The sequence below is a fragment of the Coenobita brevimanus genome, chromosome 15 (assembly GCF_032717465.1).
Source record: "Coenobita brevimanus isolate Jiangsu-jjx chromosome 15, ASM3271746v2, whole genome shotgun sequence".
NCBI classification, from domain to species: Eukaryota; Metazoa; Arthropoda; class Malacostraca; order Decapoda; family Coenobitidae; genus Coenobita; species Coenobita brevimanus.
The window spans coordinates 12,860,064-13,004,242 of record NC_136968.1 but is presented as its reverse complement, the minus strand read 5'-3'; the positions used below and the strand labels follow the sequence as shown (position 1 = coordinate 13,004,242).

The 144,179-nt window shown below is 42.7% G+C and overlaps 1 protein-coding gene across 1 annotated transcript; it reads right to left on the bottom strand.

Moving 5' to 3' along the window:
- Window positions 1–36,735: 36,735 nt before the first annotated feature.
- On the bottom strand, window positions 36,736–110,657 carry LOC145390672 (trypsin II-P29-like). The gene is made up of 6 exons (XM_080265464.1): window positions 110,591–110,657; window positions 58,412–58,601; window positions 50,835–50,946; window positions 46,159–46,309; window positions 42,011–42,147; window positions 36,736–36,906 (listed from the first exon to the last, which is right to left on the bottom strand). The coding sequence occupies exons 1-6, from the start codon at window positions 110,655–110,657 to the stop codon at window positions 36,736–36,738; spliced, it is 828 nt and encodes a 275-aa protein (XP_080121590.1).
- Between the last annotated feature and the right edge of the window lie 33,522 nt (window positions 110,658–144,179).

Here is a 144,179-nt window from a genome sequence, read left to right as displayed (position 1 = left end):
ACTAACGTCTTTTGTTCCTTTGATTTCTTCTTATCGTAGTGACAGGAAAATAAGAGTAAAAGTAGATGATGTATATTCGAATTTCCACTCAATTAACGCCGGCGTGCCGCAGGGATCAGTTCTGGTGCCAACCCTATTTCTGGTTCATATTAATGATCTATTATCTGTCACTCACAATCCCGTTCACTCATATGCAGATGACTCAACACTACATAGTTCATTCACACTCAGACATCCATTTACAAAGTCTAATATCTCTGCCTCTCAACTCAGTACAGCCATCTCCATAAATCAAGATCTAGCTACAATCAGTGAATGGGGACAAAACAACCTTGTCTCTTTTAATGCTAGTAAAACTAAATATATACAGTTTACTAATAGACAGATATTGCCAGATTCGTACATTACCTTCAGTGCTACTAATATTCCCATCTCCAAAAGTATTGAAATTCTTGGTGTCTCACTTAACAGTGCCCTCAGCTGGACCTCTCATGTCAGATCACTTGCTAAAACCGCCTCAAAGAAACTTGGATTATTGTACAGAGTCCGTAACTTCTTCACCGATGAGCAGTTAGCTATAATTCATAAGAGTCATGTGCGCTCTCAGCTTGAATATTGCTCACCCTTGTGGAATGGTTGTGGAGAGGTTGCATTAAGACAACTAGACAAAATTCAGAATAAAGCTGTTAGAATCATTAACAACCCTGCCATTACATATAAACTACCTCCCCTGCAAGGAAGAAGGAATGTTGCCTCCCTTGCATTATTTTACAGATATTTTTTTGGCAAATGCTCAGACGAAGTTGCGTCCATGGTGCCACCTCTCCATGCCTTCCCTCGTGCTACACGGGCATCTGGTAGCGCTCATGACTGGAATGTCACTCAACCATATTGCAGAACTTCTGCCTATCAGAATTCTTTCATTCCCCGAACTGCATCTCTCTGGAACTCGCTTCCCCAGAGTTGTTTTCCTCCAAATTTCAACCCACAACTGTTCAAGTCTAACTGTTACAGATATTTTATGAATAGAGGACACCAGTAATCTGGTGAATGGATTATTTTTTTTTCCCCATTTGTTTTTCCTTCCTCCGTTCTGTTATTAAAAAAAAAAAATGATGTGGTTTACTGATTCATTCTTGGTATCTACAGACATTCTGACGAGAATCTGTTACCATCACGATCATGAACATAATTATCATCACCATCATCATCATCATCATCATCATCATCGCCGCCATCATCATCATCACCATTTTTTTCACCGACAGATAGAGGGAGGTATACTAAATGAACCTTATTTTCGTAACCCCTTCAATTCTATGCCACTTTCATTGTTCAGGGAGGTCCATATAAGACACTCTTCTTCCACTCTACTGGGCGATTGCTTGTGTGTTGTGGAGACGGCTTAGTGTTTGCAGTGTCTATCCTGCATCATCTGTTCATTTTCTTCTACCATTGCCACCCTCACGCCCACACCAGCAGACTGAGCCAGCCCCACAACACAAGATACTGCCAGGTGAATGTCTGCAGTAGTGGAGCGCTATTTTCGGACCACCCTTACCGTCCTTTTTTTTTTTTTCCTTTTTTTTTTTTTTGCTATTACCTGTTAATTAATGGTAGAATAAGGTAATACTTCATCCATACATTATTTCCTTGGCATATCTCCATAGCTGGCAACATTTTTTACTAAACAGCTGTAGGTCTGGAGAGAGACACCTTCAAGGGGTGGCACTGCTATGATCAGGCTGGGGAGATGGCCGATTAAATAAACGTTCCTCAATTCCGTTCCGATTCCCCGACAGGAGGATGGTGGACTACAGAAGAGAGGTGTACAGTATTTGCCCGGCAGTCCACTGGGTTCACGTTCAAATGTGCCTGGCGTACCAACTACTACCATACTGCTCTCAGCTTGGTCCAGATTTTCGTTATTTTGCAGCTTATATCACGTAGCTCAGTGGCAGAAAAAGACGAGACTGCGGTTTTACTTTTTTCCATAGCACTTCTTCGTGACTTTCATCATGTTCTGGTGTTAATCTCTCGTTACAACTGAATGTTCAAGATGGAAAGATGGCAATTTTAGGTCAGGTTAGAGTAAGAAGAGTATACCACCACCATCATCACAACCACCACCATCACCACAACTTCCATCACCACCACCATCACCACAACTTCGATCACCACCACCGTCACTACCACCACCATCACCACCACCATCACTACCACCACCATCACCATCACTACCACCACCGTCACCACCACCATCACTACCACCACCGTCACCACCACCATCACTACCACCACCGTCACCACCACCATCACTACCACCACCATCACCATCACTACAACCACCGTCACCACCACCAGTAATTTCCTATAACATAGGCCTACCATAATTCAATATGGCAGGGCTAGTCAACTGGCTCCCCGTGAGCAAATCCGGCCCTTGAGTCGTTTTTGTTTGGGCCTTTGACCGACTCAGAAGAATGAAAATAAACAAACAAGCATAAAGTAGGAAGTGGTGCTTTTTCCTTTTTATTTATGTATTTAGCGGAAAATGTAAGTGAAAGGCAGTAATAATTTCTCGTTTCTTTCTGTGTACAAATGTTTAGATAGATGGAAAAAATACAGGTAAAATAATGTATGGCCCTTTTGTTAATCTGAGTTTCATAATTCGGCTCTGCTGCTAGAGTAGTTGAATAGCCTTGCAGTATGGAGACTGGGGGAGCAGCATTTTCGGTCAGATAAGAGTATATCTACTATGGTGATCGCTAGGCTTCGTGTTCTCGTTGGTTAAGGGAGTTCCTTAGCACCCATTCCTTAGCGATTTATTTTTGGATACGGCTGGATAATATCAATATGTATGCTATTATGTTGAGTGTGGTGGAATTAAAGTGACAAATGACACAGAAGGGAAGAGTAAGGAGTAATAAGTAAAATAAATCTCATGGGAAGGGGTGTTAAGGCGTGATTCCACCGAGGCAGCATTTTGGCAACATGTGGCATGCCACATTGTCGCATAGGCCAAGTGTGTTGCAACCAGTTCAACACAAGGCAACATGTAGCATGCGACTGTGTGGCATGCAACAGGTGGCAACAAGTTGCCCGTAGAACGTGACGCATGCGACAAGATTCAGCCTGTTGCCTAGTGTTGCCGGCCTTCCCACCAGTCGCGGGAAGGATTCCATGTTGAAAGCAACAAGATGAACTGGTCTCAAGAAGAAAACGAAGAATTTATAGAAGAGTATAGAAAACTTGTTGTTCTATGGGATATACGCTTGGAACAATACAATAATAACCAGGCTAAACTAGATGCATTGCGGGGATTAGCCAAGAACACTCTCTCTCTCTCGACTTTTGTCTTGTCGCTTCTCCTCTCTCTTCCCTACTTCTCTTCTCTCCGTTCCAACCCCCCCTCTCCCCCTCTCTCTCTCTCTCTCTCCCCGCCAGGCCTAATACTGTGCCAACACTAGCAAATCTTTCATCTGTTACATTATTCTCTATCCTGTCTCTTGTTAAGCTAAGGTACGGTACATCAGAAAATTTTTGCATTCATGCCTTCTTCCTGACGGCGGGCACCCAGCACTCGTCTTTCTATACATTCAGACCTTTTTATAAGTTATTCGGCAGTGTGTGTGTGTGTGTGTGTGTGTGTGTGTGTGTGTGTGTGTGTGTGTGTGTGTGTGTGTGTGTGTGTGTGTGTTTTACATGGTATCTACTTGCATAATTTTTTGTTAAGCTCTGTCTATCTTCATATCTGGCTGTCTGTCTGTTACATGGTGTTGACAACTGGCTCAGTTTTTGTTGAATCGGTATTTTGTGGTATTCAACATAAACACCGGCACGTAGCATGCTACATGAAACAACATTGTTGACTTGTCGCAGTCAACATGTCTTACGGCTGAATGCCGCATTCAACATACATGTTGAAAGCCAGGCAGGTCGCATGCTACATGTTGCCCGTGTTGCCCCGGTGGAATCGCGCCTTTAGGGAGCTTCATTAACTGACGAGAATAGGGGCCAAGTCTGACCCCTCCAGCTTGAGGTCTTTTTTTTAGGCTGAGTAAAACAGTCACTTGTCAGCCCGAAATTAACACCTGCCTTAGACCACACCTGCGAGAAATTTAACACCAACATTATTGCAGTTTTGGTTACTCTATTTATTTACTTATCATTTATTTATTTATTCATTGCCATCTTTACGCAGTTCCCTTCAGCTTAACACAACCCTCTGATGAAGAAAGTGCTGCAATTAACCCCTCCAGTTTCACCTCATCTTAACAAGTTACCCGTACCAACAAGATGATGTGTGTGTGTGTGTGTGTGTGTGTGTGTGTGTGTGTGTGTGTGTGTGTGTGTGTGTGTGTGACATCATTGTGCTGAAAATATCGAGAAATTCTTTGCGTGTTTCTCTGATTTTAAGTAGTGCCTATATCATCATCATCATCATCATCATCATCATCATCATCATCCGGACCTTCTTTCCCAGCCTAGGGCAAGGTGTGTCCTAGTGCTTATATCCCGCAGAAAATGGCAAAATTGTGAACAAAGTAGTTAACCCTTGACGGCTACCATTTTCAATGAACGATAGATTCCCAGCAAAAGTATGTTACCCCAGAGCCTAGACACTGAAAACTTGGAACACTGCAATAGAAATCCGATAAATTACCTCTTTAATACATTTAGACGATTTAATTCTATTTACGAAGGAGATCTGACTCGTATAAGGTGAATTAATGCCATTTGTGACTCCTGAAAATCGAGATGTCCCCCCATAGCTGGTTGTTACAGGATTGATATATAGAAAACGTAATTCAATTCAAGGGGATACTCCTTGAAATTCTAAAGAAGCGATGAAGGAAAGTAATTAACCCCTCCATTATGAGATGCCATTCCTTTGCTGAATAAGGCTGTGGCAGTAACATGAGTAAAACTAGAAACATCAGAATGATAGAATGGATTTTTTTTTTTTTTAGAACCTCTTTGGTATGAAATCTAAAAAAATATATATATATATAATAATAATGGCTACTGACCCCACGAGTGCCATTAAGGGCCGAACATTTGATATTGCCCCGTGACCTTGACCTTTAACCAATTGCGCTCAAAATCGAATTACTTCATTCTTTCCTGATCCCTAACAATTCCACAGCATTTGTCCACATCGGATCAAACCTGTTAAAGTCCACCTCTCAATGTGATCTCCATCTTTGACCTTTCCGTGTTACCTTGACCTTTGGCTGATTGTAATAGAAATTTAATCCCTTTATCGCTGCCTTTCCCTGAACCCTTCCTCAGAGTTTGGTTTAAATCGGATAAAAACTGATTAAGTTGACCTTCCCACGTGTCCTTGACCTTTGACTTATTGTCCTTATAAATGTAAGTCATGTCCTTGCCTGATCATCCACCCTTATCCACCAAGTTTGGCCTACATCAGATGAATATTGTTTTAGTTATTTTGTCCACACAGAGACACGGATTGAACTTTAATCTGTCCTGTAACATTGACTCTGACTGTTTGTTCTCAAAATTGAAACTTTTCCTTCATCTTACCTTCAGCCCTTCCCAGGCTTGGTCTAAACAGAATGAAACTACTTAAGTTGACCTAAAACTAAACTACTTAAGTTTACCTAAACTAAACTAATTAGGTTGACCTTACGAGGTCAAACTTTGTCCTAGCCTTGCGACCTTGGCCTTTGACCGATTGCTGTTTACTAAAAAAAAAAAAAAAAAAAAAAATCAACTGAGACGACCTTGAATCTTTCCGACAAGTTTGGTTAAAATTGGACGAAAATAAATAAATTTATCATCACAGACAAACAGACTGAAAAGACGTCGAGAAAAACAGTACCCTGTTCTCGCTTCACGAGCGCAGATGTACTACTAATACTGCTATTAATGCAACTATTGTTTCTACTACTACTATATATATATATATATATATATATATATATATATATATATATATATATTAGTGTCCGACTGTGGGCAAAGGCTTCAGGGCCTATTTCCTGGGGGCAGTGGCCTATCCCAAGGCGCAGTAGTCTTCCTATACCTCCACATGTCACCACTTCGGCGCTAACACCCACCGTTCATTTTGAATACATGCTAGGGCTGTCTTATACAGGACTGGTGTACTGGTATTAGCTGGGGTATTTTTATGACATGTCGGCGGGTCTTCTGGTAGATCAGGAAATTCAGATCCTGAAACTGTTCCCTGCCCCAGCGGGGATTCGAACCTGGGTCCATTAGGACTGCAGTCAGCCTCTCTACCGATTCAGCCAAAGGCCTCCCCAAAATAATAATAATAATCACAGCAACAAAGTTCCGCAAACAAGAGAGATTCGTTGTGGCAAGAGGGATGTTGATTAAATGAAGTTGAGATCAGTACACAAAGAAAGGCATTAATGCCCAGAAAAACAAAAAAAGTAAGCTTCCAGAAACAAGCACAAACACATACCATACAAGGAAAAACACATTTATACACACACACACACACACATGTACCCCCTCCATAATATGTCTACCCCCGATGTATATATGTCCCCCCCCCAATGCATACATGCCCCCACTAATCTTGCTAGGTCAGCACCCTTTCCCACGCCTGAAGACGGCGTTATTGCATCAGTTGATATCAGACAGCGGAGAAGGGCAGACTGTTTTACAGTGAGCTTGTAATAAACTCCTTATCTAACTGTTTGTACACGGAGTTTCTATTACCAAAGTATTGCAAGTTACATTTGGTAGCAGCGGTGTTTCGAACCATCAGATTCTGACCGCCTCCTTGGATTTTTAGTGCTACAACAAGATACACGACGTCTCGCATCTGCCAGCCTCGCCCCTCCTCCGTGCCTCTAGTGCTGTAATACCTTGGCTGTGCTTTTCGAGTGTACCATTTTTCTCACCAGTCCTCACCTCTCAACCAACCGCACCCATACGCCTTGTTCCTGACCGCACGTGTCACCGTCGCCGACCTACGCACCTGTTGCACCTGTTCCCAGTACCTGTTCCGGGCTCATCATAGCTCCTGCCCCCACGGTGCCACTTATCACTGTCTGCTCGCTGCCTGCCCACCACCATTCTCTGCATTTGCAACTCACCAGCTCTACACCTGCCTTGCGTCGACATCTGCCCTCCCCACCCACCACCGGCCTCCGCCGTCGCCCGCATCTGGTCTGCATTACGGAGCCTCCTAAGACCGCCACTCCCTGCCGGTGATTCATCACGGCGTCTCTTCTCCTCTCCGCCCAGCTGTCTCTCCACCGCCGCCCCGCCCAGCCCCGCCCCGCCCCACCCCAGCCCAGCTACGCCCAGCCACCCTGCACGTCATACATCTCGACACTCCCGTTTCTACTGTGTAACTATTGTATATCTTTCCTTTCTCTAGAGATTATCCTCGATTTTCTCTACAGATTGGTTATTGTAAATATTCCATCTCATTTCCATTACCCCGTTTTCATCTTCACCTACGTTATTTATACTCCATCTCATCCTTTGCATTTTATTTAAACCATCCATCCCCGCACCTTCATTCATTTTCACACCTACTCGTGTATTCCATCCTCTCATTGTTATTTATACATTTCCGCCTACGTATCCATCTTCATCCTTTCATCTTCCATTGCCGCATTAAATGCCATACTTTCCACGTCAACCGCATCCCACCAGCCCTCTCGACCCGGAAACATCACCTGCTCATACCCCGTCTGCCGACTCTAACACATTCACTCATTTACGAAGTGGCAAAGAGTACCACCGCCCTGTACCTGTGACTCCCGTTTCACTTCCCGCAGAATCATTTACTACCCATCCTACCCTCGTAAATCCAGATACCTCCTCCTCTACTCCTGCCTCTACACTCCCTTCTTCCTCTACTCCTTCCCCTGTCGTTCCCTCTCCTGCCTCCCTTCATATCCCGTCTTGCTCGCCCTTAACCCGCCCCGTCCCGACCACTTTTCGACCACTGGTACCCCCCAATCCCGACCATTTTTCGACCCTTTTTTTTTTTTGCTTAAACTTTCGCTTTTGGTCAGAAACAATGGTCAGTGGCAAAGAAATTGGTCCCCGGGGTCCCTAATTACCTTAACCAGGTATGCCTTGGTCCCACCTGGCCCCGTGTTCTCCCTAGGCGGTCTGAGCCTCTAACGTTTTCTATGATATTATAAGTCTGGGAAACCAATGAAAGTAAGTAGAAATGTATTTATTACAAACATAAAAACATGTGATAAAAGAGTATATTGGATTTTATACAAAAATAGAGCAGAAATAAGCGTTGTACCATCGTGCGAAACGAGCAAAATCGGCCAACTTGGTCACGATGAATCGCTAACATTCTAAAATCATGATACATATATTTTTTTTTACTTACATAATACTTCTACAATAACATTATAAAATTTTACATTTTATTGAACTGTTTTTACGTATTCACAGGCCTTTTGATAACATTTAGCGTAATGTTAGCGCTTATTTACGTAGTGAGTGAACTCGCTGTGACTGTTGTTTCAACTCGTATTGTGTTTTTTCTACTTACATAATACTTTTCTAATATTATTATACACTTTTCGACTTTATAGAACTGTTTTGAGATTATTTCAGGCCTTACGTAAAAATATAGCGTAATATTAGCGCATAATAACACACACGGTGAAGTCGCTATGACAACTATTTCAACTTACAACCTATTTTTGTACTTATATAATAATTCTCCACTAACATTGCACATGTTTACACTTGATATAATTGATATCACATAATTTCAGAACTTACGATGGAACTGAGCGTCATATTTGCGCGTACTTACACAGGGAATGTTATCGCGATATCATTTGTTTCATCTTACACTAGTATTCAACTTATATAATACCTTACTACTAACATTACAACATCTTCCACTGTATATAATTCCTATCACATACTTACTGACCAGAATGTGGGTGTACTCGTGACATCAATTATTACAACTTACACTATTGTTCAACTTATACGTTTTATTCATGCTAACATTACACCCGTTTCCACTTTATTTCCTTGCTATCACATATTTACTGACCAGATTTACACAGTGGGTGTAGTTTTGATAACAATTCTTTCCACTTACACTAATTCTCAACTTATACATTACTTTTCTGAAAAAATAACACCCGTTTCAACTTTATATTTGACTTAGCACCTACTGACTGGCCTTACCATTATTATGAGCGTCATTTCGCCTTCCCACACAGTTTCAGTAGTGTAGGAAATTATGATACTCCTTGAAACAAGGCTGAAGGCACAACGCAACATTGCACTCGACACACTCGTATCTTGTGTCTTTTCTCTGAGTGGATGGTCTGACTGTCGAGTGCCTACATACATGGCAGCGACGCTGGGGTTTACGACGGTTTGGTTCGGAAGGGATTGCGCTGGGATAGTGCCGTCCTGCAAGACGTAGGGGAGTCTGAGCAGCCATGGGGGTGCGGGTGCGGTGTGTGGGTCTCTCCTGGGCATGCTTGGCGATTATTTCACGTGCCAGCTCCCTCACAAACCCCTCAAAGGTCTCGGATACTCCGGTGGTCATTGCGTGCAGGTAGTGGGCGTTCAGGACCGTGATGTCGAGCAAGTGGAAAAAGAGTTTCTTGTACCACTTCATCGTGGTCTTGGCACAGTCAACACTTGAAATCATCGAGTCTGACTGATCAACTTGCCTCATGTTCAGATTATAGGCAAGTACAGACTCTGGTTTCCATACGTTGCGCCTCCTCTCGCTACGGTGATCCACGGAGTCTGTGCGGTGCATCAGGGGGCTGTGAACAGTTGATAGGAGGCAAACTTCCCTGTTGTGGTTCCACAGGGTTGAAGGATGTTATTGGCCTGGAAGAAAACCACCTCGTTCTTGTCAAGTTTCCTCCCTATCTTGACCATATGGCACGGTTTCTCTTGACTGTACCACAGACTCCGGTGTCGTGTTGGTGGAGGAACCTAGCGAGAAGAGGGCTAGTGTACCAGTTGTCCAGGTACAACACATGACCACGATGAAGGTACTCTTCTATCATTGTCTTCACCACGGCCCCAGAGAGTCCTATACTCCGATCTTCTATTATATCTGTCTGTGCGCCCGTGTACAAGACTATGTCTTGCACATAACCAGTCTTACAGTCACACATAACAAAGATCTTGAACCCGAAACGGTGTCTCTTGCTGGGTATGTACTGCCTAAAGGAAATATTGCCTCTCCACAACACAAGACTCTCGTCTATGACGAGGTCTCTGTAGGGATAAAATGAGGAGCGGAACATTTCCCGTAAATGATCAAATACCAGCCTAATTCTCCTCATTTTATCGATGTTATTTGCATTGGCTGGATCTTCTGCATCAAAAAAGTGGAGGCGGCCGAGAATATACTGAAATCGGTTACGACTCATCCCCTTTCCAAAGAAAGGTGTGAGGATGATTGGGTCAGTTGTCCAGTAGGCAGGAATTTGGTTTTTCCTTACCACACCCATCAAGATAACCAGGGCCAAAAATAGGAACATCTCTGAAATAGTCACGGGATAGTCATACTGTTGGGAATGCCTGCTCATGGTTCCCAAACGTTCACTTTCACGGCGCTGTGATTGTGAAAAAATATTAGTTTGTTCAGCTATGCGCCCCACAAACGCCTCACCAAAGAACAAGTTGAAAAAATCCACCCGTGACGAACCTGCATTTACACCTGGAGCCGTGCAACCTGACCGCCACTCCTCAGTGAAAGGGTGAATGATGGGAGTAAAATTACTCCCATCTTCCCAGTTCCACGTGACACCACCGTCTCCAGCCACGTCACCATCGTCCCCTTCATCAGGGTGGGAAGGTGAGGGTGGTGGGGAGGTGAGGGTGGTGGGGGAGGTTGGGGAGGTGGAGAGCAGCGCCTCTCATCACTCGCACTTCTCTTCCCTCTCCCTTTTCCTTTACCCTTTCCCTTCCCTTTCTTTCCTTTCCCCACATCCTGGGGCTGTGGGAAGGAAGTTTGGGAATATTCAGGGACGAAAGAAGTGCTGGGGAGTGACTCAACCTCCTCTCCCCTAGGCCAACGAGCACCACGTGCTCGTGCTGCCTCCCTCACACCACTTGCCCCTTCACCCCGCACTACCCCCACACCACTCTCACTTTCACCCCGCGCTGCCGCCACAACACTTTCCCTTTCTCCCAGCAATCCCACCACACCACTTGCCACTTCCCCAGACAAAGTACTTTCACCATACCTTATGTGTCGTCTCACCCCACCTTCTGATCCTTGTGGTGATATTTTCTCTTTTCCCAACCATGCGGCGATATCATGTCCTAAGCCTCCGTCATCCTCATCATCCTCATCCTCATCCTCATCAGATTCGGGATGGAGAGATAGCTGTGCACGTGGTTGGGGAGCAGGCTGGCCTTCCCTTGCCTTACGGTATGTCACATACCGCGTTTTTCGGGGCGAAGGGACCTCCTCATCACTGCTACTTATTTCTTCCTCTGGCTGGACGTAATCGCGATCCACCACATCATGGTCGAGTGGAGAATCACTGTCTCCAGTGAAGGCTTCCAGGACGGATGCGATTTCCTCATCTGAGAGACCTTTCCGCGCCATGTCTGACCTGGGTCACTGCTAGCAGGTGAGTGACCGAGACAAGGGCGAGCGCGGGTCACACGGGGTCTAGGACGCTGCCCGCCTGGCGGCAGGTAGGGTAGGCTTGGGTACGTGGGCGAAACGAAAATCTCGCGCGAATTTTGAAAATTGTGGAAATTATGAACCTTGCAATTGCAGGACGTTGAAGTACGTCGACGGGATTAGCTGTGACATAACGTGAGGACGTGGAAGTACGTCGACGGGACGCCGTGGGTTAACTGCCCCTACCTTCTCTCTCTCCCACACCTCTCCTGCCGCCACTTCTGCACTTCCAACCATGGCCACCCTCCACAGTCTATCTATCTCGACGATGCCAATCGTCCCAAATTTACCGGCTAGGACCCAACTTGGTCTGTCTCTGATTTCCTCAGAGAAGTCGAAACAGAAATAAACAATAGACAAATTACCAAGGAATTGCTCAAAGTAGCTTACCTCCTCGGTCGCTTGCACCACGGTAAATCAGACATCGGATCCGCGATCCGTGCAGGACATTTCGACAGCATTCGTACCTTTGCTGATTTTCGTACGGAACTCATCAGTCTTTGTTGCCAGCATTCAAATACCGCGTCTCTCATGGGATTCATTAATCTCCTAAACCAACTAGATGAGGACTTGCGCGTCCCAGCGCAATATGCCAAGCTCCGCGAAGCTGTCGCCGCCATGAAAGCAACTAGTAGCGAGATGCTCCAATTACTGGTAGGCACGAAATGGTTAGAAGACAAGAATGGCGTTCCAATGCTTTCACTCACCAACTTTGCTGACTTAATTGGTTACCTCAGATTCCTTCACTGGCTTACTCCTAAACAGCGAGAGCTAGCCTTGGAAATCGGTTTCAGTCCAGGAGATAAAATTATTCAGGTCACTAAAGCCATTCATGAAAGAACAGGTTCGAACTACACGTGTCAGGGCACCACCCAACCCTTGGCCTCCTCAGTCTGTCACACCTCCACTACCCCAGACCAATCTCGCTCCCGTCCCACCACACGCGGCAGACCTGCCACACATCGCTCTCCTACCACAGGTCGTGATCAATCTAGAGCCCGACGGAACAGACAATCTTCGATTCTTTGCTGGTACTGTGGCCATCCTGGACATCGAGCATCCAGTTGCGACTGTACATACAGACGTCCTCACTCCCAAACCAGACAGCGTACGCCTTCCCGCTCACATCATTCACACTGCAAATACCACAAATCAAGCATGACTCACACCACTGAGGACTGTCGTTTCCTCAACCGCTCACAGTCGGGGGAAGCGCCGTGCCCGTATCGAACCAATATCACGTAGAACCAGAAACCCAACTCCCCATCCGCCATGTAGGTCCCATAACATCCTCGGGTTTAGTCATTCTCGGAAGCAGTCATGACATATCAACATCATTCTTCTTGGACACAGGATCTATAGTAAATCTCATCTCCGAAAATTCCTTACAGATTATTCATCGCCATCACAGCCACGTCAGTTTCCTATAGCCACCAGACATTCGCCTATGTGGTGTTAACGGCTCAGAGTTTAAGATTAAGGGAAGAGTCACCCTTGAAATCAAACTCCACAGAGATTTGCCCCCTATCCTCATTGAATTTCGTGTCACTAATGACTTGCAGTATCCCGCAGATGCCCTTATTGGTTTCTCCACCATGGCACAACATTCCATTGCATTATTACCTGCTTGTGGTAGTATAGACATTTCTGGATTCCCGGTTTCCACTATGGAATGTCCCCGTCCTGTTCTTACGATCAAATCAGTCCTTCAGTTACCTCTGTCCCTATCACTATCAAAAAGTCCAACCCAGCCCAAACCACCACTGTCATCATCTGAGAATACAGAGATCATTCCTTTACTGACTGCGAGCAAGGACATAAATTCCTCAGTGTCTCTTGATACATCATCTCAGCCCTCGAACATGGCTCTTACATCCTCTCCCAACAACGCTATCGCTGACTCAGACATGTCTCAGTTACCTACCTCACAAAGTCTGAATGATCTTCTCCAACACGCAGAGACAAAACGTGCAGTAACGAATAGGTGCACAATTTTGTTACCGCATGAGTTCACCAAAGTCTCTGTTTGTGTTGCCGGTGCGAAAGAAGGAGTGGATGTACTAACCCTACCTGAGACGTGTTGTGTGAATGGCTTGACTTATGAGTCAGCGTGGTGTACAGTCTTAGAGGACAGTTTATGCTACCTGTACTTGCTCAATGTCACAAATGCTCCACTAAAACTTAAAAGTGGTGTAAAGATTGGAGACTTCCTAGTATACCCAGTGGCCGTAAAGGTGTGCCAGGATTCCTCAATTCCTTCTATTCAGACTGATGATACGCCAATCGGTGTATGTACTATTAACTCTACGGGATCTGCACCGACGCATTCACCCAATATGCTCTCACATCTCACTTGCACAGATTTCCCAGAAAATACACCTCAACTCCTCGACCTTCTGACCTCGTACAGAAACGTGGTTGCCTTACCCGGTGAACTAATGGGTAGAACAGACCTTGTCAAACATACGATTGAACTACTCCCAGGAACTCAGCCGATTTACATACCAGCGTATCGATTGCCTCACAGCCAGAGAAAGCAAACAGATCAAATGGTACAGAACATGTTAGACCAGGACATTATTGAACCCTCCGTCAGTCCATGGAATAGCCCACTTTTCTTAGTACCAAAGAAGGACGGCAACTTTAGACCAGTAGTCGACTATCGTAAGGTCAATTCTGTCACCGTTCCAGTCCGTTTCCCGTTACCTGTCCTTACTGATTTGCTAGAATCCCTTGGTGAAAATAACATAGTCTTTTCATCTTTAGACCTCCTCAGCGGGTACTGGCAGGTCGAAATGGAAGAGTCCTCTCGCCCAGTTACAGCCTTTAGCACCCCTTCCGGACATTTTCAGTTTAAGAGACTCCCTTTTGGTCTGCGAAATGCTCCCTCCGTGTTCATGCAACTTATCCATTCAGTCTTCAGCGGTATGATGGGACACTCTCTTTTTGCTTACCTAGATGATATCATTGTTGTGAGTAAATCCATCCCTGATTATTTTACCAAACTCCAGCAAGTCTTTGAACGCCTCCAGCTCTCAGGCCTGAAAATCAATCTCAATAAATGTGACTTCCTGCGAAAGAAAATCAAATTCCTAGGCCATGTCGTAGATGCACAAGGCATTCATACTAATGAGGATAAAACTAAGGTGATCATTAACTTCCCAGAACCTACCACTACCGACGCTGTACGAAGTTTCCTGGGCCTCAGTGGCTATTATCGTCGCTTCATCCGGAATTACGCGAAGATCGCCGCTCCTCTGACCCACTTACTCAAGCAGAATGTGCCCTTTGTTTGGACTAACGACCAGTCACAGGCTTTCCAAAAGCTAAAGATAGCTCTTGTAAATGCCCCTGTTCTAGCGTTCCCTGATTATACCACACCCTTCCTTCTCTGCACAGACGCCTCAGGCACTGGACTTGGTGCCGTTTTGATGCAACTCGATGAAGCATCAAGGAAGCACGTAATAGTGTATGCTAGTCGCACCCTTACAACCGCTGAACATAACTACAGTGTCACAGATCTCGAAGCGCTAGCGGTAATCTGGTCCTTGAAACATTTCAGAGATATAGTCTATGGTTATCCAGTGCATATCCAAACAGACCACCTTCCACTATGTGATTTGTTCAAGAATCGCAACCTAACAGGTAGGTTAGCTAGATGGTCTGTCATCATCCAGGACTTTAATCCCACTTTTCAATATGTACCAGGCAAGTTGAATGTAGTCGCAGACGCACTCTCACGTCACGTAGCAGCAGCTATAACATCACTGCAGCCTGAAGTAACTGAAAATACTACACTAACGTCAGAAGTTGTTCGAAACTTTCAATGCCAAGACCCCATGTGGTTCAAAATCATTTATTTCCTAGAATCTGGCGATGCCTCGACCTTACCTACTCTGCCAGTATCACTAGATGAGTTCATGCTAGATGATGATCTCTTGTACAGGAAAACACTGCTAACAGGCAAAGATATGCCCAATCGCGAAGTACGCCAACTTGTTGTCCCCACTGCCCTGATACCAAAGGTTCTTCATATTGTTCATAATACTCCTCAAGCTTTCCATCCAGGTAAAGAACGATGCTTGCGCCAAGCACGTCTCAAATACTATTGGCCAACCATGCGCCGCGATATCAATGCCCACTGTGACTCTTGCCTCTCCTGCCACCGCCACAAAGGATCAACCGGCTTACCAGCACCTCTCTTACAATACCCAATCCCGTCACCACCATGGGAAACTGTCTCAATCGATCTCTTAAAACTACCTCTCACAGCATCTGGCGCTGAGTACTTGTTCGTAGCGGTCGACTACTTCTCCCGCTACTGTGTCCTCGTACGCCTCTCCGACAAGACCGCGAAGAGCGTTGCCCGTGCCTTTGTCGATCACGTAATTTGCCCGTTCAGTACCCCTCATACCATTCTTACTGACAACGGTACAGAGTTCAACAATAGCCTTCTCGATGAGATCTGTCGCCACTTTCATATCAGTAAGTGCAATGTCGTGCCTAACCATCCGGCTTCCAATGGCCTTGTAGAACGCCACAACCGAAAAATCTTAGAGTGCCTCAGACATCTAGGCTCCCATAGTTCGTCCTGGGATGACTGGATTCCCCAAGTGGCATCTTCCATCAATAGCTCCATCAATGCATCCATTGCTGAATCTCCCTTCTTCGTCCTCTTTGGTTTTGACAAGGACCTCCCATACTCTCTCTTATCCTCAAAGCCAGAACCCATCTACAACATGGATGATTATGTTAAACTAAAATTGGCCAACTTCCAGACAATCCACCAGTATGTCCAATCCACCTTGGCTTCCTCTCAGGAGGACATGCTGCAGCGCCAACATAAGTCCGCCTCTCCTATCACTATCAATGTAGGCGATCTTGTCTTTGCCCATTCCCATACGCGTTCCTCTAAGTTGGATGACAAATTTACAGGGCCCCACCGCGTCCTCACTCAACAAGGCAACAAATTTCACCTCCAGGACCTGTCCACTAGGGACACCAGATGGGTCCACGTCGATGACTTAAAGCGAGCACCCCGTGGCCTCGTGTTGGAAGAGTCACTTACACAACCTCCTGCCCCCTCTTCCCATCCCTCAGTCTACCTTGTCTCCACCTATCCCTCAGTCTCCTTCCTCTCCATCTCCACCTGCTCATTCCTCACTCAATCAATATCGGTCCAAACTGCGCTCTGCCCATCAACCTCTTCACGCCCTCCCCCATTAACTTTACCCTGATTTTCTAGGTACGATGTTAGCGATCTTCCTGCTGGCAGTGCTGACCCTCCTGGGGTCTGGGTCAGGTCAGGATGATGGTGGAGTACGTCCCGGGGCCTTGGTCGGCTCAGGAGGCGAGGTCTCCTTGCGCTACGATCTTGCGCCCCTGGCCGACGTATCCATTGCCCTACCTGCCTATGCGCACCTGCTCCACAGAATCAGGATCCATCTCACGGCCCTCATGGGGACACACAACCCGATTGAGTATCTCTCTAACCTTTTCCTCCCACTCTCCTGGCAATTGCAATACGTACGTAACAGATTCACTGAAACCCAACTCACTGACGTCACGTCCACTCTACACCATTTCACCGATATCTTACAACGCCACCTTTCAGATCTCAACGTTATCTCTCAGTTCTTCTACCTCAAACTCAACATGGATAATCTCCAGCTAGCCATTGACTCTCTCTTGTCTCAAGTCTCTACCTTGGTTCGTATCCTGGTCGATGCTATCAATGGACGTGTCACTGCCGACTTAGTACCTGTCTCAGCTCTCCGTTCTGTCCTGCCATGGGCTCACTCCACCTTCGGTCTCTCCCCAGTCCTCCCTTACTCCTCCCTTGAATATTATTATCCTGTTCTTGAAGCCCCTCTTCTCACCACATCCGTCGTCGTCCATATTTCTCTCCGTTCTGCCATAACCTTTAACCTTTTCCACATCATTCCCTTCCCTTTCCACCTCAACAACTTGTTACAGGTATCTGTTCCATCAGAATATTTCCTCCTCTCCCATGCTCATCTTTCCGTTGCTTTCCTTTCTTCCACAGACCTCCAGCAATGTTCCTCCCTTACTCCGACCTCTCGTCTCTGTGCTGCCCACCTTTTCGCTATCTTCCCTAGCAGTGCTACACCCTGTGAGTCTGCTTTAGTTCGCAACCATTCCATCTACTCGGCCTGTTCTTTTGTCCCAGCTCCTGACCTCCCGGTCCACCATGCTCACCTCAACCATGTCCAGTATTTCTTCTTTGCTGTTCCCATCTCTGTCACAATCATGTGTCCTGGTTCTTCCGTTCGCTCCGTCTCCGCTAGTGGTCTCTACAAAGCACCTGACTATTGTACCATCAAATCAGAGTCCGTCATCACTTACGCCACTCGCTATCACCAGGCTGTTCGTAATCACTCCTATGACATCTTTCAACCAATCGACATGCCTTCAACCCTACCTTCTGCCAACATTACCATCACCTCCCCTCACTTGCGCATGCTCACCTTCCTCAATGACAGTGATTTCATTATGGATCAATTTTCTCTGGCCTTCAGCCGTTCATGGGTTCATCCAACAGTTGTGTTTCCCCCTGTGGTTATCGCTTTCATAGGTTTTCTACTCATCATCTGTGCAGTGCATTGTTGTGTCAGAAAAATGGAACGTCGACTCCAGGAAATCAGAGTCGCTACAGGCATAGTACGCCCTACACACGACGTAGACACTCCCCGTACTTAGTGCCCTCACATTCAGTGACTAGCAATGCCATCTGACAATTAACCAAACTGTGAACAGCACTCTGCCTACTAGAAAATGATGGTATTTCTTTCCTGCATTACTGAGTGACAGTGTATCCTACAGAAAATACAAATGAACAAAACAAAAAGAAAGAAAAAAAAAACATGAAGGAAGAACAACAATAGAACTCTCATATCTACTCCTTGTTTATCATGTCTCAAACTATTATTGTGTAATTCCCATTATGTTTATATATACCTTCGACCCTTACTGAATTTGTACCTATTAATCCTTGTATATCTTATATGTATATATCTTTCTAATTCCCTCCCCTCAACATGGCCATGTCTCCCCTACTGCCCCTGTATCATACTTATCCCTTGTACAAACCTCCCGGTCCTGCCTTCCTACTATAATCAAACACCATTTAACTCCCGGTGTCAGGAGACACCATCTCAGCTACCCGGGGGAGTAGTGTACCCCCTCCACAATATGTCTACCCCCGATGTATATATGTCCCCCCCAATGCATACATGCCCCCACTAATCTTGCTAGGTCAGCACCCTTTCCCACGCCTGAAGACGGCGTTATTGCATCAGTTGATATCAGACAGCGGAGAAGGCCAGACTGTTTTACTGTGAGCTTGTAATAAACTCCTTATCTAGCTGTTTGTACACGGAGTTTCTATTACCAGAGTATTGCAAGTTACAAACACACACACACACACACACACACACACACACACACACACACACACAGTAGGGTGGCAAGTGTGTGGTGGATGAACAATGGCGATGTCAGCCGTGATTTAGTGGAAGTTGTTGACATGCAGGTGTTGGCAGAGAGGGAGGTGTGTGTGTGTGTGTGTGTGTGTGTGTGTGTGTGTGTGTGTGTGTGTGTGTGTGTGTGTGCGTGCGTGCGTGCGTGCGTGTGTGTGTGTGTGTGTGTGTGTGTGTGTGTGTGTGTGTGTGTGTGTGTGTGTGTGTGTGTGTGTGTGCGTGCGTGCGTGGGTGCGTGTGTGTGTGTGTGTGTGTGTGTGTGTGTGTGTGTGTGTGTGTGTGTGTGTGTGTGTGTGTGTGTGCGTGTCGGAAAGGCGTGGTTTGGCGCGGCGTGGTGTGGCTTGATGTGGTGTGGTGTGGTGTGGTGTGGTGTGGTGTGATGTGATGTCGTGTGATGTGGTGTGGTGTGGTGAGACATGATGTGTGGTTTCTTGCGCTGTGGCGAGGTGTAGTTTGGTTTGGTATGGTTTGGTGTGACTGCTAAGTAAGTGTACTAGCTTAGTGTGGTGTGTGTTTTTTCTTGTTTGTTTTTGCATGCAAGAGAGAACCCATGGCTGAGATCTTCCTAAGTATAGTCCTTAAGAAAAACAATGAACGAACGAAAGATAAAATCAAGATCCGTTCATTATGAGATGCCGGTAAACATTGCGTATAAAAGACTGGAGGTCATAGGAAGAGGGAAAGGCAAAGTACTACAAAATTAAGCAAAAGTTTTACGGGAAAGAATGGTATTGGATGACGTGATGTGGTGTTTTTTGATAGAGTAGTATGTGTGGGACAGCGCACGTAATGATCAGTTTGGGGACAAAGCTAGAGAGGCGAGACTGAGGTGGTTTGGCCATGTCCGGAGGAGGGATGAGGAGTATGTCGGGAGGAGGATGCTGGAAATGGAGTTACCAGGCAGGAGAAAGAGAGGAAGGTCAAAGAGAAGGTTTATGGATGTAGTGAAGGAGGACATGCGGGTGGTAGGTGTAAGAGAAGAAGATGCAGAAGACAGAGTAAGATGGAGACGGGTGATCCGCTGTGGCGACCCCTAAAGGGAGAGCCGAAACGAGAAGAAGAAGAAGTATGTGTGTGTGTGTGTGTGTGTGTGTGTGTGTGTGTGTGTGTGTGTGTGTGTGTGTGTGTGTGTGTGTGTGTGTGTGTGTGTGTGTGTGTGTGTGTGTGTGTGTGTGTGTGTGTGTGTGTGTGTGTGTGTGTGTGTGTGTGTGTGTGTGTGTGTGTGTGTGTGTGTGTGTGTGTGTGTGTGTGTGTGTGTGTGTGTGTGTGTGTGTGTGTGTGTGTGTGTGTGTGTGTGTGTGTGTGTGTGTGTGTGTGTGTGTGTGTGTGTGTGTGTGTGTGTGTGTGTGTGTGTGTGTGTGTGTGTGTGTGTGTGTGTGTGTGGAGGTGGGTATTAAATGTTGTGGTGTGATTATTGCGATTCGGTGTAGTGTGATACAATGTAGTGTAGTGAGGAGTAGAGTGTTAAGGTTCTATGGGGTGGGGTGGTAGGTAGTGTTGGGTGTTGTGGTGTGGTGTAGAGCAGTGTGATGTACTGTGACAGTGCTCATGGAGTAATGTGGTGTGGTGTGATGTTGGATGGAGTAATGGTGAATGTTAGGTACTGTGGTGTGGTGTGGTGTGACAATGGATATGGTGTAGTGTCGTGTAGTTCAGTATGGTGTAGTGACTATGGTGCAATGTACTGTTGTGTGGTGTACTGTGATTATCTGGTGTTTTAGTATGGTGTAGCTTGGTTTGACAGCGTTGAGTGTAGTAGTGTGGGGGCGATATTGTGGTGTGGTGTGGTGTCGTGTGGTATGCTGTGGTGTGATGTAGTGTGATGTGATATGCTTTGGTATGCAGTGATGTGATGTACGGTGGTGTAGTAAGGTGTGGTTTGATGTGATACGGTGTGGTGTGATGTGCGATGGGGTGTAGTTGGTGTTATATAGGATGCAATGGTTGTCTGTGTTCTGTATGTGGCGATTTTTGTGGTATGGTGTGGTTTAATAGTGTGATATGATGTTAATATATGGTGTAGTATGGCGTGGAGTGGTATTAGGCATTCGGTGTTGTGGTGTGATTTGGTGTGATGTGGACTGTGTTGTGTTGTGGTGTGGAGTGGAGTAGTGTGGTATGGAGTGGTGTGCAGTAGTGTAGTGAGATATGGAATGTGTTTTGTGGTGCAGGGTTGTGTACTGCGGAGTGGTGAGGTGTGGTGTGATATGGTCTGGAGTGGTATGGAAGGCTATGAAGAGATCTGGTGTGGTGTAGAGTGGTGTGGGATGGTGTGCTGTGGTGTGGTATGGTATGGGGTAGTGTGGTATGGACTGATGTGGTGTGGAGTGATGTGGTGTGGTGTGGTGTGGAGTGATGTGGTGTGGTGTGGTGTGGTGTGGTGTGGTGTGGTGTGGAATGGCGTGGTATGGATTGGTGTGGTGTGTCATGGAGTGGTGAGGTATGGTGTGATATGGAGTAGTGTGGTGTGGTATGGTGTGGAGTGATGTGGTGTGGTGTGGAGTGGTATGGTGTAGTATGGGGTGGTGTGGTGTGGCCTGGTGTGGCTTGGTGTGGTGTGGTCCGGTATGTTGGGATATAATATGATATATTGTGGTGCCGTCCAGCAAAGTTGATGCAGAGTTAACAACAGTATTCCGAAATTGCAAGCCTCCGCCAAGGCGGAGTGCGTGGTAGATCTTATGGAGATGTTATCTTGTAATTTTTGTGCAAGCACTGTAGGCATTATTTATCGAGTTAGAAGAAAAAAATGTTGATATTGCCACTATCTCGCAATGGTAGAGAATCCTTTAAAAATAATCCTGGATCCGGATGCTGATCCGGATCACCACCAAAATCTAAAGGATAGTTCCTTGTGCCATTCCCTACCCCTCCAAAAATTTTCAGCAAAATCCGTTCATAACTTTTTGAGTAATCCTGCTAACAGACAAACAGGCAAACAAACCAACGCAGGCAAAAACATATCCTCCTTGACGGAGGTAATTAAAAAAATTCAAGTGAAGTTACTACAGCAACATCCATTAAGAACTACAGAATCACAGTATTGTAGCTTGAACCACTAACTGTCCAAATCATGGGACTGACATACAAGCTTATATCATCTCTCCTGTAACCGTAATTTGTTTTTGCTCTCCTTACAAAGTAACTCAAAGGATATCCTGAAAATTCTAACAAAAAGATGCAGGAGAATGAAAGAGAAATACATGTTAGAAGTTTACTAGTGGTGTGAACAAATTAACAGCAAGATTTACGTATACTAGTATGCCCGAGTTTCTACACGACCTCTTATATCAGTAGCCTACTCGCTGGAGGGAAGACGATGCCAGGGTGTCACATTAAAGCAAAAACGTGGGGTGGGATTCTCAAAAATATTTACGATAATTTCCTTGCAAGTATGATTTGTTTTTTCCAGGAGGAACTAAGAGAGTGTACAGTCTCCCCATCCCCTCTATTTCTCTTACTCGTAGTAGCAGCAACAACAACAACAACAGTAGAAGTAGTAGTAGAGTAGTGTTGGTGGTAATAATAATAATAATAATAATAATAATAACCTTCATCATCATAATAATAAAAATAACAACAATAATATAAAAAAATAATAATAATGATGATTATAATAATAATAATAATAATAATAATAATAATAATAATAATAATAATAATAATAATATATTTACTTCAGGATAATTACGGTATCGAAGGTTATATCTGCTTTCTGTAGTAGGGACAAGGAAAGGAGAATGCCTTGTCTTCCCGTCTCTAATTCTTCCTCCAAAAACAAAATCAGTTACAACACGGAATGGATCGTACCTTTATTTATTTATTTGTTCATTCTATTTTGGGGAAGCCCACCCCTGTTGTCCATCATTTAGGGTCGAAGATTTGCCAGATCACACGAAAAATAGTAAGAATAGTTAGCAGTGACACTTACTCGTGATACCTGGTGCCACGATTTACTTCAGCCAGTGAGGGAGGTAAACAGTGAGCGGAAATGACAGCTCACGTGTATAACAGAGCAGTGCTTTTTCAGTCTTCAACCCAAAACGAAGGGGCAGGAAAACTGAATGCGTGATTATTTTTAAGTTTAACCCCCTTTCTTTACGAGGACGTCTTTCCAATTCAATGCATGCTACCTCCAGTCGGTTTACATGACCCCTTGAATCCGGAAGACTTTTTTTTTTTTTTTTTTTACTCCACTGCTGCTAACATGGGATTTTATACACCGTTGCCTCGTCCATAAGGGGTTTATTAATCCTACCTCTAACCCCTCCATTTCGAAAAGTCAATCTAAAGGTGAATGGAATTGTCAGGAAATGGCATGATTAAAAATGGAAAAAGTATGCCATAGCTCAGCAGGTTAAATTAGAGTAGATCTTTGAAACTGATGAGGTTGGATCTTAGTCAGCCGCTTTATTACCACAATCGAATATAATCATCGACCAAAATCATCCGGCCACATCTTGAGTAAGAATGACGTCGTCAAAGAGAAGAGGTTAACAATTCCTTGGTCAAAATTGAGGTAGTTCTCATCACAAGCCAAGGATAGGTCCAAAATATTCCAACTTTTTTTTTTTCATACAACTGATACTTTTATTTCGAGCACTGGCCAGTCAAATATATCAGCAGTAATGGATCTGTACAAGGAAATCTTTTTGTTATAAGTTATACTGTATAACTGGAAAAGTATCTGTCAAAAATACCGACTTAAAACATAAACTAGTGTAATATCAAAACATATCTATGCACTGATGCCCGGCTTTACGTAGTCCAGCATCCCTCTTTTCTAAGGTAAAAGTGTCTTGTGCATTTCGTCTTTCATTGCGCAAATCTCTGAATATCCATGAATAATCTCCTTTCATGTGCGGCAAGAAACAATTCATACATTTACACTACATGTATCAAGTAAATGGATATCGTATCGTACAATCAGAAATAATCACTTCTCCACCTCTTGTCCTTCCTTGCAGTCAAAGCCACTAGCCAGTTATGTGTGTCGCCTTGTAGCATTTCTCCCAATACCTCTCTTCCAAATCCAAACTCTTTGGTACTGTTTCAATTCAGCACAGTTGTCGTTCATTGTTTTTTCTTATTTTTTTTCCCCTCCAAGGGGGCCAGAGCCGTGGGGGAGGTGGGGAGGTGCGGGGGGAGGAGGGGGGAGTGATTATTGCTCCCGACTCTACCTATATCACAGTGAGAGGTGAAGAACGTCATTTTATTAACTCCTTTAACGTCATTTTATTAACTCCTTTAATATCATGACGTCTTTTCCACCTCATCCTTGCTGCCTGTAGATGCTTTACAATAAACATTATATTTACGAGAGACGTCTTGTAATGGAGGCGTTAATAAAATATATCTCTAACCCCTCTAGTTCAGAAAGTCTCTTCAAAATTAATGAAATTGCTTGGAACAGTAAGAATTAAATAGAAAAAGACCTTCTCGGACTGAATGCTGATCATTGGTTTCCTCGAACTTGCAAACAAGTTCTGTAGGTGACGCATCATCTTCATCATCATCATCATCATCATCATCATTCCATCGCAGTGCAAAGGCCTCACCCATTTTTTTCCACTTATTTGTCTATTAGCTTGTTCTTTTTAAACCCAGCACATCTCTGAATCTCATCTCGCATTCTCGGCTTCTGTTCGTCTCTTCCTCTCACTCCATCTCTGGTTTACCATTCATCTGTCCTGGTTATCCATTTGCTACCTGTTATACGAAGGACGTGACCTGCCCACATCTATTTACGCTTTTTGACTCTGGTGATTATGTCCTCTGCTTTCGTATGTTCTGTTCTCCAGTAAGATCAGTTTTTATCTCTCCATGTGACCCCTAATAAAATCTTTTCCATTCCTTTCTGAGCACTCCTGAGTTTACGTTCTATGGATTTGGTTAGACCCCACGGTTTCGCTATACATTTTAGAACGGAAAGGACACATTGTTTACATAATCGTCTCTTCTGATATAGCGGCAGTTGTTTATTCTTCATGCAGTTATTAATCACCAAAAGCCCTCCGTCCCATTCCTATCCTTCGCATGATTTCATTGTCATGGACTGGGACTACCTGAGCTACCTATTCTAGACCTATGAATTCCTCAGCACATTCTAGGTGGCACGTTTTACAATTCATGTTTTCTCACTTAAAGAAGGCATCCGAAAACCATATGTTTAAAAGTTTTTTTTTTTCACGGTTTTAATTATTTCAGTTAGATAGCGAGTTTTTTTTTTCTTTTTTGTACTTTCTACTTCAGGCAATTTTTCAGTTTTGGAGAGAGTTTTCCAGTCGGAGTGATATATGGCATCCACGAACGCCCCCACCAATCATATTCTCAGATAAATAAAATAGTTTTGTTGTAGCAAACGTGGACAACACTACGCTGTTGCAACCCTCCATCTGGCGTAGCACATACCCCCCCATCTCCATGCACACCTAACCGAGCGCATAACGGCCTTCACCCCCCCCAACCTTTTCTTTTAAAGGTGGGCGTAAGGCGAACACCTTGAGGACACATAACCCGGGCCCTTCAGATTTCTTGCTCAGGTTGCATTGAAATCTCTGGATTTTTTTTTTACGTTTTTAGTATTTTCAACAAAATAAATAAATAAATAAATAATAATAATAATAAGACAGAGCATTCTACATTTCAAAAGGCACCACTTCACTATAAGACACATATCGATGACTATGTAAAATTTCATGACTCCATAAACGAATAGTTTCTGAGTTCTGTCCCGGCAATGAAATCTCTACACCCGGCCAGCCGCCGTGCTACCCTGCCGCTCGGCTCTACGGTCGGACACCTTTTGATCAAGTGATAACAGCTTTTGACCGAGGATGAGGTGGAGGGATGGAGTTGAGAGGTATATGAGGGAGGGGGGGGTGAGTTGGGGGGAGGGTAGTCGAATGGTGGGTGACAGAGTGACTTGGAGGCGTTTTGTCTGCGGCCACCCTTTGCGGGATTAGGGCGTCGGGCTATAGATAGATAGATAGATAGATAACAGCACCCTCCTCTGACTTTGTCAGGTGGAGGGTAAAAGGCACTGGATCAAAAGTACTCAATAAGCGCAGCATCGCCTCAACCGAAGTATTACCTTGACCAGTGACGTTGATGTCTTTAAAAAAAAAAAAAAAAAAAAAAAATCCTATTACCACACACAAGTAATCTGCCAAGTTTTATTCCAGTCGAATCATGAGTTAAATTTACGCCCTGAACTTTAATCCTTAATCCGTAATCTTGAACTCTGCACCCATTTGTATCCATACCGAGTCACTTCTTTCCAGACCCAGGGCGATTTATTTTGCTGATTACACCTTACTGGTCTCCCCTCTTGTTAAATAAATCCTTCTAATATCATCATACTCTGTCGTAAATAGCGTACAGAATAATATTAACCACCCACATCCAAAAATAAATCACTAAGGAAGAAGTGTTAGGGAGCTTCCTTATCCGACGAGAATACTGGCCCCACACGCAATGCATATCCCAAATTTCATTCAGGTCACATCAACCTTTCATGAAGTATTCTGTTAACAGTCGTATACACATAAATATACAGTCCTATCACAGTAGGGTATGCATTCTGAGTGTCTCATAACAAAAAAGTCACCTTATTGAAGTAATTAAGCACACAAATATTTTAAGGTACCGGGTATTTATTTTAAGGTGCAGCGCAGTTTAAACAGATGGAAAACTGATAAAAGTGTGTGACAAAACAGGAAAATACTTCTTTAATATATAACCAGATGAACTCGATCACAAAAGTGTTATTACCCAGGTGATCGATGGCTTCACACTGAGCGCTGATGCTATTAGTGATGTCTTCAGCTTCACGGATAAGCGGTTGTTGAAGGCCTAAAATCCTGCCATCTAATAAGTCTTCTCTCAGGTTGCAAACTAGCCAGGAGAAAAAGCTGGGTTTTGTCCTGGGTATTCAACAGATCACATTCAAGGTACAGTCGGCTCCACGAGTCGTGATACCCTGCCATCCCTCTCACTTATGTGGCAACGGTGCACTACTCGTGTGGTTAGGTGACAGACCGCAGAGAATTTTCTTATTAAACAGTTCGATACAATAAATCCACAAACTAACATACGGTTGAATGATTCACAGAGGATATAATTGTTCGAGCGAGCAAAGCGAACGAAAACACCAAATTTAGTCACAGTTTGGACCCCCGACATATGTACCCGAGCGAAAGATTTATCGCATCAGCAAGAAATGAGGGCAGGGGTCGGGAAGAAAACTCTGTAGTACAGTAGCGAACTCTTTTTGGATATCTCAGCCAATTTTGAATTTACAAGAAAGATAAACACCAATTTGGAAATCGCATAAAAATCCTCAACTATTGTCGTTTCATAGACAAACCGTAATCCCCAATAGTTTTTCGGTAAATCGAGGAAACGATTTTTTATAAGGCACATTAGCATAATAGCAGGCTGCGCAAGAAGTAACGGTCTAAGGCTGCGCGAGTAGCGCAGCAGTATTTTCCGACGACTGCTGAGAGAGTTGGTTTTAGAAAGTGTAAGGGAATATTTTTGGTGGTAAACGATTTTTTAAATGGCAGAATAGCGTAACAGTCGGCTGCGCAAGAAGTAACGGTCTAAGGTTGTGTTAGTAGCGCAGCAGTATTTTCCGATTTCTGAGAGAGTTGGTTTTAGGATGTGTGAGGGAATATATTTGGTGTAATCTAATAAGTTCTTTTTAGTATTTTCAGGTCAGGAAATCAGCGGAAGATGATGAGCCACATCAGACAATATTCAGCACTGCCTGACTTGCTCGCTCGCTCGCTTGAACACGTTCCACATTTTCAATGTGGACGCTTATTACATGTTATAATATAATATGGAATATCTGAGGGTATGTGGCGTTACTTGCAACATATACTGCCTTTGAAGAAGAAAGTGGTGGCGGGGTGGAAGAGGTTGGATGATGGATGGGGTGAGGTAAGGGAAGGGAGAGAAGGGAGGGGAGGGGGAGGCAGGAGAACGGGAAAGTGAAGCACCAAAATAGCGTGACTGGGAGACGAAGGAAAGAGAGGAAAAAGAATGAAACTATCCAGCCTTTCAGCTGGTGTATTATGGGTAATAATGATATCCCATTTCTCGTCGGTCATTACTCACATGCCTCTGGGGTTGAGTAGGGGTTGATGGGGACATCCAGGTCATAAAATCTCAAGAGGCCTCAGTAGTCATAAACTTCAGGGTGTTAGTGTCCTTGCAGTTCAGAAGTTGTTTTTCCGCTTCATTCTCACTGTGGCCTGATATCTCAGCTTGTAATTAATTTCCACTTTGACGCTGTGTGGAGAACAAAGCCATGAATGGAAAATGTAATAAGATCATTTTGTTTAGAACACAAGACCACCGTTGTAAGAGGGAAGGCAGTTACTGGGAATGGTAGGAGAGGGAAGGGCTGAGAGAGAGGAGGGGTGGGGTTTGGAGACGTTGTGCACCGTTGCCACATGAGCGAGAGCGAGATGACAAGGGTATTATGACTCCTGGAACCGGGTATACAAGCCAAGTGACTGAGAAAAATTCTTACTCTACAACACCTCGCTCCATTACATTCACTATGACAGAATACTAAAACAGCTTTATTATAAGAGCAATCCGAAGACAAGTGTTACATAGCCTATGATTTCATCATCCTTTGTGTAATATATTAACGCACAGTATGCTGCATGTTTGATCATGAGCGTGTTCTGCCTCAGTCCCCCCCTTCTACCGTTATAGTAGAGTAAGTCGTCATCTCCGTTATTCAGAGCGGGATTTTCAGCTTTTTGTCTCCATGGCTTCATTTGCGCGTCCTTCTTACAAGTTGTATCAAGCTCTCCTGGCCCCTATATAATGAGCTCAGTCTCTGCATCATTGCCACTTAGATCTGCTCCTCATTTTGTTCACATCTCTGTCCTCCCCTGTACAGTTATTATTGTTGTGAGTGCTCAAGAAATCTCCAAACATCTAGCAGCTGTGTGTAATTTGAGTATAACTGTTGTTGCATTTTCTCCTTGTACTGTATAGCATAAGGAGTTAATTTGTAGGCCTGGTGAAGTTTTTGTAATTTATGTAAGGGTTCTTTACGTCAGTCATTATTAATATTATTTGGTATCTGTAATAATTTATCTTGCATTAACTGAGCATTGCCTGGTGTATTTTCATTTTATCAGGGCTGACTTAGATAAATTTACTCTTGCTAATTTCGTGTTAATAGAGACTATTGCAGTTAACCATATATTTAACCTGTCTTTTGCCATTACATTATCCTTATGAGTCCTGAATGTTTTGTTGTTAGTTTGAGCATTAAACTTTAACTTGTAATTTTACCTAACTCTTTTGTTTTGAACCTGGAACTTTACGGGACAGTAGTGACTCTTAGTATTCTCACTTAAAGTGTACGTTATCTTTCTCTGTTCCGTAACATAAATTTGACGACCTCATATCAGGATATTCAGGATATTATCATAAGGATATTGCTTGATATTTTGTGACTGTTACTTATTCATGATGTCTACTATTTCTACACTTGATGAAGCCAAAGATTTTTTGTCAAATGTGCAAACAGTGTGTGATGTAGAAAACAGAACAAAGAATGAACTTAAGCTTGTTGCTCAACAATTGGGAATTGCTGTTCGCTCTCATCATTCTAAAGATCAAATTGTTGACATGATTAATGAAAGCTTGTTTAATGTAACTCCTCCAAATGAGCAAACGCAGATTGAAATAGCTAAGTTACAGCTAGCCCTGCAGGAGTCTCGTGCTAAGGAGGCGGAGTCTCGTGCTAAGGAGGCGGAGTCCCGTTCTAAGGAGGCTGAGGCACAAGTTGAAATTGCCAGGATTCAGGCAGACCATGAGTATCGCATGAAACAAGGTGGAACTGGATCATCTAGCTCTGATGATTTTGATGTGGCTAAAAATGTTAAACTTGTCCCTCCTTTTAATGAATCTGATTTAACAAAGTAATTTCAGTTGTTTGAGAGGGTAGCTACAGGTTTTAATTGGCCAAAAAAGTATTGGCCAGTACTCCTTCAAACTGTTCTCACCGGTAAAGCTCAAGTAACTTATGCATCTTTGCCTCAGGATCAATCTGATAATTATGATGTAGTTAAGAGCTTGATTCTTAAGGCCTATGAGCTTGTTCCTGAAGCCTATAGAGTAAAGTTTAGGACAACTTACAAGCAAGATAAGCAATCCCATGTTGAGTATGCAAAAATCAAAGAAGATCTGTTAGAGCAGTGGTTAAATTCTAAGAATGTGGATTCTGATTTTGGTAAATTTAAGCAGATGATTTTGCTGGAGGATTTCAAGAGGTGTGTTAGTAAAGATGTAAGCCTATATCTTGATGAGAGAAGAATAAATAATTTGTCTGATGCTGCAGTTTTAGCTGATGAATATGTTCTCACTCACAAGAGATATTCTAGAGAAAAAGGGATAGCTGAGAGTAAGTACGTTGCCTCTACTCAGAGTACAGGTAACAGGAAAGAGAATAAAGATGATGTTTCTCAGGAAGTAAATACCAGCTTCACCTCTAGATTTCAGAAAAGTAAATGTACTTATTGTAGTAAGCTTGGTCATACTACGGAGAAATGTTTCAGGAGACAGCGTGATGTGAACAAAAAGGAGTCTTTAAATATTCAGTCAATTGGTCTAGTGTCCACTCTTGAGAGTTCCCAGAATTCTTTAACTGAGTTAACTGAACCTGCTTTGAGGGGTAACTTAAATTCTCATGATGGAGCTCCTCTTTTGAGCAGTAACGTGGGTGACACTCTCAAGAGTTCATGTGCTAATTTCCTGTCTGATGGTTTTGTCAGTCCTCTGGACAGTAATGACAGGAAATCAGTTAAAATATATCGTGATACAGGTGCTTGCCAATCCCTTATGCTGACCAGTGTTCTAGGCTCTAATGTTAATTCCTCTGATGAAACTGTAATCTTACAAGGTGTAGGGAATAATTACTTCTCTGTCCCTCTGTGCAGAGTGAATTTAGAGTCTGGTTTTGTTAATGGTTCCGTTATGGTTGGGTTGGTTGAGACACTCCCAATGTCAGGTGTAACTTTCTTACTTGGAAATGATATTGGTGGAAGTCAAGTGTGTCCAGCTCCTCAGTTGTCTAGTGAGCCAGTGGCTGCGTCCCAGGATTGTGATGTCCCTGATGTGTTCCCTGCATGTGCTGTCACTAGGGCTAAGTCTAAAGTTACTGGTGATTTAGAGGATAATGATGATGATGATGTTATCCTAGCTGACACTTTTCTTGCTAATTTGGACCACTCACAAGATGAGGCAGTACCCCGTAGTGTTGATAATTTGTCTCGTCAAGAGTTGGTTGAGTTGCAGGTTGCTGACCCTGAGTTGAAAGGTCTAGCTAACTCTGCTTACAGTGAGGAAGAGTCAGCCGGTGCTTCTACTTGTTATTATGTAAAGTCAGGAGTACTTATGAGGAAGTGGAGACCCCCAACAGCATCAGCCGACTGTGAATGGGAGGTTGTACATCAAGTTGTCATCCCTCGTGTTTGTAGGCAGGATATTATTAGAGTGGCTCATGATTCCAGTTTGGCAGGACACCTTGGAGTGAGGAAGACTGTGGCACGCATTTTGAAACACTTCTACTGGCCAGGTATCTTCAGGGATGTTTCCTGGTATTTTAAGTCTTGCCACACCTGTCAAGTTGTGGGGAAGTGTAATCACATCGAAAAGGTTGCACCTCTAGTTCCCATTCCTCCTTTTGAGGCGCCATTCACCCGTGTGTTGGTGGATATTGTGGGCCCTCTTCCTAAGACTTCTTCAGGATTTTCTTATGTGTTGACCCTGATTGATATGGCTACTCGTTATCCTGAAGCCATTCCACTTAGAAATATCTCAGCAAAGAACGTGGTTAAGGAAATGCTAGGGTTCTTCACAAAGTTTGGTCTGCCCAAGGAGGTACAGTCAGACCGAGGAAGTAATTTCATGTCAAATGTTTTCAAGCAGTCTCTGAAAGAGTTGGGCATCACCCAGATCACGTCTTCAGCTTACCATCCCCAGACCCAAGGAGTGTTGGAGAGATATCATCAAACACTCAAATCGATGCTCAAGAAATACTGTTTGGAACATCAGAAAGACTGGGATAAAGGTCTTCCATTCGTTGTGTTTGCTGCAAGAGAATCTCCAAATGAATCACTGGGCTTCTCATCTTTTGAACTACTGTTTGGCCATGAAGTAAGAGGACCCCTTAAGTTACTCAAGGAATGCTGGCTGTCGGAGGAAGATGACGTCAACCTGCTGGAGTATGTGATGAAGTTCAAAGAACGGCTGTCCACTGCTTTACAGCTGGCGAGAGAGAATTTAGGAGCTGCTCAGGAGAAGATGAAGACTCGGTATGATAAGAAGTCCAGGTTACGCCACTTTCAGCCAGGAGATCAGGTTTTGATTCTGCTACCGGTTCATGGGCAACCTCTTCAAGCCAAGTTTAGTGGTCCTTATTTCGTGGAGAAGAAACTCAGTGATGTCAACTATGTCATCGCCACACCAGATCGTAGAAAGAACAAGCAATTATGTCACATCAACATGCTAAAGTTATATCACAGGCGGGACGAAAATAATCCAGTCTGCACTATAGCTGTTCCACCCGAGTCTGCAAGTGAAGCTCTCCCATGCAGTATGAGCCTGAGTGATAGTTTGGGGAAGAATCCTGATATCATGAATGATCTCCAGACTAAGCCTTCTCATCTACCTCCCAAGGAAAGGCAGGAGTTTTCGGCATTACTGCAGGAGTACCCGCAAGTGTTCCGTGCCACTCCAGGAAGAACCACAGTTTTGATGCATGATGTCGATGTTGGAGACGCAAAGCCAATTAAATTGCCTCCTTACCGTGTGAACCCAGTGAAAGTTCCTCTCATCCAGAAGGAGCTTGGCTACCTGTTGGACCACAAGATGATTGAGCCCTGTCAGAGCGAGTGGAGTTCTCCTGTCACTCTGGTCCCTAAGCCAGGTGGGTCACAGCGGCTTTGCATTGACTACAGACGTGTTAATCAGATAACCAAAACAGACACTTACCCTCTCCCTCGTGTGGAAGATTGCATAGACAAGATTGGAAAGGGTAGGTACATAAGTAAGTTTGATTTGTTAAAGGGATACTGGCAAGTACCTATGACTGAACGTGCTAGGGAGATCTCATGTTTTGTAGCATTAGGAAAGACTTTTGCATGTTCTGTAATGCCATATACAGATTGTTTTAGAGTAATAAGAAATTTCCTTTGTAAATTTCTTTTTTCTTTGTGGGGAGGTGTTACATAGCCTATGATTTCATCATCCTTTGTGTAATATATTAACGCACAGTATGCTGCATGTTTGATCACGAGCGTGTTCTGCCTCAGTCCCCCCCTTCTACCGTTATAGTAGAGTAAGTCGTCATCTCTGTTATTCAGAGCGGGATTTTCAGCTTTTTGTCCCCATGGCTTCATTTGCGCGTCCTTCTTACAAGTTGTATCAAGCTCTCCTGGCCCCTATATAATGAGCTCAGTCTCTGCATCATTGCCACTTAGATCTGCTCCTCATTTTGTTCACATCTCTGTCCTCCCCTGTACAGTTATTATTGTTGTGAGTGCTCAAGAAATCTCCAAACATCTAGCAGCTGTGTGTAATTTGAGTATAACTGTTGTTGCATTTTCTCCTTGTACTGTATAGCATAAGGAGTTAATTTGTAGGCCTGGTGAAGTTTTTGTAATTTATGTAAGGGTTCTTTACGTCAGTCATTATTAATATTATTTGGTATCTGTAATAATTTATCTTGCATTAACTGAGCATTGCCTGGTGTATTTTCATTTTATCAGGGCTGACTTAGATAAATTTACTCTTGCTAATTTCGTGTTAATAGAGACTATTGCAGTTAACCATATATTTAACCTGTCTTTTGCCATTACATTATCCTTATGAGTCCTGAATGTTTTGTTGTTAGTTTGAGCATTAAACTTTAACTTGTAATTTTACCTAACTCTTTTGTTTTGAACCTGGAACTTTACGGGACAGTAGTGATTTTTAGTATTCTCACTTAAAGTGTACATTATCTTTCGCTGTTCCGTAACACAAGGTACAGAAGAAACTAACGAAATTTTATGAGAAGACGTTTATTGGGATACCACTTAACATAAGGCTCTTTAAACACAGTCAAAATGCCAACAAAGAGAAGTGTTAGGTATATAAAGTAATTTCACGAAAGTTATTCAATTCATGACTGAAGGACATTTTCAGAACTCTAGATTGTGATGGCAAGAATATTAACATAACGGTGAACAACGACACTGTTCTTTTTTTACTGAATGAGGGTAAGTGTGGAACACATATGGTTGAGCTAAACAGAATCTGAAAATAGACTGGAAGATGAATACGAAATAAAAGAAAGCCGTGTTGAACATGTGCGTAGCCTTCCAATTAAAAAGTAAATAAATAACTATTTTGTTTTAAAGTATATATACAGGATAGACAACACCAAATCGTAACAACTAAATCATGCAAACAAACAAAAATGGGATAGGGGTTCATGGTAAAAAAAAAAAAGTAACCTCATAAAGAACTGGAATTTGTCTCTATATCAAAAACAGGAGCATCCAATCAGTGTCTTCTCCCCATTCTTCTAATCTGCGGATCAGAAACTTGCGGAAAGTATACTTAGGAGTACTCGGAGAGGACTGGAAATCGTTATGCCAGGTATTACATGTAAATATATAAAATCACATAATAGGAAACAGGCAATACAACAAGCGGTGCCAAGGCACAGTAAACCCTTCCCCGGCAGTCATTTTAGTGCTGACGTATAAACACAACAGGATATCTAGTCAAAGATGTCACATAGCAGATATGGAGTAAATCAGGTGAAAATTGACGATTTTATGCCCATTTGAAATTTTAGGCCCGACCCACCTGACACTGACCCCCCTACCGCTAACTGGGGAGTGACCCCTCCCCTGATGAAGGATTTGAAAAATGCACCTGTAGGTTTTGGTTTCATCTCGATATGACGAATTTGAAAGAAGTTATGGCGAAAAAAACATTTTTTCACATTTTTGGGGGCCTACAGCCTGGGCTTTGGGCCAGTTTGGCCTAAAATTCAATCAGGTGATCAGAAGGTCATAGCCCATCATCCCTGTATTTTTAGTCAAAATCGCACCACTAATTTTCGCTCCCTTCGGGGCGGGGACGGGTAAATATGGGATATAATCAAAGTTAAAGAGCAGAATTGAATGTGGGTAGATTACGTCTTACATGAAAGAGACAGGAGATGGACAACCAGGATGTCACAGTGCACCCAGCTACGGACAGTGACGTAAATGCTGGCACAGAACACAGTGGAGAGATGAAATTTATAGATCTGATCAAACTGGGTGCAGCAAGTGAACTGGCAATAATCCATGTGCAAAAGGACTTTTTTTGGACTCATGGAAATATTGTAGAGATCCTAGACATTTTATACATTTTATTGTTATTGACGAGCCGTATATTTTTTTCCCTTATTATAATAAAAAAAATAATGTTACCCTTTCCTAAATGAACTTGGACATGCTGCACGAATGACACTCCTATTTTGTACTGTAAAGGCAGATGAAAAGATTGTGCTAAGAATGCTGCCCCTCTCGTTTTCATCGTCAGTATGTTTTCCATTGTTTATGAATACTTTATTTAATTACTTTCGTATTACACAATCTCCATCAGGTTTTATCCAACTGAAAAGCTTAATGAAGGCTACCCTTAACCTTCAGTTCGAATAGTCTCTCTTAAGTAGGTAAATAAATATGTAAAAAATAAAAATAGTCTAGATATAGTCATTCCATTATTCCATTTTCCTCATTCTTTTTCTCACTTTAAGATGGGATGAGGAAGAATAAGTAGAAGAAAGAAAAGGAACAGAAAAGAGGGAAGGAAAAAAGGGAAAGAGAAAGTACAAAGTAGGGGAAAATGTCCACTATCTCCAGACCTCGATGTAACCTTAACCTCTTCAGTCCAATTACTTGATTTCTTATTTAATTTTTGCTACCAGACGATTTTATTCAGCTCAGGAGAGACTTTTCCAACTCGAAGGGTAGATATTGCCTTCATCTTCACTATATACAAGAGATCCTTCCTAGTTATATAAAAAAAAAAAAAAAAAAAAAAAAAGCTTGGTGTTGGACAGACTGAAATGAAAAATCTAAACACTGTTATAATGAAAAACAGATCATGAATTTGAGGAGGTTAATAAAATTCTAGATAAAGCAATTAAAAAATAAATGATAAATGACATCCTTGTGTTGAGAGGAGCCACCAGGACTCATTAACCAACGAGTATATTAACTTCTCAAGATTTCTTTTTTTTACTGACGAGGCTAATAAAGCTCTGAATAAAATAGGTAGAGATAAAATACATAAATAAAAGAAAGACGTCCTCGAGTTGAAAGGAGCCACCAGACCTCATGGAAAAGATCTGAATAAAGGAAGTACAATTAACAGAAATAAATAATAAAGTTCTAAGTAAAGCAAGTAAAAATAAATAAATATAAAAAAAACGTCATCGGGTTGAAAGGAGCCATTGGGACTCATCTACCGTACACTTAATTAACTTTCTCAACAGGTGTTCACATCGATGGTGTTCCAAATCCAGTCCAGGTAGGCAGAGACCTTAGTGTAGACCCCGGGGTGTTCAGGGTCGGCGCATCCCACCCCGAAGCTGACGATGCCTATCTGTGCCCATCGACCGTCGCAAAGTTGAGCTACCAAGGGCCCGCCGCTGTCACCCTGTTGGTTGGGTTGAATTGGGTTTAGTTAGAGGTGGCTTGGTTAGGTTTGGTCAAGTTAGGGTAGCTATATATATATATATATATATATATATATATATATATATATATATATATATATATATATATATATATGCAAGAAAGAAGGAACCAAAGGCCAGGAGCCCGCAAACCGTTCCTTCCAAGAAAAAACAAAAACAGTACAAAAGAAAACCAAATTAAAGACTCGATCATTTCGAGATGCCTGGACACACTGTGTTTGAAGACTGGAGATCATTGGAAGTAGGAAATACAGACAGAGGGAGACAGTTCCATAGTTGACCTGTTGCATAAATGAAGGACTGGGAGTAACGGTTAACTCTTGCATTAGAGAGTTGGACATAAAAGGGATGAGAGTTTGTTGCTAGACGGGTGCTACGTACCCGTTGTAATGGTGGAGGGATGCAAACAGAGAGTTCAGAGGAGCAGTGACCATGGAAGTAACAATAGAGAAGATATAAAGATGCAACAGTGCTGCGAAGTGACAGAGATTGAAGGGAGCCAGTAAGAGAAGGAGAGTTGATAAGACGAAAAGCTGATGCAGGATTAAGCTGAGTATTATTAAACATTAATGGGTGCACCTGTGGAAAATTGTGTCGGGTTGATAGGTGTAAAAACTGAGTTTTTGATGCATTAAAAACAACAAGATTATTTTTACCCCAATCAGAGATACGAGCCAAATCAGACATTAGGTGTGCCATAGCCTCATCCCTTGTTTGTTGATGAAACTGCTGAGATGGACGTTGTGGGAACTGAATCGAAAGGTGAAGGGTGGAATTATCATCATATGAATGAACAGGGTTAGATGTACAGCTTAGAAGATCACTGATGAATAAAAGGAAGAGAGTTGGTGACAGGACAGAACCCTGAGGAACACCACTGTTAATAGATCTAGGAGAAGAATGATGGCCGTCTACAACAGCTGCTATAGAACGACCAGAAATGAAGCTAGAGATGAAGGCACAGATTGAAGGATAGAAACCGTAAGAGGGTGGTTTGGAAATTAAAGATTTATGCCAGACTCAATTGAAAACCTTTGAGATGTCAAGTGCAACGGCAAAGCTTTCGCCAAAGTCCCGAAAGGAGGATGACCAGGAGTCTGAAAGTTAGGTGAGAAGATCGCCAGTGGAGCGTCCTTGACGGAACCCATACTGACGATCAGAAAGAAGGCTGTGATAGGAAAGATGCCTTAAAATTATTCTGTTAAGAATTGACTCAAAAACTTTTGAGACATAGGATGTTAAAGCAATTGGACGATAGTTAGAGGGCTGGGAATGGTCACCCTTCTTTGGGACTGGCTGAATGAGAGCAAACTTCCAGCAAGAAGGAAAGGTACAAGTTGAAAGACAAAGGCGAAAGAGGTTACCTAAGCAGGGTGTAAGCACTGAAGCACAGTTCTTGAGGACAACAGGAGGGACTCCATCAGGCCCATGTGTTTTGTTAGTATTGAGGCCAGTGATGGCCCTTTTCTGTCCAGCTCTCTAATGCAAGAGATAACTGTTACTCCCAGTCTTTCATTTATGCAACAGGTCAGCTCTGGAACTGTCTCCCTCTGTCTGTATTTCATGCTGCCTATGATCTCCAGTCTTTCAAACGCAGTGTGTCCAGGCATCTCAAAATGAACGGATCTTGAATTTGGCTCTGTATTGTATTTTGTTTTTCTCTTGGAGGGAACTGTTACTGCGGGCTCATGGCCTTTGGTTCCTTCTTCCTCGCATAAAAAAAAAAAAAATCAGCTGAAGAAATTTTAATGTCAGCCATGAGGAAGTCTGAGGGGGGAAGTGATGGAGTAACAGCACCGGAATCGTCTAAGGTGGAATTGGAGGAGAGAGTCTGAGCGAAGAGATCTGCTTTATCAGTAGAAGAGAGGGCTACAGAGCCATCAGAATAGAAAAGAGGAGGGAAGGATGATGAGGTAAAGTTGTTAGAAGGGTTTTTGGCAAGGTGCCAGAAGGAGCGGGAAGAATTCGAGTTGGAGAGTTGAGAGCATTTTGTACGGATGAAATTATTTTTAGTAGAGCGAAGAACAGCCTTAGCACGATTCCGGGATGAAACATAAACAAGATGTGATTCAGGGATGGGTTGGCTTCGGTACCTTTTGTAGGCCCTCTCCTTGTTGCGGACAGCATTAAAACAAGCGTGATTAAACCAAGGCTTTCTTGCATTTGTCAAAGGATATGAGAGGGGAATGTATGCTTCCACGCCCGAGAGAATAACCTCCGTAATGTGCAAGGCACACTCAGATGGCTCCTGACCATGGAAGCAATCATCATTCCATGGAAAATCAAAGAAGTACTGCCTAAGGGCCTCCCAATCTGCAGCTCCAAAGTGCCACAGACGACGTTTCTTTGGAGGGTCCACAGGCCGTACCGGAGCGATAGGACAGGTTATGGTAATAAGGTTGTGATCGGAGGAGCCCAAAGGAGAGGAAAGATTTACAGTGTAAGCAGAAGGATTCGTTGTAAAGAAGAGGTCAAGTATGTTGGAGCTCTCTCCAAGGCAGTCAGGAATACGAGTAAGGTGCGGTACAAGCTGCTCTAGGTCATTAAGGATAGAAAAGACGTAGGCTTGTTCACCAGGTGGATCAGTGAAAGGATAGGAGAGCCAAAGGTGGTGGGGAACATTGAAATCTCCATGAATGGATATTTCAGAGACAGGAGAAATGGATAGAATGTGTTCCATCGTAGAAGTATGATAGTCGAATAATTTTTCATAGTCAGTAGAATTAGGATATAAGTAAACAGCGCAGATATATTTAGTCAGAGAATGACAAGATAGCCGAAGCCAGAGAGTAGAGAATTCAGAAGAATCAAGTTCAGGAACACGAGAGCAAGATACATCGTTGTGTACATATACATGACAACCACTTTTGGCTTTGAAATGAGTATAGAAAAAGTAGGAGGAAACAGAAAAGGGTATTTGCTGTCAGTTGCCTCAGACAGCTGAGTCTCTGTCAAGAAGAGAAGGTGAGGTTTAGAGGAGGAGAGGTGGTACTCGACAGAGAGAAAGTTAGAGGAGAGACCGCAAATGTTTCAGAAATGAAGAAGAAGTGAGTCAGACAGTGGTTCCAGGCATCTCTCTGAGTCGTCACCGGGAGAGGGGCGGATGGTGGGGGAATATATGGTCCCCCTCCCCCTGGGGACTCCGAGGCATAATGGATTGACGCCATTTTTCTTTTTTAAATTTTGAAAAGGTAGTGTAGTGTGTGCTGTGCATGTAGTTTGGTGTTGACAGTTAGAGAAACTTGTACTGGAGAGCATGCTGGCCTACTCTCTGTGTTACTGAAGCAATGAAAAAGTTCAGCAAAGGGGGATGGTCAGGAACTAGTCCTGAGGGCTGATGAAACGGGAGCTCCAGCTCTCCCTGTCATCAGCTTTCCTATCACCTTGGGGGTACTGCCCTGTTCGACTGGTGCTACAGGCGAGGTCAGGATAGGTGAGGTTAGATGTGATTAGAGTTGATTGTCCGGACATGCTAGATATGGTTAGAGTAGGTCAAGTTAGGTTTTGTTAGGTAGGAGTATATTATGTAGGTGAGGTTAGGTTATGCTGCGTCAGAGTAGGTCAGTTAGGTAAGGTTAAATTAGATCAGGTTTGGTTATGTCAGGTTAGGTCTGACTAGACTAGGTAAGATGAGGTTACAATTACATACTCCTGCTGTCGGTTATACATCCCTGGAAACAATTACAGTACAGTATATACCCCTGCAACCGATTATACATCCTTGCAACCAGATATGCATCCATGCAACAAATTATATACCCTTCATTCAATTATACACCCCTGCAACCAATTATACATCCTTGCAACCAATTACGCACCCCTGCAACCAATTATATACCTTTCTTTCAATTATACACCCCTGCAACCAGTTATACATTATATATACTGAATGGGGTAAAAGTAATCTTGTTCTTAATGCATCAAAAACTCATTTCTTACATCTTCTAACTCGTCAAAATCTTTAGCAGGAGTTTCCTCTAATTTTTGATAATATGCAGCTCAGTCTTTCATCATCTCGGAACATACTCAGGGTTTCATTCTCTCGGGATTTATCTTGGAGAGATCATTTTACCTCTCTTGTAAAATCTGCTTTCAAGAGATTAGGTGTGCTATGTCGATTCCGTGCCTTATTTACCTCTGCACAGTTGTTGACTTTATACACGGGTTTTATTCGCCCCTGTGTGGAGTACAGCTCTCATGTGTGGGGAGGCTTGCCGCATACAGCTCTTCTCAACGAGGTGGAGTCAAAGGCATTACGTCCCATTAACTCTCATCCTCTTACTGGCTCCATTCAACCCTTGTCTCTTCGCCGCACTGTTGCATCTTTATCGGTGGCTACTGTTCCTCTGAATTGCCTGCTTGCATCCCTCCACCACTACTCGGGAGCGTTGCGCCCGTGTAGCAGCAAACTATTATCTCTTTTCTGTCCAAATCTCTAATGGAAGAGTTAGTCCTGAATCCCAGTCCTTCAGCTTTGGAACTGTCTTCCTCTGTCTGTATTTCCTACCGCCTATGATCTCCAGTCTTTCAAACGCAGTATGTCCAGGCACCTCGAAATGAACTGAACTTGAATTTGGCTCTCTGTTATCTTGGTTTTGTTTTTTCCTAGAGGGAACAATCTTGTTGGCTTCTAGCCTTTGGTGCCTTCTTCCTTGCATAAAAACAATTATATACCCCTGCAGTCAATTATACACCCTTGCAAGTAACTACACACTTCGCAAAATATCAGATTTCGTGATTTATAACGTCCGAAAATGGGCATTGAATCTTTAGCCCATTCCCTGAGGCCCATGACAGTCACACTGTTTTCACCTGACAAAGATCCCTTACCCCTTTCAACTCAGGTGATGACCACGTGAAGTCTGATTAAAGGATAGATTTGACCAGCAACCAAGGACGCTCATTCCTACCTCAAAACTATGGCTCACTCCACACAACAAGACACAAAGTAATCAAGTTGCAAGCATGACCCAGTTCCCTCACATGAAATTAAAGTGTCAATAATTCTTCTACGTACCAAACATCTTTACCTGTTAACTCTATTGATCTGCTAATTATGCTTACCTGACAGGCGTCCTTGTGGTGGGTAAGGGTGCAGATGACCTTATCAGTGTCGCTGGGCAGGTCTTCCAGTTTAGAGCATTCCTCGGTTGTGATCACATCCAGGGCCACCTCCTGCAGCACCTGCGGTATTTGGGTGCCTGTGAAAGGAGGAAGATAACTGTAATTGTAACAGTGATGAAACAGGTAATAAGAAGAAGAAGAAGAAGAAGAAGAAGAAAAAGAAGAAGAAGAAGAAGAATGATAATAATCATAATCATCATCATCATCATCATCATCATCATCATCATCATAATAATAATAATAATAATAATAATAATAATAATTATGATAAGAACAACAACAACAACAATAATAATAATAATAATAATAATAATAATAATAATAATAATCTATCTATCTATCTATATACCTAGGCTGCTTCCCCCAAGGAAAGGGAGGCAGCCGAGACAGGACGACACACTCCCCATTTACTCATCCATTCAAACACATTCATTCGCATCTTAGCCCCAAGGGGAGAACGGACAGACCCTCACCGCACCACACCGCACAAGGGTCAACTGCACAATGCAATCAGTGACATCCGCAACAGGGCCCGACAGCAGAGCTGGTTTACCCCTGCCACATCACAACAGACCCATCCCCATACCCGCACCTGACCTGACTAGCTGATCAGACCAAATGCGGGAGAATATCCCCTCAGGGCTGCGTCATCACTTATTCATTCACAATTTCTCTCCATTTATTTCTGTCATGCACAGCCACTCTTCCTTGCTCAACAGACATCCCTCTCGCATCCAGTGCTCTCTTCACACTGTCCATCCATCCTATTCGTGGTCTTCCTCTCAGCCTTACACCTCTCACATCAGATCTAGTTATATTTTTCACCAATCGCTCATTATCCATTCTCTCCATATGCCCAAACCATCGCAACACCCTCTGCTCAACTCTACCAGCCATCTCCCGAACAACTCCAGTTCTCCTTCGCACTTCATCATTTCGCACTCGATCCATATGCGTCACTCCACACATACTCCTCAGACACCTCAACTCCATTACATTCAAACTTTTCCTCTCTGCTATACCCATATTCCATGTTTCAGCCCCATATAACGCAGTCGGTACAACAACACCCTCATACAACCTTCTCTTTACATCCATTCTAAGCGAACGATATCTAAACACTTTTTTCATTCCTCCCAGCACCTTTCCTACTTCATTTATTCTAAACTTCACTTCTGCATCTATTCTTCCATCCACAGCAACATGTGACCCTAGATATTTAAAACACTCTACCTCCACAAGCAACTCGCCATTCAAAGCTATATTCATCCCCTTACCATCTACCAACCTCGTACACTTCATCACTTTTCTCTTATTCTCATTTACTTTCAATTTCCTCCTTTCACACACCCTTCCAAACTCCACTACCAACTGTCTCAATCTCTCCTCTGAATTAGCCACCAGTGAAGTATCATCTGCAAACAGCAGCTGCTTCAGATTCCACTCTCCACCATCAACATTCACCAGACTCAGACCTTCACCTAAAACTCTTGCATTCACCTCCCTTACAACACCATCCATGTAAATATTAAACAACCAAGGCGACATCACACATCCCTGTTGCAGCCCCACTCTCATAGGAAACCAGTCACTCACAGCATTTCCCACTCTTACACACGCTCTACTATTTACATAAAAACTTTTCACCCCTTTTAGTAATCTACCATCAAGTCCATATAATCTTAAAACAGTCCACAAAGCCTCCCTATCAATTCTATCATACGCTTTCTCTAAATCCATGAATGCCCAAAACACATCCTTGCCTTCGCTAAATACTTTTCACACACTTGTCTCACAGCAAACACCTGATCCATGCATCCCCTCCCTCTCCTAAAGCCACACTGCTCTTCACCAATCACTCCCTCTGTACCCTCTCTAACTCTCATAATTAACACTCTGCCATAAACCTTACCTACAACACTGAACAGACTTATACCCCTAAAGCTAGTGCATTCATACTTATTACCCTTGCCTTTATACAACCGGACCACACAAGCACTTGCCCAGTCAATTGGCACCATACCTTTCACAAAGCACACATTCAACAATCTTACTAACCAGTCAACAATGGTCACTCCACCACCTTTCAGGCATTCCACAGCACACCCATCCATACCTGCAGCTTTCCCTGTTTTCATCTCCTTTACTGCCTTCTCCACTTCCTCCTTCGTGATCAAAGAATCATTCAACTCTCCCAACACATTTATTCCTTGCACCCTTCCATCTGCCACAATCTCAGCCACCCTTTCCTCCTCTACATTTAACAATCTTTCAAAATACTCTGCCCATCTCTTCCTTACTGCATCCATCTCAATTAACATCCTTCCATCCTCTGCTTTAACTCGTTCTTCCTTCCCAGACTCTCCCTTTCGCACCCTTTTCACCTCCTTCCAAAACATTTTCTTATTCTGTTGAAAATTCTCTGTAAGCCGCCTACCCCACCTCTCATCTGCTGCCACTTTAGCATCACGCACAGCCCTTCTCGCCCTATTCCTCTTTTCCTTATACCTTTCATATGACATCTCATCCTTCCTCTGCAGCCACACTTCATATGCACGTCTCTTCTCAGCCACAACCATACTTACTTCCTCGCACCACCATTCACTTCCTTTTCTTACACCACCACCCACACGTCTCACACCACACACCTCTTCTGCATGCCCCACCACAGCACTCTTAAACAACTGCCATTCCTCCTCCACACTGCCATTTTCCTGATCTTTAACTGTGTTCCACTCATCTTTCAATTTCTCCTGATACTCTATCTTTTTCTCTCTTTTATCCAACTCACTCACTTTCAAAACCTCCCTGCGACACCAAACCTTCCTAGCTTTCACCCATCTCTTACCTACTCTTAACTTTCCCTCCACCAGGTAGTGGTCAGACATACCTCCACCCTCCCCTCTCAGAACTCTCACATCCAACAATCTTCCTATTACATTCCTAGACACAACCACATAGTCCATCAAAGCTCTGTCAACAACCCTTCCACCCTCCTGTCTCACCCATGTATACTTATAAATATCTTTCTTCTCAAACAGAGTATTTCCAATCACCATCTCTCGCTCAACGCACATCGCTATCATTCGTTCCCCATTTTCATTTCTTCCAGGCACACCATGCATACCAACTACACCTTCAACTGCTACATTTCCCACTCTAGCATTCAGATCTCCCATCATTACCACATTCACATTCGCTCCAAAACTCTGCAGACACTCATCAACATCATTCCAGAAAGACTCCCTCTCTTCTTCATCCCTTTCACTACCAGGCCCATATGCACTCACAAACACCCACAACTCACGTTCAAATTTCGCTTTCACCCACATCAGTCTCGATGACACCTCCTTCCATTCAGTCACACACTGCTGTACTTCCGGACTCACTAACAAGGCCACACCTTCTCTTGCCCTTCCTCTATCAACACCTGACAATCTTCCATTCACACTTCCAAACATAGACTCACCCTTCCCTTTCATCTTCGTTTCACTCAAAGCTAACACATCCAACTTTCTTCTCACAAACATTCTTCCAATCTCCTCCCTTTTAGCCTCAATCGTACTACATCCACGCACATTCATAGACCCAATCTTCAGGGTACGGGGATAACTCCATCCCCCATCCCTTTCTCTGGCCTGTCTCTTTTTAGAAACTAAAAAACAGAGGAGGGAGTCCCTAGTCCCCTCACCCCGCCCCTTTTAGTCGCCTTTTACGACACGCAGGGAATACGGTGGCAGTATTCTTCCTAACACAACCTGGCCGCAGAGTAGTAGTACCACCCCATAGTGCGGCCAGATTGTGTCCCCCCCGCCAATAATAATTAATAATTTGTTTGTGGCCACCCCGTACGGGATTGAGGCGTCTGGCAATAGAATAGAATATAATAATAATAATAATAATAATAATAATAAAAATAAACTAAGTCGACCAAATATTATCCCGACCATTGACCTTTTGACCTTACTGACCTAATCAGTTCATCATCTCTTCATACCGTATCACTGACAAAAGTTTTGTAGAAATCATTCGATGGGTTCAAAAGATATTGCACTGTTGTGGACGGACGCACGGACCCAATCACGCACCCATGTACGCACGGAAGGACAGACCAATCACTTCTTCCAGCATATGTGGGCAGAGGCATGAAAACGCAGAGAACACGGGCCCCGGAATGTCGACGTAAAATGTCGCTTGGTATGCTTCCACCAGGCCTAGCACACGGACTTGCTGTACAACCTCCGTGACAGGGTTCATTGTGGGTTGAAAAGAGACTAAAGATAAACTAAGTCGACCCCATATGACCTTGATCTTTGACTCCTTGACCTTGCTGACCTAATCAGTTCATCATCCCTTCATACTGTAACAATGACAAAAGTTTGGTCGAAATCCGTCAAGGGGTTCAGGAGATATCTCGTCCACAAGGATAAACTAAGTAGACCCCATATGACCTTGACCTTTGACCCCTTGACCAAGCCAACATAATCACTCCATCGTCTCAAAAATTTGGTTGAAATCCGCCAATGGGTTCAAGAGATATCGCTTCCACTATTACTGACGCACGGACCCACGCACGCACCCACGCACACATGGACGGACAGACCAATCACTTAATGCCTCCTCCACCATAGGTGGGGGGAGGCGTGGTAGTAGTAGTGGTAGTAGTAGTACAGGGTGTCCCATAAGTCCGGCATCATAAGGATTAATGCACTTCTTTCCAGATCCATGAATATGGGGTCATTATGAATAGATTCTGTAAAATTTCCTATGATGCTGGACTTGTGGGACACCCTGTAATAATAATAATAATAATAATAATAATAATAATAATAATAATAATAATAATAAGGATGCTCAAATTTATGCCTATCAACTGCATGAATGTCATTAAGGCAGGCAATCAAGTTATTCTAAGTCCCAACCTTCTAGAACAGGAGCCGCAACCGTTGATGTTATAGTTAGGTCCCTGATTTCCACTGTTGGATGAACAAAACATTATAAGCATTGTCATTAAGTCCAAATTCCATATTATGTTCTGCCAAGAGTATGCATATAACATAATTACCCCACAGGAATAATATAATACTGGCGACAAGATATTATCAAAACGCTAATGCTAATGACAAAATAATACAATACGCTCATTGTTTTTACCAACTTTTTTGTCTTTAGTTCCTCTTTACTTTCTTTTTTCTTTGTATTGTCTGAAACATGCAAACAACCTAATCTAAGTATCCTAGCAAACGCAAGCCAGGCACAAAAATAGCTTTTCTACTTTATATCCTAAGCAGAACAATAGCCAAGCCCAATTTAATATTCCTAGTGGCAGGGCGAGGGAGTCAAAGACCTTCTCTCGTATTTTAATCCAGGTAACGCCGACAGGTTTTATTCATATGGCAATGTTATAGAAACCTGAGTGTTATTACCGGTACCGATAGCCCCCTCATGATCGGAATAATTCTAGTATTCTATTCAAGCTAGCGCTAGTAGATTTTATTCAGCAAACAGTGCGTTATAGGAGGGAAGAGATATGTTTAATGACTGGATTCTTCTGTCACTGAAAAGCAGACAGTTTAAAAAAAAAGAAAAAAAAAGACCACCAACACAATGAATTTCAGCTTAAACATGTAGGTTTTGTCATCTCGCCACGATTGGTATTGTATTTGGTATATATTTTGGAACACCGTTTTTCGTTTCCATGTGTGTCAGTTAATAGGGTAATTGTCATGTCTTGTTTCTTGTGTCTTGCTGTAAGAGGCTTTAATTACCTGAATGCGTTCTTTGCCATATGTACTTCCAAGTAAAAAAGAAAGAAAAAACTTCGCCATTAGTCCTCTACTAGTATTATAACATCCTCCCCCTTCTCTTCTGATCGTGCCCTTTCTTTTCACACCCTTCCATTACGTACTTTATATCGCTGTCATGTATAAATTCCAAGTGGCAGCATCCATCTCCACTCTCGCCAAGGAACTGTGACCGAACTTTTGATCAAGACAGTACCTCTTGCATTATTCTGTATCTGTTTCAGTATCGGTCCATGTGAAGTCAACTACAGGCATGATTTTTCTTGGAGAAGAGTCGTGATGAAAAGTTATCCTTCCTCATATCAACTGTCCTATTATAATTCTTGCACGCCTCCTCCGACCTTCAGATTCACTCACGCAGTGTGTACCGTTTCTCCAGTCTACCTACTGTATATCCATTCACTCCATACTCATTCCCACACATTTATTTTCCATAGCATACATTTACTATTAAATTCTGCGCTTCCTCCCTTGAAATTCACTCACATATACCATATTCACCATCGCTTCAAAGTCCTCCAGATTCATTCTCACACACTAATGTGCCATATAACATTCATTATTAATTTTTTTTTACGCTTCATCCCACCTTCAATCTCAATTATTGCGTACCCTTTTCACAACTGTATCTACTTCTATTTGCTCCACAGTCATTTTCACACACTCATTTACCATGTCACACGTTTTATTAAATTCTTCCACGCCTCCTCCTACCTTCAAATACTCTCCGTCTTTCTGCATCGTCTGCTGCATACTCGTTCTCATCAACCCATTTACCAGATCACACTTTTAGCTACTTCTAGTTCTCGTCCCTCCTTCAAATTCACTTATTTACCTTGTACACTCTTCATCACTCTATATATATCCGTTTGTTCCATATTCATGCTCACGTACTCATTTGCCACACCACACTTACTATTAAACTAAACTAAGAGCTCTTCAAAGTCATGCATAAACTCTTTTCGCCACCCTATCTACTTACAGTCTCCTCACACACTTTCTCTGTAGTCAGGCACCTTAATCCCGGACGGGGTGACCACAAACGAATAGCCTACGTATCACCCTGCCCCTCCTCATCAAGCTGGCCTCCCTCCAACTCACACCCCCTACTCACAAACAATACCTCTGCACCCCACACTCTCATAAAAACATGGCCAGACGCCTTAATCTCGGCAGGAATAGACACAGATTACTTGCTTCCATGTCACGCTGTCCTCCGACATAAGGCTCCAGCTCAAACTCCTTTATTCCTAAATCTCTCCACCCCACGCTCGCATAAATCATAGCCATAAACCTTAATCCCGCAAGGGTGGCCACAAACAAATCGCTTCCATGTCAGACTGTTTCCCCTTCATCAAGCCGTCCCTTCTCCAGCTCACACCCTCCTCACTCCCATACCTCTCCATCTACACTCTCATAAAAGTTTCTCTATAGCCTTAATTCCTTTAGGGATGACCACAGACGAATCGCCTGTATTATGTGATCCAACCCTCTCGCCAACCCAAGCACCCCTCACTCCTATATTTCACCATCCCACACTTGCCAGTTTCTCTATAGCAGGACGCGATCACAAAAGAATCGTCTTCGTCACCCTGTCTCATCATACTTACTCTCATATTTCATAGCTCCCCATCCCGTGACGACCGCCTTCCCTCCGTACGGTATGTCCTCTTCTCGGCCAAGGCAAATGGGCTGCAGGTTGTCATTACCGAAGAAAATTAAGTCGTTCACGAGCAGGATGAGGCCGATGTCGTTGCCCTGAGAGGTAGATACACGGGTAGATAGACTGGTAGATGGACTGAGTGATGGGAGTATAGATTGCATGTGAATAGGTAGATAAACACAGGAATAGCTTAAAAGCAATCAGAGAGCGCATACCTCCATCAACGCCAGTATTATTTTTTAATTATAAACCAACCTCTGACCAGCGTCGTTGACAGAGGTAATTAATTTTGCGTTCTTAGGTTGCCCTAGTTACATAATTTCAGAGAAAGGCATACCTCTGTTGACTCCAGTAAAATTTATTATATGCACCTGCATCCGAATCCGGATTCACCTCAAAATTTAATGAAATCTTCCTAGACCCAGTGCCTACCTATTCACCAGATTTCATTGAAATCCGATATAACCTTTTTGAAATATCTTCATCGCAACAGACAGACAGACAGACAACACAGACAAACAAACAGACAAGGGTGACTGCATAATCTCCTCCAACATCGTTGGTGGAGGTAATAACAGAGGTTTGAAAATCATAGAAAGTAATTGATAGGTGAAGATAGATAAAAATTTAGATTATAGGAATGGGCTGCAAGCTGAGTTTGACGGAGGAGGTGAGATTTACCCTGAGATGAATGAGACATATGTCGTCATTATGAGTGATAAATAAATTTTTAGGTAGATGGGTAGACAGACTGACGGATAGATAAATATATTCAAACACACACACACAGACACACACAGACACAGACACACACAGACACAGACACAGACACACACAGACACAGACACACACACACACACACACACACACACACACGCACACGACTGAAAGTTTAAAAAAGTACACTGAGTCGGCTTAGTACACCTAACCTCTGTGAATCTGTAATTGCTAGAGAAATAATATCATCTTGTCAGGATAGATCACAGGATTAAGAGTCACCAAGATAGTGAGAAATGTTTTAGGGCTGAGTTGTGTGTCTGATAGTTCTCCATTTTTGTGTGTTTTTTTCTCCTCTCTTTCTGTATTTTACTCTTCAACGGGAATTAGAGTTTAGATGATGGTGACGATGATGGTGATTGTGATGGTGGCAGCCTAGTTGATTGTCCTCATATTTTTTTATCTTGCTTTTTTGTTTGGAGTTTACTTCGTACCAACTTCTGATTTGGAAATAAGGGCTGAAAGGGCTGTGATGATGATGATGATGATGATGATGATGATGATGATGATGATAACCCACCTTCATCACGTCAACATAGTCCGGGTGTGGGAAATATAGAGCCACGGGTACACTGTGGGCCTGGTCGGTGTAGATAGAGCCAACATACACCTCTATACCATTTGCCATAACTCTGTCGGGGGGAGGGAAGACCGGAAGAAACACTGAATTATTAGTGTTATCACCTTTCTTCTTCTTCTTCTTCTTATTATTATTATTATTATTATTATTACTATTGTCTTTATTATTAGTATTAGTATTAGTGTTAATATTACCACCAGCCCTATCTATCTTCCTGTCTACATCTGTCTACCTCCATGACTACTTTTCTGCCTGCCGACCTACCTACCTATCTACCTACCTTCCTGCCTACTTTTCTGCTTCCTTACCCACTTCCCTATCTACCCACCTGTCTACTTATCTACCACCGTACAGATCTTCATACCTACCTACCTCCCTGCCTGCTTCCCCATGTCTACATACCCACCTTACCTACCTGCCTACCCACTTCCTCGAACCTCGCTACCCACCTCCCTATTCACCCACTTGCCCACCTATCTACCTCCCAGCCGACCTCCTTACCTACCTCTTGGCCTACCTTCCTACCTACTTCCCGACCTACTTTCCTGTCTACCTATCTCTGTCCACCACCATATCTGCCTACCATGCCTATCTACGTACCTCTCCCCTTAACTGCCTACCTACCTACCTACCTACCTACCTGTCTGCCCCCTCGACCTTATGAGTTAGTGACAGGTGCGTATTTACATTTATTTTTTAATTTGTCAGTTTCTAGTGGGTTGAATCAAAACTGTAATAAAGGCATAAACTACTGTATTTTGAACGTCCTTCCCAGTGATGCAATGTTATGCATGTATTCTTGTAAATAAGGAAGTTGGTCATTGTGATCTTGGGGTATCTGTGAGCGTACTTGTGGTAGGACTCCATATTATAATTGCAAATCATAATAGATAGATAGATAAATAGATAGATAGACAGCCCTCTGCGAGCCTGGGAAAAGGAAATGAGGTTTGCAAGTTACATTGAGGAAAGCTGACGACAGCGGCCAGTAAGGAGATGATGCAGTTAGCTGTCAGCAGTAATCTCGTGAACAAAGACCTAGTAACCATACACACACATATACACACATACTCACACACAGGCTCCTTAAACTTTCCATCCACGAGGAACACACGTGACACACCCCTGCTACACCAGAATTTAGGAAAGAGAGCTCAGACGGAGGTTAGCCACAGAACAGGCAAGAGAGAAGGAGACAGGCCTTAGAGGAGACAGGTCACAGTGAGAAGGGCTTGGCAATTTGAGAGAGAGAGAGAGAGACAGAGAGAGAGAGACAGAGATATAGCTAGCGGGACGGAACTCTATACTTACGTTCCGTGTGAGAGACTTGTTAATATTTCCAAGACAAATAAAAATAGTCCCATACTATTCTTTACCTCTCCTGTCACTACATGACAAATGGGAAGCTACTCCAAGATATAAAAACCGCTCGTCCATAAATCTAAAATATATATATAACTCAACCACAAAGGAACCTACACAGTCTTTTATGACACAAAGTCATTTATGACATACTGACCATTCCGACGAGGGCACACTGTCATGTGAATTCATTTGATATCTGAACTGTTAAAAGCGGTCCATAATTGCAGCCGCTAGATAGGACGGACAGACGGATGGACGGACAGACGGATGGACGGACAGACGGACGGGAAACTGTCTTTCCGGTTTTAAGTGGGTCAGTGTCCTCAGACTTCGTTTCGGGAATTATTATTATTATTATTATTATTATTATTATTATTATTATTATTTTATTATTATTATTATTATTATTATTATTATTATTATTATGCAGTGTAGTTGATTTGCCCTTACCTAACGGAAGGGTCCCATCTCACAACTGCAGTACAGTACAAAGTCGTGGTTGTTTTCACCTGACTGAGCTGGACCGCTGCCACAACTTGAATACTGGGCTGTTGTTGAATGAAACTCGACAAGCCGCAGTTTTGAGGTCGGAATGAGTCTCCTTGGTTACTATAATCGGTTTGCTTCCACCTGGCGGAACTTGATCCATTCCGCACCTTGGAGTACTAGTCGTGATTGTATGAAATTCCATGAGCCGTAGTTATGAGGTAGATATGAGTCTCCTTGGTTACTATGATCAGTTTGCTGGCAGACCTGGGCCACTGCTACAGCTTGAATGCTGACTCGTAGCTGCATGAAATTCGGTGAACCTTAGATATGAGTTTCCCACTGTTATGAGTCTCTTTAGTTACTGTTTAAATCAACCCCTCCAATCTGACTACACTTAGTCATCCACGAAGCTGAAGGGGGTTAGAGATCTCGTTCAGGGCAACAGTATTAAAAACCTTTCATTCCCACCTCCCACACACACACACAACAAGGGAAGTACAGTGTGTATTAAGACCGAGAGAGAGAAAATTAGTTTTTCGATATAACAAAACCTTATATTACAACAGTTGGGATGGGAAATCGGAAGAATATCAATAAACACTCTTTGACTCAATATTAAAGGAACCCACTCGCACCTCCATCGACCTAGCTAACACCTTGATTGAAGAAGACGAGAGACCATCCATCCACCCATCCTTCATCCAATCCTACTTTGCCCCATGAGGTACGTAGGAGGCAGGGGCAAGGCAAGTTGGTCCTGACATTTAAGATGAGAGTGACCAGCCTCACTCATCCCTGAGTGGCATTACGTGAGCAATAACCCCAACCATCCCTTGGATATAAACCTTCAGGGGCTCAATCCGATTGGAGTGCTGGAATTATCCAGTAACCCACCAGGTGCCAAAATTTGGTTATATGGTTACCACCCAGAGTTGTAAATGGTTTCCTGGTGTACAGGAAACCATTCTGCTTCTCACTCAGTGTTGAGTCACCCACAGGCAGAAGGAAGAGGAAAGAATGAAAGACAAGAAGACAAAAGAGTGTAAAGTCCCCCTTAGGCAGAAGGACGTTAAAAGAATGAAAGACAAGAAGACAAAAGAGTGTAAAGTCCCCCTTAGGCAGAAGGACGTTAAAAGAATGAAGTAAAGAAAGACAGAAGAGGAAGGAAGGAATGGAGGGAGGAGAGGAAAGGGCAGATACCCGAGAGCACCACTACGTGGAGTGAGTGGATGGTGAGCGCCCCTACCTACCACAACGATAGACTGAGAGGAAAAAAAAAAAAGAAGTTTCATCACTTTGTTACAAAACAAGAGAGTAAGAAAACCGATAACGCTCATATTTGCTGTATGACTTCATATTCTAGAAAGAAAAGGTTTGGCCAGAAGCCTACATAATGAAAGTTGACTGTGACTGGTTGTGAAAAAGAAAGAAAGAAAGAGAAAAGTACAAGAAAGAGACTTTTCTGAACATTTTCAGTGCACTCATTTACACAGAGAGTAGGCCAGCATGCTCTCATAATACCTCTACCTTCAACTGTCTACACCACACTACATGCGCATAATATATCACACCTTCTTTTCACATCTTTAGTAATGGCCGCTGCAATTTTACAATCAAATGAGGTGGTACCTCGGATTGCCACCACCGGCAGGGTAGGGCTGGAGGCACAGGGTCCTCCCGGTCGCTATCAAGCGACTGTGCCGGCAGCGACTGTTGCTATTTCCGATAATGCTCATCGGCGAAGAGGTGACGGTACGGCCTTATTCTTTACCAACATCCGCGGCCTTACCACAAATTTAAACTCAGTTCATTTTTTCCTTCAGTCCATATCCCCTTTGGCCCTTTTCCTCACAGAACCACAAATCTCACCCTCTACCGATATATCTCCATTTTGTTTTCCCGGTTACCATCTCCTTACAAACTTTCGAAACAAGGGCGGCACTTGTTGTTATATCAAATCCCAATATGCAGTTGATACTATTTTAAACTTCACTTCATTCAGTTTTGATTACTCATTATATAAATTAAATTGCCAAAACATTGCCAAATATATCTGTGTAGTTTATCGTTCCCCCAATGCTTCTTCGGAACCCAGTGTATTTGATTCCATATCCACTCAGTTGAGTAACCTTGACCTTGCCCTTGACAATGAAATTACCATTTTGGGTGATTTTAACATACACAATGTTGAATGGTTATTGCATTCTGCCCGGACTGACGACGCTGGTCTAGAGTGCGAGCTGTTTGTGGAATCATTTAATCTCACCCAGTTGGTAAAGCAACCAACCAGAATACCTGATAATCCTGACCATGATGCCCATCTCTTGGATTTATTCTTGACAAATAATCCAGATCAATACAGGATAGAGGTACTGTCACCACTTGGATCCTCTGACCACAATCTCATCAAAGCCTCATTAGTTAACCCTCCTACACCTCCCCATTCCGAACCTGTCAGGGTGACCCGATGGCACTTTGACAGGGCAGACTGGGATGGATTTAGAAATTATCTTGCTGATGTTCCATGGCGGTCTTTCTTCTCTAGTGATCCCAATTCTACCCAGTCCCACATTTGCGACTTAATACTAGCTGGTATGGATTTATTCATACCAAGTCAACAATTCACTAAAAGATCAAACTCTCCAAAATGGTTTGATGGCAATTGTGCCAGAGCAACAGCCCAAAAAGTCATTAGCATATAACTCTTACTTAAAATCAAAAACATCTGAATCACTCTCCCAATTTAAAATTGCTAGAAATCATGGAAAAGCTGTATTAAATCTATCTAAATCAAACTTTCTTCAAAAGCAAGCATCAAAACTACTTAACAACCCTAATGACAATAGAATATTCTGGTCAACTCTTAATTCTTTCAATAATAACTTTAACAAGTCATCTTCCATTCCCCCACTAAAATCTTCAGATGGCAATATTACAAATGACCCACGTGGGAAAGCAGATATCTTTGCTAGTACCTTTGCAAGAAACTCTACCATAGATGATACCAGCCAGAATGTCTCAGTACTGGAACTTGATTCTCCCGAAATTGCCCCACTTAAAATACAGACAAGATTCGTAAAATCCATCCTAGACAATTTACCTACCAACAAAGCTCCAGGCCCAGATGGAATTCCGCCAATTGTTTTGAAAAAGTGTTCCCCTGAACTTGCCTCTGTCCTAGCTAAATTATTCAGACTATGCATACGTACTTCTTTATTCCCAAATTCATGGAAAGAAGCCAATATCCACCCAGTTCCGAAGAAAGGAAGTTCGTCTGACCCCTCCAATTACAGACCAATAGCTGTCACATCTTCTCTTGGTGAGGTATTTGAAACTTTAATTAATAAGCATATTGTTAAACATCTTGAATCCAACAACTTAATTAGTGATAGACAATACGGTTTTCGCCACGAAAGATCCACCATTGACATATTCAATCTCTTAACTCATACGATCCATCAGTCAATTGATCTTTTTGGAGAAACTCATGCAGTAGCTCTTGATATCTCTAAAGCATTCGACAGAGTATGGCACCGTTCCCCGCTGTCCAAACTGCCTTGCTATGGACTAACGTCTTTTGTTCCTTTGATTTCTTCTTATCTTAGTGACAGGAAAATAAGAGTAAAAGTAGATGATGTATATTCAAATTTCCACTCAATTAACGCCGGCGTGCCGCAGGGATCAGTTCTGGCGCCAACCCTATTTCTGGTTCACATTAATGATCTCTTATCTGTCACTCACAATCCCATTCACTCATATGCAGATGACTCAACACTACATAGTTCATTCACACTCAGACATCCAATTACAAAGTCTAATATCTCTACCTCTCAACTCAGTACAGCCATCTCCATTAATCAAGATCTATCTACAATCAGTGAATGGGGACAAAACAACCTTGTCTCTTTTAATGCTAGTAAAACTAAATATATACAGTTTACTAATAGACAGATATTGCCAGATTCGTACATTACCTTCAGTGCTACTAATATTCCCATTTCCAAAAGTATTGAAATTCTTGGTGTCTCACTTAACAGTGCCCTCAGCTGGACCTCTCATGTCAGATCACTTGCTAAAACCGCCTCAAAGAAACTTGGATTATTGTACAGAGTCCGTAACTTCTTCGCCGATGAGCAGTTGGCTATAATTTATAAGAGTCATGTGCGCTCTCAGCTTGAATATTGCTCACCCTTGTGGGATGGTTGTGGAGAGGTTGCATTAAGACAACTAGACAAAATTCAGAATAAAGCTGTTAGAATCATTAACAACCCTGCCATTACATATAAACTACCTCCCCTGCAAGTAAGAAGGAATGTTGCCTCCCTTGCATTATTTTACAGATATTTTTTGGCAAATGCTCAGACGAAGTTGCGTCCATGGTGCCACCTCTCCATGCCTTCCCTCGTGCTACACGGGCATCTGGTAGCGCTCATGACTGGAATGTCACTCAACCATATTGCAGAACTTCTGCCTATCAGAATTCTTTCATTCCCCGAACTGCATCTCTTTGGAACTCGCTTCCCCAGAGTTGTTTTCCTCCAAATTTCAACCTACAACTGTTCAAGTCTAACTGTTACAGATATTTTATGAACAGAGGACACCAGTAATCTGGTGTATGGATTATTTTTTTTTTCTATTTGTTTTTCCTTCCTCCGTTCTGTTATTTAAAAAAAAAAAAAAAAAAAAAAAAAATATGAAATGAGACTTATTACATTCGAGCACACTCATTGAGCACCAGCAGTCAGGCCTCGAACTCAGACAAGATTATTATTTCAAACGTTCTCTCTTCAGTCTGACTTCAGAGCGTGCAGCACCCTGGCCGTGCAAGCGGTGACAAGACTGGTCCACACGATCAGTCAGCACAGGTGGCTCTGAGATATGGTAAAGAGACATTGCTGGAAAATAATCGTATAGACGTGATGAACTGCCGCTGATCGTGTGGAAGGATCTTAAGGCCGAACATTTGATCCTGCCCTGTGTCCTTGACGTCTGACTGATTACTCTCAAAATCAAATCAATTCATCCATAATCCGTCCACCAAGCTGGGTTGAAATTGGACTTTGAACTTTGATCGATATTATAAAGATTTAATCCTCGCTTAAATTTAAACCCTTCCACCTCTTATCCATATCAAATCAGATCTTCTTGAGTTAAAAGAACATCTTTTGTCTTTGTCCAGTAACCTTCACATTCAATTGTTTTCAAAAGCGAGTCACTTCACCCTTTTCGTTTCCCTCACCTCTTCCACCAAGTTTGGTTAACATTGGATCAAAGATGTCTGAGTCCATCATGCTCTTGATCCATAACCTATGACGTTTCTCGGCCAAAAATTAATCACCTAATCATCTGATGGTCCTGAGTCATTATAGCAGATTGGGTGTAATTGCATCCCATAATTTTTCATAATCCTCTTAACAGACAGACAAAAAGACAGACAGACAGAGCCAAACACATAACCTCCTCGCGCAGTAAGTTGCAGCGCGAATCCAGAGTGAGAGAAGAGAGAGAGAGAGAGAGAGAGAGAGAGAGAGAGAGAGAGAGAGAGAGAGAGAGAGAGAGAGAGAGAGAGAGAGAGAGAGAGAATTAAGACAAAAGAATAGACAAACTGGCACACAGAAAGGTCAAAAACAAAAACAAAAACAATAAATCGCCGAGCCACCAACCCCTCATTAACAAGGCAGTGTGCAGCGGTTAGGATCCATCGGCTGTTTATAATACTGCCCCCACACAGCCCAGGTCCTTTGGGGAAGTGGGGGACGATGCCGACTTGGTAAGGGTATTCGAAGGGGGAGGCTGGGTTGCCCTTGACGATGCGTTGGTTTTCTACGTTGATGGGAGCAACGCCGCAAAACTCTGCAAGGAAGGTGGTGGATGTGGTGGTGTTACGAGTAGGAATAGTGGTGGTGGTAGTGGTGGTGATGGTGGGAGTAGTGATAGTACTGTAGTAGTAAGAGGAGGAGGAGGGAGAGATGTAGTATCAATAGTAAGAGGAGGAGGAGGAAGAGGAGAAGTAGTAGTAGTAGTAGTAGTAGCAGTAGTAGTAGTAGTAGTAGTAATGGGAGGAGGAGGAGGAGGAGGAAGAGGAGGAGTTGAGTAGTAGTAGTACTAGTAGTGCTAATAGTAGTAGTAGTAGTTGCAGTAGTAGTTGGAAGAGGAGGAGAAAGTGTAGTAGTAGTAGTAGTAATGAGGGAGAGAGAATGAAAACTTACAAGGATCCATTAACTCTTGCTAAGGGGTATAGAGATAACCTTTAGGGGATCCATCATTTATCCTCGTTTATTCATTCTTTGTAGCAAAAAAAATATCAGTACAGGTATTAGTGCTAGAATTAGTGCTGGGATTAGTGTTAGCATTGGTATTAGTCGTGTTAGTAGAAGTAGTCTTAGTAGTCAAGTAGTCTATCATTTTCAGCTTAAAATATACACAGCTTCATGCATTACCTATTGTTCTTTATGATTCTTTAAAAATCTTTGAAGAAAACATTGGGGAACACTGCATAATATATATAAATTTCTGTCGATATATCATTTGAGGGGCAGGCATATTAATGGATAAAAATCTATTTCGTATACCTGTATATCCAAATAAGAAAAATAATCAGTCGCACACAGACTCAACTACACCATCCCATGCCATACCACACCACACCACACCACACCACACCATACCACACCACACCATACCACACCACATCACCACACCACGCTACACCATTATAAATCAGACACTCACTTCACCATACAACGGACAACGCAACACCACATCACACTACCACCTGTCACACAACACACTCCAGCACATCCTAAAACTACCAAACCACGCCACACTACAGCACCACGCATTACCGCACATTACACTCTACCACCATACACTACCACACACTACACCATAACACATCCTCAAACTACCACACCACACCAAACCACACCACACACAACGCTTCATTACTCGTACAGACACTGACAACACATCACCCCATACCACGCCACACTACCACACACCACACCACGCTACCACACCACACCACAACACATCCCCAGACTACTACACACAACACCAAACACACCCCAACCTCAGACTACCACACCTCACCATACCACAACACATTACACCACACCACACAACACCACACCACACCACACCACAACCACACCACACCACACCACACCACACCAAACCACACCACACTATCAAAACTTACCACAGAGAGGGCGTACAGCAGAGCAGGTCCCCGGGTGAGGTGTGGAGTCTGAGTGGATAGTTAGAATAAGAAAAGATGGTTAGATGATGGATGGTTTTTGAGTCTGGATGGTTAGGATATGGATAACTGGGATATAATGGATGGTTGAATTAGAATACATGGTTAGATTATGGATGGTTTGACTTTGGATGGTTAGAAAGCAGATGGCTGGGATAAAAAGAATGGTTGGAATATAATGAATGATTGTACAGATTCGATGGTTGGTATTGAATGGATGGCTGGGATAGAATGGAAAATTGACACTGCAATGAATGATTAAGGAATGAATGGTTGGGAAGAGATGGCATAAGTGCTAAATGGATGATCAGGGATAGAATGAATGATTATAGAATGGATGGTATCAGATAGAATGGAATATTATAGAATGGATGTTGTGGATAGTATGGATTATTATACAATGGATGGCCGGGGATAGAATACATGATTACAGAATAGATGATTGTGGATAGAACAGATGGCTGAGGATGGTGTTCTGATGATTGACGACTGAATGATATTTAGGAAGAAATCAATGGTTGAACATATCTGGACAGTTCGTAGATTTGACACATTCCTTGGCGAACCTGCAGATAAAAAGAGAATATAAATTAATCACATCCATACCTACTGTGTCGTTTGTTATCTTTATAATGAGTCTGTTTCTGCACAAATCAGGTAGATGTATTCCTGTATTTTAGTTATGAAAATTACGTAAAAATTGAAGCCATATGAACAGTAAACAAGAAAGTGTTCTGAAATACAAAGACGTCATAGTACTGAAAGGGTTAAAACCGAGAAAGTCCTAATTTCCTCCGGTCATTTATGAAACACAGTCTTCGATTTAAAAGAGGTTAGCCTGACTACACGTTAAAGACAGCGTTCATCAGCAAGGTAAGGAATCAAAGAAGCCAAAGACGCTACATTCTCGTCATGAAACCGTATGAGGAAGACTTAAGATTAGCCTGCATACCACATTGTAGTCCAGGGAGGTAGAGATGCCAAACATGATTTACTTTCATCATGAATTTCCTAGACGGCAGTTAGAAAAATGGAAACAATACATCCTTTGTGATCTGTTAGGAGTGCGAATCTGAAGAGCTTCGATTAACTTTTTTTTTTTTTTTTAATAACTTACTTAAACCATGAACTTCTTTTCTATTTTGGCAAGTTTTCCTCGGTTTCATTCAGCTAAACAAGAACTTGATTGTGCTGAAGGAGTTAGAAGCCAATTTTTATTTTTCTTGACCTCGTCGACGTCCATCTAACTTTGTTCTAACTAGATGATTCTGCTCCATTTAGGAAAGACATATCCGGTTGTAGGAATTAACATTTTGGTGCCAAGCTCGTTCGGATAAACTAATGCCATTCACCTCCCTTTTTGTCTTTTTTACTTTTAACTTCTTTACATTTTTAAATATTTTTTCTTCCTAAACAAAAACGTTATATTATTCAGTCTGTGGACATCTTTCGATTTATTTATTTTTGTAGCTGCTAGACGATATTTCTATGCTTAGGAAAGCCCACGTGAAGTGACTAATGAATGCTGTACCCAACCCCGCCAGTTCAGAAAGTACCAATCAAGCTACATGAAGACGTCTTTGGACCGAAGATATTAAATAGATACTTTCATAACGACAGTGTATTTATCAGCCAATAGTCAGAATGCTTATAAGAGGCTTTGAGGTTCTGCACTTTCATGACTACGAAATATATGAGAAAAACTGAAACTAGGCCGAGGCAAAATGGGGAAAGATGTGCATAAATATCCGAAATTCCTTCTTCATTCTGTTTTCGCACCGCCTAAGATTACCATTATTTATTTATTTATTTGTATTTATTATTCTATTTATTTACTTGTGCATTATGTCAAGGTATCTCGAAATGAACAGATTATAAATGCGGGACATTTTTCGGAAGCGACTATTTTCCTTTGGTTCTCTCTTCGTTGCATATAAACAGCAGGAGATAAATTAACCCATAGCATCAAAACGCGCGCGCGCGCACGCACACACACACACACACACACACACACACACACACACACACACACACACACACACACACACACACACACACACACACACACACACACACACACACACACACACACACACACACACACACACACAGGCATGTACTCCGATATATTCCCTATACTGTACAGTATACCCCTTCGCCATCTGTGCCCCATTTGTTTTGTCTTCCTCATTTACAAATCCACGTAGCCTCCCCCCCTCACACACACACATACTCATATCATCTTTTTCTTCCAGTCTTTCACAACCCAGCAACACCACCTCACCACACCTGCCTCCACTACATCACACCCTAGCACCACAACACTTGCCTTCTCCACGACACACCCAAATATCGCCACACACCACACCCAAACATCACCCTCATATCGCATCAAAAAAACACCACATCACCACACCTCATCACCGTCACACATAACCTCTCCAGAGATCCCGGTATTACCACACTTACCTTCCCACACCACACCACACCACCACACATATCTCTCCACGCCACATCACACCACACCATCACTCTTATCTCCCCACATCACATCCAAGCATCCCCTTCACCACAGCACACCACCACACACCCCACCACCACACTTAGTCCACCACACCACACCCCAACACTTACCTTCGATTAATTAACTTACCTGTAGAAGAGCACCTTTGACCAGAAGAGATTTCGAACGAGAGGGATTATATATAGCATTCATTAATCCCTTCATTACGGGGGGACTTTCGTAGTAGTAGTAGTAGTAATACTAGTAGCTGTAGCTCCAGTTTCATATGAATGTGAATCCAATGGACCGTGGGCTGAAGTCCATCTCCTGCAGCCAACCATTCTCCTTTCGGGGGATACTGAGGGAACTGCAGAGCTTTTATATAGCCAGACAGCTCCACCGACCGGTTATATAGGTGCCACCACGTAAAGGCATCCCTCTCTCGCAACAAGGGGCACTTCGAACAGCAATATACAGGGTGATTCACTACACTGAGGATCCAGAATAACAACAACAGCAACAACAAAGACACAAATACCGTCAATGGCAGATTATTTTATTTACCTGAGAGTGAGGCATAGGAGCCCACGGGTGTGAATGCTGTCTCAATTAAACCTCTCGTGGTCGATACAAATCTAGTATTCTGTTCCACCTAACACCAGACTGTCATGCTGCTGAGAGTGGGTCATACAGACTTCAGAGTTAAGGACTATATTGTGTGAAAAAGTGATCGGTATCACACACACACACACACACACACACACACACACACACACACACACAAGAAAGGGAACAACAGAGATAGCAAAATACATGAAAATCCAGACTTTCGGTTGTCATACGAACAAGTAAACAGTTTAGCCACAAAATGCAAACTTTGTAGCCTATCTCATTCCGGGTAACGTCAAACGGTTGTGTTCAGCTGCAAAATACCCACTGCAGAAAAAAAAAAAAACTTCATTCCGGTGACGTCTTCCATTTTATGTCTGCAACTCTAAATGATTTTACTCAACGTATTGCGAATCCTGAGTAGCAAATGGGCTAATGAGGGCCGTCTCTAACCCCCCAGGCTAGAGAAGTTTATGCCGAGGTGCATAAAAGCGCCTTGTAGCGCCAAGAGTTAAGTGGAAAAGACGTCACAGGACTGGAAGGGTTTTAACTCTTCTGATCCGCGTCTTGGCTGAGGGTTCCGTGTGGTGAACTAATTCTACCCCGAACAGACAGCGCCTCGTGCTTAGGAGGGGCGCAGGGATGAGAATGGAGGTTTGGTTCCCAGAAGGGAAAAATGCGACTGCGTCTCTCCACCCTGTTAACAGGGACACCATAGTAGGCGTCACATCACCTGGTTTTCTGGCCATGTGGTTATAGGAGACCACTAGGCTTGTCATGCAGCGTAAAGCCACCTGAAATGGAAAGAATAATGATAAAATGTGGCAGGAAGGATGACAAGAAATACGAAAGGAGGAGGGCAGACACAGAAAAGGAATGATAAAGACGAAGGGCGAAGTAGGCAGCACTACATCAGGTGAGTGGAAGATGGTTCCCACCACCTACCGTCAGCAAGCAAAAAGTGAAAGTGCTAAATGCTCTCTGAATGACTAGAGAAGAATGCAGCAATAAATGAACTCTTTCGCTTTCCATTGACTTATTTTGTTATTCTAAGCACACCATTTTGCTCAGCTGAGGGAAGTTCTTGTTGTTTGGATGCAAAAAAGTAGTAAATCCGAGAAAATGCTGACCACAACACTGATATATGTATTTTTTCTGGTTTTATACTGACTCCTTCAAGACAATTTTGCAGTATTGTGACTAGGATAAATCTCACACTCAGGAAGGTACGACTGATCACCCTGAACCTCTCTGTATGTAACGTCTTAAATCTGACCTGAAAAAGATCCCTAACCCTTTTCAGCACAGTTACTGGCAAAGTGTAGTCACATTGGATTATACTAGTAACCATGGAGAATCATTCCTACCTGATAAGTAAGACTGATGGACGTTCATGAAAACACGACTTAGTATATAAGGCAAGGCTATTCAACTACTCTAGAAGCAGCGCCGAATTATGAAACTCAGATTAACAAAAGGGCCATACATTATTTTACCTGTATTTTTCTCCTCTAGCTAAACAAATATACACAGAAAGAAACGAGAAATTCGTACATTATTTGCAGTTACATTTTCCGCTAAACACATAAATAAAAAGAAAAACACAAAACTCTCTGTTTTATGCTTGTTTATTTGTTTATTGTCATTCTTCTTCGTTGGTCAAAGGGTCAAACAAAAACCACTCAAGGGCCGGATTTGGCCCGCGGGTCGCCAGTTGAGTAGCCCTTATTTACGGTGTGGCAGTGGTCCAGTCCCGTCAGGTGAAAGCAAACTGGCTTCCATTATAGTCTATTTGATTGACCTGTGCATCTGAGATGTATGGGGCAAGAAGGGTGTGTTTGTCTGGCGGCTGCTGATTGGCCACCGATGGTCACTGAGGTACAGGCATTCATGTACTGTAGTGCAACATGCGGACGTAGGTGTACACCGTGAGTGGATATTACAGTGTAACATGCGGACGTAGGTGTACACCGTGGGTGGATGTAGAGCAACATGCGGACATGGGTGTAAGGCATGGTTGGATAATAATTTGCTTCAAACATCACTCGTCGTGTTATAAAACTTTATAATCGTTAAATTTTCTTTGGTAACAGTAAACTTTTAAAGGTAATTTTGACCTCTTCTGCTTCGGAAATTATTCCATATTTAATCTGGCTGCTTGTATTGAAGGCAGTTAAGAAATATAAATATGTATGTGTTAAAATAATAAGAGGTGTAGATTTAAATCATGGGCGGCCAATCAGCAGCCGCGATTCAAACGCGCCCTACTCGCCCCATACATCTCAGCTGCACAGGTCAATCAAACAGGGTATAGTTTGTTATACCCTTTTCACTTTAACTTGGCCCAGATTTTCGTCTTTTTTGCAGCCTATTTCGTGTAGTTCAATGGCAGTATTAGCCAATATTAATGTTCTACCTTCTTTCCATAACACCTCTTCGTGACTAGCATTATATTCTAGTGTTAATCTATTGTTACAACTCAGCATCCAAGGTGGAGAAAGGGCAATCTTAGGCTAAGTTAGTATACAAACAATATGGTATTCGTTTTAGGTAGCAAGAATACACAGGAAAAAAAGTTAAGCATACAAACTACTACACTTAATCTCTCAAGAAACTGCAGAAATAAGCAAAACAGATGGCAAATACACTTACAAGCTTCTCTGACTCGCTCGAAAAATGCGAAAATTACCTATGATGATGAAAACATAGAATTATATAAGTTTTTTCGGCCACGGTGCGAAAATTTAACTATGCAAAGTGTTCCTCTGAGTCACTGGAAATGCATAACATCAAATGGAAGGAAAAAAAAATCACATCTTTGCATCATTCTGTATATGAAGATTCAAGGTATAGAATGACGAATTAAGAAATTTACAGACTCCTTGAGAATTAAATACAACGTTAAATGTGCCAGACTTTCAGAATAAAAAAAAGTAGGAAGAAAGACAAGAGAATGGGAAATGAGAAAGGGAAATAAAAAAGGAAAAGAAAGAAGACAAAAAAATACTACAAAAAACACTTCTTTGTATCACCAGAAAAATACGAAAGTGAGTTACAAAGACGCTGAAATACAGAAGCATAGATCCACCAGCAAACAGAACACTCCATCGCTGAGAGAGAGAGGGGAAAAAAAAGTCATGCGCATTACAAGAAAACAGCAAAATTCAGTTGGAGAGAGAGAGAGAGAGAGAGAGAGAGAGAGAGAGAGAGAGAGAGAGAGATATGCGTAGCCTTGGTTGCACACAGAAATGCAAAGTGAATACGAATAAGCCAATAAAAGGTTGTATTACAGGAAGATATACACAATAAAAAAATAAGTATCGGTGCATATTTGGCCCTAAACAATTTGACGCAACGGACGGACTCTAGAAATGTTTGATGGTTTTTCCCCCTTGTTGTCAGATATGCTTACCTAAGTATGTCATAGATAGGTTTCTATTGACAATTAATGGTTGATATTGTTACTGGATGCAAATTCAGATGATAAGCAATTAATATTCCAAGTACTACACAAGCTATATTGATCATTTCGGATAACACCGTACCCTTCCTGCGCGATACTTTTGTGTATAGGAGACAGGGAATAGTACGAGGTACACCAGGGTGGGTGGCACTTGGTAGGAGAAGTAGAGGAAGGCCAAAAGAGACGTGGGTGAGGACAATGAGACGGGAAGCTGGAGATGAGTGTTGGGGAGATCTTGAGGAGTTAGCACAAGATAGGATGTGGTGGTGTGAGTTCATCGAGGCCCTATGCATCCCCGAGGGTGCCACAGGAAATGATTGATTGATTGATTGTACAGACGACAGCACACAGAACCCCAATTACAACACACACCATAGGCAGACGCACAGAAAAGCTTTATGAATGAAAAATTTATGCGAACACAAGAAAATACAAAACAGAGGGTACATAAAGAGTAGTAGTTGTAGTAGTTGTAGTAGTAGTAGTAGTAGCAGTTGCAGGTCAAGGTTCATCTGAGCTTGAACTCAGTGAACTGCAGACTGAAGTTGCCTATCTCCTGCAGCTCACCATCCTCCTTTCGGGCGATAGCGAGGGAGGTGAGGGAAGTTTGTACTGTTATATTAATGCCACCGGAAGAAGGCGTTAATTTCCTGCACTTTAAATGGAAACAGAGCTACACAGAGGCTAAAGAAGAGGAATTAAGAGCCAGCAAGACATAGAAATAAAGAAGAAATAGAGAAAAGAACCAAAAACCTTTTATAAAAAGCATGTTGCAAAATTATAGAACTGCAAAGCACGTAGAAAAAAAAAAAAAGAGAAAATAAAGCTAGTTATCTAGATATTTTTTTGGCAAATGCTCAGACGAAGTTGCATCCATGGTGCCACCTCTCCATGCCTTCCCTCGTGCTACGCGGGCATCTGGTAGCGCTCATGACTGGAATGTCACTCAACCATATTGCAGAACTTCTGCCTATCAGAATTCTTTCATTCCCCGAACTGCATCTCTCTGGAACTCGCTTCCCCAGAGTTGTTTTCCTCCAAATTTCAACCCACAACTGTTCAAGTCTAACTGTTACAGATATTTTATGAACAGAGGACACTAGTAATCTGGTGTATGGATTATTTTTTTTTACCCATTTGTTTTTCCTTCCTCCGTTCTGTTATTTAAAAAAAAAAAAATTGCTGGTATTTACAGACGTCTGTATAGAGAAATATATAATCGATACGAAGTAGCGCTACATTGAATTATAATACAGGAATATAGAGATGCCAGCCCATAAATAAAAATAGATTCAAAACGGATAGACAGAAAAGCTTGAGAAATGGAAATAGTGTCGGCATGACAGAAAGATACAAGAGATAGGTCTACAGAGCCATACTACAGTGATACATAGCCTCTAGCGCACAGAATTACAAATGAATACAATACATACCTACAGAGAGGCTATAATAGTTGTAGAAGTAGTAGCAGTAGTAGTGCTCGCATCCCCACGCTCATCTGAATGTGTACCCAGTGGACTGCAGGCTGACTTTGCTCTTTTCCTGCAGTCCACCATCCTCCTTTCGGGGGATAATGAGGGATTTGAGGGATGTTTGTATAACCGGGCAGCCCCACCGCCCAGTCAAGTCGGTGTCACCACGTGAAGGCGTCCCTCTCCAGCACCACAGGGGGGCAATAATACAGGGATAGAGAACTGACAGGACTTAGAACACACACAGCATCAGAAAACTTTAATGAACAAAAAAAAAAAAAAAAAAAAAGGAAAAGGAAAAAAAAACATCAAAAGAAAAAAAAAGCATCTCCGTATCACCAAGAAATTACAAAAAGGTTACAAAGAAAAATTGCAGTGAGACAAATAATAGACGCGGCAATACAAAGGCCATCCCAGAACAGCGCTCACTGCATGAATAATGGTGCAGTCATGGATAAACTACATCGTCAGAAATAATACAAAAAATACTTACGGAGTGGGACAGGGGGTGACAGATAATCGTACCATGGAGAAATGCAAAATAGTTGAGGGATAGAGAGCCATACCTCAGACAAATACAAAATACAAGAGATATAAAATGGAGCAATAAAAGAAGATATGATGCAGGTCTACAGAGGCAGTAGCTCACAGAATTAAAAGGAAGAGCAACAGAGGGGCCGAAATACAGGGGTGTGGAGTCGGTAAAACACAGAAAATTAACACTGCTACAGAAGAGAAGCAGAGTGGCTATCATGTAAGGATATACAGCAGGCAATATGTAATAACACAAAATAGACACAACACAGAAGCTACATGGAAACCAAAGTACAGGATTAGTGAGTCGGCAGCACACGGAAATACAAAATAAATACAAAACAGACCCCAAAAGAGGATACATTGTGAAAATTGCAAGCACCAGTAGAAAAAAAACACACGAACACTGTAGACACGATATAAAGTTACCCAGTTGCTATAATGCAGGGCTATGGAGCTACAACAGATATGAATGCATAAATAAACACAGAAAACAGCTAGAGAGTACCTTTAAATTCGGGGACACAGATTCGCAAGTAAATTGAAATACAAAACAGATACACAACAGAGCCAGGGAGAGGTTACAGTACTAGAATATAAACCTGACAGCACATACAACACCAAAAACAAGAAGTGGCTAATGCTCACCACATATATCATACTATGTAGATAGATAGATAGATAGATATAGATATATAGATGGATAGATAGGTATAAATATAGATATAGATATACAGTAGATATATATAAACAGATAGAGATAGATAGATAGATGGCAATAAATATCGATATCAATATCTATACATAGATATAGATATAGATATATAGATAGATAGATATAGTTAGAGAGAGAGAGAGAAAGAGAGAGATATATAGATATAGATAGATAGATAGATAGATTGTGTTAGGAAGAATACTGCCACCGTATTCCCTGCGTGTCGTAAAAGGCGACTAAAAGGGGCGGGGTGAAGGGACTAGGGACCCCCTCCTCTGTTTTTTAGTTCCTAAAAAGAGACAGGCCAGAGAAAGGGATGGGGGATGGAGTTATCCCCGTACCCTGAAGATTGGGTCTATGAATGTGCGTGGATGTAGTACAATTGAGGCTAAAAGGGAGGAGATTGGGAGAATGTTTGTGAGAAGAAAGTTGGATGTGTTAGCTTTGAGTGAAACGAAGATGAAAGGGAAGGGGGAATCTATGTTTGGAAGTGTTAATGGAAGATTGTCAGGTGTTGATAGAGGAAGGGCAAGAGAAGGTGTGGCCTTGTTAGTGAGTCCGGAAGTACAGCAGTGTGTGATTGAATGGAAGGAGGTGTCATCGAGACTGATGTGGGTGAAAGCGAAATTTGAACGTGAGTTGTGGGTGTTTGTGAGTGCATATGGGCCTGGTAGTGAAAGGGATGAACAAGAGAGGGAGTCTTTCTGGAATGATGTTGATGAGTGTCTGCAGAGTTTTGGAGCGAATGTGAATGTGGTAATGATGGGAGATCTGAATGCTAGAGTGGGAAATGTAGCAGTTGAAGGCGTAGTTGGTATGCATGGTGTGCCTGGAAGAAATGAAAATGGGGAACGAATGATAGCGATGTGTGTTGAGCGAGAGATGGTGATTGGGAATACGCTGTTTGAGAAGAAAGATATTTATAAGTATACATGGGTGAGACAGGAGGGTGGAAGGGTTGTTGATAGAGCCTTGATGGACTATGTGGTTGTGTCTAGGAATGTAATAGGAAGATTGTTGGATGTGAGAGTTCTGAGAGGGGAGGGTGGAGGTATGTCTGACCACTACCTGGTGGAGGGAAAGTTAAGAGTAGGTAAGAGATGGGTGAGAGCTAGGAGGGTTAGGTGTGGCAGGGAGGTTTTGAAAGTGAGTGAGTTGGATAAAGGAGAGAAAAAGATAGAGTATCAGGAGAAATTGAAAGATGAGTGGAACGCAGTGAAAGATCGGGAAAATGGCAGTGTGGAGGAGGAATGGCAGTTGTTTAAGAGTGCTGTGGTGGGGCATGCAGAAGAGGTGTGTGGTGTGAGACGTGTGGGTGGTGGTGTAAGAAAAGGAAGTGAATGGTGGTGCGAGGAAGTAAGTATGGCTGTGGCTGAGAAGAGACGGGCATATGAAGTGTGGCTGCAGAGGAAGGATGAGATGTCATATGAAAGGTATAAGGAAAAGAGGAATAGAGCGAGAAGGGCTGTGCGTGATGCTAAAGTGGCAGCAGATGAGAGGTGGGGTAGGCGGCTGACAGAGAATTTTCAACAGAATAAGAAAATGTTTTGGAAGGCGGTGAAAAGGGTGCGAAAGGGAGAGTCTGGGAAGGAAGAACGAGTAAAAGCAGAGGATGGAAGGATGTTAATTGAGATGGATGCAGTAAGGAAGAGATGGGCAGAGTATTTTGAAAGATTGTTAAATGTAGAGGAGGAAAGGGTGGCTGAGATTGTGGCGGATGGAAGGGTGCAAGGAATAAATGGGTTGGGAGAGTTGAATGATTCTTTGATCACGAAGGAAGAAGTGGAGAAGGCAGTAAAGGATATGAAAACAGGGAAAGCTGCAGGTATGGATGGGTGTGCTGTGGAATGCCTGAAGGGTGGTGGAGTGACTATTGTTGAATAGTTAGTAAGATTGTTGAATGTGTGCTTTGAGAAAGGTATGGTGCCAATTGACTGAGCAAGTGCTTGTGTGGTCCCGTTGTATAAAGGCAAGGGTGATAAGTATGAATGTACTAGCTTTAGGGGCATAAGTCTGTTGAGTGTTGTAGGTAAAGTGTATGGTAGAGTGTTAATTATGAGAGTTTGAGAGGGTACAGAGGGAGTGATTAGTGATGAGCAGTGTGGCTTTAGGAGAGGGAGGGGATGCGTTGATCAGGTGTTTGCTGTGAGACAAGTGTGTGAAAAGTATTTAGCGAAAGGCAAGGATGTGTTTTGGGCATTTATGGACTTAGAGAAAGCGTATGATAGAATTGATAGGGAGGCTTTGTGGACTGTTTTAAGATTGTATGGACTTGATGGTAGGTTACTAAAAGGGGTGAAAAGTTTTTATGTAAATAGTAGAGCGTGTGTAAGAGTGGGAAATGCTGTGAGTGATTGGTTTCCCGTGAGAGTGGGGCTGCGACAGGGATGTGTGATGTCGCCTTGGTTGTTTAATATTTACATGGATGGTGTTGTAAGGGAGGTGAATGCAAGAGTTTTAGGTGGTCTGAGTCTGGTAAATGTTGATGGAGGAGAGTGGAATCTGAAGCAGCTGCTGTTTGCAGATGATACTGCACTGGTGACTGATTCAGAGGAGAGATTGAGACAGTTGGTAGAGGAGTTTGGAAGGGTGTGTGAAAGGAGGAAATTGAAAGTAAATGAGAATAAGAGTAAAGTGATGAAGTGTACGAGGTTGATAGATGGTAGGGGGATGAATATAGTTTTGAATGGTGAGTTGCTTGAGGAGGTAGATTGTTTTAAATATCTAGGGTCACATGTTGCTGTGGATGGAAGAATAGATGCAGAAGTGAAGTTTAGAATAAATGAAGTAGGAAAGGTGCTGGGAGGAATGAAAAAAAGTGTTTAAATGTCGTTCGCTTAGAATGGATGTAAAGAGAAGGCTGTATGAGGGTGTTGTGGTACCGACTGCATTATATGGGGCTGAAACATGGAATGTGGGTGTAGCAGAGAGGAAAAGTTTGAATGTAATGGAGATGAGATGTCTGAGGAGTATGTGTGGAGTGACGCGTATGGATCGAGTGCGAAATGATGAAGTGCGAAGGAGAACTGGAGTTGTTCGGGAGATGGCTGGTAGAGCTGAGCAGAGGGTGTTGCAATGGTTTGGGCATATGGAGAGAATGGATAATGAACGATTGGTGAAAAAGATAACTAGATCTGATGTGAGAGGTGTAAGGCTGAGAGGGAGACCACGGATAGGATGGATGGACAGTGTGAAGAGAGCGCTGGATGCGAGAGGGATGTCTGTTGAGCAAGGAAGAGTGGCTGTGCGTGACAGAAATAAATGGAGAGAAATTGTGAATGAATAAGTGATGACGCAGCCCTGAGGGGATATTCTCCCGCATTTGGTCTGATCAGCTAGTCAGGTCAGGTGCGGGTAAGGGGATGGGTCTGTTATGATGTAGCAGGGGTAAACCAGTTCTGCTGTCGGGCCCTGCTGTGGATGTCACTGATTGCATTGCGCAGTTGACCCTTGTGCGGTGTGATGCGGTGAGGATCTGTCCGTTCTTCCCTTTGGGGCTAAGATGCGAATGAATGTGTTTGAATGGATGAGTAAATGGAGAGTGAGTCGTCCTGTCTCGGCTACCTCCCTTTCCTTGGGGGAAGCAGCCTAGGTATATAGATAGATAGATAGAGATAGATAGATAGATAGATAGATAGATACTAAAAAATACCCCAGGTATCTTAATCACTAGCGCGCAATACAGCTACGAAAGGGCAAAATACAAGAAAAAATACAAGATAATAAAGCCAGTACCATAAATAAATACAAAAGAGAGGAACGGTGGGGCTGTGACACAAATATATATGGTCGGCTTCAAACAAGGCACCCTGTAAAGGCACTGGTTGCTCATGAAATATCACAAAAACAGTTTATTGGCAAACATCCCCCCCTCCACAAACAAGCCCTCATGCGAATCACAAGATAAAAAAAAAAAAATGCAGATTGGCTTCGTAATATGCTAATTTTAGGGAAAAAAAAAAACACAAGGAACTACTACGTAAAGTCCTTGAGGTGATACAAGAAAAATACAAGACTTGCTAAATATTCAAAGCATTTACCTAAATCGCTCAAAAAACTACAAAAGAGATACAAAAGGAGGCTCTAAGTAGGTCAAAATACAGAAATATACAGTCTTCAGGACTTAGAACTACCCGTTACAGTATTATAAGCTTATGTAAAGTTACTATACTCTTTTTACCTTAACTTGGCCTAGAGTTTCTCAATTTGCAGCGTATTTCGCGTAGCTCGGTGGCGGAAAAAAAGACAGTGCTACGACTCTAACTAATTTTCATGGCACTTCTTCGTGACTGGCAGCGAATTCTAGTGTTAATCCCGTGTTACATCTCAGCATTCGAGATGGAGAGATGTCAATTTTAGGCCAAATTAGAATAAAAGGAGTATAGGCAATAAAACTCTTACTGGTTAACTGAATACCCTGAAGAGTACAAAATGGAGCTACAAATAAACTACGAAATGACGATATAGAGCCAGCAGCACCGAAAGTACAAAATAAATACAAAATAGACGTGAAAAAGAGAGCATGATAGAGAAACTTTGAGTATCAAACAGAAAAACTGGAGGTACAGGGATACAGAGTCAATAACACACAAGTACAAAATAAATACAAAACAAGGCTACAGACAGGCAGAGATGAAGGGTTATAGAGCCGTTATTACACAAGAATAAAGATTACAAAATAGAGCCGGCGAGAGGCTAAAATGCAGGGATACAGAGCTGGCGATGCACAAAAATATATGATAGTTACAAAAAGAGCTACGTAGAGTCTACAATAATACAGGAACACGGAGACAGCAGCAGAAAGACAGAAATACAAAAAATATATACAAAACAGAGGTGCATAGAGCTTATATAGTACAGTAATAAAGCCGGCTGCAAACAAAAAAAGTAAAACACAAAAAAAGTACTATGTGGAAGTTATAGTACAGGGATATAGAGCAGGTATGACAAGAAAATACTTATAAAGTTACAAAAGAGAGCTCCAGTGAGGCTAAGGAGAGGCTAAAATTCAGGATCACAGAGCTTGCAGTACACAAAATCACCGTTACAGAAACAGAGCTACGTAGAGACTAAAACACATAAATACAGAACCAGTCTGACAGGAAAATATTACAACAGTTACAAAATAGAGCTCCAGAATGACTAAAACATAGAAATGCAGAGCTAGCAGTACACAAAATCACAGTAACAAAAACAGAGCCAGGTCGAGGGTATGACACAGAAATATTGAGCCGGTATGACAAGAAAATATTCAAAGTTACAAAAATAGAGCTACGTAGAGGCAGGAACACAGGAATACAGAGCCAAGAGCACACAGAACACCCCACCACAGCACTCAGTCTAGGTGAACTAAACTGACATGACACCTGACACACCACCACCACCACCACCACCCCCTCCAACACACAACTGAACGGAGACATGTAATCATAGCGGCGCATAAATATACAATGGGAGGGGGGGGGGAGATAGGAAAAGGGGGAGCCTGTGATAGATAAGGGGGGATGAGGAGGGGACAACGCCACATCGCACCTTACAATCGACGAATTCATGGCGTGAAAATCGAAGCATCTGAAACACACACTGGTAGAGATTGGGTTTTCACTGTTTTTCGCCAGTTTTAAATATTCTTCAAACGGGACTCGGAAGATAGCCGTTCCCCAAGCTGTACACCTCACTAAAGTACCAAGCGCCATAGTCTTTCATTATAGCACTCTTGTTCGTTAAAGTTGATTTGGAAATATCATAACACCTCTTTTTAAGCGATTTATTTTGCACATTATTCATCAGCAGGCTCATTTATAGTACTGATAGAAAGTTAGTCGAAATTTAAACAATATAAATAACACACAAGAAAATATTTAGGTATATTCTACAAAATAAATCGCTTAGGAGAAGGTGCGACGAAGCATCATAAGTCAGTTTAATACGAGTCTTAGTGTCATGAGGAATTATACCACATCATACTGTACTGCACTATACTTCACTATACTGTATTGCATCACACCAGGTTTCAATACACCCTATGATGCAGCATATCACACTACACCATACTACGCTACACTATACTCCACCACACCAAGAGTCATATGCTATTATACAAGAGCACACACTACTACACTTCATTACAGTAGGCTACACTACTGTAAATCACACTAGGCTGTACCATAAACCATACATCACACTAGACTGCATCACACCATGTAATGCAGTACAATATCATACTACACCACATTACACTATTCCACGCTACACTGTAATAAACCACGGTATTTCACCACACCATACTTAATAAATTAGTTCTATGCCACAAAGCACTATATTATATTACACTACGATTGAATGGGGCAGAGAGTATGGCATTAATTGGGCGAGGTATACTCAAGAGGACATGGAAAGCTGATAACAGGGAAATCTGGGGTTCCCGTCTCTCCCAGCCTCTCCTTCCCATCCTTTCCGCCTGTCACTCAAGAAACTGCTGACCTTACTATTCCTCCTAATTTCTAAACAAGTCTGGTCGCTAGCGCGCGCACACACACACACACACACACACACACACACACACACACACACACACACACACACAACACTTGGACTCCTGTATTTTTTCCTCCATAAACTCCCGTACACATTCCCTCGCACAAAACAGACAAGAGAAGCACCTATCCAGAAGCGTCTTGGAGGTGTATGGCTGTATGGCTGGAGCAACAGGTAAAGCATGCCAGATCGGTAGGGGGTCACAGGCGAGCGTGATGGTGTGCAGAGGAGGAGGGTTGCATAATAACTCTAGCCGCCTATATCAGGAACACAGAACATGAAATAATTCTGAGCTTTCTCCAAGTGACTCCTCGACCACATGCACTTTATGCTCTGCCTGAATCATGCTAAATCTGGTCTTCATCTTGCCCCACCTCCTCCCCACCCATATGCACGCACGCGCGCACGCATGCACGAATGCACACACGCAGGCACGCACGCACGCAAAAGAAATAATAATAATAATAATAATAATAATAATAATAATAATAATAATAATAGTAATAATAATAATAAAATTACAATTACATTTTTATAATTCATTCCAAGTGCAATGAACTAGTACCTCATATACCTCATCACCTAGGCAAACCTAAGTTAACATGTACAGTACATTTCTTTCTAAGAGGAAGTTTGTTCCCATCCTGAAGAAAAGTGGCCGTTCCCAAACTTCCATCTCTTAGCTGCCTTAACCTCAAACATTTCCAAAGTCTTTCGATTTATCCACTAGAGGAAGATTTTGAAGCATTTTTTTTTCTCACAGTCTTTCTGACTTTGGCATAGTTTCTGTTACGAACTTTCTACTTTCGAGCTTCTCACAATTTTTTTCAGATGCTTGGTAACTTTTTTCGCAACTTTGGTGAAACTTTTGTTATAGCACTTCGACTGAGTCTGGCACAAATCTCCAGTTTTCAAGCTGCTTTCTTATAGCGCATATTCTATGTCATCATCTCTAGTTCCCATTCTGGTCGTACTCTAATTGCTTTTGAAGATGGCCAGTGTTTTTCTCTAAAGCTATCAGTGATGGTGTTCCACAGGGTTCTGTCTTTTTTACCAGCTCTCTCCCTCCTCTTCATTAATAGCCTTTTGAGCAGCACACCAAACCCTATCCACCTGTACGCTGATGACTCCACCCTACACTATGCCACTCGCTTCCTGCAGCATAAATCACTTTAGTTACTTTTAACGACAACGGGATGAAGCCATGACAGAGCTGGTTTCTGACTTGTCTGTTATTTAGTAATACAGCAAAAGAAACGTTATTATGCATAAGCACGTCTTTCATCTAACCCACATGAATATCCCTTAGTTTCCAAGAACACACAACTGAGTCCTTTATCATTTCTCAGTATTGCTGGGTTTCATTTGCCAGGACTCTGTCATGGAAAAATCGGATTCTTTTTCTTGAAAGATCCGTTTCCCAGAAATAGGGTGTGGTGAACTGACTCCGTACTCTCTCTCTTTAACCATATTCAATTGCATACTTCGTACAGGGATCTTACATGTCCCTGTTTGTAGTACAACTCTCAGGCATGGGGAGCTCAAGACACATGGCTCTTCTAAACAAGGTGGCGTGAAAGGCTTTTCAGTTTATCACTTCCCCTCCTCATGCTTGCTCCCCTGATCCTCTCTTCACGGCAATGTTGGCTCCTTCTCTTTCTACTGTAGTTGCTCCAATGATCACTGCTTTACTAACTTGTCTGCTTACATCCCTCCCCCATTACAGCAGGCACGTAGCATCAGCCAAGCACTGCACTCCCACCACTTTTCCGTCCAACTCTCTAAAACAGGTGTTGACTTGTGCTGCTAGTCATTTATGCAGCTGGTCAGTTCTGAAGAACGAACATTCTACATTATTTCAGGTTTCCAGCTGATGGTTCTTTCGTTTATTTATTTTTTATTAGGAACCCACTGCATTATATCACACCACATTACACCACACCACACCACACCACACCACAACACCATGTTTCTCGAGCTGCACTACCACGCTACACAACGTCACACCACGCAACCGCATACAGCACCACACCTGCCAGTCTACGTGTCCCGCCAACACACTCAGTAACATGCATTTATGTTGGTGTTTTAAGAATGATCTAATTTGCAGATCGTTAGCGTCTGTCTGTCTGTCTGTCTGTCTGTCTGTCTCTCTCTCTCTCTCTCTCTCTCTCTCTCTCTCTCTCTCTCTCTCTCCGAATGTGGATTATGTCTCACATCACCAGAATGGTTGGTACATTTTGTTTCATAGCCTGCTTCTTACCTATAGGCATGAACAAAAGTCCGTCATCAATTCTCTATCTACATTGTGTCCCGCCTTCCACATTTCTCATTCCTCCACGTAAGACAAAGAGCATCCTTCCTTCTCATACTCTTTTGTCGTGTGCTTCATATGGCTATGTAAAAACAGCCAGCAGAGAATACCGGAGAACTTTTGCTCTTTACTGTAACTCCCTTTTAATCACGAGAACGTGATAAATCAGCAAGGGCGCTGTTAGCTCTACCCTGCCAGGCTCTTGGTTCTCCCGTACCCCACCAAGTGTGGGGAAATACCCAACAACAACAACAACAACGAGAACGTGGAAGAAGGATTTTTGAAACAGGATTATTTTTGGTGGTTCTTTTAAGGTCTCTTCGTGATGCTGGAGAGGGAAGCCTTCATGTGGTGGCACTACTAGGTGGCTCCGCTGCCTGGTCATATAATTGTTTTTCAATTCCCTCCCTATCACCTAAAAGGCGGATGGTAGACTGCAGGACCAGGGTAACGGCCTGCAGTCTATTGGGTTCAAATTCATATGTTCGTTAGGTTGCAGCTACTATTACCACTGCTCCTCCTCCTCCTACTAGTACAACTACTGCCACTACTAATATTACTACTCCTACTACTACTCCTACAGTTACTACTACTACTCCTATTACTACTCCAGTTACTACTACTATTACCACCACCACTTCTGCTACTACTGCTACTACAACCACTAGACGGTTTTGTTAGGCTGAACAGACCCATGGTAGTCAAGTTAGCCTAATATATCTTTTGGCCTCTCTGGCTGGACTCAGGTAGTTCATTTATGCTAACACCAAACAGTTATGTTTTATCTATATCAATTTATCTATCTATCATCCAATCCAGTTTACTGTCCTATCAGGAGCGTAGAGGCCCGGGGCTAGGCTACTCACTGCTGACTTTTAAGGTGAGGGTGACCAGCCTTATGTGGGCAATAAACCCTAACTACCCTTCAAAGCGTCATAACCCACTAAACCACCAGGAGCCTATTTGGTTACACAGTTATCAGAAAACATTGTAAGTAGTTTCCGAATTACAGGAAACATTCCGTTTGTCACTCAGTGTAGTCACTTGAAGGTTACACTACGTCAGATGAATGGATGGTGGCTGCACCCACCTACCACTGAGAAATATCCCACCAATAACCGTCTGGAGGTCGTCATAATATGAGGGGGGGGGGAAAGTAAAAAGGCAGAAGGGGTTAAGGGGGAATTTCCATCAAGGCTAACGAGTGTCATAAAACACAGTAACAGCAGTAGTAGTAGTAGTAGTAGTAGTAGTTGTAGTAGTAGTAGTGGTATTAGTAGTGGTAGTAGTAGTAGCAGCAGCAGCAGCAGCAGCAGCAGTAGTAGTAGTAGTAGTAGCAATAGCTTAGTAGTAGTAGTAGTAGTTGCAATCCCAAGCTCATCTGAAACATGAACCCGGTGGATTGCAGGCTGAAGTGCCTGTCTCCTGCAGTTCACCACCCTCTTTTCTAGGGAAGGATTTGAGGGACGCTTGTATAACCGGATAACCGGACAGTGAAGCCGTCCAGTTGAATCGGTGCCACCAATTGAAGGAACCCATCTCCAGCACCAAACCTACACTGATGCCATTACATTAGTCCTGAATGATATAATACTAATGTGCTTCTGTTTTTGTCATTACTGAACCACGGTCCTTCTGATCGAGCAGACCCGTCGACCGCAGGTAAGCAGATGCCCCTGCGGGGTTGTGCCATAGCTTCCCTGCGTCTTAGTGTGGCTTGTGCTGTACATTGGTCCGTTATAATAATTATGTGTTGTGTTGTGTGGACCTGTTGTACAAGCTGGGCGCGTGTCATCTGTGATTCCACGCAAACCAAATTTAAGCTGGTAGTTGGGGAGGGCTGGATGATGTCATGCTCTAAACCTAGCTAAATGAACTCGACCATCTCTGTTTAGGGACACCGCCAATGGGTGGATGCCAGGAAGGAGGTTTGTAGCATGGTGATGTGATCGAGGTGCTGTATTGCCCTGCGCGTGAAATGAGAATGTTTTTCTTCAGTGCTAATGTTGGACAATGTCTTTAGATGGGAGACTGTTATTGAGGACTTGATAATGATTGCCTGGTGATTGTTTGGCGTACCTAGGTGTGCTGCGTGCCTATCATGTAATGGCAGGTGTCTTGTGTACTAGCAAGAATTATGTGCCCCTCATATCAAGATAATCTCTTTCAGGGAGGACTTTTGTTTCAGAGTGTAAGCTGTGGGAGTGGTTTTGGTGCAGCCTATGGTGATGCACTGAGTGCTGTTCTGCATGATTTGCCAGGCGTTGTAGTGGATATTAGATAGGACTGGAGCCCATGCCGGGGAGGCACAGGACACCATTGATTTAATGTATTGTTTGTTGAGTAAGGAGAGTGTTTCTTTTTGTCGCCCAAAGTCTGGTCCTGTAGTTGCCGAGAGCATTGAGTCTTGGGGTGCATCCCCTCTTGATATCTTGTACATGGTCCTAAAAGGTGAATCCGGTTTCATATATCGCTCTTAGGATCTAAGAGTGTGTGTGTAACACACGTACATTTAAGTGTGATGTTGGGAGAGTACCTGCGTTAATTTTTGCTGCTGGTAATGAATGTGATGGTGGATTTGGCTGGGGTGATCGTCAACCTGTTGTCCTCGACCCTAGTCTGCAGTGTGTTATTTCCGTTGCAGTGTGTTGTATACAACACTGTGGTGTGTGGTTGTTGTGGTAATGTAATCTCCAAATGAAACAATGATTGTAGGTGGTTGGGTGTGGGAATATCATGCATGTGTGGATTAAATGGTGTGGGTGAGAGAAAAGAGACCTGTAATTCTATTAGAGAAATTTGTATTCATAATGACTTACCCTGGATTGTAACATGTCCTTGTCTGCCGGACAAATAGCTGGAAAGCCAGCGTTTGGCGTTGTTTTCCATGTTTGTGTTATATATCTTAGAGACTGGTTTGCGTCGGGTGACAGTATCGAAGTCTTAGCTAACATTTATTTTGTGAGAAGTGGCCATCTGATGCTTGTTGCGTAAGATTAGTCAGTAAGGTGTCTGTAGAGTGCAGTGCCCTTTTTTGAGAATGAGCACTTATTCTGGATGGTATGCTAGTGTTATAGGTCTGCACGAAGAGAGTGCTCAGCTTTTGTTTAGTTTAAGTATAGAGATGACTCATGTTTCCAAGTACTGGGAATGCTACAATGTGCATATGAGTAGCTGCTGATGTTTATGAGTACCTGGATGCCTTGTGGTCCTAAATGTTTCAGGTGCAGGTTGCTGATGCCATCCGGCCTTGTGCTTGAAGAGCTCTTCTTTTTCTTGATTACGGTACGTGTCTGTTCTGAAGTGATAGAATGGGTTGTTTCACAAAACTCGGTGCGTGTTGGTGCTAAGTGACTTACGTCTGAGCAGTAGTTTACGAGTATGTTTGCTTCTTTGTAGGAAGGAATGTGTAGGTACTAAAGGTGACGGCAACGTGGATCTTGGAAGTGGATGTTTGTGATTTAGTGATACTGTTAACTATTTCGAAGTGCTGAGAGGGGTCTGTGGAGTGACTAAGTGTTGCAAAAGCCTTCCAGTTTTCCATTTTCTCTGTACTTGTTTTGCAGTTGATTTCATTGTTTATTTCTTGGGGCTTTGTGATTGTGTTTAATGTGTGTGTGTGGGGGGGCGGGGGAGTTGAGCTGTGTTTAAGTCTGTCACGTTGTTTTATGAGGGAGGCAATCTCCAATGTAAAGTTTGGGTTGCAATGTCTTCTGTTGTCTCGTGGAATGTGTGGCTAATGTTTGCAGTGAGTATACTATCGTTGGACTTTGACATGTGCTTGTTAATGTTGGTAATGACGTAGTGTTTACTACACCGGCGTGTTGATCTTTTTCTTCACTGAATTTTTTCCAGCCTACTTTCTTTTAGTTTTTGTATGTAAGGCGTGATCGCTCTGGTTTGGACTGTGTTTCTGTACTGATAACGATGGAGGGAGGATCTGTAGCGAGATAGGTTCCGTTCGCCAGGTAGTATCAAGTGCAAATGTTGGCGAACAGAATGTGATATCTGAGGAGGAGGGGGTGCAGTTTGTCTGGTGCGGGATGTGTTGTGACGTGTCATTGTGAATGTACATGTTGCTGAGTTGTAATCAATGTCGAGGCCTCGGCGGTTGCTTTGATTGTGTTCGTACCAGGCAATGTTTTCAGCAGTAAGTTTCCCACCATTGATAGAGTTTTGTGTCCGTGTTAGGGGAAGGAGCTAAGTGTTATATTGTGTTTGTACAGCGTGGGATGTGTCATGGGGAATGTGAATGTTAAAAAAAAAAAAAATAAAAAGTTGATTTCTTGCTTGTGGCCAGATTAGACAAGGAATAACTGTATTTCTAATGTTGTCAGTCTGGAAAAGTGATTGCGTTGTTTGTGCTGTGCTTTTGTAGAGGACTGTTGGGTGAATGTATGTTATAAGGCCTCCTCCATGGCTGTCAGTTCTGTTTGAGCTAATGTGTGAGTAGTGACTGATTTGAGGGGGCCTGTTTTGTGTGTGTGTGTGTGTGTGTGTGTGTGTGTGTGTGTGTGTGTGTTTCAGTTTTGTTTCACGTCGGGGTGCAATGTGTATGATGTGGTCGTGGAGGAATGTTCTGCTTCTGGTGGACTTTCGTGGAGACCATAGACATTTAGCTGTGGTGTGTTTATGTGCCTGAGGCGGTGTGCATCCCGTATATATCTGTATTGCTAGTGTAATGTTGTGCGAGGTGACTGAGCTATGATATCTGTGGTTGTGAGAGTGAGGAAGTTGTTAGGGGGGGTTAGGGGAGTTGTGTTTGGTGTGACAGGAGTGTTTGTGAATGTATTCTAACAGTCACACACCCATATGCTGTGGCGCTGTCTGGCGTTTGTTAGTGTATTGCATATGATATGGATCCATTCTCTGCATGAAGTGCGTTGGAGAGATCTACTGTACCTATTGTACTTGCGCTGTGTAGGGAATAAACAGGACATCTGTACCGTGTTTGGGACTCAGGATTGCTCTCTCTGTTTCCGCCTAGTGTGGGAAACAGGGAAATGACCTCCAGAAGCATTTCCCTTAGTGTAAAAAAACGGTGTAGGGAGTGGCTGGCCCATTGTACAGTAGACGGCACCACGCCAAACAGTTTCATTATCTGTGGATAAAACTGAGGGGAGAAAATTACAAATCAGTTAAAATATGATATACTCGTAAATAGTATGGGAGGGGATGATGGAACGACAGAGAGAGAGAGAGAGAGAGAGAGAGAGAGAGAGAGAGAGAGAGAGATACAGACCTTACTTGTATCCCGACCGAACACCTGTCGTAAGTTACAATCTAGATGAAGTGTTTATGTGTGTGTGTGTGTGTGTGTGTGTGTGTGTGTGTGTGTGTGTGTGTGTGTGTGAGAGAGAGAGAGAGAGAGAGAGAGAGAGAGAGAGAGAATCCATAAATCATCTCTTCCCCGAAATACTAAGTTCAATGCCTCACAGTCCTAATCCTCCACCGCTGTTATATAACCATTTCAGCTTCTTTCTATTCTCCTTTTACTTTAACTTGGCCTAAAACTGCCATCTCTCTGTCTCGAATGCTTAGTTGTTGCAATAGATTAATATTGGATTATGATGCTAATCACGGAGAAGTGCTGAGGGAAAGATGTAGAGCCGTAGCATTGTCTTTTTCTGCCACTGAGAGTCGTGAATTAGCTGCAATAGGACGGTAATCTGGGCCAATTTAAGGTGAGAAGAGTATAGAAATTGCTCGACAAAGAGAAGCGTGCCTTTTTACTGATGGTTTTTCAGGCACAGTCTTTTGGAATATTTGTCTAACTGGAACTTCGTAACATCTCTTCCTAAGCTATTTATTCTGCAATTTAAAACTTAGTATCCTCCTGCTTGTTACTCATGTAAGGTACGTCAGTATTAAAACGATATAAACAACACACAAGAGAATGCTCAAGTGTAATATGCTGAATAAATCGCTGAGGAAGCGGAGTTAAGAGCCCTCTTATACTAAGGGGCATCGGAGGCATTATAACATCTCTTCCTAGGTGATTTATTTTGCATATTTCATCCGTACGTTCTCCTGCATCCTACTGATATCTCTATTATATTGCTATACTTTGCATCACTGTTAAACAAGAGGATGAAAAGGTATGATGTACAGAATAAATCGTTACGGAAGAGGTGTTACGGAATGTCCCAAAGCACTTGGAATGCGACTGAGTGTGTTATGCTGGGTCATCATCATCATCATCAGCAGCAGCAGCAGCAGCAGCAGCAGCAGCAGCATTATCATCATCATTATCATCATCATCATCATCATCTCTTCTTTTCCCACCCATGGGTAGGATGAGGTAGGATCCAGAGAGCAAGAAAAAAAAAGCTGTTTCTATCTCTCCATCTATCTGTCAATGTAATTGCCTGTCTGTCGGTGTGTGTGTGTGTGTGTGTGTGTGTGTGTGTGTGTGTGTGTGTGTGAAACTAACCAAAGTCTGTTCTACTGAATGGGCCACACTTTCATTCACACACCACACCAACCCCCGGAATCCTGACACCACCTCACAGGCCTACACTTCTGCACTTATCGTAGGTTATATCTATTTTCTGCAGGACGAAGGAGGAAGAGAGGAGTGAGCAAAATCATCCAACTTGTTTTTAATTCTTCCTGTAAATACCAGTCTAATTTACAATATTGAATCAATCGTGAAAACATTTGTGAATTTCTCCTATTGCTGTCATTAGTTCCCTGACTCCCCACATTCTTCTCTTGCATGTAATTCTCGTGCGTTGCGGGGACGGCTCAGACTACTGCTGTGGGGAGCGATGATATTTTGTGCTCTTAAGGAAAGAAAAACTAATCAACAATGCCATCACTCAATGTAAGACTCAGACACTAAAAAATATGGACAATTTTATGGGAAGTGGAAAATGATTCAGGCTATACACTGGTAACGCTGACAGGGCCGTCCCAGCAACACATTACAACTACGATGAGTTATATATGGACCAGCCCGTGTTTTCCCCGCTCTTGGCCTAGTGTTGCACTCCATGGCAAAACCACAGGCTCAGATGTGTGTGTGTGTGTGTGTGTGTGTGTGTGTGTGTGTGTGTGTAGGCACGTGTGTGTGTGTGTGTGTGTGTGTGTGTGTGTGTGTGTGTGTGTGTGTGTGTATGTGTGTGTGTGTGTGTGTAGGCACGTGTGAGTGTGTGTGTGTATGTAAGCAAGTACTGTAGGTACTTCGGCACTAACACCCACCGTCCATATTGAATACATGCTAGGGCTGTCTCATACAGGACTGGTGTATTGGTATTAGCGGGGGTACTTTTACAACATGTCGGCGGGTCCTCTGGTAGATCAGTAAAGTCTGCTTCTATGAAATTCAAATCCTTAAGTTGTCCCTGCCCCAGCCGGGATTTGATCCTGGGTCCATTAGGACTGCAGGCCACCTCTCTACCGATTCAGCCACCGCGTGTGTGTGGGTGTGTATATGTATGTGTATGTATGTAAGTGCGTTCGTGTTTGTATGTATGTATGTGTGTGTGTGTGTGTGTGTGTGTGTGTGTGTGTGTGTGTGTATGCAAATTCAGGTATCTGCATTTATCCAGTCACCTACATTATTCACCCTCCAACGTCTCACATTTTCCTTTGGCTACAACCAACCATTTTTATTTGACTATAGAAAAAAGCCCCTGCTGTGTGGTGTTGGAGAGTTTTCTTACTTGGCAAATACTATCCTCTTTTCACCTTAACTTGGCACAGATTTTTGTCCGCAGCCTATTTCCTGTAGATCAATGGCAGAAGACAATACTACGGCCCTACATTCTTTTCATGGAACTTCCTCATGACTTGCATCGTTTGTTAGTGTTGGTCTGTGGTTGCAGCCTGACACTGAAGACGGGGACGTGGCAACTTTAGGCCAAGTTAGAGTCAAATGAGGAAAACTAAGAGAGAAAGATAGCTTAGTGAGAACCGTCATTATCATCATGGCCGAGGAGGACAAATATTCATTTACTTCCAACAGTACCCGTAATAATAGTAGGAGCAGTAGTAGTAGTAGTAGTAGTAGTAGTAGTAGTAGTTGTTGTTGTTGTTGTTGTTGTTGTTGTAGCAGCAGTAGCAGCAGCAGCAGAAGTAGTAGTAGTAGTAATAGTAGCAGTAATAATAATAATAATAATAATAATAATAATAATAATAATCTATCTATCTATCTATAGCCCGATGCCCTAATCCCGCAAAGGGTGGCCGCAGACAAAACGCCTCCAAGTCACTCTGTCACCCACCATTTGACTACCCTCCCCCCAACTCATCCCCCCCTCCCTCATATACCTCTCAACTCCATCCCTCCACCTCATCCTCGGTCTACCCCTCCCTCTCCCTCCCTCCACCTCACCTACATACACCCTCTTAGTCAGTCTTTCATTCTCCATTCTCTCCACATGTCCAAACCACCTCAGTGTATTTCTCCTAATCTTTTCAACCACATCCACATCTACCCCACAACGTTCCTTCACTTCTTCATTCGTCAACCTGTCCCTCCACGTCACTCCACATGCTCCTCTCAAGTAACTCATTTCCACTGCTCTCACTCTTGACTTGTTCCCCTCTTGCAAGGTCCACGACTCGCTTCCATACGTCAGGAGTAGGGATCACAATACCATCATGCAGTGACTTCTTAACTTCCATACTCACCTCCCTATTTCTCATCACTGCTTTCAGTGTACCAACAACCTTTCTTCCCTGCTGTACCCTTTCACGTACTTCATCCCCCAAAGTTCCATCCTTACTCATCACACTACCCAAGTACTTGAATGCACTCACATTCTCCATATCCTCACCATCCAACCTCACTGCACACTCTGTGACTTCATTCCTCTCAAACAACATAACTTTACTTTTGTTTACATTAACTTTCAGCTTCCTCCTCCTACACACTGTCCCAAATTCATTCACCAAACCTTGCAACTCCCATTCACCTTCACTCATAATAATTAAAACAACAACAACAACAATAATCCACCATCTCCTCCTCCTTGTCCTCGTCCTCCTCCTCCACCTCATCACCACCACCACCACCACCACCACCACCGCCACCATCATTATTCTATCTTCCAGCCATCATCACGGGCTGGCTGAGATCCGAAAAAGGGAGGAAAAGAAAAAAAAAACAAAATCAAAACAAGAGAAATCCCCTCAGCATGCCTAACAATAATACCTATAACGCCATTCTCTCTCTCTTTTATCTTATATCTGACTCTGCACAAATGTCTGAGAGCCCGTGTGCGAGGCTCAAAACACACACACACACACACACACACACACACACACACACACACACACACACACACACACGAAATGAACGGATCTTGAATTTGGCTCTTATCATGTTTTTGTTTTTTCTTGGAGGGAACAAATTGGGGGCTCCTCGTCTTTGGTTCCTTCTTTCTCGCATTAAAAAAAAAAAAAGATATACAGCTACATGAATAATACAGGCATCTCTCTCTCTCTCTCTCTCTCCCTCTCTCTCTCTCTCTCTCTCTCTCTCTCTCTCTCTCTCTCTCTCTCTCTCTCTCTCTCTCATGCAGACTAATTAAATGACATATATGGAAGTATTTTAATGACATGACGATGGAGCTATTAAGATGAAGTATTTTGTTAATATAGATAAATACAGAAATGGATAGATAGATAGTAGATAGATAGATAGAAAGATAGACTGAAGGACAGACAGACATGCAGGAAGACATATAGACAGTTAGATACACACAGACTAACAGACAGACAAACTGACAAGTAGAAAGACATATAGATAGATAGACAGATAGATAGACAGGGAGTCAGACAGACAAATAGACAGTGAGACAGATAAATAAATAGATAAATAGGTAGACATGTATGGACAGGTAAGTAGAACAGGAAGACAGACAGAAAGACAGAGAGGCAGGCAGTGTGACACAGAGATAGATGCAGGTAAAAAGGTATGGAACGAGATAAAAAATAGACGGTGAGATAGACAGAGAAGGCTAGATAGACAGACATAGATAGACAGACAGACAGAATAGATAGAACAATAGATACACAGATACACAGATGAATATCATATGCACAGACAGACAGACAGATATAGATAGATAGATAGATAAATAGTGAAATAGATAGTGAGATAGAAAATTGAGTGAGACTGAGACAGACCGAGAGAGAGAGAGAGAGAGAGAGAGAGAGAGAGAGAGAGAGAGAGAGAGAAAGAGAACAGATAAATAGATAGGCTAATATATAGACAGATAGAATGATAGACTGATAGATAGACCATTACTCATACATAAAACAATGAGTGCCTACAAATAGATAGATAGATAGATAGATAGATAGATAAACAGACAGCTACACAGATAGATATACAGAGCCGTTTAGCAATAAAAGCAACAATTTATTATTCTACTCGTCTCTCTTCTTTATATTATACCTTCCACTCTTTTTTCTTCATTTTCCTTTATTTTCACTTCATTAACATCGCTCCATTTCGCTAGGTAATTAATTGACTGATGATAAAGATATAATTCTCGCTAAAAGGTGCCGGATAGGGACGCCTTCACGTGGTGGCACTATTATATCTGGATGGTGGAGCTGCCTGGTTATACAGACATCCCTCAGCTCCCTTCCCTACTCCCCGAAAAGAGGATGGTGGACCGTGGATGAACCATAACATGAGCCTACAGTTCACCGGGTTCGGTTAAGATGAACCTGGAGCCACAGTTGCTATTATGACTACTACTACTATACTACCACAACTGCTACTACTGCCACTACTACTATTAATACTACTACAACTCCTATTACCGGTACTACAACTGGTACTCCTCCTCCTACTCTTCCTCCTCCTTCTCCTCCTCCTCCTCTTACTACTACTACTACTACTACTACTACTACTACTACTACTACTACTACCACTTCTACTACCCTACTACTACAACTACTACTACTACTACTACTAATACTACTACTTCTACTACTACTTCTACTACCACTACTACTACTACTACTACTATTAATACTACTGCAATTCAGTAACTTCTGTTATAGTCTATACAAATATTATGATATTAACATCCAGCTTACTCTGACTCAATCTCAGCTGATTAAAATCGTCTGGCTTTAGCTGGAAGTGATGCCAGAGTTGTCCCGCTCATGAAAGGGGTAATGGTGGCAGTAATAGTGGCATACGTATTAACACTCTCAGATGAATATAATCGTCTGCCGTTAGCTAGAATAGAATACTAAAGTTGTCCTGATCATGTGGTGGCGCTGTGCATTCTGGATGGAACAGCTGCGGCATCCATCCAGGAGCCAAACCTCTCCGTATTTTCCAGCACCTAGCTGTGGGAATGATCCTAGTAAAAATCCGATGAGGCGCTGTCTACCACAAGGGGGCGCCGGATCCGTACACACCGTATAAAATGTACTGTACTTGTAGGACGGCCACACAGAAGCAGTTTCTTATCTGTAGACGACAGGTCCGCTCGACCAGGCTGACCGGGGTTCAACAACAGCAAAAACGACCTCTCTGTCTTCATTTATATTCGTCTATCTATCTATTGCCAGGCACCTTAATAACGTAAGGGGTAGACACTATCAAATCGCCTCCACGTCGCCATGTCCTCTGTCATACGAATATCTGTCCTCCTTACAGCTCACACACTCCTAGAGCATGTATTTCTCCATTCCGTCCCTCCATCTAATCATTGCCCCCCCCCCCTCTCTCTATCCCCTCCACCTTATTTTCATACGCTCTCCCAGTCAGTCTCGTCTTGACGACTGTATATTTGTTAGGAGACTTTTTCTTAACAGGATAGGTTACTCAAAGCCTTTCCTATACTCTTCTTACTTTAACTTGGCTTAAAATTGCCCTCTCGCCGTCGTGAATGCCGGGCTGTAACAAGAGTTTAGGACTAGAAGAGGATGCTAGTCACAAAGAAGTGCTATGGACAGGATGCAGAGCCTTAGTATTGTCATTTTCAGCCATTAGGCAACGCGAAATAAGCTGCTAAAGGACGAAAATCTGGGCCGAGTTAAGGTGAAAAGACTATGGTATCTTCAGTACCTTGGGGCTGTTTTTACCTGTGTATAAATGTCTCGTAGCAGCAGGCTAGAAAAGGCTATGGATATGTCTGTGCCTTGTATCTATTTGGTTGTCTGTATCTATCTGTCAATCTGTCTGTCTGTCTATCTGTCTGTCAGTCTGTCTGTCATTATCAATCCATCCAGTCAGCCATCTCTCTCTCTCTCTCTCTCTCTCTCTCTCTCTCTCTCTCTCTCTCTCTCTCTCTCTCTCTCTCTCTGTTTGTTAGTATACTGTATATGTATGTATGAATGTATGTAGGTATGTAATTAAGTAGTCATTCAGTTAGTCAGTCAATCTGAATCCAGGGATTTGTACTGAGAATACTACTACTACTACTACTACCACTACTACTACTACTATTACTACTACTACTACTACTACTATCTATCTATCTATCTATTGCCAGACGCCATAATCCCTTACGGGGTGGCCATTTGACTCTGAGTTATTTGTTTTACAGGGAGGGACACTAACCCTCCACCAACCCACTTGACACGTAGGGAGCACGTGTGGTTTGGTTATATGGCTACTACTACTACTACTACTACTACTAGTAATAATAATAATAATAATAATAATAATAATAATAATAATAATAATAATAATAATAACAATAACAATAATACAATGAAGTTTAGCTTATATGGAAAAAATAACGAAAAGAAAATATTGCTATGACATGGTTCAGTAAACAAGGAAACAAAAGAGATGTGTGTGTGTGTGTGTGTGTGTGTGTGTGTGTGTGTGTGTGTGTTCTAGGAATTGCATGATGAATCTCTCTCTCTCTCTCTCTCTCTCTCTCTGTACTAGGAAATGAGCGATCAAGTTGTGTGTGTGTGTGTGTGTGTGTGTGTGTGTGTTCTATGAATTGCATGATGAATCTCCTTCTGTCTCTCTGTCTCTGTCTGTCTGTCTGTCTGTCTGTCTGTCTGTCTGTCTCTCTCTCTCTCTCTCTCTCTCTGTACTAGGAAATGGGTGATCAAGTTTTGTGTGTGTGTGTGTGTGTGTGTGTGTGTGTGTGTGTGTGTTTTCTAGGAAATGAGTGATGAATCTCTCTCTCTCTCTCTCTCTGTACTAGGAAATGAGTGATCAAGTTGTGTGTGTGTGTGTGTGTGTGTGTGTGTGTGTGTGTGTGTGTGTGTGTGTGTGTGTGTGTGTGTGTGTGTGTGTGTGTGTGTGTGTGTGTGTGTGTGTGTGTGTGATACCTGGAAGCCATGCTTTATAATATGCTAACAGTGATAACATACTAATACTATACAAACTTTGTCCTGTTACATGCATGGTTATATTTTATATTTGGCTCATTTTATTCCATGTAATAGTAGTAGTAATAGTAGCAGTAGTAGTAGTAGTAGCAATAGTGGTGGTGGTGGTGTGGTAGTGGTGGTGGTAGTAGTAGTAGCAGTAGTAGTAGTGTAAGTAGCAGTAGCAGCTGTAGTAGTAGTTTCCATATGGTGGTGGTGGTAGTAGTAGCAGTAGTAGTAGTAGTAGTAGTAGGTTTCCATATGGGTGTAGTAGGAGTAGCAGTAGTTTCCATATGGTGATAGTAGTAGTGGTGGTCAGTAATAGTGGTAATAGTTGTAGTAGTTGCAACCTCAGGAATGTGAACCCAGTGGACTGCAGGCTACAGCTGACCCTCTCCTGCAGCACACCATTCTCCTTTCGGGATGATAGGGAGAGAAGTGGGGGACATTTGTGTAACTGAGCACCTCCGCCGTCCAATTATGTCGTTGTCACCACACGAAGGCGTCAATCTCCAGGCCCTGTATTCCCAGTAAAATCTATAATCATAATATTGGTCAATAATTCCTTTACACTTGTGGGGTACCAAACAAATGAAGACAAATTCCATTCTATTTTGATTATTATTTTATTTAAGAAGTAAGAAGGTCACTGACATAAAAATTTCAAAGTCCCAATTTTCCCCTCGAATAAGACCCAAAGTATTGTTTATAGTTTGGAGATTCTGAACTCATACAAAGCTGTTCGAAACCATTTAATTATTGGTGATTAGCTTAGCAAAATTTGGTTTGGTTTTGACGCTATTTCAAGACTGTGTGAAGTAATTGTTCATCTTAGCTTTCTCTTTCTCTTACGTCTTGTATTAGTAGTTTCATTATCTTTTCTATCATCATTGATCATCAGTATCGTTAATTGCCGCCATTCTCACCGTCACCATGTTATTATACCATTACCTAGAACATTGCACAGGGTAATATAAAAGTCAGTTTAGAATTGTACCCCAGGAGACGTTAAAATTACGTTCCCAGTTTTGTCTCGCCCTTTATGTAGGCCTATAGAATGTAGTTGTTTTTCACTATTGGTTCTTAATACTTTCTCTGTGTATCATATAGTGGACACTGTAGCACCACACACTTTGCACCTCACACACACATCACATTTCCACACCACACACTGTTATGCCACACACAAAACTCTACACCTCACGTTGTTACACCTCGCATTGTCAGACTACACAATTCTATGCCCCACATTATAGCACCACATAGTTTCACATGCAGCGTACTTCATGGTGACATCACAAGCCAGCTCATCATTCTACCGCACTGCACACTGTTATACCTCATGATGAAACACCACATACTGACACACCTTACACCGCATGTCATTATACAGTACACTCCCACACCACTCATCACCACACCACACATCACCACACCACATATTACCACACCACTCTCTGCCACATCACTCATTCCGACCCCACCCGTTTCTACAACTCATACGCACACTTCACGCCATCACATAAATCACTGCCACACCACACACTGCAACTTCATCCACTCTTACACCACCTATTCCCACAACACACACACACACACACACACACACACACACACACACACACACACACACACACACACACCTCATATATAAAATAGTACAAAATATTAATTACACTCATTTCATCACACCACGCAATACTGCACCACAGTTTCATACCACACACTTCAGTAACCACGCCACACATTACCACACTTCATACTGCCTCATCAGACACTATCACATATACCACACCTTCTACATACTACACACTTTCATACTCACACCACACCGTCGCACCTGATGCACTGCCATAAGAAACACACCACACGCACACTTCCACACCACACACTGCCACACAAAACACTGCTAAACCTTACACACAACTCACTACACCTCACACTGCCACACCTCCTTCCTCCTACCACACACAGCCTTTTCAAACACCCAGTATATTTCACAAATCTTCTTCATTAGTGTTGGCCCAATTAACTTCATGGTAATTAGTCCATGGTAAATATATCGTTCTGGGTAATTTATATGTCACTCTACAAACAAAAACTTTATGTTGTCAAACTAATTTCTAATCTTTATCGTTTATACTATTTTACTTATTCGACTGTGCTGGAGAGGGACGCCTTCATGCGGTGGCACTGAAATAGCTGGGCGCCTCTGCAGCTCGGTTATAGAAACATCCATCAACTTCCTCCCTATTTCCAGAGAAACAGATGTTGAATTACCGAGGAAGGGCAACTTCAGCCTGCAGACCACGGTGTTCACGTTTCACATTAACCGGAGGCTACAATTACTATTACTACTACTGCAACTACAACTATACTTCTACTACTGCAATTTCAACTATACTTCTACTACTACTATTACTACTATACTACTACTACAACTGCCACTTCTACTATACTTTTACTACTATTACTACTACAATAAATCTACTACTACTACTACTACTACTACTACTTTTGCTACTACTACTACTCTACTGCTACTACTGCTGCTACTACTACTTCTACCCTTCACTACTGCTACTACTTCTACCGTACACTACTACTACCGCTGCTGCTGCTGTTGACCGCTACTATTACTAACCACCACCACTACCGCTACTGCTACTACTACTACGGTACATAATTTACTCTGGGCATAGTTAACTAGCCCGTTCCCTGAGACCGAGCTGCAGATGGCGCATACACCCACCCATGGTACAACAGGGCTCTCTCATTAGGAACAGGTGTGAGGGTAGGGAAATCTTCAAATATTTTCTTGCCTAGGCTGGAACTTACAACTTTATAATAAACAGTACATTACTCTATCATTTAGCCAGCATAGGTCTTTTTATCTGTCTGTCTACCGGTCTATCTATTTGTGTCTATTTATCTATCTATCTATCTATCTATCTATTTAGCTGTTTGTCTCTGTCAATCAATATCCATCTATCTATCTATTATAAGCTGTACACCTGCTTGTTTATGAGTATCTGTTTATTTACCTATTTATCTGCCTACCTATTAGTCAGCATAATTATCTATCTGTCTATATATCTATAGTGGCAGATGGGGGCGCTCACCATCCACGCACTCGATGTAGTGCTGCTGTCGGGTGTCTGCCCTTTCCTCTCCTTCATCCTTCTTTCCTTCCATCCTCTTCTGTCTTTCTTTCCTTCATTCTTTCCTTGTCCTTCTGCCTACGGGTGACTTTACACTCCCTCTTCTGGCTTTCTTTCTTTCATTCTTTTCTGTTCCTTCTGCCTGTGGGTGACTCTACACTGAGTGACAAGCCAAATGGTTTCCTGTACACCAGAAAACCATTTGCTACGCTGGGTGGTAACCATATATCCAAATTATGGCGCCTGGTGCTTTAGTGGGTAATTATTGCTTTCCAATTGGATTGAGCCGGTGAAGGTTTATGTCCAAGGGGTAGTTGGGGTTTATTGCTCACATAATGACACTCAGGGATGAGTGAGGCTGATCACTCTCATCTTAAATGTCAGGACCAACTGCCTAGCCCGGGCTTCTACACTCCTCATGGGGCAATGTAGGATTGGATGATGGATGGATGGAACTATATATCTATTAATCTATCTATCTATACCAATCTGTTTGTCTGTCTCTCTGTCTGTCTGCCTGTCAATTCATGCCCATTTGTTTTTCTCTTACCCATCAATCTATATTTCTCACTACCTGCCTGTCTGTTTGTCTGTCTGTCTACCACTCATGTAATCAATAAATCATTCGTTCCAGATATCTGTCTGTCTGTCTGTACCTATCTATCATTCAGTAAGTGTTCAGAGCAGAAGCCGACACTCAAGCAAGCACACTCTCCCCTCCCCATGCCCCCCCACAGCACACACACACACACACACACACACACACACACACACACACATTCTCCTACTTATTCATTTTTCTTTTCAATAATTCTAAATAATTTCCTCCCTCTCTGTAATCATATGAATTAGATACCGGTATGGGTGATATTAATTTCGTTTTTATTTTATTTTATCCTCATTTGATCCATCCACCCAATGTACCACCGTATTGATATTTGAAGATGAGAGTCCTCCAAATTGTATATTTTTCCTGCTTCTTCTGTCCATATCTTACTCAATCCCACCTAACCTCTTCAGCCTGAGGACCTTTTTGAACTCCTTCCCTCAATAGATAGTTGTATTCATCTAGACAGGTTGGATTCAGCGCCTGGGAACTCCTTTAGGAATACAAGTTCATGGAAAGCTGAATAAAGTCGTCCTTCGGTAGGTAGATATAACCAGAAAAATGCGTCCTCGAGTGAAGGAGTTAATTTAGAAAGTTGAAATGAGGTGAAGATGATATTATGTTTATTTTAGTGGGTGTGAGCTGCGGGGAGGGCAGTGGAATGGCGGGGGGACAGGACGATATGGGGCGATTTGTTTGTGGCCACCCCTTACGGGATTAAGGCGTCTGGCAATAGATAGATGGATAGTTTTTCCCTTGCCCTGTTTCTGAATCCAACCAGCCTCTTTTGTGACAGTGGGGTTAAGATGAGAAGGTAATCAGTCTATCTGTGTATCTATCTGTGAATCATCTTGTAAGCTGCAGGGGGTTCTATTTATTTCTGTCTATGTACCTGTCTGTCTATCGATTTACCTATACCTGGCTATTTGTTTGTCATTCTATCTATGTGTTTGTATTTATCTATCTTTCCATTGATCCATTTACCTGTCAGTCTGTCTAATCTTTATCTGTCTTTCTATATTAGTAAATCTATCTATCTATCTATCTACCTATCTATCTGTCTATATATCTGTTTATCCCTATTCATCTATCTGTTTATCTATCTACCTAACTATCTATCTATCAATCTCTACGGATCTCTTTCTATCTATCTACCTCTCCATCTGTCTGTCCATCACAACCAGTCTCTCCATTGTACTCCATCTGTATCTACCTGTCTATCTTTCTGTCTATCCATCTATCTATCTCTCTTAGGGTTCTCTTTTAATTGCCTTTGGGAGAATCCGTAACACCTCTTCCTTCGCGATTTATTCTGCACAGTACTCCTCAATATCCTCTTCTGTGCTATTGATTCAAACTATACTGATATTAAAGCTATATAACTAACACACTAGGGAATGTTAAGGTGTAATAAGCAAAATAAATCTCTGAGGAAGAGGTGTTACGAAGCCTCCTATACTACTCTGAATATGGCACTTCGGTACTACACACACACACACACACACACACACACACACACACACACACACACTGCATCGTAACACCTTTGCAGGGAACGGCAGGAGAGAGAGAACCTTACGTATTCCACGGTGTTGCTAATATCCATTCCTAAAAACATCCATTTTTACTATATAATCTAATGCTGTTTCTCGTATATATGTATTTTTAATCTCAGTATTTTGGACACCATCCGTTTTATTTTTAGTTGTAACAGTTAGATGCGTATGATAGTAATTTTCACTGATTTTCCTTCCTCCCTCCTTTTTTTTGCCCACCCGTGTGTGTGTGTGTGTGTGTGTGTGTGTGTGTGTGTGTGTGTGTATGCTTTTTCCCCTTTGTTTTTAGTGTTTGGATTTTGCTCACGCCAGTTATGACGGTAGGCACAGGGTTAGGATCATAAAAGGTTTCTTTTTTTTTTTTCTTTTCTGTTAGCCATTCTGTATATTAAACACACTATCTATCTATCTATCTATTGCCAGACGCCTCAATCCCGTTTGGGGTGGCCACAAACAAATCGCCTCCAAGTCGCCCTGTCCCCCGCCATTTCACTCCCCTGCTCCCAACTCACACCCCCCTCTCTCATATACCTCTCCACCCCATCTCTCCATCTCATCTTCGGCCTCCCCCTCCCTCTTTCCCCCTCCACCTCACTCACATACACTCTCTTCGTCAGTCTTTCACCCTCCATCCTCTCCACATGGCCAAACCACCTCAGTGTGTTCCTCATAACGCTTCCTATCACATCCACATCAACACCACAACGCTCCTTTATATCCTCATTCGTCAGCCTGTCTCTCCATGTGACTCCACAGGCTCCTCTTAAATAACTCATTTCCACGGCTCTCACTCTTGACTTGTGTCCTTCCAACAACGTCCACGCTTCACTTCCGTACGTTAGAGTTGGTATCACAATACTGTCATGTAGTAACTTTTTCACTTCCATGCTCACTTCCCTGTTTCTTATCACTGCTTTCAAAGAACCAGCAACCTTTCTTCCCTGCTGTACCCTTTCAAGCACTTCACCCTCCAAACCTCCATCCTTACTCATCACACTACCCAAGTACTTAAACGTACTCACATTTTCCAATTCCTCACCATCCAACCTCGCTGTACATTCACTGACTTCACCTCTCTCAAAGACCATCACTTTACTCTTCCCTACATTCACCTTTAGATTCCGTTTCCTACACACTCTCTCAAACTCATCCACCAAGCCTTGCAGCTCTCCTTCGTCTTCACTCAACAACACGGTATCATCTGCAAACAACAGTACAGGGAGTTTCCAAACACTATCCTCTCTCACCAGGGCCATTCCAACATCCACTACCCTACCTTGTACCTCTTTTCTTACCCCATCCATGTACAGATTGAACAACCATGGAGACATGACACATCCCTGTTTCAACCCAACTTTCAAAGAGAAAAATTCACTTAGTTCACCATCCACACGCACTGCAGCCTTCGCACCATCGTACATACTCTTCACAGCATTCAACAACTTCCCATCTATTCCATATATTCTTAACACTTTCCACAATCCTAGTCTATCCACCCTGTCATATGCTTTCTCCAAATCCATGAAAGCCGCATACAACTTCTTTCCCTTCTCTAGAAACTTTTCCACTAAAGATCTGAGAATGAATATCTGATCTACACAACCTCTTCCCTTCCTAAAGCCTCCCTGTTCTTCTCCAACTAATTTCTCTGTTCTTTCTCTAACTCTGTCAATAAATATCCTACCATACACTTTTCCTATTATACTAAGAAGACAAATGCCCCTATGATTACCACACACTTCTTTTTCCCCTTTTCCTTTGTACAAGGGAATAATTATACCTGACTTCCAATCCTCCGGGACTCTACCTTCCTCCCAGGCCAATCTGCACATCTTCCACATCCATTCTACTACTATCTCTCCCCCATGCTTCAGCATTTCACCACACACTCCATCAATTCCTGGGGCTTTCCCTGATTTAACTTTCTTCATTGCTTCCACAACTTCTATCCTACTGATTTCTTCCTGTCTTCTCACCTCCCTCCTTCTCCAAGCCATTCCCCAGCCACTTATACTTGCATTACTTCCATCCTCCACGTTCAACAATTCCTTAAAGTGTTCTCTCCATCTGCTCACTTTTTCTCCCTTCTCCACTAGTAATCTACCATTTTTATCTTTCACTCCCCACAATATTGTTAATTATGATGATGATAATGATTACGAAGGTGATGAATGTGAGGAGGATAGCGATGATGATGATGATGATGATGATAACGACTGCATTATCCTTTTGTCAGAATCATAACTAGAAAGTGTTATACCCCGCCAGCGTCAATATAATTCCCGATTTCTGCTACCATTCCTCTTTCTTATCATTGGAATACTATTGCGGTCACACAGAGTCAGTTAATTCTACGGTCTAAACTTACCCTCTTACACAAATGCATAAAGGGGATACCTCCACCAACACTAGTGATATTTATGACGTATTCCTGCATCCGGATCCGAATCCATCTCAAAATCTAATCTACTCTTCCTTTACTCACTGCCCACATAGTCACCAAATTTCACAGAAGTTCGACAACAACTTTCTGGGTTATATTGTACACAAACAAACACACACGGGTGCATACATAACCTCCATCCAGTTTCGTTGGTGGAGGTAGTTAGGGTGGGTAGGATGCAGAAGCAAGAAAAAAAGAAAAAAAAACACGAAAATGAGACCTGTTACCTTTCGAACCTTAACCCACCGACTATTAATAGGGTGGGCAGGAGCCAGGTATAGCACCTATATTCAAACAAAAGTAGAAGAAATATTGTTTCGCAGGGCAGATGGGTGCTCTGAAAGACGGATAATACCAGTACTATATAGAGGTAAACCAGTTATGCCTTTTTATTCCGTTCTCTGCTAAAGTTTTCGTTGTGCTGTACTGTGCTGTGCTGTGTGTGTGTGTGTGTGTGTGTGTGTGTGTGTGTGTGTGTGTGTGTGTGTGTGTGTGTGTGTGTGTGTGTGTGTGGTGTAATCGTGTGTCGTGATAAGAGCACATCTGACAATACCCTAAACGCTACAGATCAACACCACACGTTACATAAGAGTATATTATTTTGGTAGTACACACTCTATAAATAACACAATATATAACAATACATCCTTCAGCACACACTACAGATAATTCAAACAGCACATGGCATACTAATATCATTCACAGTACACACAACGTAAACCTGTACAGTATATATTACAAAAATAGGTCGTTCGATCATCCTGTCCTACGTACAGGGTTTGGTCATGATTCATTTTGTACAGGAAACCACCTGTAGCTGTTTTAGTACCACTTAGTTCTGTACCAGTGAAAATATTAAAGGCTCATCCCACACGGCGTAATTTTGCCTCAGTGTTGTATATTTCCTCTAGCCATCACCGACGGCAGTACAGATAATTTTCCCATTTACCATTCGTTGAGTTGCACCAGAATCTGTAAAATCATTATACCTATATGCCTATCTATCTACAGCCAGACCCCTTAATTTCGTAAGGGGTGGCCACAGACAAACTGCTTCCACGTCTTACTGTCCCCTGCCATCCCCTGCTATTTGGTTATCCTTCCTCCAACTCATACCCCTCTCACGCATATGCCTCTTGACTCCATTCCTCCACGTTGTCCTCGATCTCCTTCTGCCCCTCTCCCCCACTTCACTCACATACGCTCTCCAATTCAGTATCTCTTTTTCCATACTATCCACATTATAATAGTATAAAATATTTCCCCACACAATTCATATATAAAAGAAATAAAGATGTGTTTATTATGGCATGTGCGTGAATTGGGTAGTGATCCAGAAAGACGATAGTCACACACCAGGTTGCCATACTATATTTACTCTAATTAAGCCTAAAATTGCCATCTCTTCATCTTGAGTGCTGAGTTGCAACAATAGATTAACACAAGAATATGATGCTGGTCACAAAGAAGAACTATGAAATGGATACAGAGCTACAGCATTGTCATTTCCTGCCATTGAGCTAGTGAAATGAATTCCGAAAAGAGCTAATCAGGCTCAAGTTAGAATTTTAAAAAATCCTTGTGACACCTACATCTCCCCAACCCCAGCTTAGGAATTATTTTGTAGTATAGTAGCAACAACTCAAGGCCCTTATGAATGTGAACTCAGTAGACTGCAGGCCCATGCTACCCTCCTGCAGTCCAGCAGTCCACCATTCTGTTTTGGGGGGACAGGGACCAGCTAGAGGAGCCACCCGGTCGTATCGGTGTCACCGCACACACACAAATACATATCAGTGCATTCGACATTACACACTACAAGCAACAAAATCCATATTCGACACTACACACAACACATACCACCCAGATCGAGAATAATAACCAAGGAGATTCATGCCCTCCTCAGAGCCAAGGCTGCTCCAATTCCATGCAATCAGAACTTAATATTCAAGGTATGGGACTGGCTCAGTTCCGTCAGATGAAAACAGCTTGACAACTGGAAAATCAACGTATCAGGGTCCGTAAGAAAAGCTCCCTAACACCTTTTCTTAAGCGATCCATTTTGCTTATCTTACTGTCTTCTTCTGTGTTACATAATGCCTTCCACTATGGCCATACCCTGCATAAATAACGTACTAGAGGTTATTGGCCAGCCATATCCAAAAATAAATCGCTAAGGAAGAGGTGTTAGGGAGCTTCCTTAACCAACGAGAATACGAGCCCCAGACACCAGGACTCGTACTCTCTTCGGGTAAGGAGGCTCCCTAGCACCTTTCCTTTGCGATTTAGTTTTGTATATAGTTGGTTAATATCCTTTTCTACGTCATATATGTGGAGTATAGCGGTGTTTAAGGGATTTATGTAACACAGAATAGGACAGTAAGCTATGAGATAAAACAAGTCGCTTAGGAAAAGGTATTACGAAGCTTCCTTGACCGATGAAAATACGGACCCTTAGCACTTAGGGCGGTATTGATAGCGGCATGGGAGGCTTCGTAGCGCCTCTTCCATAGCGATTTATTTTGCACAATAGACTTCACCGTAACACTCTCCCGCATGTTATTGATATAGTCTTAATATCGACACAGTCTGCAGCAACACAGCACAAGAGGATGCTGGGGTGTAAGAAGCAGAATAAATCACTTCGGAGGAGGTAATACGCACTCTCCAAGGCCACTTGTATACGACTCTAACAACTACGGAACGTACTCATCCACTCACTCTGTTATTCTCTATTAATCGAAGAGTCATGTCCAAATACTATACCCTTTGTACTCCAACTTGGCCTAAAACTGCCATCTCTTGACCTTTGCATTCTGAAGTGTAGGGGTAGATTAACGTTTGGTTATAATCCTAGTCACGAAGATGTGCTATGGAAAGGATGCAGAGCCATCGCACTGTCTTATTCTGCGACTGAGTTACGTGAAATAAGCTGCAAAAGGACGAAAGTCAGGGCAACGTTAAGGCAAAAGGTGTATAATACTGTGTTCTTTTATGAAAATACGTTAATTTCGATCAGCCTTGGACCCGTATTCTTGCCGGATTAGGAAGGTCCCTGGCACCTCGTCTTTAGCGATTTATTTTTGGATATGGCTGGTTGATAGTCTTTTGTATATTATTTTATGCTGAGTGTGGCGATCTAGGAAGGACTTATGTAACACAGAATAGGACAGTAAGGTGAAACAAGCAGAATAAATCGCCTAGGAAAATGAGTTAACCCTTGACTTGAAGAGGGTCCACATTAGAGCTTGGTATACCTAGGAATGCTGCTTAAACTAACACAGACGATTTTCTTCAGTTGAGAGAAATTCTACCAGTCAGAGGATTAAAGAAAAGGAACAAACACAGGCAAGACTTCTATTTCTGCTTCAAAACTGTCAAAACTTAATGAGATGTAATTATGCAAGCCAGTGATAATTAGAAAGCAGGGAGTTTTATGACAGCTTAATTACATCGGAACCTAGGACATGTTAAGGAGTTCTGATTGCAGCATACACACACACACACACACACACACACACACACACACACACACACACACACACACACACACACACACACACACACACAGACGCACATCAATATTTATTTAGTTATTATTTTATTTACAGGTATGTGTTTATTACCCGTCCCCGCCCCGGAGGGGCTCTGGGATGGGTATTATTTTCACTCGGTTTGTCTGTTTGTTTGTTTGTTTCTCTGTCTGTCTGTCTGTTAACAACTTTACGCGAAAACTACTGGTGCGATTTTCACCAAAATTACAAGAATGATGGGCTATGACCTTCTGATCATCTCACTACATTTTGGGACAAACTGGGCCAAGGCCCAGGCTGTAGGCCCACAAAACGTAAAATGTAAAAATTCTTTGTCTCCATAACTCCTTTCAAATTCGCCATACCGATATGAAACCAAAACCTAATGGTGCATCTTTCCAATCTGCATCCGATAACATACCTTATTACATCAGGGGGTCACCCTAAGTTAGCTGTAGACGGATCAGTGTCAGGTGGGTCTGACCTAAAATTTCAAATCGACAAAAAATTCTCGTTTTTCATCCAATTTACTCCAAATCTGATGAGTGACATCTTTGACTAGATGTTCTGTTCCGTTTATACGCCAGCACTACAATGGCTGCCGGGGACGGGTTTGCTGTGTCTGGCACCGCTCCTTGTGTGTGTTTGACTTGTAGAATGGCGCGTAACAGTGTCGTACGTACATATGAGAGAGAATACTTTTATACGGTATATGCGTAGGAAGTATATATATGAAAAGTGTGTTTGTTTTGGTGAGTATTGTCGCATCTCTACAAGTGTGTACGTCGTTCGTCTGTACCTCAGGATGATTTGCACGTATCTGACGCGTGTGTGGTGGGTGGGGAATACAGGTGCATCTGCATACACATGTTAATTTCCCTGTGTATGGGGGGAGGATAGGTGCATCTGTGTACATGTAAATTTGCTTGTGTGTGTGTGTGTGTGTGTGTGTGTGTGTGTGTGTGTGTGTATGTGTGAATATGGATCTGTATAAAGAAAAATTATATGCAATGGCCATCTGTGTACCAGTCTGTGTGTGTGTGTGTGTGTGTGTGTGTGTGTGTGTGTGTGTGTGTGTGTGTGTGTGTGTGAATCTAAAAAAGAAAAATGATAAGCAGTATGCACCTGCTACCTGTCTATCTGTGTGTGTGTGTGTGTGTGTGTGTGTGTGTGTGTGTGTGTGTGTGTGTGTGTGTGTGTGTGTGTGTGTGTATCGCTATAAACAATAGCATGAGATGACCCTCTGTGGAACAGTCTGTGTGTGTGTGTGTGTGTGTGTGTGTGTGTGTGTGTGTGTGTGTGTGTGTGTGTGTGTGTATCGATATAAACAATAGCATGAGATGACCCTCTGTGGAACAGTGTGTGTGTGTGTGTGTGTGTGTGTGTGTGTGAATCTAAATAAACAAAAATGATAAGCAGTATGCACCTGTGTACCCGTCTATCTGTGTGTGTGTGTGTGTGTGTGTGTGTGTGTGTGTGTGTATGTATCGCTATAAACAATAGTATGAGATGAGCATCTGTGGAACAGTCTGTGTGTGTGTGTGTGGATGTATATAATGAAATATGATATGCAATCGGCATCTTTGTAGCAGTGTGTGTGTGTGTGTGTGTGTGTGTGTGTGTGTGTGTGTGTGTGTGTGTGTGTGTGTGTGTGTGTGTAGTGATTACAAAGAATACTAATATCCAGTATGCACCTGTGTACCTGTGTTTGTATATATATATATATATATATATATATATATATATATATATATATATATATATATATATATATATATATATATATATATATATATATATATATATTATATATATATATATATATATATATATATATATATATATATATATATATATATATATATATATATATATATATATATATTTGTATCTTCCTCTAACTTTCGCTCTGTTGAGCACCACCTCTCCTTCTCTAAACCTCACCTTCTTTTTCTAACTGAGACTCAGCTGTCTGAGGCAACTGACAGCAAACCCTTTTCTGTATCCTCCTACTTTCTCTATACTCATTTCAAAGCCAAAGTTGGATGTTGCGTTTATGTACGCAACGACCGATCTTGTTCTCGTGTTCCTGAACTCGATTCTTCTGAATTCTCTACACTCTGGCTTCGGCTTTCCTGTCATTCTCTGACTAAATATATCTGCGCTGTTTACTTATCTCCTAATTCTACTATCAAAAATTCTTTGACTATCTTACTTCTACGATGGAACACATTCTATCCATTTCTCCTTTCTCTGAAATCTCCATTCTAGGAGATTTCAATGTTCACCACCACCTTTGGCTCTCCTCTCCTTTCACTGATCCACCTGGTGAACTAGCCTACACCTTTTCTATCCTTAATGACCTAGAGCAGCTTGTACAGCACCCTACCCGTATCCCTGACCGCCTTGGAGAGAGCTCCAACATACTTGACCTCTTCCTTACCACTAATCCTTCTGCTTACACTGTTAATCTTTTCTCTCCGTTGGGCTCCTCCGATCACAACCTTATCACCTTAACCTGTCCTATCGCTCTGGTACGGCCTGTGGACCCTCCAAAGAAACATCGTCTGTGGCACTTTGGAGCTGCGGATTGGGAGGCCCTCAGGCAGTACTTCTTTGATTTTCCCTGGAATGATTATTGCTTCCATGGCCGGGAGCCATCTAAGTGTGCCTTGCACATTACGGAGGTTATTCTCGGGCATGGAAGCATACATTCCTTTCTCATATCCTCTGACTAATGCAAGAAAGCCTTGGTTTAATCACGCTTGTTCTAATGCTGTCCGCAACAAGGAGAGGGCCTATAAAAGGTACCGGAGCCAACCCACTCCTGAATCACATCTTCTATACGTTTCTGCCCGGAATCGTGCTAAGTCTGTCCTTCGCTCTGCTAAAAATAATTTCATCCATACTTAATGCTCTAAACTCTCCAACTCGAATTCTTCCCGCTCCTTCTGGCACCTTGCCAAAAACCTTTCTAACAACTTTACCTCATCATCCTTCCCTCCTCTTTTCTTCTCTGATGGCTCTGTAGCTATTTCTTCTACTGATAAAGCAGATCTCTTCGCTCAGTCTGTCTCCTCCAATTCCACCTTAGACGATTCCAGTGCTGTTCCTCCATCACTTCCCCCCTCTGACTTCCTCATGGCTGACATTAAAATTTCTTCAGGTGATGTATTTTCTGCCATCACTGGCCTCAGTAATAACAAGGCATATGGGCCTGATGGAGTCCCTCCTGTTGTTCTCAAGAACTGTGCTTCTGTGCTTACACCCTGCCTAGGCAAGCTCTTTCGCCTTTGTCTATCAACTTGTACCTTTCCTTCTTGTTGGAAGTTTGCTCTCATTCAGCCAGTCCCAAAGAAGGATGACCATTCCCAACCCTCTAACTATCGTCCAATTGCTTTAACATCCTGTATCTCAAAAATTTTCGAGTCAATTCTTAATAGAAAAAAGTTCAAGCATCTTTCCTGGGACAACCTTCTTTCTGATCGCCAGTATGGGTTCCATGAGGGACGCTCCACTGACGATCTTCTCACTTACCTTTCAGACTCCTGACCATCCTCCTTTCGGGACTTTGGCAAAAGCTTTGCCATTGCACTTGATATCTCTAAGGCTTTCGATCAAGTCTGGCATAAATCTTTAATTTCCAAACTGCCCTCCTGCGGTTTCTATCCTTCTATCTGTGCCTTCATCTCTAGCTTCCTTTCTGGTCGATCTATAGCCGCTGTGGTAGACGGCCATCGTTCTTCTCCTAGATCTATCAACAGTGGTGTTCCTCAGGGCTTTGTCCTATCACCAACTCTACTCCTTTTATTCATCAATGACCTTCTAAGCTGTACATCTAACCCTATCCACTCGTACGAAGATGATTCCACCCTTCACCTTTCCATTCGGTTCCCACAACGTCCATCTCAGAGATACTTCAACAAACAAGGGATGAGGCTATGGCACACCTAATGTCTGACTTGGCTCGTATCTCTGACTGGGGTAAAAATAATCTGGTTGTTTTTAATGCATCAAAGACTCAGTTTTTACACTTATCAACCTGACAGAATCTTCTACAGGTATACCCACTAATGTTTAATAATATTCAGCTTAATCCTGCATCATCCTTGAAAATGCTTGGGGACTTATCTTGGAAAGATTATATTACATCTCTTGTAAAATCTGCTTCCAAGAGATTAGGTGTGCTAAGCCGACTCCGTGCCTTCTTTACCCCTGCACAATTGTTGACTCCATACAGGGGTTTTATCCGCCCCTGTGTGGAGTACAACTCTCATGTGTTGGGAGGCTAATCCCACGTAGAGCTCTTCTCAGTAGAGTGGAGTCAAAGGCTTTTCGTTTCATTAACTCTCCTCCTCTTACTGACTCCCTTCAACCTCTGTCTCTTCGTCGCACTGTTGCATCTTTATCTCTTTTCTATCGCTACTTCAATGGTCACTGCTCCTCTGAACTTTCTGCTCCACCTCTACGACGGGCGCGTAGCATCCGTCTAGTAGCAAACTCTCATCCCTGTTCTGTCCAACTCTCTAATGCAAGAGTTAACCGATACTCCCAGTCCTTCATTTATGCAACAGGTCAACTCTGGAACTGTCTCTCTCTGTCTGTATTTCCTGCTTCCTATGATCTCCAGTCTTTCAAACGCGGTGTGTCCAGGCATCTCGATATGATCGGATCTTGAATTTGGCTCTCTCTTGTATTTTATTTTTCTCTTGGAAGGAACAACAATTGCGGGCTCGCGGCCTTTGGTTCCTTCTTCCTCGCATAAATAAAAAAAAAATCCAATCCTACGTTGTCCCATGAGGAGCATAGGAGCCCGGGGCTAGGCGAGTTGGTCCTGACATTTAAGATGAGAGTGACCAGCCTCACTCAACCCTGAGTGACATTACTTTAGCAATAACCCCAACCATCCCTTGGATATAAACTTTCACCGGCTCAATCTGATTGGAGCACAGCAATTACCCACTAAACCACCAGACGCCATAATTTGGTTATATGGTTACCACCCAGCGTAGGAAATGGCTTCCTGGCGTACAGGAAACCATTCGGATTGTCATTCAAAGTAGAGTCACCCATAGGCAGAGAGAACGGGAAAATGTGAAGGAAAGAATGACAAATGAGGGAGTGTAATGTCGCCCGTAGGCAGAAGGACGAAGAAAGAATGAAGTAAAGAAAGACTGAAGAGGAGGGAAGGAAAGGAGGGAGGAGAGGAAAGGGCTGACACCCGACAGCAGAACTACAGTCAGTGAGTGGATGGTGAGCGCCCCCACCTAACACAAATATATATATGCATGTGTGTGTGTGTGTGTGTGTGTGTGTGTGTGTGTGTGTGTGTGTGTGTGTGTGTATCATCAACCATTGCAAGTCCACTGCTGAACAATGGCCTCCCCCAACCTTCACGAAATCCTTGACTGAGTCAGTCTCTGCCACATTTTACCTGCAAACTTTTCTATCTCATTCTCCACCTTCTGTCTTGCCTTTTTCTGCTACACTTACAGTCTCTTGGAATCCAGTGAGTCAGTCTCTTGCTCCATCGGTTATCCTTCATTCTTGCTACATGACCTGTTCCCCTCCATTTCTGTTCTTTTATTACTTTATAATGTCTTTGACTTTAGTCTGCTCTCTTACCCAAGTTGAGCTTTTTCTTTCTCTGAAAGTTTTTCCCAACACTGACTTTTCTATTGCTCTTTGAGAACGGATAAAATGATTTTCCATCGATTTTGTCAGTTTCCAGGTCTCACAACCGTAAGTCATAGCTAGGGTTATCCATTCATTAATTTTTTTTTTTTTAATACATATTGGCAAGCTTATATTCAAGATGAATCTATGTTTAACGAAAGCTCTCCATCCAATTTTAACGCGACTGTTTATTTCGCTATCATAGGCTTTCGTTAGTATTAGTATATGGCCAGAGTATTTGTGCCCCTGTAGGTCCTTCGTTTATTTTGATGATGTTCTTTGGTGTATTAGGATTAAAGCTGGCATTATAATAAGTGTTACAGGAGCTTCGCAGTATCTTTTCCTGAACGATATATTTTAGCTCATTACACTAACGTCTCTTCTCTGCTATTTAAAACGTTTTATTATTGACACAGCATCAGAAGCATCTATCTATCTATCTATCTATAGCCCGACGCCCTGATCCCGCAAAGGGTGGCCGCAGACAAAACGCCTCCAAGTCACTCTGTCACCCACCATTTGACTTCCCTCCCCCCAACTCACCCCCCCCCTCCCTCATATACCTCTCAACTCAGAAGCATACCTCTCATCAGAAGCATACAAGTGGATATTAAGTTGCAATGTTCAGAATAAATCTCTAAGGGAGAGGTGTTAAGAAATCTCCAGAGCTCTTAATACTACGGCACTTGGTCTCTGTTCTCGTACCAGCTTCCACCTACTCTACAGTCTCCTCCCTCCCACTGCCCACTGTGATCCCCCCATCTGTTGGTCGACCCCAGTTTTATGCTCTTTATTCGGCAAGTCTCTTATTCCACCCCCCTCCCATACCACCTCATCCCTCACTTCTCACCCACTCACTCCCTATATTGTATCCCCCATCCCTCTCCCCCTCCCCTCTCACACTTCACTTCCTCCTCGTTACTCCTGCCCCACTTCACTTCCTCCTCGTTACTCCTGCCCCACTTCACTTCCTCCTCTTTACTCTTCCCCATTTCACTTCCTCCTCTTTACTCCTCCTCACCTTCACTTCCTCCTCGTTACTCCTCCCCTACTTCACTTCCTCCTCTTTACTCCCCCCACTTCACTTCCTCCTCTTTACTCCTCCACCGCTCCCCCCACGTCACCCATAATTGTCTATCCTTCATCCCCCTCCACCCCCTCTCTACACCTCATTCCTAATTTTCACATCTTTACCCCTCACCCTTATCTTCATCCTTTTTTCCCCTCATCACCAACTTAATCCTTTTTTCCCCTAACCCCTGGCTTCCTCACCTCTTCCCTCCAATCTCAACTACCTCCTCTTTACCCCTCCCCCTAACTTCCTTTTATTGCCCACCTGACTTCCTCTTCTTTGCATCTCACCTCAAACGTCCTCCTATTTTCCCTTCCCCCCTTACTTCCTCCTCTTTCCCTCTTCCCCTTAACTTCCCTCTCTTTGCCCCTCACACCAACCTTCCTTCTCTCTTCACCTCACTCCAACTTCCCTTCGGTTCCCCTTACTCAGATTTCCTCATCTTTTCTTTCAGCTCCAACTCCAACCTCCTCCTTGTCCCTAACCCCTAGGCTCCTTTCATTCCTAACAGTTCTCTCCCTCATTCCTAACCTCATCTTCATTACCTCTAGCCTCTTTCACCCATTCTTGCCCTTTCTCCCCATCTACTACACACACACACACACACACACACACACACACACACACACACACACACACACACACACACACACACACACACACACACACACACACACACACACACACACACACACACACACACACACACACACACACACACACACACACACACACACACACACACACACACACACACACACACACACACACACACACACACACACACACACACACACACACACACACACACACACACACATACTCACACATGCTAATACACACACACACACACACACACACACGCACAGTAACACATACTATCGCACAGGCACACACACATACACACACACACACACACACACACACACACACACACACACACACACACACACACACACACACACACACACACACACACACACACACACACACACACACATAAACATACACACACACACACACACACACACACACACACACACACACACACACACACACACACACACACACACACACACACGTGCCTGCTGGTCCACACGGAACACTGAATGGCTTCCACCACCAATGACTTCAAAAGCCAGGGCCATGGACACAGGCTAAAGCTATAGGCACACACACATACACACACACACACACACACACACACACACACACACACACACACACACACACACACACACAGGCACACACGCACGCACACACATTGTAGTGTATGGAAGCAGTAGGACAGAATATGGCTTACCACTTTTCAGTCTTTCCTATGAAAATTCCATATCAGTTTTTCCGTGCTGAATGGTGGTCTTTCTCACTTTTTTCCTGCCAGCTTCGACTGGAGGGTTTGGTGGGTGGGGGGGGAGGCTTCTTGCTTTACTATATCCTTACCTTCAACCTGTAAAATCAGACATCACTTTGATGGTTTTCTCTGTTACAATCAGCCTCGAAAGGACCATTAGGCCTGTTCGTGTTTGTGTTCCTTTGTACTCTTTTCAACTCCTTTGTACACATGAGAGAGAGAGAGAGAGACAGACAGACAGACAGACAGACAGACAGAGACAGAGAGAAAAGTTTTCTTCCCTTCAAATACAGTGGTCCATAAATTATATACTGCGACCATACAGGCCATCCTGCCTTCACCTCATTAGTGCTTGTATAGTAAGTAATATAGAAGGCTTCTTAGCGTCTCTTCCTAGGCGATTTAGTTTAGTACAGTACGCCTTAACATTGCCCTCTATGCTATTTCTGTCATCAATATTATACAAGTGGCTATTAAGGTTTAATGTGCTGAATAAATCCTCAGTGAAGACGTGTTATGCAGTCTTTAGTCACGTCTATTACGGCACTTGGGCCTGTATTGCTGTCCGTTGAGGAAGCTCTCAAACACCTTTTCTTAAGAGATTTAATACCCGACCTCGCCCCGGAGGGGCTCTGGAACGGGTATTGTTTTCATTCGGTTTGTCTGTCTGTTTGTTTGTCTGCTTGTCTGTTTGTCAACAACTTTACGCAACAACTACTGTTGCGATTTTGACTAAAATTACAGGGATGATGGACTGTGACCTGATCCTCTGAATTAATTTTGAGCCAAATTGGGCTAAGACCCAGGCTGTAGGCCCAAAAAATGTTTTTAAAAAAGGTTTCTTCGCCGTTACTTTATAATGTCTTTCAAATTCGTCATATCGACATGAAACCAAAACTTGAAGGTGTATCTCTCAAATCTGCATCCTATAACATGCCTCATTACATCAGGGGGGTCGCCCCCAAGTTAGCGGTAGGGGGGTCGGGCCTAAAAATTAAATGGGTATAAAATCATTAATTTTCACCCGATTTACTCCAAATGTCTGTAGGCCCCCGAAATGTAAAATGTAAAAATTGTCTCCTCTCCGTAACTCCTTTCAGATTCGTCAATCGAAATGAAATTCAAAACCTAAAGGTGCGTCTTTCAAATGTGCATCCTATAATATGCCTCATTACCTCAGGGGGGTCAACCCCCCGTCGGCGGTGGGACCTTAAGTATCAAATTGGCAAAAAATCGTCAATTTCCACCAGATTTACTCTAAATATGACATGTGACACCACTGACTAGATATCCTGTTGTGTTTATACGTCAGCACTAAAATGACTGCCGGGGAAGGGTTTGCTGTGCCTTGGCACAACTTCTTGTTTGTTTATTACACATTACTCTCCTCTTCTACGTTACTCAAATCCTTGGAATATCGCCATGCCCTGCATTAAGAGCGTACAAAAGGATATTAATCATCAATATCCAAAAATAAATCGCTAAAGATGAGGTGTTAAGGAACATCCGTAACCGAAGAGAATGAGCCTGTCTGCTTTCTCATACTAGCTCTCGCTTGTTCCACCCCCCCCCCCTCCCTACACACACACACACACACACACACACACACACACACATTGTCAACTGTGCTCCCCTACACACTGTTTGACCGCAACATACGCTATTCATTATGCAAGCCTCGTATTCCACCCCCCACCTCCCTTACCGTCTCATTCTTCTCTCCCCTCTCTTCTAATCTCCTCTCTCCAGTCTTCTCTCTTCACCCCTCCTCTCTTCTCTTCTTCCCCCCTTCTTTCCCTTCTCTTCCTCATTTATCACCCCAATCTTTTTCCTTCATCCCTTTCTTGTCACCCCAAACCTCCCTCTTTTCTATCCCCCTCGCCTCTCACACTAAAATTTCGCCTTTTTTTACTCCTCCCCGCCCTTTCCCAGCCTCACCCTCTAACCTTCTCTCCTTCATCCCCCGCCTCTCTCTCTCTCTCTCTCTCTCTCTCTCCTAGCATACTCTTCTTTACCCCTCCCATCCGCCTTTCACCTTTTTCTCCCTCCCGCCTAACTTCCTCCTCTTTACCCCTTACCCTTTACTTCCTCTTGTTTACCCCTTATACAGTAACTTCCGCCTCTTTATCCTTCATATGCACCTTCCTTCATTTTGCCTTCCACTCCTAACTTCCCCCTCTATACCACCCACTTCTTTTCCTTACTCTCTTTCACTATTAAGCTCCTTTTCCTTATTGAAACCTTCTTCTCTCTGATCACCACCCTCATTTCCATTACCTCCCACCCTTCCCGCAGTCTACACACACACACACACACACACACACACACACACACACACACACACACACACCGGTATTAGCCTCCCTCCCCCATCCCTTTCTCTCCCTTCTCTCCGTTTTCTTGCCAACTCAACAGTCTCTCCTCCCACCACTTTCCCCTCCCTACAAATGGTGGAGAGGAGGGAGGGGATGAGAGGGAAGGGGAAGGGAAGGGAAAAAGAATGAGGGGAAGGGATGAGAGCGAAGGGGAAGGGAGGAGAAAAAGAATGAGAGGAGGGGATGATAGGGGAGGGGAAGAGAGGTAAGGGGAAGGTAGGGAAAGATGGGTGATGGGAGGGGATGAAAGATAAGGGGAGGGGAGGGCAAGGTGGGTGAGGGGAAAGGATGACAGGTAAGGGAAAGTAAGATGATGATAGATGAGGGGAGGGGATGTGAAGGGAGGGGAATAGTGGAAAGGAGAGAAGAGGGGACGAGTGGGAATGAGACACTGCGTAAAGGAAAAGGAGGAGAGAGGAAAGGGTGTGGGAAAAGGAGTGATGGGGAAAAGATAAAGAGGAGGAGGAGGGGGGGAGGAGACAGGAGGAGGGGCTAGAGTAAGGGAAGATACCGGAAGGGAGGGAAGTGGGGGGCAGGGATGGGAAGAACAAGGGGTGAGGGGAGGGGAAGGCCAAAATCATATAATAGAGAGAGCGAGAGAGAATCATTCCTTTAGCTTGTGCATCTGGGTGCATGTGGGTCTGCGATGCTGTAGGGAAAAAGCAAGGCGAGTTCAACGTGGAAATTCAACGAGAGGGAAGCTCAACAGGAAGGAAGTTCAACGAGAGGGAAGCTCAACGGGAAGGAAGTTCAAGGAGAGGGCAGTTCAACGTGCGAAAGGGATGTATGAAGTTCACCAGGAGAATAACAGCAGAAGTTGAACAAGGGAAGTTAGATACATTTAGATACAGCCTTCATTGACCCATTCATTTCCATAAGAAAATCGTCAGCAGAGTAAAACTGTTTACTTACAGCAGAAATAACCCACCGCTAAAGACGTCATCGTAGCGAGGGCAGGAGGTGGCCAAGTCAATAGAAGGTGATCAGCCGTTTTAATAAATGCTACCGGTAATTCCATTCCCGGCTGTCATAGCGAACGGTTTAAGGTTTTGAATTTCGTTAAAACAGACATTATTGATCTATCATAAGGCCCACTGACATGCCATACAAACATCCCCGCGAATACCGGTACAGCAGTCCTGTATGGAACAGCCCCTTGCTTTTACGTAGTATGGACCATGAGTGTTAGCACAGAAATAATGTGGAGATGTGCGGTATGTAGGAGTGCTGGGCCTCAGGGAAAGGGCTGCTAAGCCTATGCCCAGCGTCGGACGCATATATATATATATATATATATATATATATATATATATATATATATATATATATATATATATATATAATGTGTGTGTGTGTGTGTGTGTGTGTGTGTGTGTGTGTGTACGCTATACAGTTTATTCATTTTTTACTTGGAAAATCTAAACCACAAGCTAAACCTGGATACGTAGCTGTATTTTTCTAGTTTATTCTTGCTATTGCAGAAGATTCCGTGTAGTTATGTGGATTTTATTTTTTTAAGTGAAATCATTAACGAATCCTGCATGTAACTCCTCCAGTTTGGAAGTCTCTCCAAAGCTGAATGATGTCGTCTGGGTAAGCACAAGAATAATATACAATAAATACGTCATCAAAGTGATTGCTTTCTGTGGTCACAGATTTAGAATTTCATAACACATGAATAGTAGCTATTTCTTCCAGTCCAGTAACTAATTTCACCTACATCGTGGAGTTAATGACTTATTCTAGATGGTGATGTTAAATCTTCCTGTCTCAAAACGAATTAATCCATCTTAGAGGAGACTTCCTGTAGTAAAGGAGTCGGAGAAAACTATTATACCTGATCCTTCCGAGTTGGAAAAGTCTGTCATGAGTTGAACAAAATCGTCTGGAGGGAGCGCGAATGAAACAGAGACTACACCAGTAAGTAAATAAATAAATAAATAAATATACAGGCAATTGAAGTTTAAGGAACAGGTGTATCATTACCCTTCCCTGAACCATGTCAGCTGATCAACGACAAACGGCGTCACAGGCAACCCGCTTATAATATGACGTCCAAATTCACCATACCTGTGAGGATGGGATGTGGTTAGGCACAATCCACATTACTCAGAGGTAGAGAGATAAAACTTATTAATTTTTCCCGTCGTTTATTTTAAGGATGATGTAAACAAAACATCTTATATTTCCCATCCTGCATGTTAAGGGTGATGTAAAATTCTGACAGTACTTCTCTTTTCCATCGTTTATTGTGATGATGATCTAAACGATGATCTAAAATTCTGATAAAATTTTTAATATTTTCCATGTTGATGTAAAATTCTTATAAATCTTTCAATGTTTTCCATCGTGGATTTTGAGGATCATGTAAAATTCTTAGGGCCTGCCTTCCCCTTAGTATCTGTCTTAATAATAATTGTCAGTCCGCTCACACCGATGTCTTTGGCCCGTATTCTCATCGGGTAAGGACGCTCCCTAACACCTATTCCTTAGCGATTTATTTTTGGATATGGCTGGTTAAAAACCTTTTGTACGTTATTTATGCAGTTAGCGGTATTGGAAGGATTTATGTAACACAAAAAGAGGAGAGTATTGTGTAATAAACAGAATAAATCGCTTGGGAAAAGGTGTTAGGCAGCCTCATTACCGACGTGAGTATGGGCCTTTATGCTGTATTACACTCTGTGAAAAATTGCCTTGTTTACCTCTCTAATAATTCATTTATTTTAACTTTGCCCAAATATTCGTCCTTTTGTAGCTTATATCACGTAGCTCAGAGACCAAAAAAACTTCTATGTCTCTATTTCCTTTTTGTTGCGCTTTTTCGTGACTAAAATTAGTCTAGTATCACTCTATTGGTGTAACACGGCAATCAAGATGGAGGGATGAAAATTTTAGGCCCAGGTAAAGTGAACGGAGTATAGTGGAGGTGTCATTGGAGAGTGTTTCTGACTCTCCTTCTTCTTCTTCTTCTCCTCCTCCTCCTCCTCCTCCTCCTCCTCCTTTTCCTCCTTAAATACTGGGAAAGTCCCATGCGAATGGAAACTGGCAAATGTGCCACCAATATTCAGAAAAGGAAGTAAGTCGCACCCAGGAAATTACAGACCAATCAGCTTAACATCAGTAGAGTGCAACAATCATAAGAGATATAATAATTAATTATCTAGAAGAAAATAATATTATAGGCTAATCAAAGACTCACAGCATGGATTCAGACATTGTCATTCATGGTTAACTAACTTACTGGACTTTTTCCATGATGCTTACAAATCATATGACGACTCAAGAGCAGTAGATATAATTTACCTCGACTTTCGGAAAGCATTTGACACTGCCTTTCACAAGCGTCTCATGAGCAAAATAGAAGCCCATGGGAATATGCAGAAATGGTTACAAGACTGGCTTTCAGACCGAAAACAGCGAGTTGTGTTGTGATAAACGGAATGGAACCCAAATGGCGTAATGTGATTAGCAGCGTTTCCCAGGGCTCAGTACTTGGACCAGTACTTTTTATTATCTGCATAAACGACATAGATGAGGGTCTACATTGTAAAATATCCAAATTTGCAAACCATACTAAAATAACCAGTAAAGTAACTTCAAAGTTACAGTGGGAGCAGTTACAAAATGACCTTAATACTTTGGCAAATGAAATTCAGCATAGAAAAATGCGAAATACAGGTACTTCATATTGGAAATAACAACGTCGATGCTAATTACAAAATGAACAATGTCCAGTTATCAAGTACAGACAATGAAAAGAATCTTGGTGTGGCAATATCAAATGACCTAAAATTGTCTAAGCAGTGCACTGAGGCAGTTCAGATTGCAAACAAGTTGGTGAGTTTTATTGGAAAAACTTTCGAGTTTAAATCGGAAAAAGTCACAATTGCCTTGTACAACTCACTAATGTGCTCTCATCTCGAGTGTTGTGTGCAGTTCTGGTCTCCATAGCACAAAAAGGACATAGAAAAATTAGAGAAAATACAGCAAGAATCACAAAAATGATACCATGACTGCGAAACAAACCATATGAGGAACACCTTGAAGAATTTAAATTATTTAACCTAACAAAACGCAGGTTAAGAGGTGGCCTTACTGAAGTGTTCAAAATCATGAAGGGATATGACAACTTAGACATGAATAAATACTATGAAATAGACCAGTCAAGTCAAACTAGGGGTAATGGCTGCAAAATTATGGGAAAGAGTTTCCAGTCCCATGAAGCAAAATATTTCTTCTTCAACAGAGTAGTAAATATCTGGAACAGATTATTCTCAGATACCGTGAACAGTATCTCAATTAAGAAATTTAAAAACAAAGTGGACAAGTATTTGCACGAGAATCTTCAGCTGACTCTGTTTCTGTCAGAATAGCTTACTCCTACAAGCTACGTGTAAGTTCATTCCCCTTCTGTCTACAAGACACCCCATAAAGTTAATGTACCCGTACATAGCGTTGCATCACGTCATTATATATTTATCAAATTATTAAATGCAAATAAAGTAATATAAGCACAGACTAGGGTCTACATAGAGAGCCCAGAGTTAACGGGTACTACCCTTACCTTCGATCTATGATGGGCTGTGGATCACTGAGGGACCCTGTTAGGTAAGTGACCGCCATCTGGATTTTTTTAATGTGCCAGGGGTCACTGATTCAGGAGGTAACTTGTGTGCTTGTCCAGCATGAGAAAATTCATTGTCTCAGTGTGAACGGAGCTGGGACCTGATTGACAGCTGCCTGCTTTAAAAGCGCCAGGCAAGGCTGCCGCACCACCCCTGAACATCCATACTGTGCACTGTGAAATTTCCACGCTGTGTCTACAGACGCCCCGTTAACTCAGCGTACATGTACATAATGTCATGCCATAGTTGTTTGTTTATTTGATTATTTATTTTGCTTTAATACTTTCTCTTTCACGCCATTCAAAATGGTAGCTTATAGACAAAGTATTATTGAATGTAACCTTTCCTTTTCAGTCTTTCTTATGTAATTTCCATGTCAGTTTTTCCGCGCTTGGTGGTCCTTCTCGCTTTTTTCCTGCAGGATTTGGATGAGGGGGAAGCCTTCTTGTTTTACTATCCTTATCCTTCAGCATGGAGAATTAGATCTCGTAGTCATAGTCTGCTCTGTAAAAAGCAGCCTTGAAAGGACCATAAGGTCTGTTGCTGTTTGCTTTCCTTTGTATTCCTTTGTATTCCTTTTCCTCCTCCTCCTCCTCATATATATATATAGATAGATAGATAGATAGATAGATAGATATAGATAGATAGATAGACAGATAGATATATAAATATATATATATAGATAGATAGATAGATAGATAGATCTATATATATCTATCATCTATCTATCTATCTATCTATCTATCTATATATATATATTTTTTTCAGATGCTCTCGAAATCTCTTTGATGATATATCCCAACCTAAATCAAATTGTCAAGAGATTTAAAAAAAAAAAATATATAGATAGCACTCAGAGAGTGCATACCTCCGCAACGCCATTGCAGGATCCGAATCCGGATCCGACCCAAAATTTAATCAATTATTTCTTGTCCCATGGCCCACTCTTCCACAAAATTTCACTGAAATTCATTGAGAACTTGTGGAAATATCATGTGGACAAAACAAACAAAAAATTGCTAGATCTGGATGATGATTCGGTTTACCACTAAAACCTAACGGATTGTTCCTTGGGTCATACCCTACCCCTCCAAAAAATTTAAGCAAAATCCCTCCATATCGTTTTGAGTAATCCTGCTAACAGACAAATGAAACTCTCATAGGCAGAGCAATTGTCGGATGGATCCCCCCTCTTCCCCCCCTCATCCCCCCTCTTCCTCCCCTTTAATTCTCCCCCTTCTTCCCCCCTCGTCTGCTTAGTTTTCACCTGCGTGTGGACAGTAGAGCGCTTGCCAGATGGATCTGATTGTGTCTGTTTAGTTTTCACCGGCATTTAGGTAGCCATTTGGTGAAATTTTTCACACTTCATTGTGAAGCACAGGATTGGCTTCAGGAAGCTAAAAATTGCAATGCCAAGTGTGCCAGACGTTCTCTTCAATTTGGTTAAAAAAAAAAAAAAAAACTATTCTCGAAATATGAGAAAATGGTGCCTGGGCCAGCCACAGGGTCTCAACAATTTCCATGCCCATGGCCATTGAAGGATTTAAATCTCCCATCCAACCCAGGGCCTTTGACTGATTTTCGTGAAAAACAGTAAGCTTCCAGGGTTTATGGATATCTACCTTCCGAATGTTTTTCAGAAAGATTAGCGAAAAACTGTTACCTGTAGAGAGCAGACAAACAAACAGCCAGACACACAGACAAACATACGGAACTGACCAACATGCATGCTGAATCTTTTGATTCCGGCAAGCAATGAGACTGCCTTACACAAAGCGCTTGCTGGATGGATCCAATTGTGTCTGCTTGGTTTTCACTGTTGTGTAGGCAGTCATGTGTCTGCCTAGTTTTCACCGTCATGTAGATGGTCATTTGGCGAAATTTTTCGCACTTCATTGCAAAGCACAGGATGGATTTAGGAAGCTAAAAAGTGCATTGCCAGGTGCACCAGACATTTCTCTTCAATTTAGTAAGGAAAAAAAATCGATTTTCGAAATCGGAAAAAAATAGTGCCTGGCCGGCCACTGGGTCCCAGCGATGTCCGGACCCAGGGCCACTGAGGGGTTTCAACCCCCGACCCAGCCCAGGGCCTTTGACTGCTTTTGATGAAAAACAATAGGCTTTCAGGGTTTATGGATATCTTTCTTCTGCATTTTTTTCTGATCGATTGGTGCAAAATTATGACCCGTAGAGTGCAGACAGACAAACATACAGAACTGACTTACATGCTTGCCAAATCTTTCGATTTTAGCAAGCAACAAACCAACGCCGGCAAAAACATAACCTCCTTGGTGGAGGTATTTATAAAACTTTTTATTATTCTAAAGAGGACAAAGGGAGGCATGATACATAGAATGGGCATTCATTGTGCAGAGAAGGATATTTATGTACAGTATGTGGTACTTTGGCTGCAAGATGTTTTCGCGTGGCTGGTGGAGGTTTTGTTGTTTTTGTCATTCATGTTGCTGTTTGTCATTGTCGTACGTTTTGCATAATGATTTCTGTATGGATCGGGGGGGGGGAATGTTGTTGTTGCTGTTATTATTGTTGGTGTTGTGTTTGTGTCTTTTTTTAAAGCCTACTTACTAGTGCTGTTATTGTTTCATGGTGTGCATGGGGGTGAAGGATCATAATGTTGTGCATGAGCCTTTTTGTGATGCAGTTGCTTTTGCTATGCCTTTTGCTTCATAGTGTGTGTGTGTGTGTGTGTGTGTGTGTGTGTGTGTGTGTGTGTGTGTGTGTGTGTGTGCATCTCCCAGGGGAACCACCTTGTTGTGGTGAGGGGCTTGTGTACTCTGTAAATCTGGTGGCCTTTCCCAGTGGAGGGAGATCCCCTCTGGGCCCAGCAAGAGGACAAGGCTATCCATTCTGGTGGAACCATCAGTGAGGAGTCAACTAAGTGTTCACAAGCTCACTGCCCGTGGATGACTTAAGGCCACAGGGGTAAAACCCCAACGAAAAATTCGTGAGTGGAGTCCCACGGAAAGTGGTCGACATACAGAGCTCCCAGCAGTCTCATGCAACCTAATCAGTAGGTGGTCGTCGTGAATCTTCATGCTACTATCACAGGGCTGAGAAGAGCAAAGGCATGTGGTGGTAAGGACTGAGCACCCTCACCATCACACCAAATCCATTTATTTCGTAAGCCCACGGCTATACTCACCTCTCATTTCATCCTTTCATAAAAAAAATAAAAATAAAAACTGTGGCAACAGGATAGGGTGACAGCGACAGGTCATGGATCTGGCTGGAAGTCCCTAGCTCGAGTCCTGCACATTGGTGGCACTGGCCCAATGGGGACTGGCATAATGGCACAGGAACATCCAGTGTGGGTAAGCAGCCGGGAATGGAAGCCTAGCCACTTACCTCCGATTAAAACGTTAATTTTGCTGCTCTGCACCACCTGGACAGATAACTACATCTCACAAGGCATCCCACATTGCGGTTGGAAAAACAAAAGAATCTCTTTGACCCTTGCTACCTTGACTAAAATAACCTTGTTTGATACTGACCAAGACTCATTACCACGCCATAGAACTGCACATGAACTGAAAAGATACAAAATTGGCAAATTTGCATTATCAGAGACTCAGCTTTCAGGAGCAGACAACCTAACAGAAGCAGGAGAAGGGTATACCTACTTCTGGAAGGGATACCCAGACAATATAAGAAAAAAAAAACATGGTACTGGCTTTGCGGTCTAAAACAACTTATTTTTTTTTTGCGAGGAAGAAGGAACCAAAGGCCATGAGCCCACAGTAACAGTTCCCTCCAAGAGAGAAACAAAATACAATAGAGAGCCAAATTCAAGATCCGATCATTTTGAGATGCCTGGACACACTGCGTTTGAAAGACTGGAGATCATAGGCAGCAGGAAATACAGACAGAGGGAAACAGTTCCAGAGTTGACCTGTTGCATAAATGAAAGACTGGGAGTAACGGTTAATTCTTGCATTAGAGAGTGGGACAGAAAAGGGATGAGAGTTTGCTGCCAGATGGGTGCTACGCGCCCGTCGTAGAGGTGGAGGAATGCAAGCAGACAGTTCAGAGGAGCAGTGACCATTAAAGTAGCGATAGAAAAGAGATAAAGATGCAACAGTGCGGCAAAGAGACAGAGGTTGAAGGGAGTCAGTAAGAGGAGGAGAGTTAATGAAACGAAAAGCCTTTGACTCCACCCTATTGAGAAGAGCTGGATGTGGGGAGCCTCCCCACACATGAGAGTTGTACTCCACACAGGGGTGGATAAAACCCCTGTATAGAGTCAACAATTGTGCAGGGGTAAAGAAAGAGCGGAGTTGGCTTAGCACACCCAATCTCTTGGAAGCAGATATTACAAGAGATGTAATATGATCTTTCCAAGATAAGTCCCGAGTAAGTGAAACCCCAAGAATGTTCAAGGATGATGCAGGATTAAGCTCAATATTATTAAATATTAGTGGGTATACCTGTGGAAGATTTTGTCGGGTTGATAGGTGTAAGAACTGAGTCTTAGATGGATTAAAAACAACCATATTATTTTTACCCCAGTCAGAGATACGAGCCAAGTCAGACATTAGGTGTGCCATAGCCTCATCCCTTGTTTGTTGAAGTAACTGTTGAGATGGGCGTTGAAGGAACCGAATGGAAAGGTGAAGGGTGGAGTCATCAGCGTATGAGTGGATAGGGTTAGATGTACAGCTTAGAAGATCATTGATGAATAAAAGGAAGAGAGTTGGTGATAGGACAGAGCCCTGAGGAACACCACTGTTGATAGATCTAGGAGAAGAACGATGGCCGTCTACAACAGCGGCTATAGAACGACCAGAAAGGAAGCTAGAGATGAAGGCACAGATAGAAGGATAGAAACCGTAGGAGGGCAGTTTGGAAATTAAAGATTTATGCCAGACTCGATCGAAAGCCTTTGAGATGTCAAGTGCAATGGCAAAGCTTTCGCCAAAGTCCCGAAAGGAGGATGACCAGGAGTCTGAAAGGTAGGTGAGAAGATCGCCAGTGGAGCGTCCCTGACGGAACCCGTACTGACGATCGGAAAGAAGGTTGTGATAGGAAAGGTGACTTAAAATTTTTCTATTGAGAATTGACTCGAAAACTTTTGAAATACAGGATGTTAAAGCAATTGGACGATAGTTGGAGGGTTGGGAGTGGTCACCCTTCTTTGGGACTGGTTGAATGAGAGCAAACTTCCAGCAAGAAGGAAAGGTACAAGTTGACAGACAAAGGCGAAAGAGTTTGCCTAGGCAGGGTGTAAGCAGAGAAGGACAGTTCTTGAGAACAACAGGAGGGACACCATCAGGCCCATATGCCTTGTTATTACTGAGGCCTGTGATGGCAGAAAATACATCACCTGAAGAAATTTTATTGTCAGCCATGAGGAAGTCAGAGGGGGGAAGTGAGTCGTCTAAGGTGGAATTGGAGGAGAAAGTCTGTGCGAAGAGATCTGCTTTATCAGTAGAAGAAATAGCTACAGAACCATCAGAGTAGAAAAGAGGAGGGAAGGATGATGAGGTAAAGTTGTTAGAAAGGTTTTTGGCAAGGTGCCAGAAGAAGCGGGAAGAATTCGAGTTGGAGAGTTGAGAGCATTTAGTATGGATGAAATTATTTTTAGTAGAGCGAAGAACAGACTTAGCACGATTCCGGGCAGAAACGTAAAGATGATGTGATTCAGGAGTGGGTTGGCTCCGGTACCTTTTGTAGGCCCTCTCCTTGTTGTGGACAGCATTAGAACAAGCGTGATTAAACCAAGGCTTTCTTGCGTTAGTCAAAGGATATGAGAAAGGAATGTATGCTTCCACGCCCGAGAGAATAACCTCCGTAATGCGCAAGGCACACCCAGATGGCTCACGGCCATGGAAGCAATAATCATTCCAGGAAAAATCAAAGAAGTACTGCCTGAGGGCCTCCTAGTCTGTGGCTCCAAAATGCCATAGACGACGTTTCCCTGGAGGGTCCACAGGCCATACTGGAGTGATAGGGCAGGTTAAGCTGATAAGGTTGTGATCGGAGGAGCCCAACGGAGAGAAAAGATTAACAGAGTAAGCAGAAAGATTAGTTGTGAGGAAGAGGTCAAGTATGTTGGAGCTCTCTCCAAGGCGGTCAGGGATACGGGTAGGGTGCTGTACAAGCTGCTCTAGGTCATTAAAGATAGAAAAGATGTAGGCTTGTTCACCAGGTGGATCAGTGAAAGGAGAGGAGAGCCAAAGGTGGTGGTGAACATTGAAATCTCCTAGAATGGAGATTTCAGAGAAAGGAGAAATGGATAGAATGTGTTCCATCGTAGAAGTAAGATAGTCGAGGAATTTTTGATAGTCAGTAGAATTAGGGGATAAGTAAACAGCACAGATATATTTAGTCAGAGAATGACAGGAAAGCCGAAGCCAGAGTGTAGAGAATTCAGAAGAATCGAGTTCAGGAACAGGAGAGCAAGGTAAGTCGTTGCGTATATATACACAACAGCCACCTTTGGCTTTGAAATGAGTATAGAGAAAGTAGGAGGATACAGAAAAGGGTTTGCTGTCAGTTGCCTCAGACAGCTGAGTCTCAGTTAGAAAAAGAAGGTGAGGTTTAGAGGAGGAGAGGTGGTGCTCAACATAGCGAAAGTTAGAAGATCCAAGAAGCACCTGTGGGTATATCAGAGAGGCTTATGTTCTTTCTCATACCACTGTCTAAAGGCCAATATGCAACACTCATCAGTGCCTGTGCCCCAGCGTTTGACTTTGAGGACACCATCAAAGATTCCTTCTATGGCTCTCTGGATGCTACCATTCGCTCAGTACCACATGATGACAAACTCATCCTGCTTGGAGATTTTAAAGCCAAAGTAGGAAAAGTTAATTCCCTCTGGCAAGACGTTATGTTCTGCCATGGTATTAGAAGCATGCACAGTAATGACCTTTGACTGCTTTCCTTATGCTCAGAACACAGTCTGGGCATCATTATCAATATTTTCTAACTTAAGAATAAACATTAGACCAAATGAATGCACCCACAATCTAGACATTGGCACGTAATTCATATTACCATTGTTAGGCAGTAAGACCAATGAAAAGTTCTTATAATCCGAGCTATGAGAGGTGCTGAGTGTTTAACAGGCCATAACCTTGAAACCACCAAACTGTAATTAGTCATATGCACACAAATGCACTGGAGACCATCCTCCAAGAAAGTAACCTGTAGTACTGTAAATGATGTGGCAACTAATCAACTGTAATATTCTAAAGGGTGTAGCAACTTGTATTACTCACTGCATCACTATTACAGAAAAATGCTCTCAATGCCCACCACTTTCTGCTTAGTCGGGCATAAATCTTTAATTTCCAAACTGCCCTCTTACAAAATCTATCCTTCTATCTGTACATTCATCTCTTCCTTTCTGGTCATTCAGTAGCTGTTTTTGTAGACGGTCACCATTCTTCACCGAGGGCTATCAATAGCGGTGTTCCTCAGGGCTCTGTCCTATCACCAACTATATTCTTTCTATTCACCAATAACCTTCTAAGCTGTATAAATGCCCAAAGAAGCGATTACCCGATTCCCAGTATCTTTCCATCAGAGAGTGGCATCTGGCAACTGCCATGGCCTAGTTATATTTCCTTTATTGCACACTGGAAAGAACAGTATTTAGGTAAAGAACACCAAAAATCAATATATAAGTGTTGTTATTGTATATGTCTTCCATGACAGTACGTGAAAGGAAACCACAGTATTCTAAAGTTGAGGCTCTAGCTATACGAAAAAATATGAAACGTGCAGCCTATCCCTCAATGGTTTCAGGGTTAGAATGCAGAGAAACTCTCGTAATGCCTGTGTTACATCCTAAATCAACAATACTGCTGGGGAAATTTCGTATAAAATAAAATCTCTAGTTAAAAGTGATGATCAGGTCACGAGTGTCGTTTAATCACGAAAATAAACATCTAAAAGTATATTTCTATCAGCATTCAAATCTCTATGCGGGATGAAATTCAAACAGGAAAACCCAGCCGTAAGTGCAAAACCGAGAGTGCTGTGAGCAAACTGTGAAGGCTATCCTCTGAATTTGGCGAAAAGGTTAAATTGTTGGAGAACGACTATACTCTTTTAAAAGGTATAATAACTGGAGAACGACTATACTCATTTACCTTAACCTGGCCCAGATTTTCGTCCCTTTGCAGCTTATCTCACGTAGGCCAGTGGAGGCAAGACAATACTACGGCTCCACAGTATTCCCGTGGCTCTTCTTTCCGACTAGTATCATAATTTAGTATTCATATATTTTTACAACTCGGCATTCAAGATGGAGATATGGCAATTTTAGTCCATGTAAAAAGGGTTGTAATTCTACTGACGATGAAACTGCAACATGTAATAGAATCTATAAGGCAGTCTCATGAAGATGATGGAAAGGGTGGCGGTCAAAAGTAAGATTGGCAATGACGGGAACTAAAACCTAAGTTGGTGGGAAAAAAAAGAAAAAAAAAAAACGGGTGGGGGAGGAGAGTGACAGTGAATGACGGAGGGATACCTCTCCTCATTACGTGATCATGACTGACTTAAGTCCTTGGGAAGCTTGGGTGTGGCGACTGGAAACATGCCAGATATTGCTTACTATTTAATTTTTGTTATTAATCTCAAATACTGAAAACAAGCCTTCAGTTATATTAACACAAGACCAAATATCTTATTTCTTCAACATCATAAATTAAGTTTGGAGGGCAGGCAATTTATGGAACACATTAAAGAAAGATTGCCAGGTTCAGGGAGGTTTGATCGAAATTTGAGAAAGCAAGTTATCACTTGTTTGGGCGACTGTACATCTAACTATATCGACTCATATGCTGATGACTCTACCCTTCATCTTTCCATTCGTTTCCCGCAGTGTCCATCTCAGCAGTTACTTCAACAAACAATGGATAAGGTATAGCACAACTAATGTCTGACAGCTCATATCTTTGATTGGGGTAAAAGTAATATTGTTGTTTTTAATGCGTCAAAGACTCAGTTCATCATCCAACCTATCAAATCTTCCGCAGGAGTATCCTCTAATTTTCAATATTCTACTCAATCCTGCATCTTCTTTAAACATACCTGGGGTTTCATTCTCTCGAGATTTATTTTGGAATGATCATATTAGCAATCCTCTAAAATCCCCTTCCAAGAGATTAGGTGTGCCAAGCTGACTCCATGTCTTCTGTACCCCTGCACAGTTGTTGACTTTATACACGGATTTTATTTGCCTCTGTGCAGAGTACAACTCTCATGTGTGTGAAGGCTCCCCATATAACAGCTCTGCTCAACAACGTGGAGTCAAAGGCTTTACGTCTCATTAACCCTCCTCCTCTTACTGGCTCCCTTCAACCTCTGTCTCTTCGTCTCACTGTTGTATCTTTATCTCTTCTCCGTCGCTACTTCAGTGGTCACTGCTCCTCTGAACTATCTGCTTGTATCACTCTGCCACTTCGGTGGGCGCTGAGACCCGTCTAGCAACAAACTTTCATCCCTCTTCTCTCCAACTCTCTAATGCAAGAGTTAACCGTTACTTCCAGTTCTTCACGTATGCAACAGGTCAACTCTGGAACTGTCTCCCTCTGCCTGTATTTCCTACTGCTTATGTTCTCCAGTCTTCCAAACTCAATGTGTCCAGGTATCTCGAAATGAACGGATGAACGGATCTTGAATTTGGCTCTCTGTTATCTTGATTTTGTTTTTCTGGCCTTTGTGTCCTTTCTTGCATAAAATAAAACATGACCCAGACAACAATGCAACAAACTTGGATGCAGATCGGTTAAACATTATGACACTGCTTCAAAGTACTGCAGAAGAAACCTTAGGCTTCTCCATTCTTTGCCATAGAGACTGCTTTACTGAAAATGCTGAGGGCATACATAGCTTTCATGCAATGTAGAGTAGAGCATATAACAACTGGTTTGCCCAGCCTAGCTCCTCAGCCCTAAAAACTGAAATCCAGAATCTCAGAATGAAACCCAGAGATGACCACGTGACATGGAGGAAAAATGGTGGACTGAGCAAGCAATAGAGCTGCAGAGACTGGCTGACTTTAATGGTCAACAAGGTTTCTACAAGTCCATATAAACGACCAGTGGGCCAACCAAACACAACATAGCCCCGATTCGATCAGCTAAGATCAGCCGAAGGAGAGATCGTGAAAGACATGCAAGCAATCCTAGAGAAATGGACATAGCTCTTTAATACCTTACTGAATCGAAGAAACTTGGTGGAGCACAATATCCTTGATACAGTAACATCCCGAAATTAATGTGCCTTCAGCGGCAGATCTCGATGTCCCAACTAATTCCAGAAACTGTTCAGGCCATCCAATCTCTAAAATATAACAAAAACCCTGGCCCTAATGGAATACTATCTGAACTAATCAAAGAGAGTGGCCAGTTACTCAACCAGCGCCTCCATGAGCTCACACTAACTATCTGGAACCAAGAACGAATTCCATCTGAATGGCTCATGATACTGTAACCACCTACAAAAACAAGGGGGCTGCTTGAATTGTGACAACAGCAAAGGCACCTCCCTGCTTGTGAATTCAAGCAATTTGGTAGCCAAGATAATGTTATTCAGACCGATAAAACATCTGACTTGGTCAGCACTTCCTGAAACAAGATGTGGATTTGTGAATGAGCGATGCGCTCATGTGATATGATCTTTGTTGCCCAACAGACACAAGAGAAATGCCACCAACAGAATTCATCGATCTTGCAAAAGCATTTGACACTGTCAACAGGGAACCCATATGGAATGCCCTTTCAAAATTTGGAGTTCCAAACAAATTTCTTATCACCCTGAGGAGCCTGCATGACAACATTAATGCTCGTGTGTCCACAGGGGGAAAGCAAATCCGAACCCTTCAACGTGTACGTGAGAGTAAAACGAGGATGTGTCCTGGCTCATGTCATTCTCAATATGCATCTCATTGCAGTCACCCTTTTAAGTCACCAACAGATGAAGTTCCCTGATGGCATAAAAATTCAGTTCCGTCTAGATGGTCCTTATTTAATCTCAGAGGTCTTCAAGCACCATCAAAGACGGAAATGGTTATTTCCTTGAGCTACAAAATGCTGATGACAGTAATGTCCTTGCACATATCCCTGACACGCTACAACAGTCTCACCATCGCCTCTGACAAATATCATGGAATGGGGCTCCGAATAAATTTCAATAAGATAGAGATAAAATTTCAGAAATAATACCCCACGCAGCCTCTTGTATTTCAGATAGAGAAAATATAAAACAGGTGGAGAATTTTACCTACCTTGGAAGTGTGTTCACAGATAAACATAACATTGATGAAGAAGTCCTTCCACGAATCAACCACACCTCGGCCTCTTTTAGACGTCACAGTTCCACAGTCTCTGAAAACACCAACTTAGGATTCAGACAAAGGTATTAATATATACGGCTGTATGCCTTTCCACCCTCTTGTATGATGCTGAATCATGGACTACCTACCAGAGTCAAGTCAAACAGTTTGAGTTGTTTCACACATGATGCTTACAGCGCATCCTAGGACTCACGTGGAAGGACAAAGTCTGTCACTCACAAATTCTCCAGCGGACACAGTCAACCAGTATAGAAACCATGCTGGCTAAATGCAGCGGGGATGAGTCGGACACGCGTTTCGCATGCCTGTGCACCGCCTTCCCCGCCAGGTTCTGTTTGGCCAATTTCCTACATCACGCCGCAACCCAGGGGGACAGAAGAGATATACAGATCATACAAGGACAGCTCTGAAGAAATACATCATACCAAAAGATCTTGAAAGCAGTGCCTCGGACCGAAAAGAATGGCGAGCCCTCTGCAGCGAAGGAACCATTCATCTCGAAAAAGCTCAGAACCAGGCCAGTGACGAGCGTGGACAACAGAGGCACAACCAAAACAGTCATCAGCTAACCTGGACTTGACATGCCGACTGTGTGGCAAAGTTTTCGGATCCAAAATTGATCTGCAGTCACACACGTTGGCAACAGACACAAACACACCATCCTCGTGAGTATAACAGGCGTCGTCTTCTGTAGCAGACGTGTGTGTGTGTGTGTGTGTGTGTGATTTCTATTATTGTTGCTATGTTTGCTTTATGCAGCGTGTTAATTGTGGTAAGGAATTATACTGTCGTGCATGTGTGTGTGTGTTTCTATGATGCTGCTTTTGTTAAGATTTTGTTTCATGGAGAGTGTGTGTGTGTGGGGCACGTCGTGGTGGTGGGTTATGTTGATCTTGATGTTGTTGTTGTGTATGTGTGTGTGTGTGTGTGTGTGTGTGTGTGTGTGTGTGTGTGTGTGTGTCTGTGTGTGTGTGCGCGTGCTCGCGCGTGTGTTAATTATTTTCTTCTTCCTGTTGCGTTGTATAAATCATTGGTTTTCTTTTCCCGTTTTTTAAAAGCAATGCCAACACAAACTCATCCCCAGTGACATCGTACCTTCACGTTTTAAGCGGTACAGGTTATCACAGCTGGACAAAACGGTATGGGAACAGCTTGAAGAAAATACCAAGTTCGTCCACGCCAGCGACGCTGGTTAATACACTGTAACTAAACTCAAAAAACTCACAAACCACTCAAATACTTCTTATCTGAATCTTTCTCTTCAACTTCTCTCCTTCCCACGCATCATCAATCATTCTTATCTTTGTTTTTTTAAGAGTTGTTTCAGATGCTCTTGAATTCTCTTTATTAGTCTTGAAATTCCGTGTACTATTTTTTTTCTCTCATCACATCTTTACTAAATTACACATCTCAGAGCAGGTGTCTATTGGCTGACTGGTGGCAGACGTCAGCATCTCTGGAATGACATTTACTTTCTCAGCAAGATTCCCAGTCTGTGTCTGTGGTGGAATGTAGCAAGATATCTGTTGTCTTCTTGTTCTCCTCCTAATCCCCTCCTCTTTCCACTCATCGTCTCTCTCTCTCTCTCTCTCTCTCTCTCTCTCTCTCTCTCTCTCTCTCTCCATTCATCTATTCACTTATTTTTTTATTTATTTTGCAGCAGCACCACTCTCTCTCTCTCTCTCTCTCTCTCTCTCTCTCTCTCTCTCTCTCTCTCTCTCCATTCATCTATTCACTTTTTTTTTTTTATTGCAGCAACACCGCCAGTCACCGTCTGTTCCGCGACGAGGCCCTTCTGTGGTGAGTATTTTCCACAAAGTTAAAATCCCATAGAGTGGGATGTACATTAATCGAACATTTAAGAGAATTCGCTTAAAAGAACGCGAAATCATAATTTATAAATTGGAGGGAAAAGAGAACAAAAAACGTATTGAAATGGGTGAACTGTAAAAATGATATAACAAAACAGGTATATATATATGATAACTGAAACCAAAAATATATAAATTCTGGATAAAAAATCATATAAAAGAGAAATTAGTCGTATAGTATACCGTAGATTGCCAATATTTCTAAAGGAATGCAAGATGGTCTCCACGCAGCTGCAGTACACTTATATCCACCGGTGCAAAAGATATGATGATTAGTGAACATGCAAGAACACAGCATCCAGAAATTTGTGTTTGTGTGAGCTTATCTTTGATCCCCCAAATCTCTTTAAAATACCGAAATCCCCAGAGAGAGAGAGAGAGAGAGAGAGAGAGAGAGAGAGTCTAGGTGTATTTGCCCAAGGAACAACTGTACTACCAAGTTTGAAGAGAACTGGTGAAGAAGTAAAGGAATAGTATTGTCTCAGTTATTTTCATCGTCATCCCTTGAGACTAGTAACATTTTCTTGTTTTTTTCTTGCTACATTCAGACGATTTTCTTCATCTTACTGGAGACCTTTTGTAATGAAGGGGTCATTGAAAGTCGTACCTAACCCCCTGAATTGAAAATTCATTCATAAGATGAATAAAGTCGTCCGGAGACAAAAAGAAAGAAGGAAAGAATGCCTATTCAGAATGAACACACACACACACACACACACACACACACACACACACACACACACACACACACACACACACACACACACGCACACGCACACGCACACGCACACGCACACGCACACGCACACGCACACGCACACGCACCCACACACACACACACACACACACACACACACACACACACACACACACACACACACACACACACACACACACACACACACCAGCACCTTTCCTTACGGTGGTCTTGAGGACTAAGGATATTGGTCGAGGTTAAAGTCATGTAAAACGCGCAGGTTCGATCCCCCAAGAACAACTATGTCCATTTCTTACTGCCTATGACCTCCAGTCTTTTAAACGAAATGCGTTCAAGCATCTTGATTTTGGATCTATTACTTCTTTCCTCTAATAGGGAACAATCTTCCTGACTTCTAGCTTTTGGTTCTTTTTTCCTTGCACAGAAAATAAGTCGATCATGTACTGCCACCAGGGAGATAGACCTAGTCGGGGAATGGTTTGGAATATCAAAGCCTAGCCTAGAACAGCAACACTTCACAGGGTGTATTAAAAGACTGCTTCTTATGAACGGTCTCCATCAAAAGTCCTGTCGCCTTTCCTTCTTTACACTCCAAGGACTTACAAAATCAGTGTGGGGAATCCGCAGCAACTGACAATGATGATCTTATTTAGCTATAGCACAGTGGCATCAATGTCGGTTGCTGCGGGTTAATCAGACCAATTAGCAAAGATCGTGGAGAGAAAAACAAGAGAGGCGAGAGGACTTTTGATGTCGACTGTACATTTATTGACAAGTGTATGATTCCACATTTCCGTCCAAAAATTAAGGAACTCTTACCTACGATTCTTAAACGTTTGCTGGACTTCATTGCTTGTACCACTGAGTTCCAATAGTCAGTGTCCATTGTCTTGTTATTTATCATTAGTAAGTGAATCTGTATTTATGTCCCAGTATTGCAGCTCAGAGCAATAATCTTTGTATGTGTGTGTGTGTGTGTGTGTGTGTGTGTGTGTGTGTGTGTGTGTGTTGTTTTTGTTATGTGGGGGTTGTTGTTGTTTTCATTGTGTGTGTGTGTGTGTGTGTGTGTGTGTGTGTGTGTGTGTGTTTGTGTGTGTTTGTTATGAGGGGTTTCTTGTTTTCATTGTGTGTGTGTGTGTGTGTGTGTGTGTGTGTGTGTGTGTGTGTGTGTGTGTGTGTGTTTGTTATGAGGGGTTTCTTGTTTTCATTGTGTGTGTGTGTGTGTGTGTGTGTGTGTGTGTGTGTGTGTGTGTGTGTGTGTGTGTGTGTGTGTGTGTGTGTGTGTGTGTGTGTGTGTGTGTGTGTGTTATGAGGGGTTTCTTGTTTTCATTGTGTGTGTGTGTGTGTGTGTGTGTGTGTGTGTGTGTGTGCGATTCCGAACAAATGAAGGGAACTTTAAACTAATTTATTGAGCTTGAATATAACTGATTAGCTTATACACGTTTAGTTTTGTTCCGACATGGGAATGAGGCCGTGTTAAGGAATTATTGATTACAAGTGTGCCTCATTACTCCAGTCTTCAGTTTATTTGCATGCATCACCAATATCAAACAACCAAAAATATAAAAAAACGATTCAATGTATTCTCATTATCATTAGATTTTATTCAACTCTGAAAACTTTCGAATTGGAAATCTAAATATAATAGTTGTTAACCCCTTCCAACCTAATGCCCTTTCCCAAGTTGAATGAGAGCATTTATATGTAAGAAGAAACTAACAATTACAACAGATGGAGTACCTGAACAGCAGGGAAAAAATCTACGGTAGTCTTGCGGCTTTCTAGCCTGTCATCGAAAATCGTTAACGAGAGACTGACGGACATTTTATCGACTACATACCACTTCACCTCACACTGTCACGCTTTACGTTCACCACATAGTTCCAGACTTCATAATCTTGCACCTTATTCTACCTCAACTTACACTCCCCCATCTCACAGTCCCATTATACACTACCTCACCTTAGTGTGTCACAGCTCACACTATTACGTCTCATACTTCATCATACACTACCATGTAACACACTGTCCTGCCATCGTCTGCCACACCTTACACTACCCCCACCACACAATTCCATGCTTCATATTCCCAAACCACAAACTCTTAACTTCAGTACCCTTGCCACGTCTCACACTGCCAACCACGCTACTCACACTGCCACACCTCACACTACCCCATCATACATTCCGCACCACACATTATCACATTCACACAGCTCAATCCCACGCTACCACACCGCTGCTACACCTAGTACTGCCACAGCACACATTACCACATTTCACACTGCCACTCTACAACCTGCCACACCTTTTGTTGCCACACCACACATCGTTACATTCACACAAAACCTCACACTGCCGCACCACACACTACTCACACTGCCATTCTTCATACTATCTTACCTCACACTACTTAATCCCCCAGACAACTGTGGTATCGCCCCCATCACGGTACGACAAGATGACCAAAGGATTGTGAACGGCACCAATGCCTCGCCTGGTGAATATCCCTACCAAGTGTTCGTAGAGGCCAACTTTGGCATCACAACATCAACCTGTGGAGGATCTATCATTAAGAGGAAGTGGGTCTTAACAGCCGCACACTGCTTCTTCATCGCAGACACCCGGTAAGGATTGCTTGCTTCTTCCTCCCATATACCAGTAAGAATTCCTTGATATCACTTGAACACTAATACTAAATGACTTTACTCGTCTGGTCACTCTTTTGCACGAACTTTTACATTTCACCACTTGGGCCTTAACAAAAAATGTTTTGCTTTGTACTCTCACTGCTTCTTCCTCCCAAATACCCCCATGAGGTTGCTTGCCACCACTTGGTCACTGATGCTCTTTGTCTTTACTGCGACAGCCATTCACTTAAAATAGCTTTTACATGTCCCCATTTGTCATTGCTATGACGGCCACTCACTGTCTTTTTTTTTTTTCACTAGCATACCTCGTAATAACAGCTTGCCACCACTTTGGACACTAATACAGACAGTCTTTGCTTTGACAGCTTTTCACTTCATATATCAGGACGCCCCGTAAAGACTGCTTGACACCACATGGGTACTAGTGCTAAATGTTGGCCTCTCGCTGGCATCGTCTTTAACATGTCACCATCTGGGCACTTACATCAATTGTCTTGGCTTTGTCAACTACTCACTCAAACACTCATTTGACACCACCTGTTGGTTATTATAAAGACAAAAACACATGGAGAGAGAGAGAGAGAGAGAGAGAGAGAGAGAGAGAGAGAGAGAGAGAGAGAGAGAGAGAGAGAGAGAGAGAGGAAAATAGTTGTGCAAACAGATAGACTAACAGATAAAAGTAAACAGATAGCTAAATGGATGCAGACAATGACAGACAGACTTATTTTCATCATTATAACCAATTAAACTTTTCTTCCCCAGCACACGAGAGCAGTCGGCCTTGGTAAGGCTAGGTTCGCATCTCCAAACGAGTCTCATTCCTGCTGCTGTTGAAAGAGTTATCGTTCATCCCAACTACGATAACTTAGCCACAGACTTCGTAAGATTCTGTTTGTCTTTCTGTCTCTGTCTGTCTGTCTGTCTCGTTTTTATCGTGATCCTTTCAGTCCGATGACCTTCTATACATTTTAGTATTGCGATTTAATCTGGCCGACCAGAATAATTTTCGAATTGAAGGGGTTTGGTATTGCCTTAATCAATCATTCTCAGTCTGGAGATCTTGCTGGGATTGCACAAAATCGTCAGTTGGTAGACTGATTAAAGTACAGAGAGAGAGAGAGAGAGAGAGAGAGAGAGAGAGAGACTTAACACAGGGACCAGGACTCGTATTCTTGTCGCGTGAGATAACTCCATAACACCTATTCGTAAGTGATTTATTTTGCATGCTACACCTTACTGTCTTTTCTTGCGTTACGCAGATCCATCTAGTATGCCATAATCTACATAAATAAGGTACAGAAGGATAATAATCAGCCATATCCAAAAATAAATCGCTAAGAATGAGGTGCTAGGGAGCCTCCTTAACAGGCAAGACTACATGTCAGGGCCTTTCTTACACTGAATAAAAATCGTCTTGAGATAAAGCATACATAAAAATATCCACACGACAATCTAAATTATTAGACACTAGCTTTGGCCCGGGCTGACTTCCGGGTCGCAACATTTTTTTCCCTGGTATACTTGGTTATTCAGTCATGTTGGCAACGCTGGATCGAGTCCCTAGAGAAAGGACTTGGAAACGTTGAACTTTCGCCATTCCCCCACCCCCCAAACAAAGTATGGCAGTATGCTATGTTAACATTAGGGAGGTTGGTTTAATGTCAAAATACAGCTTTTCTGATGATTTTGTGGTCTGATTAGCCGCACTGGCTCATCTATTCCCGAGCGAAGGCGCGACGTGCCGAATCATTGCTCGCTGAACTTCCTCCGACTCTGCCAATTTGACTGATTGACCAAGTGTACCGGAAGAAAAAAATACGCGCCCGGGTCAGTGGTAGTCTCCCTACCAGCAATATGCAAGTAATTTCTCTGGGTAAGTTCTTTCGCGTATTTAACCTTCATTGTATGAAAGTAAGTTTATTGTGGTTAACACAAAACAAACATATTAAAATTTGGATTTCTTTTAATCAATCTTTACACACTCACAAAGGCAACTTTTCATGTTTGTAGGCCTACCTGCCATAAAATACAAAGGAATATATGTTAAGATGGTAATGCAATGAAAGTACTAAATACAGTGTTAACTCAGACATATATGGCTTAATGTGATCTTCATCTTGAAATAAACTGACGCTGGTATTTTAACATCCCAGATACCTTAAGTTTGCATCGGTATTAGAACACTCGGGGAACTACGGTTCAAGGACCCCACAAAGCGGGAACCCAAGTTCCACAAAATGTATTTGTAAAAGCGTAAGATATAACAAGACAAGTAACCTAATATATATTGTTGGTATGAACGCGATGGTTGGACATTAAACCTTTTCAAAAACTTTTCTTACAGTTAACGCAGGCAATACACTGCTAGATGATTCGGGTGATCCGCCGATTTACAGTTTCCCCGAAACATCATTGTAACCATCTCCTCGCATGTACTGTATACTTTGTATTGATGGGTAAGGTGGTGGTTATGGTCTTATGGCGAGCGATGATTTTCGTTGGTATATTATCGAAGAAAAATAAAAAAATTTATGGTATGGTAAGAGTTGTACACAAAAATTAATACCCGCACCCTTAATTCTTAATTCATCTCATCTCATCAGCCGTTTCAGTGTCCACTGCAGGACCGGCCTTTCCCGACCGAAGTGGGGACGATACAGCCAATGTATCTCTACCAAGTGGCTCAGGCTGTCTGGTAGAGATTGTATGTAGGGTGAGAAGTGCTTGTAAGTGTAAATGTAGTGTTGGAGTGGTTTTGGATGTGTGTGTAGTCTGTGAACCAAGTGTAATCGGCCCGCGCAAGCCGACTGGGTGCAAGCATACTTTATAGTATGCGACACTGATTCAACCATAGCACCCCTTGAGTCCGCCAATGCAGTACGTGGCCAGAAGAACGCACCCAAAGTTTATTACCCTGGCGGGGCGCAAACCCCTGCTCTTCAGTGTACGAAAACGCACACTTTACTACTGTACCACAGAGGCTCCCACCCTTAACTACATATATATATATATATATATATATATATATATATATATATATATATATATATATATATATATATATATATATATATATATAATTTCGGGGCAGTTTCCAAAGTGCTTATCCTCAACATTAAAGGGAAGAATCCTACGACAGCAATCACCGAAAAGTACAGAATAAAATTTTAATAATGTACCGAGAAGATCAAAGATTTTTCTTTGCTCTGATCTGTCACTGACTTTCGTAATAGCTTTTCTTTTCTTGTTAATTTGTATTTTAATTTCTCGTTCATTCCTAAGTCTTATCTAATGAGAGGTGCGGCATCCTGTCCCCTTCTCTCTCTCTCTCTCTCTCTCTCTCTCTCTCTCTCGCAACCCTCACTGCTCCCTCTCTCCTCCCTACTCCATACTCTCCCTGTACGTCTCCCTTTCCCATCACACCCCTACGTCTCCTTCCATTCACTTTTTCTCCACACAAGTTTTCCCTTTTACTCTCTCTCTTTCTCTCTCTCTCTCTCTCTCTCTCTCTCTCTCTCTCTCTCTTCTGCGTTTTCTCACATCTTGTGCCCTTCCAACCTCCTCTCCATCAAGGCCTAAGTATCTTTCGACCTTGCTTTCCATCTCTTCTGTTACCAGTCCCTCCCTCGCTCTTACCCCTCACCTCCATCCCTCTCATTCCTTTTTTCCTCCATCCCTCCTCTCCCAGCATGACGACATCGCCCTGATCGAACTTGTGAACGAACTAAGCTACGAAAACGACCCCCTCATCCAGCCCATCTGTCTCGGCCTAAATTCAGACTACGCTCCAGGGACAAAGGTGGTCGTCACTGGCTGGGGCACTCTTGACCCTGATGGTGAGTGTATTATTACCAACCGTGATAGAGAAGCTGGTATTGTTTTCAATTTGCGCGCTCGCGCGTGCGTGCGTGTGTGTGTGTGTGTGTGTGTGTGTGTGTGTGTGTGTGTGTGTGTGTGTGTGTGTGTGTGTGTGTGTGTGTGTGTGTGTGTGTGTGTGTGTGTGTGTGTGATAACTTCGCAAGATATCATCACAAAATTTTATACGTGTGTAGTAAGGATAAAAATCGATCACGAGTTCGAAACTGGTGAAAGTAGGTCAAGGTCTGTCTGTCTCTTACCATTATAACTTCGCAACCGCTCAAGATATCATCACAAAATTTTACAGGTGTATAGTAGGGATGAAAATCTCCAACAAGTATTGTTTTCAGTTTGTTTGTGTCTGTGTGTCTGTTAGCACGATAGCTTCGTAACGACTCAAGACATCACAAAATTTCATAAGTGTAGAGTAGGGATGTAAATATCCTACGAGCTCGAAATTGGTGAAAGTAGGTCAGGGTCAGTGTGTCTGTTACTACGATAACTTCGCAACTGCTCAAGACATCTTCACAAAATATTTGCAGGTGTGTAGAAGGGACGAAAATCTCTTACGAGTTCGAAATTGATGAAAGTAGGCCAAGGTCAAAGTCATATTCCGAGCCGCGCTAGATACGTATCGGCTCGCGGCTAAAGTGATTCCCCTCTTGGGGGGCACTCTAGTTAATATTATTATTATTATTATTATTATTATTATTATTGTTATTATTATTATTGTTATTGTTATCTAGGGAGGGCAGTGGATGTTGGAGCGGCCCTAATGAGAGAGGGCAGTGTTTGGAAACTCCCTGTACTGTTGTTTGCAGATGATACTGTGCTGTTAGGTGAAGACAAAGGGGAGCTGCAAGGCTTGGTGGATGAGTTTGGGAGAGTGTGTAAGAAACGGAATATAAAGGTGAATGTAGGGAAGAGTAAAATTATGGTCTTCGAGAGAAATGAAATCAGTAAATGTACAGTGAGGTTGGATGAGGAGGAAATGGAAAACGTGAGTGCGTTTAAGTACTTGGGTAGTGCGATGAGTAAGGATGGAAGTTTGGAGGGTGAAATGCTTGAAAGAGTACAACAAGGAAGAAAGGTTGCTGGTTCCTTGAATGCAGTGATAAGAAACAGGGAAGTGAGCATGGAAGTGAAAAAGTTACTGTATGACAGTATTGTGATGCCAGCTCTAACGTATGGAAGTGAAGCTTGGACCTTGTTGGAGGGACAGAAGTCAAAAGTGAGAGCAGTGGAAATGAGTTATCTGAGAGGAGCATGTGGAGTCAGATGGAGAGAGAGACTGACAAATGAGGAAGTGAAGGAGCGTTATGGTGTGGATGTGGATGTGATTGGATGAGTTAGGAGAAACACACTGAGGTAGTTTGGCCATGTGGAGGGATGGAGAGTGAGAGGCTGACGAGGAACGTGTATGTGAGTGAGGTGGAAGGGGGGAGAGGTAGGGGGAGGCCAAAGATGAGATAGAAAGATAGAGTGGAGAGGTATATGAGAGAGGAGGAGTGTGAGCTGGGACCAGGGCAGTGAAATGGCGGAGGGCAGGGCGACATGGAGGAGATTTGTTTGTGGCTATCCCTTACGGGATTAAGGCGTCTGGCAGTAGATAGATAGGTAGATTATTTCCATTATTATTATTATTATTAATCATTATCGTCATTATCATGATCTTGATCGTCATGATCAACATCAGCATGACTTTTGATGAAATACACACACACACACACACACACACACACACACACACACACACACACACACACACACACACACACACACACACACTAACACACACACACTAACACACACACACACACACCGCTGAAACCATAGCACCCACTTTCCCTCCGAGAATGAGTATTCATACACATCACTAAACTGAAAGAGCTAACTATAGTTACTATAACAGCTGTTCCTATAATCCTCATTTAACCCACTGGATTCATGTGCTTCCTGCCTAGACCCGGACTGTCTGGCCGAGTAGACCTGTCGACCACAGGTAAGCATCTGCGTATGTAGGGCTGCCCTACGGGTATAGTACAGGCTTGACACTGTAGAGATCCATCACCCCATTAGGTAGACAGAGCCTCACTAGGGACTTTCCCAGACCGAGGGTGTCTGAATAAACACTACGTTAATAAAAACCACGGCAGAAACCTGATATCCCAGATGACGCTTAAAAACCGATGATGTGGAACTTAACTGGAACTTTAAATATGGTGCCAGACTCGTACCTCTAGATCCCTTAGATTAAGGCAAGAGGCGTGTATCATCTCTTCACGACTACACTCTTTTACTCTAACTTGGTCTAAAATTGCCATCTCCTTATCTTCAATGCTGAACTGTAGTAATAGAGTAACACTGGACTAAGATGTTGGTCATGAGTAGTGCTATGGAAACCATGTAGCACTGTAGCATTTTCTCTATCGGCCACTGAGGTACGTGAAGTATGCTGGAAAAGGGCGTTAATCTAGGCAGGGTTTAGGTAAATGGGATATATTTATGTGCCTTGATTGTTGTTTAAACAATGGCACATCCATAATCTGTTTTTAAATCGATATGCAAAGCCTCAAATATACTTACATCCTGGAAATATTTAGAGCAGACTTTCAGCAAATCCACTCTCCAAACCTCCTTTCATGACACCGACGCGTCGAATTTTCTAGAAGGATGGCGTTCAATTTAAAACCCATGAGAAATTGAAGTATTCACTTCCAGAACCAAAATCCTTTCAAATTGACGGCTTATAATAATTAGCTTCATTAACAATATTGCTTTTTGCAAGAGAATGGGATTTGGATACGTAAAAATTTTACACTTATCTACGCACGCACTCCACACTTTTTTTTTTTTTTTTTCAACTCTATCACAATGAAAGTAATACAAGAACTGGATATACTTGTAAAAATTATAATTTTATGATGTGGAGTAGCCAATTATAAACGATAAGTACTGTTACAACTTTAAGGGTTTGTTGATACGTCGGGAAAGACATGTAGACTGGCCAGGTGTTAATCAAAGGCAGATGGATGCTTCTAGGTTTTATTCCTTCTAGGCACAGCTACGGTACAGTTGCAAAACACTGACTTTTCTCTCTCTCATATTAACTCTGTCCTTCACTCACTACTACTCGTTCACTGGCTGACTAATTCTCACTTACTGACCCTGAATACTTCATCCTTCACTGATTACACTCACTATTTGACTCATGAACTCTTTCATTGATTCACTGAATGTTCACTGACGAAAAATTGACTTCCAGTGCACACAACTCGCTCCGTCTCTTTCACATGGTCAACTCACTGTTTAGTGAATGTCCATTACTGTCTCTGACTCTCACTGTCAGATTGGTTCTGACTCATTGTCACACACCAACTAATCGTCCACCATTCCTTGGCTCCCTCAAATGAACTGGCACACTGCCTAAACCGAACTGAACTCCTGGATAAGAGATGGTCTCTTTAAATACTTGCAACTCCACCTACCAGTGCAACCCAGATTATTCTAGTAGATAATTCACATTTTCCGATGCAATAATGAACGTTAATTAACAGTGCACAATAACAATAATGACAAGAACTAATATCCTTGGTGAGAGAGAGTAAACAGACAGACATGCTGAAATCTTTAGAATGTTCCTCACATCTCCAGATACAAAAATTAAGCTGATCCTATGAAGACACTTAATTTTTAGAATATTTCTCACATTTCCATATATAAAAAAACAAAACCCCAATCCTACCGGCATAACACTGTCCCTTCCTTAAAACTGTATCGTTTGTGACACAACAACCTAATCCTACCTATACACAAGTGTATACAGCATAAACCAACTGGACGAGTGGGTCATCTGTTGCCTCTGCTGTCTAGGTCCCATGGCGTGAAGAACTGGATCTTCAGTGCTGTCAATTCCGTCGTTCTCCTGTGCCCTCCTTTCATTTCCGGTGTCCAGCAGGTCCTTGGCTCCACACCAAGTGCACCTCCCAGGTCCCGGTCTCCTGTGGAAAGTACTTCAGCATGCCTCACCAACAGCCCCTCCAGCTGCTTCATCTGTGACCTCTCCAGACATTGGCCACTGTTAGCAAATCGGTCACGCAGTTCTTCCTGGGTCTTAACCATAATCCTCTTGCATTCACTGTTTGATGGCTCCTGATCGACTTATCGGCACTACCTTACAACTGTACATTGGTGTATATTCTTAGGACGAAATGAAAAGTTGACTATGATGATGAGAACTTCTTCTGCCACGGGGTCAGCCAATTTCCTGCCCACCATCACTCTCTCTTACATCATTCCACGGCTCCTGTGCTCCATCGATCCCAGGGAAGTGTGCAGCTTGCCATAGATCTTGCAGGGCAGCAGCATCTCAGAGTCAGTGGGAATAATTGTAGTCCTTCTGACCGTTTCTAGTAAATTTCCATGTCTCACATGCTTCAGCAGAACACTTCTTTCCCCTAGCTACATACGCACAGAATGGAAGTCAAGCAGGCAGCACCGTGACACCAGGCAGTTCAAACCCAAGATCCCCAGTGTCTGCAACACACACAGCCAGGGTCTCTTCTTTACATTTCTGCCATATTCCGACACCCCCCGGTCCAAACCGAGTTCAGCAACATGTAACTTTACAACCACTGCAAAGTCCCAAAGTCCCTGAAAGCTGGCTATGACCAGCCACTTCCAGTTCTCTCTCTGCGTATCTCAAAATGACCACTGGGCATACTACCGCCTCAGTCTCACCATCCCTCTTCGTGCATCTGTCACTGGCACCTAAGGGATGTGCTGGATGCTGGCCCTCAACTAAACACTGTTCTAAGAACTTTAACCCTGTTACTCACTTCCTGTATTGTACTTTTCACTTTATCCTCCAATATACATGAATTCTCTTTCCTCACTTCTCTTACTTGGTCGCTTATTCTTTCTACCTTGCTGTATGCCACCTCTCCTTGTTGATTCGGTTTCTTGGTCCCATCGCAGCTCCTCTCGTAGCTGGCAAAGCTCCTGCCTGTTCTCAGTTAGCAGTTCCTTTAGTCTTGTGTGGTGTTGTGCTTGGGTTTCTTTTTGTTCTTCTTGATTTGTTCTCAACCCTGCAAGTGTATCTTTTTATTCTTCGTGCTGTGTTTTTCAGTTTATTTTGTTCTTCATGCACATCTCACAACGCTATGAGTATGTCTGCCAAAGACACTTCCACCGTTTTGTCAACTTGTCCATGCATCTTCATCTCTCAAAACGTATTCCACTTCTGACATCAACTTTTACAAGCTTATGGGTTCACTGATACGTCAAAACGACATGTAGACAGGCCAGACGGGTAATCAAAGGCAGACGAATGCTTCTGGGTTTTATTCCTTGTAGGCACAGCTACGGTGCAGTTGCAAAACGATGGTTTTTGCCTCTCTCACGTTAACTCTGTTCTTCACTTACTACTACTCACTCACTAGCAGACTAACTCTCCATTACTGACTCTCTGTCTGACTACTCCATCCTTATTACTCTCACTGTTTGACTATGTCACTGACTCACTGACTGTTCACTGACGAAAAACTTATCTCCAGCTGACACAACTCACTCCGTCTCATACACTTTGCTAACTCACTGTTCACTGAATGTCCGTTACTTACTCTGACTCTAACTGTCTGACTGATTCTGACTCGCTGTCACAGCCAGACTAGTGGTCCACTGCTCCTTGGCTTGTTCAGCTTAGCTGGCACTCTGCCTGAACCAACTGAAATTCTCCTAGATGCGGGATGGTTTCTTTAAATACTTGTGACTCCACCTACCAGTGCCGCCAGAATGTTCTAGTATATAACTCAAATTTTCTAATGCAATGATGTCCGTAAATTAAGAATGTGTAATAACAATAATGAGATGAACTAATTCCTTAGGTAA

Coding starts and splice junctions, on each gene's coding strand:
- LOC145390672 (XM_080265464.1), bottom strand. CDS start 110,657: ATGGCCCTGGCTTTTGAAGTCATTGGTGGTGGAAGCCATTCAGTGTTC. Junction 50,947..58,411: donor CACTGCCTTGTTAATGAGGG/GTTGGTGGCTCG, acceptor TCCCCCCGACAG/AGTTATGGCAAATGGTATAG. Junction 46,310..50,834: donor ACTATGTTGACGTGATGAAG/GTGGGTTATCAT, acceptor CCTGTCACGGAG/GTTGTACAGCAAGTCCGTGT.